We start from the raw sequence: 144179 nt of genomic DNA on the forward strand, positions 1-144179 counted from the left end.
TTCTGTCACATTGGACCTCAGAAAAATACATTTTTTTTCCATTTAGTTATTAATTGAAAATTTAGGATTTTTAATGATCAGACACTTTGGCCTCAAAGCCCCTAGTGCCCAAATGCTTAGCTAGTGTCAATGATGGTTTACACCACCTGACACTCTGACTCCAGATAGCTAGCTCCTTGCTTTGGGAACTTAAAGTGATCATTTAGGCATTTAACCTTAGACACACAACTTTGCAGTTCAGGTCTTAACTGCTCAGTACTCATCTCCATAAAAGAAACACCTCCCTTCAGAAGATTTCACATGTTATCAGGTCTGTTTTTCATTTAATCAACAAGTAGCATAGCAACTGCCTTGTCTCTTATTAGCTGAGAGAGCCTAAGTAGATACTTCAAAGCCCCTCTTGAAATTATAATGAAAAACAATTTCTAGCTGAGAACAGCAGAACCATTTGCTTTATGTTCCCACGGCACCAGAGGAGAGAGAAGAGCAAAATGAAGCTGAAGAGTAATGTGTTGACAGAGAGAGAGGCTGAAGGCTATAAAGACATGTAAACCAATAAACATTGTATGTCATGCCATCAAAATATTTCAGAGGGCAAAACAGTTCAGGAAAATAGTCTCCTTTCGCAGCCTTACAGTTCGTTTTTTTCAAAAGCTGTTTAGTACAGTAAAATTATACTGGATGCCCCTTAACTTCCCGTTGCAGGGAACAGCCAGCAATCAAGTTATATTGTTACCCCAAGGGCTACCAGAATTGGATATTTAAATATTGAAAACTATTGTTGCAAAAGAGCCTTTGCTACTGCAGGTATTTGAGTACTTTCTCTTTGCTTACACATTCATATTTTATGCATTCTGCAAGAATTGCTTTGTTCCTGGATGTGCTCAAAATATTTGTATTTTCTTCTCTGTATCCCTGTCTGTGTCTATCATGGTATTGTAGAAACCCAGAGGGAAAAGACAGCCTAAAGCCAAGCTGGTGAGTCACTGTCGCTAAAGCTGAGTCCTTACTCTAAATGCAGGGAGAAGAGGAGAATAAGGCCCCAAACACACAAAATCCAACCTTGCTCTGCTGCCCTGAATGATATGTGGCTTGTCCTGTTTCATCATTAGTCACAGATAAAGCAGGTGTATGCTCAGGTCTCTAACTAGGACTCACTGGGGACCAAGGCCAGGCCATGGCAGAAGTGGCTGCAGAACCTGAGACAGCAAATGCTGCCAGAACTTCAGGAGAAGCTGGGGTGACAAAAAAGAAGACCTGAAGATGCTAATGCAGCCCCTGAAAGGCTGAGGAAAGCATCATCCAGGATCCATTTACTGAACCCATCAATGCTGTAGGTTGTTACTGAATGAAGCCCTCAAGATGTAGCAGTGCCCAGCCTACATTCATGAGACACCTACTGCAGCACCCTCCACTCACTGAGGAAACTGGTGTCTAGTCCGTCCTGTGCCAACAGAAGTGGCATATTCTAACTTTCCTATATTCCTGACATATTCTGCCTTTCCACATTATTCATTCAAGGATCTACACTCCGCTTTCCTCCTGGGTTCTTCACTTCTCCAAATAGCTGGGAAACTTTCTGCATCATTGTCCTTCTCAAAATTTTATTTTTCAGTGACTCAGGCAATGGAGGAAAAGAGACATTCCACAGATTTTAATGTAACTAATAAAAATGTGCATACTATGTGCAGAAATAAGCAAGACAATATGCCTTTTCTCTCAGACTTTGAGTACACAAGGCATGAAATGATGCTCCACCTCTATTCACTGGCTAATTACTCCTCCATTGAGGAACTAATTTGCTTAGATACACCTTGAAGTGATGTAATTATATTGCTGTAGACTGAGGCAACCCCTCTGCAGGGACTGCATATTCCCCAAGTAGATATGCCACCTTATTCGGATTTAGAATGGTACTCTGCATTTCCCAAATAAACAGATCTAAACAGGCCATCAATTAATCAGCAAGTATATTTAATAATTGCTAACACTCATTTTAGTACCTTTGATGATAGAACTCTGGAAAGTTTGTTTAGTTTTCATCTCTTGGACCACAAATTTATGTGGGCCTCATTATTTATTTACTTAATGGCTGCTACTTTCTAAATTCTTCAGCGCTTTCCAAATCCAGCCAAAAATTTCTTTTTTTCCCCTCACAAGTCCTACCACTTTCAATGCATTATTTCATTATTCCTATTTTCCACTCACAAAATTCTATATAAAACCTCATTAGCACATTTCTTTCTTCCTTCTCTATCTCACACACTCAGTTGCTGGAGCCCTCGTTTCTAGGCTGAGAGCTGGGCAAGCTGCTCCCCGGGCTGGAGCCAATCTGCAGGTCAGCCAGTCGGAGCTGTGACAGAAACAGTGAACTGTGTATCATCCCCCAGAGGCCAGCAGTCCTCCTCTCAAAATGCAGTAATTCTTTCTCATGTTCTGCTAGCCAGTGGCCTTTTACTTGATGCCCACCCCTCCATCTTCTGAGCTGGCTTTTTGGTTTCACAATGGTTCCATCTGAGTACCTAAGCCTACACTGAAAATGCAAGTGTTTTACGACAAGATCTTACTACAGTGCTTAAAAAAATATTAAGTGAATCAACAGCATAATTTTTAGTAAAGTTTAAACATTCAGGACTGTTGAGGTCTGCAGATATATGAAAACTCACAACTGAAGCTTCTCTTTTGAGCATTCACAAAAGGAAACTCATAAGTTCAAAGACTTCTATAAAGCTAAGTATGATGCAGATGGAGGAATAGAGGAAAAGCTGTCAATCTGTTTCAACACCTTTGGCTTTTAATGGTTCAAATGTGTCTTTTAAGATCTTTAAAACTGGCGCAGGCACAGCCTTTTCATTGCATGTTTGCATCACACACAGCATAAGAAGAGTGTCTTTGAAGCACCATGACGTCTGCAACTCTGGCTGGAGCAGTGCAAGATCAAGCCTGGGCCTGAGCCAGCCATGCCTGTACCAGAAGTGTGGGTACAGTGTCTATGTAAGTGAGAGCCCCTGCCCAGAGACCTGGCTTGCTCGGGACAAGAGCCATCAGGGAGTTCGGGCTCCAGTGCAGACTAACTTGACAAGAGAGACTTCAGGTGAGGTTTCACAGCTGCTCTGTGTTAGTTGACCCTGGTGCTGATGGGCTAATCCTGCTCTCTCCCTACCCCGCCTTCTTCCCACCCAATCCCTTGTGCCAGTGCCTCTATGATATAACCTACATTCCTTGTTTCAAAATTTGTTCTCACTTAAAATAAATATAAAATATAAAAAGTAATTTCAATTTCTTAGCCTTTGCAAATGCAAACCCATGGAGCCAAATGCATTATTCCTAACTGACACCACTATGGTTGATAGCAAGTAGGAGCCAAAAGGGCCCATGGTATTGCTGTTTTTAGGTGAAGTCTGGCTTATTTAAATTGATCTAATGTGGTCAAATTCTACATTTCTTTAGCTTCTGCAATTTCAGGGTCTTTGGCTTATATTCATAAGATCTAATTTCAGTAGACTGTGTAAATCATTGTTTTACACAAGTAACCATTCAGACATTTCCCAAAGCAGCTGTATCAGAACTCTTTTAGGTTTTACATGATTTTATCTAGAAAGATGGAGGATATCTCTTCCAATATATCTTGTATCCAAATCTTTAATGGAAGAGCATTAGTTTACATCCCAAAATAATTCATAATTGAAAATGAACACTGCCTGCAGCATGCCACCCTAGTTAGCCCAATTTATGGCAATACTCCCTAAATTGTGCTGAAGATTTATACAGTACAAACATACACCAACTGAAAAATACTGGAAAAGGTGGAATTTTTAAGGTCATTTCACCAAGAAAATATTTCAATATCACTCTTTAATTGCAAACTACTATGGTTTTCCAAATCAATAACCTTTAATTTAAAGATCCTTAAGTATGCTGTTGTCAGATGGGGCAAGTGATTCTACAGGCACTGGGCTCTCCAATGTTTATTGTTTCAGCAGTGGGCAGAAAGAGGGTTATAAGCAGGTTAGGCAGGATTCTGACTATTGAATCCTCCTATAAATCTGAATCTAAAAGAGCATATTCCAGAGCAAGGGAGCCTTGTCTGTGTTGAGAAGGTCAGTCACTTGTAGTTGATCTCATTGTTCTTCTGCTCTTGAAATACAACCTGCTCAGTGCTTCCACTCCAGCTGGGCTGAATCAGGGTCAGGGCACTCTTTAATCCTTCACCCAAACCAGCTTACAAACACACAGATTTAGCTGCAGTGCCTTCTGGTTGTGTAGTTTTCAGTCTTCAAGAAAACAACACCTTTAGGGAATTTTAGGGATTCTCCTGAAAAAGTCACACGTTCCCAGGATGTATGTGAAGCTGCTATTATTTCTCTGAGACGCCTGGGTTAGGGGGGAGCTCAGTTGGATTAGAAGCCATTTACATTGTTGCAGCAAGGGCATTTTTTATACCTGTGAGCTTAACATTACTGGCATTTCATTTTTCTCTTAATCAGCTTTCAGTGGAGTTGATCTTGACTTAAAACAGGGGATGACCTCTCAAGGTCATACCCTTTTTGTCATCTGAAAAGCATTAATCATAGGCCATTCTAGGACTTTTGTTTTTTTTTCTTTTTCCTCAACTGGCAGGCTTCGTGTCTGAGAGCAGAGTTTCAGATTTGCCCTGTTAGTACTTTCTATTATGGAATTTTTTTTGCTTTACAATTACTTCTATACAGATTATATTCTTCTGCCCATGAGTATAAGATTTCAACTTCTTCCAGTTTAAAATCGGTGTTGGCAAGCTGATTGTTCTGAACAGTAAACAAAAATTGCTACCAGGCCACCATTCTTAAAAGCAGTAATGAGAAAGTTATACAGTGATTTTCACCTAGGTCTCACAGAAATTGCCACCCCCTTTTGCAAAATTATATGCTTCCAAAAGCACAGACGTGACTAAAGCTGGCTCGATAATTTCTTCCAGTGATGTGCATATACTAACTATAATACATTTTAACTCAAATGTGCATGTCTCCAACTTCCAGACATTGGTTCTTGTCCCTTCCTTCCTCCTAGATTGAAGGGTTATTTAATACCCATTATGTTCTCCCTGTGAAAGTACTGTGATTGTGATCAAGGGCAAAACTATATCATGCTGGCAGAGGCATCCAAGGCATCTGAGCAGTCTCAGTTTATACTAACCAGCAGAAAGGGAAGTGTAGAGAGGTGCAGTACAGAGACACCAGAGCTGATTGCATGCTGAAGAGCCTGAATCCAGAGAACAGTGTAGTTGCATTTGCAGGCAGGCTACAATTAGAGGTAATTATCAGCACTTTTACCATGCTGAGACCTCACATTAGGTTGCTCCTTCACTTTGATCCCTAGGTCTTTTTCAGACTTCTGTTTATGAAAAGATCCAGATCATCTTGCCTCATTGCTTTATCCTGATTTACTATTTTACCAGGTTGGGGTTTCCCCCCGCCCCTGTTTAATTACAACTGTTATCATAAGTGATTTATTATTTACTCTCAAAAATAATCAGTGAAGTCGTTGAATTGTATCACGTCTGCTACTGATCCCCATGAAACTCCATTATAAGTATGTTCAGCTGTTGATAATTTCCTGGAGACAATCTCTTTTAAGATCTATCACTTAACCAGTTCTTAATTCATAAAACATTTGCTTTATTAATAGTATATGATGCCAATGTTTAAATCAGAACATCCTGTGCTGCTAAATTCAAATATTTTACAAAAATCAGATTACTGAAACAAGCTTGCAATTTCATCAAAGAATAAAGTGAGATTTCTTTGACATGATCTGCTTTTCATAAAACTGTGTTGTCTGGAATTAATTTTATTTCTATCCTTTAATTATTTTTCAGCTGATTCTCTTCCCAGCTTTTCTGTTATATTTTCTGGAACAGATATGAGATTAATTGACCTACACTTACTCCGGTCATCTTGTCAGACTTTTTGGAATATTGGCACACTGTAAGTTCACTGCCACTCTGATGGAATTTTCCTGGTATTCCAGAATTCAACAAAAATGAGGATTAAACATTTCCTAGAGCAATCTGTGTGCAAACCATCTTTGTCCACTGAATTAAAAATGTTTAATTCTACTTAAAGTTGTTTTGTATTTCCCTGAGACGAAGACAAGCCAGAAAGAAATTTGCTGTTCTCACATGGTAGAAGTACATCATCTGTATTTTGTTTCCAGGAACCCAGCTATTTTATGGATTTTAACTATTCTATGTCTTGTAATAAGAATCTGAGGATCTGTTTCTGACATCAGGAGAATTACCTGTCAACATACTTTTCTCCCAATATACATTAAAAACCTACATTTTATCATGCTGATATTTCCCCTCAATATTTTTAGTTTCTCACATCCTCTTTTCTGTATTTCTTTTTTAACTTCCAAGTTCCGTGCATAGGTATTTCTACATGTTGTATATCATTATGGGTTTCATTTCTTGAGTGTTGCTTTATTTCTTAAAGTAACCAGGCTTTATTTTAATAAACAATTTAGAGACTTGGATGTGAATCATTGGAAGGTTTAGGTAGGTAGCAAATATATGTTAAAGCAAAACCTACTGTCAGCATAGCTTTCCTGTCCAATCCCTCCTCTCCATCAGGTTTTCCAAACTGGTTTTGCCTTACTAAACTGAGACTTTCTGAAGACATTTTGAAGTAATTAATAAATAGAAAATAATTAATATTTGAGATACACCTTCGTTTTTATATATATATATAAATATAGACAAATTGCAATCAAAGGTCTTTAAACAGCGCATTTCCAGTCTAACACCACTCTTACCTTTATCCATCACTTAACCCCTCCTGTTACACTTTTGTGGAAGCTTGAAAGCATGGAAAGAATCTCCACTTGTTACTGAAGAAATTTAGCAGCAAAGCTGACTTTTATGATCACAGCAGCCTCTGTCCTGAAGAACAAAATGAAGTTGTCCCCACTTCAGTGGAAGTGTCCCTCCTAGTTTCTCTGCTGTTCTAAAAATTAAATCACTTTGCAAATACATTTGCTGTGACTGACTATACAGCCAATTTGGAAAAGGTTTAACAACTTCATATGTAAAGGACCATTGAACGAGTGTCCCTAGAGAAGGAAAAACCTGATTTCTCATTGGAAAGGCCAGCCTGCATGCAAAGGCAGGCTTTCCACTGAGTATCCTTCAGGTTTCCGCCAAAGCCAGTTAGTAGGGTAATTTGCAAAATATTACAGCGATTCATAAGATGCTTAAATGAACTCATTACCTCTTCTACAAGCATGTCACAAGCTTTGCAACACTCCTGCAAGACAGATTTTTTTTCTGTCTTTTACGGTAGTTTTTAGCTAAAGGAAAACTGGGATTCAAGTGAACAGTTCAAGATGATACACGAAACATGCAGCAGAGCTAGGATTTGAACACTGTTCTCCAAAAGCTTAGAGACATTAACCCATGGGCTGAGCTCCCTTTCTGTAAAACTACAGCTGTTCTTTGACTGAACAAGGAATTTGCTTCCTGTGCAGTCAATTCACTCCCCAGCAGCTCTCAGATTTACTTTCTTCCAGTTCTGTTATACAACTTATTAGCTTCTAAATCTGAACAGCAGATAAAGAAATGGGCAGCTCTGGAATGAGGCTTATGACAAAATGAATTATGATATTGCCAGATAGCCCACTAAACTGTTATCAGTCTAAAATAACAATAAGCTTACAATAAGCTATATTCTCATCTTCATCTGTCATTGTTCTAGTTAGGTTGTTTATTTAAGCCTCATAAGCTAATTACTGAAATTCATTGTTCTCATTAGTGCCATTTGTCACAAAAAAAAAAAAAAAGTTTTCCTGCCAGAGTTGGAAAACTCCCACAGTATGCAGTTGGCTCCAGCACTTCGCTCATTTTTGCAAGCTTAGGCCAGCACAGAACATCTTTGTTTTGCAGTTGTCAAGGCTCTGAGCAGTTGTTGGGGTCTCTGCACACAGCCCATTTGCCATCACTTATGAACAATAGAAAATATATTGACAGCAACATGGGTATAATTCCCAGATGAGATTACTAAAGGTAATTTTTCAGGAAATGGAAGTGCTGCGAATTGATGTTAGCATAAAGGTTTAGAGGAAGAGAACACAAACAAGCAGGCTTTTCTGTGACAAACATCGTTCTTGTCTTGTGATAAACTTGTAACTAGATGCTGCCAAAGGAGTTTGCAGGAATTACAGTTTGCATTCCTGGCCATCTCATTCCAGTTCATTGGCCCGACTCTTTTTCCCACAGTGCATCTATATTCATGACTGCCTTTTTATATGAAATTGTTTATCCCAGAAGCTCCCCCTCTACTTAATTGAAAATATGGGAAAAGTAAGGATCCTTGTTAGCATTTCGTCAGTACCATCCTCAGGCTCTAGTGTTTGACTTTTCAGTAGTAAGCCAACTTTTACTACAGAATGTGGACATGGTCAGATAAAATTTCAGTTGGAAGTGCAATTTTTATTTGCATAGCAGGTGCACTGAAAATATGTGGTGTAAACCCTTGGAAATAAGATTGGAGTGCATGTCATTTTTTTGTGTGTGACATGACTGAAAAAGTGTGTACTTGTTCTTGTACACAATTTGAGAACTGCCTCGTAAAAAAATCTGCCTTTTCAGGATGACATCAAAGTTTTCTAAACTTTCTGAATTTCAAAAGCTTTAAGACATGGGCGTTTAGGCAGCCAAACCACATGTGAGAACCTGTTTCTAAAATACTGAGTTGTTACATCCCCCACATTTGCACACAAAAATGACCTGGCATCTCTATTTGACAAGTCTGTAATCTTTATTTTTCTGAAGCTACATTTTGTCCTCTTCGCTTTGTCCATAAATTATTAAACACACTGCATCTTATACACAAGCAGAAGTAACCACTCAAATTACCTAACATGAAACCATAACATGGTTGATTCAAAGTTTATTTTAATGAGGCTTGAGGAATTGATTTGGGTAGGAAGAACTTTAAAGTAAAACTTTACCTTAAGCCAACAGGAAGGCAAGGAAAGGGAAAGAGGAGGGAAGAGATACAGAAGTCTGTTGCAGTTTCTGTTTCATTTTACACTTCTGCCCCTTATCACAGAACAAGCAGTGCATGGGGATTAAGAGTCAGAAAACCAGGTTTAATCCACAGTCCTGCCAACTTGCTGTTGTCTGCCCATGTCCCTGCCCAGTTACTTCAGCTTCAGCTGTTTCTTCCCCTGAGATTTGTCCAAGTTATGGCCACTACTCTCTTCAGCAGTGTTTGGCACAGAATTAGCCCTGAATCCTACTCAATAGCATCGTGGCATCCAGTAGGTCGTGTACATGCTATTTAATGTTCAGTATGTAAAATTACACCTTGATCCTACCTGAAAAAGGGAAGGTGCCTGTGCCAGTTATTCCACACTGACAGATTGTACCTAAAATGCCATTTTTTATGAGATGACCAGCATCAAAGCATCAGCAATGTAAATACAGACTAAAAGTATGAAGCAAACTACCCTTTTTACCTCTCCTCTTCGTCCCTTCCTTCCGCCTCCACCTAGAGATTAGTAGTAGAAACAGTTTCTTACTTTCTATTCCTCAGACCCTTTCTTTTTCAGATCACAGGTCATAAACACACCTTTCTTTCCTGACTTTTTTTTTTCTTCTGCTATAGTGAATAACCTGACCAGTTCTAACAGTGACATTCCTTCCTGACATCATGATGAATCATGAATTGCTTAGGTACAAATGACACTGAGTCAATTTAGAGGGGAGAATCCAGAGAACCTACTAGTTTCTTTCATTTTGTAAATGAGGCCAGCCCTTTTAGCATTTGAATAAAATATATTAGAAAAATCAATTAGTAACCAGTTTCAATTGAGTATACCTGCAGAATGTGCTTTTATTTCCTTTGTCCAAAAAACCCACCACTGAATATGTTACCACTGAAGTATGTTGCTGAGCTATTGTTATTTCAAAGAGCTGAGAGACATGGAGGTAGATTTCTTCAATATTACGGACTGAAATCCTAAATTCAGAGGATCAAGGGGACAGTGGCATTTATTTCAATGGCACTGAGATTTCACCTTCTGTAGCAAACTCAGCAATTCTCTTTGCTCGCAGAGTACTTAGATCAAGCCTCTAGGACACTGCAGACACCAAAGCATTTTCTTCTTCAGAAGTTTTTCAAAAAGCCCTTTTGATTTGGATGTGTCTGTAGAGTAGATTCCACCAGGGCAGGAAGGTCACCCCTTCTTCCTTCCTGGAGGTCAGGGGAATGTGAAAAAGAGGATCACCTGAGCACATGCAAGTCTCCTTCAGTAATGAACTACGTCTGTTGCTAAGTAAGCGTAACAATTATATTACATCCACGTGCAGCTTTTTATATCTGAATTAACTGAATAGCATGAATGTATTATTTGATTAATTTTACATGTATATATATAAAATTTCAATTTCTTGGGCTAGGCTTCCTGAGTTTCAGTATTTTATGTTGAATAGTTTTTTGTTGTGACATGGAAACACCGTTGGCACCAGTAAATTGAATGTGGGCCACGTTGTTCTCTGTCACTGAGAGAACATTGCACTCATTGTGAATGCCCAAACGGAGGACATTCATCCAAAGTTCCTGCTGGAAAGGGTATTCACCCCATGATAGCTTCTGAACCATTTCTGAGGCGTTTGGAGTAGGGAGGTTGGCCCCAGTTAAAGACATGTCAAGGATCCTCCTAACAATTTAACAGCACAGATGATGATGTTCCAGTCACTGGGGTCGTTAAGTGGAGCTATTCAAAGCACAGTAATATACAACACAGTTGAACAGCTGCAGGATGAGGACTCAGAAGAGCACACCCCCAGTGAGGCCATCCAGCAGTACCCTTGCTGATGTCCTCTGCCATCACCTGCAGGATTTGAAGGTGCTAGCATACGGGGAGGAGGAGAATAGAGTACCTATGATAGGTGCACCACTAAAGCCAGTCAAGTGACTAATTTAAGTGGTTCTGTGACTGAGTAAGAAGTTGACAGCTAATCTCTGACTGTAGGATGGGATGTGGTGTATTTAGCACTCAGAGCTAATTTCATAATCGAACCAAGCAGGTGCAAATCCTCTGCAGTTCTCTCTTCTGAGCTAATTCCTTGACCCTTGATTAATAAGACTTCATGAAAATTAGGCAAGCTTAGAGCATCAGCACAAACTGAAAATGCAATCTAGTCTCAAATCATGTGAATTAGCATCTTATCTACATTTCCTGCTTTTTACAAGTGCCGGTATTTAGCTTACCACACTGACTTCAGAGTGTCAGTGTATTTCACAATGCAATTAGTCATTCCCAAGTGAAGTATTGTAATGGATTCTTTTTTGGTCTCCGTTGGTGATAAAGGTAATGGATGTTTTTGTCAAGCAAATGGACTTCCTCTAAATATCTGCTTCTCCACATCACTGCCTCTGAAGTAAATGGTGAGATGTATTTCTATAAATAGACAAGTAGCTGGCAAGAGAGGGAAAAAAGGAGAAGGGAAAAAAAGAGTGGGGAATCATATATTTCCTGACATTGCAACTTTCATGACGGTTTAATTACCACAAACGTACATTCTTGAACCACCCTTATCTTAGGGAGCATTGCAGGAAGCAGAGAATAATTTGGATGTTAACAGATACTGCTTAAAATACAAAAGGAAAATGAATCAAATGCCCCCATACAGTGTCTGTGGTTTCATTCTGGGGGAACTGATGTTCTCAGAAAAGGCTGAAGTAGCACCTCGGTACTAAGAGCTGTGGCTTACAGCAAGAACTGATATACTAATTTCCAGCAGCTGGTCTGCACTTGAAAAACAGAGCAAGCAAAGCCTGAGAAAAGCAATCAGTCAGCTGCATTTGTCACAACTCTATGAAGTCTTCAGTTATGGATATCATTAACTGAATAACAGTTTCCCTGCATGCAGTGAGGGGCAACAAGCCAAGACCAGGGGTAGAGTTACCTCAAAAAACACCATTGAGTGCCAGGTTTTAGGGCCTTCCTCTTCATAACGCTTCCTTTTGCCACCTAGAAAATACCCGCTGGCCAAAGAAACATCCTGGATCGCATTAAAATCCCATCACATCCGAATGCTCTGGGAAGAATTTTTTCCTCACGGAAACCAAAACTGCTGATTCCTTGGCTTTTCGCCAGCTCTACAATGTAAGAGAACAGAAATGCCTGGCATTTTGCCAAGAGCATGCACATGATTTTGGGAAGTACACGAGTAGCCATCAGAGGTAGAAAAATATTATCATTTATCTGTCAATAGTGGCCTTTCCCTTCTTGACATCCACCCGCAGACCTTAAAAGGAGAAATTTTGGTATTCTGAGATTTTCAGGAAACTGAAAGATAATAGGTATCTCCCTGGATACCTCACGGATTCCTGGTGGGCTGCTGTAGTTCTGTTTTTCTATTTAGCTGATTTTATGAAACAAGAGCATGCATCACACATGATGGAATATGTTCCACTATATTCACCAGTCCTGCCAGATCTATAAATTAAATCTTAAAGCTTCTAGAACTATACCTAGAGGAGAAATATTTCAGAAAAGTCTAATGATGCTTTCCCTATATTGTGTTAAAGCCCTCCATGCTGTTGCCCTTGGGTGACGTATAAAAATGTGACCAAGTCCTTTGCATATCCCAAGGCATACTTTCAATAGCCAAAAGATAACTAACCTGCAGCCAAACTTCAGTCTTCCGAAATTTCTCAGCATTCTCAGTATGTTATAGCTTTACTCCTAGAGCCTGCCTTAAAATCTAGGGTGCTACTGTCATGCACTTGTAGTATACTGCAGAATTTTATATTAAAGATGGATAAAGAGGTCCATATTTTAAATAATAATTAGGAAATGAATCTGAATAAAAAGATAGGTTAATATAAAATAGGATTTTATTATAATCTGAGATGAAAGGATTGATTAGATTCCATAAGGGTATGACATAGCTCTGAAAAAAACATTAACTGTTGTGTTTCCATTTCCTAGTAACTTAGGTAAAGTGCCTGAGCAGTTGGAGGACTTTAAGAACCTACTGGTTAAAGTAGGCCATTTGATTTGAGCCGAAGGATGACAGCTTCAAGGTTTCCCTTCTTCCACAGGTGAAGAGCACTACAAATTAAATGTGAGGGGCCAGCTAACATCTCTGTGAGTCTATGGTCATCATGTGGGACTGTGTCTCATTGCCTGCTTCTTGGCAAAAAGAATGCAGAGTTCACATCCAGGGTGGACACAGCTTGACTTCACTAGCATCTCACACATTTGATCTGGTGTTAGAACAGCCCTTAATCTACAAAACAGATATTTCCTTTTTAGAATTTTTTTCCCCCCTCTAGTATGTTAGACTTCACAAGTGTGTCAGCATTTCTTCCCCTGCTGCTGGAGGAGATGGGCATAGAGAAAGGATGGCAACTTGCTTGGCTCTTCTCAAGAGCACAAATGCCTCCTTGGCATTTTCTATTTAATGAAAATAAAGTAACGTTATTTAAAATTCATAGCCTTAGCTGGTGTTTTGTTAACGTGATCTTATTGATTGTGATGGCTGCTGCTCCCAGTTTATTTCAAATGCGGGCTGGGCTGTCATCAAAAAATCACTTAACTTGCGAATCTCCTTTCTCAATTGGATACTGTGTTCTACTTTATCATGGTAAATTATAGTCCACCTATTTTGAATAAGATTTTGTAACACTTTTTCAACAATGTTCAAGTTTAGGTACCTAATCTATTCTACTTATCCAGATCCACTCTGTATTGGTAAAATATACAGGTGCTGCCAAAGAGTACCTATAAAAAATCCTTAAAAATAGCTGGCATGAATGTCTCTCTTCAGAGATGCCTGCCTTTCTCCATAGAGGGTGATCCTCTAGGCAATTAACAAAGACAGGAGAATCTGGAGTTTATGGAGACAGGAAAACCACTTCACTGATAAAAGGAGGTTGCACCAAGTTTGTTCAGATGACTGGAGTTAGTTTAGGGATGAAACGTGTTTGTTCCAAAACCAACTCACTGGCTTCACTAGCCAACACTGGGAAACTGGAGGTGGTGTTTTTGCAAAAAGATGACAAATAAAGGAGTTGCAGACAATTTTTTCCCCTCATAAATGAAGAGAGCTCTCTATGCAACCTTTACTGATTCACAGCTGCATTGCGATAGCTCAAAGCACTCCGAGATTGGAAGGGGCGTGAATGTGTAGGACTTGCACAGCACAGCACCAGCACTGGAATGGCACAAGCAGAGTTTGCCAAGCAAGAGTCAGGGACCTCATACATCTGTTCCTCAGAGCTTAGCAGGCCAGCTGAAATGGAGAGAGATTAGCTCAAATGAAACGGAAGATGAAAAGTCTGGCGAAATTGCCATAAATAAAGTAAAGAGTGATTCCTGGAGAGACAAGCAACTCCATCTGCAGCCGAACTAATGAAGCTTGGGGGGTTTTATGGATTTGTGTCTTGTGGTCGGATTCTCTGGTGTGAGTACCAATTAAAACTTTTCCTGTGGTTGGGACAGACATAATAGCTGTCTTCTGTGTGAATTCTCTAGTGGGTGGAGAGCCTGCTGCAACCTTGTGATCAGAGAAGGTCTGACTCAATTAGACCACTAATGACATCTCTCTTCCCTGTTCAGCCACCTATTCCTACAAAACTGGATATTTAATTCCTACTAACTTCTGTTATACTGGGTTGAAACTAATTAAGTGATTATGAATTACTGGGAATGTAGATGGACATGATGGCAGACCTATGTGCACAGACTCCTGTGTATGCACAAATGGAGTGTAATCTCATATTGCTCACTCTCCAGGGAGCATCATATGCTGCAAAATGTATGTATATGGACCTATGGTATCATCTCCTTGGTAATGTTGGCTTGTTATTTAAATAATAGAAGCTGAATCATTCTTTCTGTGATGGTTCACGCTACAAGGTGATGATGTTTACTAAGATGACAGTAGGTGCAGAAGTGTTCTTCAAGACACATGCTTTTTGGCTTAACAAGTATCAGTACAGGCTAGTGGGTAGATCTCTGTGTGGGACAAAGGAAACATGAAATCTAAATTTATGCTTTATTTGGAAAAGCAGCTTAGCTACAATTCCTATTTGTAAGAGGAAAATAGTGATCCTTTCCACCCACATTGTTATCCTCTTTTATTCCACATCACATTTTCATGGACTGACACCTCTTAAGCTGAGGAATGCCTACCTTTTTGATGATGATGGTGATGACTGCTGATTGTTGACTGTCCTACTTGTGTGACCAGGGAGCAGCTATTTCAGGTAACAGCACTTTCATTTTTGGAAAGCAGAAGTCACCTTCAAGAGAAAGTCCACAGCTCTAATGTAAAGGTCTGCAAAATCTGAATGAATTTTCCTGACACTCAGTTCTTGGCACTGGAACAAGTGGACCAGTTCTCGGAGCTACTTACTTAGCTTCTATTTTTAGTAAACTTTAGAGTGACAATAAAATAGGAAAGATGGTTTTATATTTGGCATTACCTTGGCTTCATTTCCTGGCTTGTCGCAGACTTTCTGTGTGACTTGAAATCTTGAACCATTTTTCACCCTGTAAAATTCTTTACTAACAGGGTCATTGTAAATTACTACTCCTTTCTCTTTTTAGGTATAGAGGTACTAAAGCACAAAAGTCTATGTACATCTACATGAACACTAAATTAATGTAGTTCCAGAGCTACTTAGTAATTCAGAGACAGGACAAACAGCTGAATTCAGAAAACAGGCTAACTTTTTATAGATTACAGAAAACTACTTGCAGGATTCTTATTTTGATCCATAATTTTAACAAAAACAACCCCCCCACAAACTAGTTCTTTTTATCTTTTTTCTTCCTTTTTTTTTCCTTCAAAAATCTTCCCCTAGCTAGAGGTTTATACACTAAATAGAACACTTTGGTTAGGGCAATTATTCCACATTGTGTCAAGTTACTATATTAATTATAATGCATTCCTTCAGAACCATTGGCCCAGACTTATTGCTGTGGATTTTGTTGTAATAAGACTCAGAACAGGACCATTTCTATGGTCCAGTCAAAATGGTGATCCCACCTGCTTGCTGTCAGAGCTGGAATATAGACTAAAACCAACTCTTCCCAGATGTCAGCTGAGAATTGCCATATACTTCTGGATCTCATTCTTCAGAAAAGTTATGCCAAGGACACCCCCACTTGGTCAAGGAAAGAAATGGAGTCAGAGAAAGATTACCACATCTGAAATGTATTGCACAAAACCTTACTATTCTGTGCTTATTTTTTTGGAAAACTGTTGTCCATGAATGTCAGCATGAGCAAAATTCTACAGGTTATGGAGGGAGAAAATGAAGTTACAAATACCATTTTTCAGCTTTTTTGTGTTGCTCATTGAAAAATTTTCACACAATCCCTATGTTTCAGATTTTAGTGTAAATACTCAAGGTAGCTTGCCTGGCATCAGCAGTCAGGCCTTTACAACATCCCTAATAACAAAGTAGTTTCATTTGTACTAAGGAACACCAGTTTTCTTAAATAATAATCCTAGCACTAGATATGGAATTCCTGTGCTTATAGGAACTATACCATACTGCACACATTTATTATTGAATTCTTTACATATGACTGTTTATGTTGCCATTTTTTAATTCACAATTAAATCTTACTTTCCAGAATCTAATGGAAAGTACAATATCCATAAACCGTTTCAATCCTCATTGAAATTCCCTATGAGATTTTCAGTGTTACTTTGATGCTTGGACTGTAGCTTGGTCAGATCCCATTGGGAAGTTAAAGCCAACAGCCTGGTATAGAAACCAAAGAATTGAAAAAGTAATGGAAATTAAGCATATGACCAGACTTAGAATCTTATGAAGGAGATATATATATACACATTATATATATATATGATATTATATTTTTTTTTCTACCGCTCCTTTTAAAAGAAATGTTTCTACCACTCCTTTCAGAAGAACTTTTAAGTTAAAGCTGGGTAAAGCAATGGTGTTTCTACCCTGTCTAAGTAATAAGCCCAGGCGCATCCGTTGAAAGAATGTTGTGAATTTGAGGAATTTTTTTTCTTTTTTTTAGCAAGATTTGTACAGCATTGAAGACTCCCAGAGAGGGGCCGCCTACATACAGCTGTGCACAAAACACATCAACACAAACGTTTTTCCTGCAGTCACTCTCAACTTTCCAAGAAGAGCAGAAAAGATAATTAAGACCTCTTTTATTTACTGTAGACAATCAACTTATAATCATCCCTAATTCGGCTTCCAACAAGATGTTTGGTTCCAGTCCAGAAGTTCTTAATTAGCCTATATAGCCATCGATTTCAAGGGGAGTTTTATCTGAGTCAGGATTTTGAATGAGGTCATGAGAAGGGAGCCTCGAGGAAGCAAACGGAGCCTCACCCTTGCCAGGTGTGTGAGTGAAGTTGCAAGGAGCTTCTCTAGTCTCTGTAATCTTTTTGGTCCCCTGTAGGGAAAAGGCTGTATTTTTAGTGTGGTACTACAGGAATTTAGAAGCATCCAGATATGGTTAAATGTGCTTTAGGAAAGGAAAAGATCCCAGAAAAAAAAACAAGAAAAAAATGTAGGGAAAAGAAATTCACAGTAAATTTCAGGAACAGCAAAGCTTTAGAAATATGAAATGGGGAGGCTGAACTTGGCAATTGGTTTCTGTGAAAAAAAAAAAAAAAAAAAAAAAAAAAGAAAAGCTTGTGGCAGGAGACTGGGAGGAAAATGTGAGCAGGATGTGAAGATCAGTGCCGGCAAGGAGCTGAGGCTGGACAGAGAATCAAAGGTCAAACCAGCTGCCTGGGAGAGGGCTTTGGGAGGTCTCTGGCCAAACTTCTGGCTCAGGCACAAAAAAGAAACTTGGCCTGAGAACTGGCGGGTCTGTGAAAGTGCAGACAATAAAATGAGAAAAAAGGATGACTTTACAGAGAGAATGGGGTGATATGTGCTGCTCTGGGAAGACAAGGACTGAGATGCTGTAAAAAACATGGTGTAGTCCTTTCAGATGTCCCATCTGTCCACACACACACACCACACACACACACCAAATTTAAAGCCACATAGCATGTGGATAATTGGAGTATTTATCAACAAAACCATATAGTTTTCTTAAAACTGATGTATTAGTTTTCTGAAACAGCTCAAGAATTTTGGACACAACTTTCTATGCCCATGCACAGAATTCCACGCACAAAGCAGATGCTTGGCTTAAAAATAATAGCCCAGAAAATAGGGAAAGTTCTAAACAACTGAAAATGGATTCCTGTATGCAGTAATGCCTATAACCTTAATAAGATACAGGTCCCCCCTAAGCTTTAGATTAAGAATTGAAAGATTTTGCAGACTGTGTGCACGTAACAGTAGGTAGATGATGAAGTCCAGTAAATGTAATTGTAGCAATCGATAGGTATGTATTGGCTTTGTAATTACCTTCCTATTAAAGCTAAATTAGCTAAGGTATATTTCAGGCACTTTTTATAATTCAAAGGACTGCCAATAATTCTTATCTTATTGAAAAAAAGATTACTCCTTATTAGAAAGGACGTAAAGCAAACCTGAAAATCTTTATCCATGGGGTTTGTCTCACATCTCATGGACTGCTCTGCAGAACTGTGAACTATTAAGAGTAGTAATTATTGATAATTTTTTGTCCTGACACACCCCAACATATGTTTTAATGTTGGTATTGCTCATGGATCATGTCTCACTCCTTTAGGACATGTCAGTTCAGCACCCAGCAGACCTATCCAGCATTCCTAGCATACCTTCAGTCAAGCCCGGTGAGCCGATATCCATAAAAAGCCACTTAAGCTGACAGAAAGGGTACAATACCCTGGTTTCAAATGCCTACTTTTAAAAATCTGCTTCATAAAACTCATTTGCGCTTGGGCCACCCAGCTCTGTTGTTCTTTTAGCTGCTTCCCCTGGAGCCGTTACCAGAGGGTCTGAGGGGGCAGAAGGCAGCAGTTAAAACTTCTCACACACGAATGTTAACTCATAAACCACCTGTGGGGGGAAGAGTCTGCCTTTGCACGTGTCCTTCTTACACATTCTGTGCATGCTACAGTTCTCTTCTGTACAGCCCAGTTTTATCAGGATTATGTGGTTTACATTCTGCATAGCTCTATGTGGATCCATACCTCTCTGCAGGAGTGTTGCTTACAGATTTGCTGTACCAGCCAGAGGCCAGGGTAGGATCTGACATTTTTTTCTTACTTAGATGTGATTCACAACGAAGTCCCAAGGACAGAACAACAACCCCTGGCTGCCACAGGCTTAAACTCCTGGGAAAATCATACCTGTCCAAGGTGGAAGTCCTTTCCAAGGCACAATCCCTGCCTGAGACTTTTTAAAGGAGCTAAAGAAAACTGAGGGCTCTGACATGTGACCAAGTTATTGAGGGCTCTGACACACGATCAAGTTATTGAATATTAATGAGTTACCATGCATCAGCTGAACCACAGCAGCTCCTGCGTACTTACTCATAGCCCCTTGCTAATGCCAATGATAACATAAAAGCAATACGTTTTTCACTGAGGTCTGGTGTCACTCATTTTATCTACATTTGCTACAAAATAAAGCACACACACAGAGCTAGCTACTGCCACTCAGCTGACATGCGGTACATCATTAGACTACTGTCACAGGGGATATAGGGAAATCAGTAGTCAGGTTCATCAAAGTTGCTCATGCACTTCTGGAAAGCCATGTCAAATGTCAGTACGGTAGAAAAAGCACTAGCAAATATCTTCTGACTTAAAAAGAGACATCCTTCAACTGTCAGGGGAAGTGATATGCTGAGCGCTACTCTGAATTTGCCTGTACAGTGGCTCTGTTACTAAACTCTCCCTCCACCCTAGGAGCTTGTACCTCACCCCAAAAGACCTTATTTCTCACCAGAACTCCTTTGCATGGCCACCATGCTTCTGATAAGAGGATGAAGAGCTGGTTTGCAGACCACTGCAGCCCCATCTCAGTATGATATCTCAGTCTGGTCCTTTCTTATGACTATGTAGCACAGCTTAGCTTTTAAATAATATTTTTTCAAGTTTATGCACAATAACAAGCCTTATAGGTTGTTGAGAAAAGTGGCCTTTCTGACTTTGGACGTTGGGGTTTTTTTTTGGGGTTTTGGGTTTTTTTTTTGCTAATGCAGAAAATGGTGCATAAGGTCTACCCACAAGGGATGTTTTGTGTTTAGATAATACCAGCAAGTTGGAGGTGGTGGTGTAAGAACACTATTAGGCAATTAATATTTTGCGTGATTACACAGGGCAGAACCCACTGAACACAGAAGTTTCTACGAGCCACCAGGTGTAGCAGTGTAAGACATGCTGGATTGCTGCTATCAAAATTCCTTCCCTGAAGTATATGGTTCAAGTACGGTACTTCAACATGACTTAAAGTTATTTGTATTTGTTTCTTTTTTGATACTGTGCAGTTTATTTAATACAATTCAGCCTCAGTATTCTAAGTGAATTGAGTATTCCTATGGGCCTGCACCCAAGAGAGATAAAATCTCATCTTGAGCTTAATTCAAGCTAGCAGCATGCAAACACAACACCATGTGCTTCTGTGATGCCTGTGCATCTAGACCTCCTGTGCACAAATCCCAAAAATTTCCTTTGGTAGGGCTATTTTATGATGAGATAACTTTCAGTGTAGAAAACTCTTTGCAAGGCTTATTCCCTACTTCCTGTAAAAGCTGATTTAAGAAAAAAAAAAAGCAGATTCCCTTATTATAGATGCATCATTAGCATTCTGGCAACCTTACTGATGGTTTCCCATTAAAATCTGAATTTTCCAATGGCTTGTAAATGGACATTCTAAGGTGGGATTTCAAAAAGCATGTCAATAAGTGAATTTTGCACTAACCAAAGTCACTGGGAAAACTCCAGAAAGAGTAGAGTTACAGCAAAGCTAGCAGATTTTCGGGGGTTGTTGTTGGTGGTGGTGGTAGGAATCAATCCTAAGAATCACTAACCAAGAAGTCCTTTGCCATTGTTACTGCAAAATGACTTCACTAAGTGAGATGAGACAACTCTGTTTTGACTGGTGAAGAAATGATATTGAGAGGTGAATGTCAATGTGTGCTTCTTTTCATACCATTTACATTCCAGTACTATGTACGTACCATACCATACTGATGATAGACAGGAGTAATATCTATTGAAAACATTATTTGATTTTATTTCCAGGACTCAGCCCTCTGAGAACTTTATGTCTTTCCATGTAAGACAGATCAAGACCTCCTATGAAGGCATGATTTTTGCCAATAGCTTTCACTTTTAGTACATCGGTATATCAAAGGACTTTTTGCAGCCTCACTTTCTGTCCCCTGCTCATGTGTGTTTCTTGGAGCTGTGGATCCCAGGAGCACAAAGGAGCCCTGCAACTGTCATGCCTGACAGGCAGTTCTAAGGACCTGTCTCTAGTGGCTGCTTCTAGGCGGAAACACTGACCATGCCCACAGCATGTGGTGGCATTCCCACCGCCCTTACATCTTGTCAAGGATGTCCAGCTCCCTCCATGAACTACATATGGAATAGGAATGCATGGTATTCCTGTGATCAGAGGGCCTAAAATTCTGTGCCCCCTTTTTTTTTTTGTTTTTGTTTTGTTTTGTTTTCTCTTTTGAACTAAAGAGTGTTTATACTTAAAAATTAAACCATGCCAAACCCTGTTCCTTGGCCTCCCAGGTCAACGGGCATGAGCTGACCGCATCCACAGTACTAAGCTCTTAGACTCATGGAATCATAGAATAGTTTGCATTAGAAGGGATCTTAAAAGGTCATCTAGTTCAATCACCCTGCAACGAGCAGGGACATCTTCCACTAGATCAGGTTGCTCAGAGCCCCATCCAACCTGACCTCGAATGTTTCCACAGATGGGGCACCTACCACCTCTCTGGGCAACCTGTTGCAGTGTTTCATCACCCTCATAGTAAGACATTTCTTCCTTATATCTAATCCAAAACCACATTCCTTTATCTTAAAACCACTACCCCTTGTCCTATTGCTACAGGCCCTACTAAAAAGTCTGTCCCCATCTTTTTTACAAGCCCCCTTTAGGTACTGGAAGGCTACTATAAAGTCTACCCAGAGCCTTCTCTTCTCCAGGCTGAACAACCCCAGCTCTCACCCCTTCCTCACAGGACAGCTGTTCCAGCCCTCTGATCACTTTTGTGGCCCTCCTTCAGACCCACTCCAATAAGTCCATGTCCTTCTCACGTTGGGGCCCCAGAGCTGGATGCAGTACTCCAGGTGGCATCTCACGAGAGTGGGGCAGAGGGGGAGAATCACTTCCCTCAGCCTGCTGGTCACGCTTCTTTGCTTCTTTTGATGCAGCCCAGGACACAGTTGGCTTTCACTGCTGCAAACGCACATTGCTGGCTCACGTCCAGTTTTTCATTCACCAGTACCCCCAAGTTTTTCTCTGCAGGGCTGCACTCAGTCTGTTAATCATCAGCCTGTATTGATACCACGCGTTGCCCTGACACATGTGCAGGACCTTGCACTTGACCTTGTTGAACCTCATGAGGTTCACACAGGCCCACCTCTCAAGCTTGTCCAGGTCCCTCTGAATGCCATCCCATCCCTCAGGCATGTCAACCACACCACCCAGCCTGGTGTTGTCTGCAAACCTGCTGAGGGTCCAGTCGATCCCACTGTCTATGTCGTTGATGAATATATTAAACAGTACTGGTCCCAGTAGAGACTCCTGAGGGACGCCCCTCATCACCACTCTTGGTGCTTCCAGAACAGGTTGCTTGTGTTCAAATTGCAACTGGGACAAGGTGTTCTTGCAGAATCAAAGATGCTTCTGACAGACTCAGGTCTAACTGAACTTCAGCACTCAGACAGAGCTCCTGATGGTTTAGTACATGCCTAATTTTCAACTTTTTTCAAGTTTACCATCTGCTTGACAGACAACAAACCCCCAGCACATTGTTATTTATCTGCGTCACTATGGTATGTGTCTCGTCTGCTAACAAGTTAAGAGAGAAGAAAAAGGCCTAAACCGGTTACTAAGGCAGAGGTCAGCATTTATGCAACTACAGCTCCTCCATAACACTGAGCTTTGATTCTCCAAGGCTGAGAGACTCTATTTTTTAATTAAGATTCCCAAGATAAAGATAAAGTTGCCAAGCTTTTAGCGTTAAACATCAGGTAAGTGGGAAAATCGCATGCCCTAGGAAAAAAAGATGCTGTGAGGCAGAGTGGGTTTGTTTTTTTTTTAAAGAAGCAAGATAAAAGCGCTCAGTAAAAGTAATAAATGTAAAGAGGGATGTAACAGGGAGACTACACGTGCCACGTAGCGAGGCAGTGACATCCATTTCTCAGAAAGGGACCATTTGCTGTAGGTTGAGAGGCTTAAAAGTTGCCCCCTCCTAACCTTGCGGGAGGTTCCGTGCAGCTTTTCGCAGCCCGGGATTTCGGCGATTTTACCGAACGGCGGGCGCTGGCCTGGCGCCCCCCCGGCTGCGTGCGGGAAGGGCCCGGGCCGGCCGGCGGGGAGGCGACAGGCGACGCCGGGCTCGCCCTCCGGGGCTGCCGGAGCGCCCGGCAGTGAGGGACAGGCGGGCACCGCCGCGGCCCCCGGGCCTCCCCTGCACCGCCCGTCACCCCGGGCCGCCCCCCGCCGTGCCGTGCCACCGCGCTGGCCTCCTGCTGCGGGTGGGGGGGGGGAAGGGGGCGAGTGGGGGGAGGGGGCGGGCGCAGACCGGCCGAGGGCTGCGGCCGGAGCGGTGGCGCGGCCCGGCGGGGCCCTGCATGGGGGCTGCGCTGCTGCCGGGGGCTGCGCTGCTGCCGGGGGCTGCGCTGCGACGTACCGCACGCTGTGTGTGAGCCGCACCGCCCTGCCTGTGCGTGGCTTTGCTCTGTGTGTGCGTGTGTCATTGCGCTCTGCGTGTGACGTTGTTCTGCGTGTGACGTTGCTCTGTGTGTGTGTGACATAGCTCTGCATGTGGCATTGCGCTGTGTGGCATCACTCTGTGCATGGCATTGCTCTCTGTGTGTGTGACATTGCACGTGTGATGTTCTGCGTGTGTGACGTCACTGTGGAATGTTGCGCTGCATATGCATGATGTCACTGCATGTGCATGGCATCACTGCGTGTGTGTGGTGGTGCTCTGTGTATGTGACATTGCTGTGCATGTGACATCACTGTGTGTAGCATCGCACTGTGTGTGGCATCACTCAGTGTGCATGGTATTGCTCTGTGTGTGTGACGTTCTGTGTGTGTGTGACATCACTCTGCGTGTGTGTGATGTCACTCTGCATGTGCATGGCATCACTCCATGTGTGCGTGGCGTTGCTCTGCGTGTGACATAGCTCTGCATGTGTGACATTGCTCTGTGTGTGCGCGACGTTGCTCTGTGTGTGCATGGCATCACTCTGTGTGGCATCACTGTATGTGTGACATTGCTCTGAGTGTGATATCGCTCTGCACGTGACATCACCGTGCGTGTGCGTGGCATCACTCTGTGTATGTGTGGCACCACTGTGTTTGCGTGACATCGCTCTGCGTGTGACGTCGCTCTGTGTGCGACATTGCTCTGTGTGCGTGATGTGGCTCTGCATGTGTGACTTTGCTCTGTGTGTGCATGACGTCACTCTGCATGTGCGCGGCATCACTCTGTGTGTGCATGGCATTGCTCTGTGGGTGTGTGACATTGCTCTGTGGGTGATGTTGCTGCCTGGGTATCACAGTGCTCTTGTGTGTGTGTGTGGCCAGGGCACCCGAGCCTGGGGACCTTTCAGTGATCCTTGTTCTGAGTCATGGCCACCATCACCCCCATCATGCTTTTAGTCACCTGAGGCACTGAATGCCCTGCTCAGTACTCTGTGCTTTGTGGTCGTAATTACCATCAGATGTGAGCACTGCACAAATGTTATGGAATACATCCCTCAAGGCTCCCAGAGGGAGGTATTTAGAGAGAAACAGCAGCACAAGAGGTGCATTCCTCCTGCTCCATCCTTCCCTGGACGGCTGAATTCAGCCCTTCACAAGTCTCCACTCAGGAGGATTTTAGCCTGTGCACATGGTGCTTGTCCAAAAAGATAAAATGATCGAACCTGCTTGGCAGGTCAAGACTTTTTGGTATAGTTGCTTCTATATGTGGAAACACCCATTATGCAACTTCACAGCAGCTTGTTTAGCTCTCAAGTGGCATACACATTTAACTCAATCTCTTCCCTCAAAATTGTCTGAAGTCTAAGATGCTCTACAGTATCTAAAGTCCTCTGTGCTTCAAACTCTTACCAATAAAAAAAAAATAAAGCTTTAAAACTTCTGGTAGCATAGCAGTAGAGCTGCTTCGTAAGCTAAAAAACTGATCTCTGATTAGAAAGCAGGAAATTCCCTGCAGTTTAACCTGGATTTTTTCACTCACTTTCCATTATATTTCAGATAATGAGACAAGAAGGATCACGAAGGATTACGTGCAAACATTATAAAAGAGATAATAGTGTAATTAATTGGGCTGGGTAGGGGATAAGGCATGAATAAAGAATAAGTGATCTTTAAAAAGAGCTCAATTTAATGGAGGGTTATGTGTACAAAATTTAGAATATTTATATCTGTCATCATTAACACAGCTTTAGAAATATCACATCCATGGCCTTTTCTATGCATCAGCACAAGGGTGTGCTCTCCCTGCAAATGCAATTATTTAGCATAGCTAATTTTGACGCTGTTTTTTCTTTTTTTTTTTCCCCCGTCTTCAGGGATGAATCAGAGAGGACTAAATTTTTGTCTTCGATGTGCACGTACAGTCAAGTTGTCGTCTCTGTAGATGATGATTCAGAGACATAAAAAGAAGCTGGGGGAAGCAATGAGACTGTCTGAGCTTGCTCCTGATAGACCTTGATTGATGTCCCCCGTATTCCCTGCGTTACTAGTCAATACACAAAACCTAATACTTCAGTGAAACACAGCAACACAGATTAATATACAGGCCTTTGAGTCCACAGTGTTACGAAGCTGACAGTTTTATAAATTCAGACTTCAGGTGAGCAATGAAGAATGCATGCCATTAAGCTGAATAATACTACTATGACGCTGAACGAGAAAGCATTAATATAAATGACAGCTAGATGGACTAGAAATGCAACAAGATAGAAATTTGAAGTGAACTGTTGAGACATTTGAAGGTAAAAAGGTAAACCTGACTGTCAGCTTTTGGATTGTTTTGCTTCTTAAGACTGGCAATTTCCTGACCTCACAAAACACAAAGACCTGTTCTTACTAATTTCGTGGTGCACTTCATGTTGCTGATTAACAGATTTTATTTAGGTTTTTGTCAGCACATAAATAGGTAATTTAAAAAGCAGAACAGTAAAGCCATTTTAGGCAGTGATGCTTCTATTTTTAATTAAAAAAATCTAGATTTGATACAATGTTAGAGAGACCTTAAAAAAATTCAAGCTCTGTTTGGCATTGATTATCAATTGTTACCCTTCTAATTGAATACTCCAGCTGCAAGCTGTATGGACTTATCTAAAAAACAAACCAACACAACCCTCCCCCCCGCCCCCCCCCCCCCCCCCCCCCCCCGATTCATTTATTTCTATAACTTGCAATGGATGACTTCAGATTGCTAGTAAGGTTTGTGCCAGCTTTCAAACCATTGCTGGCATTTCCACCACACTGTTAGATGAAATTGGTTGATGCAAACACTCTCTTCTGCTCAATTTAAGGCATGAACTGGTGGTATTTACAAAAATTTTCTGTGATACTTTACATAAAGTGGAATTGAATTAATAAATGCTTTAAACATTTTGTATTTTACTATGATTAATAAATAGAGAGGATTTTGAGACCCAGGCAAAGTTCTCTGTTACCTTACAGGTTCCCCTCCCGCATCCCCCTTGAACTTTTTCATTTTCTGGTGCTGCAATTTCTGCATTCCTGAGACCAGCTTTCATAAGGCTGTAGGGGTGGTGGAGCACACTTGTTTGCAAGCACAGAAGTTTTGCTTTGAAATTACAGGTGATCTTGACATTTCTAGCAGGCAGAACTTCCCCTTGTATAAAGCTGCTGGACTCAGTCCAAAGAATTTGGCTTGGATGAATGAATACAGCTGAACAGAAATCCTGGGAATACTTCTCTTCACTATGCCTCAGAGAGGCACTGCTGGGCATAGTCAAAATCTTGAATTAAAATTAAAAACCTGCTTGCTTTGTCATACATGTGTTTCTGATTATTTTAATGAAACTATTCACATAGGGAAATTGTGCAACATTTATCCCATTTTCCGAGGAACACTACTGTATTATGTAACATAATGCCATTCATGTCTGGCTATCTGCACTGATAAAAGTTAGCTGTGTCACAAGATTCATTTTAAATTGCCCCGATAATATGTTTCCATAAATTATAGTATCTGATCTTTCTATATACACTCCCTGTCCATGTGTTGAAACTTCAACTTGTTCCCTACTGTTCTTTCTAATGAAAAACATCGCTATGAGCAATTTTCTAAACGCATATATTAATTTGGGATTACTGAGATTGCCTAATGAGGTTATAATTCTCAATCAAATATTTCTGACAGAGAACATACAGTACAGAATTTGGAAAACATCTTTATCTCATGATGAAACCAACTTACACCAGGTTTTGTCAGAAATATTCCCAAGAAAGCTTTCACAGTTCTGCAAGAAATTATCCTGCCCAGTGCTAATAAAACAGAACTAGTTCAGGTTGCTGCTGACAGCAAAAAACTTGTCAATTGTTTCACCCTATCAGGCTCCCACGCTCGGAAATTATTACAAGCAACTGCTAGGAACAAGAAAATGAATATGGAAAAAAGTGGAGAATTTTCTTTCCTCTGATTACTTTTGGCACTTTGGGATAATCATCCTAAACCCAGTCATCTGGGTGAAACTGCCTCCAGTGGAGCACCTCTCAACACAGAGGTAAAAAATTAGGTTTGGTTTTCTATGAATTCTAATTTTTTACAGGACTTCTGGATTATGTTTTATTATGCAACACAGAAACAGTAGGGCTTTAAAAGGGGAAAATTATTTTTCTCAAATTATTCTGAAAGATGTTGTATACCAGTGTGCTTTACTAAGTGATGTTCACAGGCAGGAGGAGTTCAGCTCACTGGAGGGAAGGTGGGTGCTCCTAGTTTTTGGTTTCGTGTTCTGGCAGGCTTTTTTTTTTTTTTTTTCCGGTTCCTGTTTGAGATGTCGCAGCTCTGGTCAGGCTGATACAAATGTTTTCTTAAGGTGAATAGCTACATCTTCCTACTTTTGCTGGGAAATCAGGGAAGATGCTGAGCCTTTTATCACCATGTCCTCCTGATTGTGGTAAACATCATTGCAATAAAGATGTGTATACCAAAGCTCTGACTAGCATTAAATGTCAATTAATTTGGCCCTTTCCTAGTCATAATGTCTGTACTAAATAGAGCCAAAGCATGAAGTCAAAAAAAAGTTAACTGATCATCCTCAGGTTATGTCAAATTCAAGAACCTGTGTGGCCCAAGAGGAATGGATCTGTAAGGCAAAACTCTTGGTGCTGACATGATGTCCCCTGTATACCTATTTTGGAGGTTTTACTTAAGGCCAGATCTCCTCTGGTGACACAAAGTGAATGCTCATTAGCAACTAGAGCTGTGAAGGGGACTTGTGGAGCACATCTCCTGGTTTAGTGTCAGGGGAAAGGGGTAGCTTCGTGTGGTCCAAGACAGCTCCACCCATGGGCAAGAGTTGCTTCAAAAACTCCATTTCCCTGATCTAAATTAAAAAGCATAATGCTGACACCCCCAAATATATTGCTTAATTATTACTATGGAGCCTGCTACATATGGATGGAAACTCTGCCATGTCACTCGCCCTCAGCTTAAATCCAGCCATGAGCTACAGTGTTTGCAAAAAAAGTTACAGCCATCCTGTTCCCGCTGCACACACATCTCATTTGCAAGAGAAAGAGATGGTAAATGCAACTCAGATAAATTTCCTCCATTCAATCTGCAGATTGGATATTAAGGAAGTGGGAAATACATGTTAGATGACCTCAAGCTATGTTTATGCTTGAAAATAAAACATGCCAAAGATCATAGCTTGGTTCACACCCACACATGTAAGTTCTCTCCCCTCCAAACCCAAGGTCTCCTCAGGTCAAAGCCTTGCTTTCTTGTAGTAAAATCACGTCTCTCTCATCCACTTCCTTTTTTGTTTGTTTGTTTTGTTTATGCTAATGTTTTTAATTTGAAAATTGGATTAAAAATTCTGTCAGAGCCAGATAAATCCTCCCTTAAAAGAGTGGCACTATCGTGCTACTACAGCTTTTTCATGGGAATGACAAAACTTCCTGAATTTATTGTACACACTGGCAAAGACTGGTGGAATAGGAGATGATGCAGGAATGAGATTGCTGTTTGGGAACTTGGTGCAGTGTCCCTATCCCTCATTTTACCATTCTTACTCTGAGGACCAGACCACAGAGCATGCAAGCACACCTTAAGTCTGCAGCACTTCACACTTGACCTCAGAGACCAATGCATCTAAAACCCTCCACACTTTGCACAAACCTGGTACAACTAAATCCCATCCTGCAGATTCTGTATAATTTGCAAATTGCCTTGCTTTCCTGGCACTGATGAAGCTGCTGCTGATGCCCAGGGGTCCCAGCCATCATCACTTCTAGTGCTGGCAGTTCTGTAGGTGCTGTGGTATCTCTCTTAGGTAAAAATTGCCTTTTATCCTCAGCTCACAAAAATCTTCCTGGTCTTCTACTAATTTTGCTTTTTTTTGTTTGTTTTTGTTTGTTTGTTTGTTTTATAACTGAACACCAAAAATAGGAGCCTGTGTTTCTACACAGACCATGTAGCTAAACAAGGTTCAAGCATAAACTGCTAGTATTTTGCCTCAGAATGCAGTGCTTCGTAAGACCAAGACACAGCATCCTTGAAGACTGATGAAGGAATATATTCCTCGTATTTGGTACAGACAATTTCTTGATTTAAAATATCTGCACCTATAAAACTCGTGTCCATGGATACTCTAAAATTGCACATCTAATACTTGTCCACATCAGGAGCATTAATTCCAGACAGCAGTGAAGGCTTAAGAACTACCCCTTTAGTCTAACATCTGGATGTACAGGGGGATGTATTTCTTTCAAATCCATTGTCTAGTGGAGACCTTACAGACTATCAGCTTAGCATGAACATGGCTGTATACAAAAACTTGTCTATAAAAATGAAAAAAACTGCCACACCCCAACCTAAAAATCCACATTAATCCAAAATAATTAATTTAAATGATTCTCACAAAGGTAAAAACATTATTTAATCATCAGCAGTTCACTGACAGAAGGAAGGTATGCATCAAAAGATTTGCAAAGGCCTTTCTTAATGCCCAGTGTTCTTCAATATATAAGTCACTGACAATGGGCTAGAGAATACTTTCAATACATTTGTAGATAATACCAATGTGGGAAGGACTGAGAATGCAACAAAAAGACTCAGGTACAGCTTGCTACTGAAAAATGGTCCCATTTCCCTCAGCCACAATCATTCATGTAGCAGTTGGAACTAATGTAACCAAAAAAACCCCTAAATGATCAGTTTTCAACTGCATATTGCAGACTGTGAAGTGAGATGACACCTGGTTCCGAACAAGGAATAGGGAATAGGGTGGGAATGTGTGAGCAGAGCTGGGGGTTGAGGGGGAGCTGCCCTTTTCAGCCACAGGCATTGTGAAGAGACCCTGCAATTGCACCCTGGTAATACACTGAAGGCCAGAAATAGAGTTCAAAGTAATCTTGACAAATGGGAAATTCAATGAAAATAGGATTAAATAGGATAGGAGCAAAGAACTGTACTTAAGTAATATAAATGGCCATTGTAGGTGGATTACAAGATTGCAGTTTCCCCTTTGAATTTTCTTTCCCTGCTGACTTCTGAGTGCACCATCTTGTTCCTGTGCCTCTGTGCTAGCTATGAGAATTTTGGGATGCCTTTCCAGTTTGGTTATGATTAAGTATTAGGGCAAACCAGAGAGAAGGCTGTTCTACAAGTCAGTGAGCTGATATTCAACCTGCTGCCAATGCTTACTGAAGATAACACCTGTATTAATCCCTCTGTCGTACAACTGTTTCAGCTACAGCCTCCAGCTTCTGTCTTTTCAAACAAGGCAGGAGACAAAACAAACAAAAAATCTGCTCCCATAAGCAAAAATCACAACTTAAATAATACAGTTAGAAGGCTTCATGTCTCTCATGGTGTATATCCGCAGCTAAACCCAACACTGAGGTCTTTACTCAGTCTTCAAGTAGTCCTCACTCAGGTGGAAACCTTGTTGGAAGGGTTCAGCACACCAGAGCTCTCAGCTGCCTTCTCTTATATTTAGGCTACATATTAATTTGCTTTTATAGACATGCACCCCAAAGATGTACCTGTGCCCTTCTACTTCAATGGGGTACAAGGCCTATATAGTTTCCTATATTGTCCTCGTTATCTTTCCACTATGAATAGAGCAATACTACATATATCTAACAGGTGAGATGTCTTTTCTAAAGCTTTTACGAGAAGATAATTTATTTTCCTAGCATTTAGATTAAAGGAAAGCCTTTTTTCCCCCTCGCCTCGAAGAATTACCTTCTGGTGTCATTTAAGCTAATGGAATTACACTAGAATATAAACAATATGCAAAAGAAAAGTCTCAGGCTCCTAAGCCATGTTTACATAGGCGTCTGAGTGAAGAAACCCTTTTTCTGAGCTGCACACACATCATTCTCCGTGGAGCGTGGTTTATATAAAGCTGTATGGTTCCCTTTTCCAACTCACTCAGAGACCTTTTTGTGTTTTTGCTGCTCCCCCCGCCATGTCGCCCCCTCTCCCAGCCCATTTTTCTTTTTATTCTTACTGCTGCTGTGTCCTGCTTCCTTCTTTGGCCTCTTTGCAGGATGCAGCAGAGCTCAGACTCCTGCCTCTCAGCACATGAACACTCTCTCTCTCTCTTAAACCAGCCTTAAACCAGGAGCTACTCTAAACAGATCTGAGACCCTCAGCTTCCGGCAGCAAAGCGAACTGCAGGGTGGGGAAGTCCATGGCTCAGCATTTAGCCTGTGTCAGCCATAAATCACACACCCTGGTTTTACTCCACAGGCATATATTAAAAAAAAAACCAAAACAAACAACAACAAAACAAACAAACCACAAATGCGTAATACAGGATTCAAGTTTGCTTGTAAAACATTGTTCTCAACAGCTGATGCTGAAAAGAGAGAAGGGTCTTTTCTTCCCCAGGTAAAATCAAGGAGCAATAGAACTGAGATAATGGTTCACAAAATTCAGCTGTTGTTTGGCACCCATGATCATTAAATGCATCACTATAACTATTATATTTTCTTTTGTTCTTTTCTTACTTATTTTGACTATCTGCTGGTAATAATTACATAGCAGCAATAAGAGAGGGAGAGCAACTTTCTACCCACTTTCAATTATGCTACACTTCACCTTTCTCAGATTGTATTAATTATAATTCATGGCTTTAGCAAACCACTCTTACAGTTAAAGGGCACTTAAACAAGGAAGAAAAACAAATGTAATCTCCGACTCCAGTGTACTCATGCAAGCCCTCTTACCTCAGTGGTTAAATGATCTAGCCTTCCAAAACTATCCCTGTTCCATGACCTGGTAAACACAGGCAAAAAGGTGGCTCTCCTAGTGAGAGCCAGCACAAAAATATCTCATCCTTTTACTCCCATTGAAGCTTTAAAAATATTATTGTTAGAATGTTAGTGTTTTGCCTTAATGTTCACAAACTTCTATCAGGATAAATTCTTACATTTGAAATCAATTATGGTGTTTCAGCAGGGGAGGAGAAGTGACATGTAAGTCCCTCATATTTTAGATGGAATGGCAGTTTGTATTTCATCAGCTGGCTACAGTTTTACACACCACTGAACATTTTCCTTAATACCAATGAACACATTTTGGTGTCTGTTTAAAGGAATATATATATATTCCTTTATATGTATACACAATAGGTATGGTGTAATACAAAACAAATGGCTGCTGAACCATTTTTCTTCCCCACCCAACATCTCTGTCTTCTTGAACCAGTTACCCAGAGGAAGATTTGAAGTGCCTACATAAAAAGGCCACATCACTACTAAAAATTGAACAGGTCTAGCCTCTGGCTGGTGGGCTGACTGGCACCATCTGGCTACAACCATACGCTTATTCTTTCTCTGCCTCCAAACCAGCACTGTCACAACTGACAGAGCAAAGGCTCGAGATGCAGGTGGACCTTCTCTGGTACTGGGGCATGGGGCGGGACTGAGGCATGCCAGGCACCCAGATACCTGGCGGCCACCCCCCTGCCCTGGCTCCATACAGTTGTACAGCTGGAGTCTCTGTGTTCAACAAGGGGCTTTTATTCACCCTCTAACAGATTTATCTAGACTACATTTCTTTGGCTACTTATAGGCGATCAGCGTGGGGAAGTATCAAAAGCCTCACAGAGACAAATAACTTGGTATTGCTGCTTCTCCTCTGCTACTTCTTCCTGTTAAGGAAACTATACTGCTTGACATGGGCTGTCATGGCCCGGTACCTAACCGGGCTCTTATGTTCACATCCCTTCCAGCTTTCTAAGAGCAGGCACTTGCCTGACCTCCTCCCCTTTAGAACTAACCACATACAACTACAGTCTGTGCTGAGCCAGTTCATCAGCTACCTTATGATGAAGTTCATCAGACCCACCCTATGCCAAAATACTGAATTTAGCTGAGGTTGGGGCACTGAAGCACAAACCCGATATTTAAGGATACACTTGCAACATACCTACTACTTGCTATGGGATAACGGTGAAAAAACACTGGCTAACAAACCCAGCAGCAAGTTGCACTGCAAGCCCCTAGCCATTTGTATTTGCCTCTCATGTTCTGATTTCACTGCTTAAAGGGCAAGGAAAGTTTGCTGAATGGAAAGACCTTGGAGTCTACAATATCAAACAGCAGAGTGACCTCAAAGGAAAACATATTTCATTAAAAAGAAAAAAAAGTTTCCTTGCAAATCCAGCTTGTTTTACCCACCCAGATCTGTCTTCTTGCTGCCTCTGTGGTAACATATGTTTTATATGAATCTATATTAAGATGAATTTTAACCTACAAATAACTAGATACAGCTATGCAGTAGGAGGGAATTCCTACAAGATGATGTAAAGTTTTTTAAGCAGTAAAATTAAAAATAGCATATAAAACCTGACCAGTAGGTTTGGATCTGAACCAAGGCAACACATTTGGGAAACATTATCAAGTTTATCAGGGCTAACATATCACAGAAAATCTGCTTCTGTTTATATACCATTTATTATTCATTTTTGACATTTCCCTTTTTTCTTCAACCTTTTTTACCCCTGAGCAAATATATGTTAGACTTGGCTGAAATGTGAGATAACAGACTGGTCTTTTAATTTTCTTTCCCTGTAAGACAAAAGCAGATCTGACTAGAAAGAAAAAAAAAAAAAAAAAAGTTCTGTGAAATATAAGTACAGGGAAAAACGTTGCCAGAGTAGCACTAGTAATAAAGGAGAAATCTGCCTCACAATGAAAACCAAGAAAAGTTAAAATGCCTAATAAGATTAACTTAAGGACCAAATTCTGTCCTTCCTTATGCTGTTTTGCATTTCATGATGTATAAATAGTACATTACAGACTTATGCCTCACGCAACACACTGTATCTGGGATAAAAAGCTATTTTCTATGTCTAGGACACCTATATTAATAGGGTTATGCCAGAAGAGAATTTTTTGCCCATGGTTATCAGAATGTCTGCAGGTCAAAACACTTTATGGTAACCAAGTCTGACTCAGGGGAAAATACAAACAATGAAAGCAAATTCAGTCTTGGTAAATGATCCAGTCCCTCTGTTTTACTCAGATAAATCCTCACTCATATCATCACAATAGACATGAAATGAGAAAGAGCTGTAACTTTACTTGCTTTTGATCTGTCTTCCAAATAAAGGTAATCATTAAAAGTCGGTTTAAACCTAGTCCAAAGACTAAATCCAAAAACCCCAAGATTCATGCAGTCTTGCATACTTACATACTGAATGCAGTTCAAGTAGAAGGTCAACTTTGAATTATTTTGTTAGTTGTTTGCCCGTCAGTAGTTTGTTACTTTCTTCAATGGATTCAAATGCAAACTATCAACATCTTTGAAAGCTGTTATTGAACAGTGGCTTATTCTGATGCTGAGATTTCCAGCTGAGGTGAATGTTTATTATTCTTTGATTGGGTGAGCAAAACTTTTGGAGTGGTTTCAGGAGCAGATCCTTCCTCTGCGTGTTCTAGAGTTTCTAGAATCCACACTTAGACCCCATCCTATCAGCAAACACTCCTTGTATCTCAAATACACAATAACGGGCATAAAATGGTGAGGACATTTACTCTGAAAAGCAAGCAACCCCCCAGAATGTAATAATATAAATATATATTCTTTACTGTTGATTTATTCTTCAATTTTAGTAAATGCTGCAGTTTTGTAGAGTAGAGACTTTTTTTAGAATCTATGTGATGAAACAGCTCAGTGATATTATCAGTTGTTGCATACTGTTGCTGATGTAAATGCTTTCAAGTAACTATTGAATATTTCCAATTGAACAATTATTTATGGTAATAAAAGGTAACTGTGAAGATTCTTGTAATGTACAGTAAGTTTGCAGATTCACACCCAGATGTTACTAAGGAAACTTTGGGTAACTCTCCACGACTGTGGCAGAGCATGAAACTCATGTTTTGGCAAGTAAATGTAAGCTAACATGTCTTAAAACATGGTATTTAGAGCATGTTTATTCAAAGTGGATACAGAGGAAGACCAGAAAGAGTAAGTCAAAAGGAGACCCTAGTAACCCAGTAAGGTTGAACTGCTGAACCCTGTTGTGGCAATTAGCATCACTGGTGATGCTGTCAGGTAGCTGAGTGTTACTAGACAGAAAAGATGATTTTTTAGCATACGTGAAGAAAAATTTACAACTTTTCATAATGAAGAGGTTTTGTTTGGTTGGGTTTTTTTGTTTATTTGTTTGTTTTCAGCTTGGCAATTTGAAGGTAATGACTTGAACAGGCTTTGAATCAGATCCTCAAAGATAAACTAAATGAGACTGAAACCCAAGTAATTTATTCTGTACTGCTGCTTGCATTGCCCGTCTTTTGATGTTGCAAAAATCTCAGTCCAGGATAGTACTAGACACTGCTCAAAGCAAAAACCTGCAGATACTGGGAACACTTAGATGCTTAGTTGCCTCTCCAAGATGAGTGTAAGAGATGGCATTTTACCCAAGGTAACAACCCAGGATCTCCACAGTCCACAGTGGAGAGACAGAGGCATTTCTGGGGGTGATTCATTCCACCCTAATATGTAAGTTGAAGAAAGAATGATAGTTTTTAGTGATCTGTCTCTCTGTACTCTTTGGAGGACTGCACATAGGAGGACATAATTTGCTACCTGAGGCAAAGCCCATGGCTGTTGCAAATTGTGTCCCTTGAAATGTCAAATGAAAATTAAGATTGTAAGACCTGCCACCTGTATTTTTAAGATGTCTGTGGCAGGTAGGACTCAAAAGTCTATGCTTCAAACAACATAACAGGTCAAGATGAACAAAGCTGTGGAAGAATTAATCTACTTCAAAGGGAGGCAAAAATATATTTTTTAATTTTGGAAAGAGATGATAAAAAAATTAATTAATGCTATTAAAAAGAAGGTGAGAGGATGTCATTTTAGCAGCTCTGATACCAGTACCTTGATCATTAATTACTTTCATTCTCCTTTCAAGAACAGGGAGGTAAATGACCCGTCACTGCAAAGTCTAGAATGCTATCCTTCATCTTCATGCCTCTTGACCCATGAAGTCAATAAAAGATGTCTCAGAGAATTCTTCCAGCAGAAGTTTCTAATACAACTGTGACACAATTGAATGAACACCCCAGGAGAAATGAAATTCACAAATACACACAAAATCCCAGACTGATTTCCCACATGAGGCCAAACGTGCTATTTCATGGGCCTTCTGCTTCACACCACTACTACCTGGCATAAAAATAATCTGAATTAAACTGAAGCCTGTACGTCTCAGAGCTAAAAACTACTAATGTTTGCTTGTTAGTCTTTATTGGCTGATTTTTATTAAGTATGGCATTTCAAATTGCTCTTGGGGTCAGACAGGACTTTTTTTTTAAAAAAAAAACCCAAACTTATTCAACATGAACAGTGATCAGTGGCTTGGCCACCTGTGTCAAACTCTACCAAAACTGTTCTGTCTTTTCTGAGTTCAGTTACACTGTGCCTCTTGATTCAAACCAGCATACTCATGTAATATCTGTAACAGTAACCCTCCCAGTTTCTATTTGGAAAATACCTATAATAAGGAGGACTACTGATCCTTGTTTGAAAAATAATCTTGTCTCAGAAATAGTATTTTTCAACAAAATAACTTATTTTCAGATAGCATGCATTTGAGTACTTTGCTGAATTCATTTAACCTAATTTAATTAATTTAAAAATCTGGCCAATTCTACCATGAATGACAAAAATAAAGAAAAAAAATTGGTCTTATTTGCATATCCCAATTAAAGTAATTATAGGTGTACAACATACAAACAGAGTAGCAGGTCTCCATGTGAATGTGAAACCACTGAACAAAAGGAATCTTCATTAGGTTTTTAAGCTTTCAAATTTAATAAAGCAAATGTCACTTTGACAAGCTGTGTAAAACAAATGTGGCACTCACCCTGCTGTTTTAAAACACAGCTAAGTCAGTGGTTACAAATAATCTTTTATTGTATAAATTTCATAGATATTATTATGAATGTATACCAGGGTATGCATAATCCAAAATTAATCAGAACATGCATATTTCATTTGATACACGTAACAAAAATCTCTACAAAATCCTTCAATTATGTTGGCTAGACAACACAACTTTTTTTTCTCTAAACTAAAAAAAATAATCAGATGTAATACTTGATTCTGTCTTACACTGACATATTCAGTATCTCAGTAACTAGGACCATGTAGACCTGTTTGGCGAAGTTCATCTAAGAAACCTAGTTCAAGTCCACTGTACGGAATCTTGTTTGGGAAGGTTTCTATTAAAGAGCCTTTGAGCTCTGATGCTGCATGCTATTTAAGACCGAGTTGAATAGTTAAAATGCCTATAATTAATCACAGCCTTGAGTACAATACAAAAAAAAAAAAAAAAAGGGAAAAGAAAAAGACAGGAAATGAATTTCAGTATATTTTTTCCCAGCCACCCTAAACTAAATCAAACACAAAAGATCATGGAATTACCCTATTTCATTGTCACACATTTCTTTACTGTAAGTTTATAAAGACGCAAACAGGAACTGTATAGAAAATGCTAGTGAAAAAAATTAAAATCATATAAAACCATAGCATTTGATTTAGAAATATATCTGAAATTGTCAAATATTAATAAAGTTGAAAACCCAGTACGCGACCACTTTTTTCAACAACCTTCTCAGAAATGTTAACAAAATGAGGTTCAGTTCCCATCCCGCTGAATTCACTGGGAAGACTCCATTTACAAGAGCAGAAGGTAGGTGTAGGCTGCACACAGGTGAGCTAAGGTGAGCCAGCCTGCACTCCCTGACACTCTATGTTAACGGATAAAGCCGAGCATCAAAGAGCAGAAGTTACAGCCTGAGGTGCACCGTCAGGCAGCAAGCAGGGTGGAAACTGAAGCTCCACACAGTGTTGTGCTGCTGCCACAGACAGGGAGGCAAGGTTAGTAAGAGCCCTTCAGCCTCCTCCTACCATGACATCCTAAAAACGTGTCTGTAAAGAGACAAGTTTCTTCATTTTGGGTAGAATCCTTTCCTGGTCAAAGCCCTTCAGAAGTTCTCTGTCCATCTAACATGATCTGATCTTCAAACGTTGTCACGTCATATAACCACAGGACAAGGGAGTTACTGACCTGCACAACGAGGGCATCCATGTCAAGCCTTGTGTTTTGCCCTCTTTACATTATGGAAGATCTAAACCAGTTGAAGTTGATCATCTTCCACTGTCCTCTTCTAACTTCTTTGTGTATCTAGACAAAATAGGCAAACTCTTCCACCAATTTTCAAGGCAGTAAGAGAACAGCTGTTTGACGCATCACTAAAATCCATGGAAAAATTCTTCAAAGCCTAGGATGTCACTGACATGGATGCAGAATCAGAATGAGAAAAATCATGAGCTGAGCTGTAACAGCAATTTTGATCCAAGGCAGATACAAATATTCTAACCTTTAAGTTCTCTCAGCCATTTCAAAATGTCAAGAGACATGCCAAGTTCTTAATACCCAGGTCTACATATTTAACTGTCCACAGCCCAAATATCCAAGACAAGAGAATTATATTAATTCCAGCTGGACACCAAATTAAGATCTGCTGAAAAATTATGATATCTTTTCCTCTTAAACTAGGGATTAGCACTTGGTTGGTCTACTTTTTAACCACATACTTCCAGATTTTCTACAATGCCTACTGCACTGTTCATTTTAGTTTTAATTTCAAAGCAGTCAAGCGCCAGAGATCTCTGCAAGATTATCATGTTACATCATTGATCTGCACTAGCAGAAGACTCAATTTGCTCAGTAATAAGCAACTGAGGTCAAAGGCCGTGACTGAGAAAAGACGTAGAGTATTGTTTACACCTGTGTCAATCAGAAACAGCTCCATTGAAATCAATTGAGTTACATTTGTCTCAAATCAAATTCTGTGTTTGCAGAATTTGGATTATGTGGTAGTCAGGAATTCACCTTCATTAGTCTGTATCAGGAAGCACTGCAGACTACGAAGTTAAAATACTCAATCTGCTATAGCAGCTTTTTAACTAAAAAGGGTTTTATTCTCTTATTGGCAAATACGTCACCGTTTCAGCTCACTGGCTTCCATTGTGTTATCTAACCTGTTTCACGATACAAATTCATAGATTCTGTAATTTTGCATTACAGAATTCATCCGATGTAAGAGAACAGTAATTAGTGTCATTTTTTTTCAAAAACAAAATAACTCTTCCAATTATTTGCAACTTTTAGCAAACTTTTGGATATGCAAGATTTTATATTTCTTCACTTTTGATGTTCATAGAATCACACACTTCTGAAAGTCTTAGAACATGCCATTTTAAAAGCACATTCCTGACTATACAGCCACAAAATCAGGCAAGATTTAATTTGGCAATCTTAATTTGGCTTGTTCAGGGATCTGGTTGGAAGAACTGCATGGGATACAGACCTGGACAGAAGAGGAGCCCAGGAGAGCTGCCTTACTTTCAAGGATGACCTCCTCCAAGCTCACGAATGGTCCTTCCTGATAAGCACGAAAGCAAGCAAAGATGGCAGGAGGCCTGTGTGGATGAACACAGAACTCCTGACTACACTCAGGCACAAAGAGGCAGTGTGCAGTAAGAAAGACCAGGGACAGGAGACCCAAGAGGAATATAAAGGCACCGTCTGCGCATGCATTGTTGGGTTTAGGAAAGCCAAAGCCCTTCTGAAGTTAAATCTGGTGAAGGATGTGAAGGCCAACAAAAAGGGCTTCTACAGATATATTGGCAGCAACAGAAAACGCGTGCCTACTGCTAAATGGGGTGTGAGACCTGGTACAAAGAATGCAGAAAGAGCCAAGGAACTCGGTGCCGCCTTTGCCTCCAACTTTAATGGTAAGGTTATTCAGGAATCCCAGGCTCCTGAAAGCAGAAAGTCTGGAGCAAGGAAGACTTACTCTTGCCAGAGAAGGATCAGGTTAGGGAATATTTAAACAAACTGGACACATACAAGTCTATGGGTCCTGAAGGGATGCACCACAAATGCTGAGAGCATTTGTGAGACCTTGACAGCCTGAGAACTGGACAGACAAGAATCTCAACTGGTTTTGGCCAAAACAAGATGTAGCATGAAAAAATGATGCAGTATTCCCAAATGTGCATCCACCTAACTGGCACTGTATTTTTTAGGAATATATTGATTCTCAAGAAGTAAATGGGTGAGGGGGTAAAGGAATAATTTCATATGAAGAATTTATATCCTACTTTGTTTCATTTAGAGTAAATGTAAGGATGCAAGTCATGTTATATACTACTCATGTCTTCCAGTTTAAATTTATCTGAAATACAACACAGAAAGCAACACAGAGAAGATGTTTTGTTGCTTTGTAAATTTTAGCAGACATGGAAAACAATACATAATTTATTTGAGTGATGTGGTCTATTACATACCAGTAAATATAATCTTAGTAATTATCCTTTGTGACAGCCACTTAGTAGCAGCAGAATGTTTAGGAGTCATATATTATGTTTCAAAACCATTCACTTGTTTGCAGCAGAAAATTCTAGTCTTTCAAATTTATACCACCTTAAAATAGTATTTTCTTCCACCACAAAACAAGCAAATTTTTTAGGGCTGTTCTGACCCAAAGTAGTCACGCTCACATTCTGAAATGTTGTCTTTATGAGGCTTAAATATTTATCATATTACAAACATGTATTCTTACATTATGGTGAGCCAAAATAAGAAGAAACACTGATGAAATGGAAATCAATAACTTTGACCATCAGTCTACACAGCTCTTCTGAGAGCAATTAATTTGTACTTATCTAAAGATTAACTGAATCATCCTTTGGTGGCCTTACTGATTATAAATGCAATTTGAGATGGCCACCACAGCCTAGGATGATTAATGTGAAGATACAAAAGTCATAGAAGGGAATTCATGCCCTCTACTCTGTATAGCAGTATCAACAATTTCCCATGGTCAAGATGGCAGACAAGTGCCAAGAATTGCCAGAAAAAACCAAATTGTTTAAGTGACATAAGGTTATATTGCTGTGGCATACAAGTAAAACATTTTAAATGCTTTTAAAAACTATAAACTAGAAACATAAAGGTGAGCCTACTATATCTCAGATCCAAAACTTTAAATGAGATATTTCTCAACCTGTTTATGTTGTCTCTAAATATAGACAGTTCCAATGCTTGCTGTACCAAACTTTTTATTATTTCAAACAAACTTCTGTACAAAAACATCAAAGCAGGCAAAGAAATTCAGTGACTTTGGCAAACAGCACATGACAACTCACAGAATGCTTTAAGGTTTACATTTTTATTATACAAGTGACAAATAGCTTTCCTCTGGGCTACTTAAAGATAAGACTTCATTGTTTGACAAATAATTGCAGGTAAGCATGTATTAACTTCAGTTACCAAAGCTCAACAGAAAGACCTGCCATCCACCTAGATTCACCTAACTGGAAGTGACTATGAACAAAGCAGGATTTTCCCTAATAAACACTTTTAAATGTCCCCCCATTAAAAATGGAGCCTGTAAACAGTGGATTTACTACTGTGAAAAAGCAGTGTGATCAATGCTTCCAGAAAAAGAAAAAAAAACCCTAGCATGATTTCTAATTCTGTTCCTGACAACATACAGATCTGCTGCTACAACTGCAGATGTGTGACATGAACACTGGAGCTGCGAAGCTGTCCAGTATCACGACACATGTAACATTGGTGCCTATGTGTTCAGATCAGGCTGGAGAAACCTCATTCTGCTCAGAAATAAACTCTAAAGCAAGCCCAACTCCAAAGAACTGATGATATTAATACCGTTTAAGAACCGAGTTCAATGACTCAATTTGTCACAGTGCAGCCGAGCTTCAGCAGACCAAATGCATCTTCAAAGACTTCAGGTAATGTTTTTAGAAGTGATATGCATGAAAATTCCAGTGAAAGCACACAAACCCTGATTTAAGTACACAGGAATAAGCAAATACAGATCTGAATCTGTGCACAAGCACTAGAGTTTTCACACATACATGCAAGCAAAGTACACTAAATCAAACACATTTTCAGAACATGACCTCTGCAAGAATATGTACAGCAACTGCAGACCACTCCGAAGACACACTTAACAAAGCATGAGCACTTTGCTGCTTTTGGCAATGTATTTCTATTCCATTTACTGGAAAAATGGCTAGAAAGTAAGAACAAACAACTCAGCAAGGAACTCAACTCCTTGAAGAATCAATCCCATCTCAAAAAACAATGAAGAGCAGTCAGCTGATAAATATTTCTGTGTTGACTCTGAATCACCTAATGAATAATACCAGAACAGCTCAGCTCTTAAAACTTATTTATATCATCCCTAGTCTGATGAGGTCAATTTGACACTAGGGAAGTCTGCTGCTGCAGAAGTGTTGTGCTTTATACTAGTATCAGCAAAACAATTACTTACCAGGAAGAGATATCCAAGAGATAATGTTCATCATGATATATTTATGCTGACAAACCCTTTTGAGTTAAGTCAAGGCATTAGCATTTTGTCTTTACTTTCTAAATCTAACAAAATTTTACAGAACTTTCAAAATCTACTAGTGGTCTTAAAACATATTTTCTGTTTACTTACACTGAATCTCAAAAAGGATATTAATTTCCTCAATTGTTGAAAGGTACAGGTTAAACTTAACAGAAAAGGTAAAATTACCTCTTTGCAATAAATTTTTGAATGTCAGCCAGCACATAATCCTTAAAATTTTGTGGATCTCCACTTTACAGGAAAGACAACATATTTTATGAAAGTGATGAACATTCAGGTATTCTCCTATTCATACAAGTTTGATGAGATTCTAAAACTGGCTAAAAAACTGACTGTGCACATGTCCTTAAAGCTTATCCAATGACTTTTCTCTTACATTAACTTTCTCCTTCTTTGAAGTTCCTTTTCTGTGGCACGTTTGACATTTCAGTTTATTTGATTTCCATTTTGTCTTCACTACTACTTACTTCTTTGATAGAAGATTTTTAAGGATTAAAATGCACAGATAAATTGTCATAGCTGAAGTATCTAAGTAAAAAAAGTATTTTAAAAGTCAGAAGATAAAGGCTAGCATAAAAACTTACGCTGCGCTATACAAAGTCAGTCAGGTTATGAACAGATTCATGTACTTTAGCAATGTGAAGAAAATGGTTATGTAAATAACACACAAGTATTAACATCAAACTGTATTAAATTATGTAAACATACACATCTTCTGTGATCAATACAAACATCTACTTGTCCCAGGATACTACTGCAGCATAGCTCGGATTTGTTTTGAAGTAGATTCATCATTCAGGTGTTTTGTAGTGAACCTAGAAATTACAAGTTAAAACAGTATTTTATAAAATGAACAAGAAAAGTCTGAAAACTTCAGTACCTGTTTTGAAATCACTGCAGTACAATTCCACAGAGGAGGAACTTATATGTTCCTCTGTCACTGATCACTGGAATTAACTGCTAATAGTCTGGTGCTCTTTATCTTCTAAATGCGCCTTGCAATAAATTACTCCCTCTTAATAGGCGGAGAATTGTGGTTAAATCCTGGCTAAATCCTGTTTGCTATCCGTCTACGACATCGTCATAATTTTGGGCTGAAATTATTTTTTTTCCCAATTAAAAGCCTTGAAAGAAGTAAAATCAAGGAAATACATAAGAAATATGGTAAATGTTAAAAGAACTTAGGAATCTAGACTTAATTTTGGCATAATCTATAAGCCTAATTTTAAGCAGCTTCCTTAAATATCCTGGGAGTACAGAAGAGCTTTAGTGTGTTTTTTTCCATGTAAGCCCAAACACTCTCCACTGCTTATATTCAAAGGGAGCTTGATTATCATGGAAGCTGAACATATACCTAATACCTGCAGGATTTAACTCCACACCAGTTTTAATTCAAAAGACATGATAAGCAAATATGGAGGTGCAGTTCTCACTCTCCCCAAGCATTCACTAGCTAGAGAATTCAATACAATACAGCTCTGAAAAACTTGGTAGTGACTCCCTTCTCAGCTTCAGAGAAGCGTCAGACCATTGCATCTTGTTTCCCAAGACAGCACCTTAAACACTTAGCTAAAGGACTGGGATTTAGGCTGTTGTTTTCTTGAAGTTGTATAATTTAGCAAAAAAGAAAGTGTAATTAGAAGGGAAAGAGAGAAGGGAAGTATTAAGGGTCTGAGAAGTAAATTCTACTTTTTGCTTTTGAAATGTTGTAGTTTCTAGGGTATTTTATGCAACAAAGCTTAGATACATTTTTTACTTTTGATGTATTATTTACCTTTTAAATTGCTAAGTTTTAGGTGATAAACAAGTGTCTCTGAAGAAGGACATTGTAATTTCCAATATTAATAGTCATTGTTTATCAAAGTGAAATGGAATTGAAAGAAATTAATATAACTTAAGAAAACTCCAGGTGATGAAGGCAAACCTAAAAGGACAATCTTCTTAATAAATCAAAGCTTCTATGGTGAAAAGTCTATAAAGAGATTGGAAGAAAAACAAAGAGGAATTTGTTAAAGCTGATTCAAACAATTATTCCACACATACCTGAGAGCATTCAGAAGTCCTTCCACAGTGTCAGGTGGCTGTTCCTTTAAAACTTTTATGCATCCCTTCATCTGGGAACAGAAGCATGCCACTATTGAACAACAATATATGAACTGCACTAGCTGAAAACAAGGAAAAATTTCACCATAGACAGGCAGGTTTTTTTCCTACTGAGTGTTAATGCTGCTTTATATGACACAATAAAAGCATTACAACTTATTAAATATTACCTTAAGGTAAAAACCTAACTTTCGAGAAAGTAACATCTACTTTAATGCTTGTAGATAGTAAACTCAATATTAAGTGTATATATTTTAACTTGCACATGATTTCTCCAATTACAACTTAAAAAATACCAAGAACAGCTAATATAAACTAAAAAAAAAAAAAAGATATTCTGGAAGAGAGTTCCATGTCACTGCTGTTCGCAACTATCAGAAGTTTCAACTCTGACTTATTTTAATGCTTGCACACAAGGAAGTAATTTTCAGTGTTCATTTTTTAGTTGTAAAACTAACTGGTGTTAACTTATGATTTGTTTCATAATTAGTGTTTACAAATTTAATCTATGATAAGAATAACACCATGTAGATTTTAAATACTATACTGAATTAACATCTTTGTGGAGGCTATAAAAAACAGGCTGAAACAAAAGGGGAAATGAAGCAAAGAAAGCAGAGGTAGAACTCATTTGACCCATTATACAGACTCCCTATCCAGTCAACAGAGAGAAATAAGAAATTCCTCTAACCTGTTCAGAGTATACTTTCATATGTAATGAAACATCCTCCAGAAGTACCTATTTCTTCCCACTGCTATGAAGACATCTAAAAGCTATCCAAAGATTAGTTTAGATTAATCCCATCTTATTTGAAGTGACAGATAAAGACATGGCAGAGTCAAGATTTGAACCTTCTAATTTTCCAAGTGACATTACAGTGCTAAATCTACATTCCAGTATTTTCTTTGCAGCTGAAGAGCAACTGCCCTATTATGGAAATGGATGATGAAATATTTAACTGAAGTCATGGTCCATGTATTTGCCAATAAAAATTATTTGGAAAATGTAGTTCAGCCTCCTGCCCAAGGACTAGTCCAACAGTCACCGGTCACTGCTCAGCTAGCTAATTTCTACCTTGACCATAAAACTAGCTTTGCAAATTGCAGAATTCTCAGGGTAGCAGCACATGTTTTGAAGTGACACAGTTACTTTTCCTGAACTAGAGAAACTCAAGACTATATTCACATAATTCAGTACAGTACATCATATCAAATCAGATAAACTCAAAGGGGATAAAAATTCAAACCATTCTTTTCAATTTTTGTTTGAATCCAAATCCCTAAAACAGTCAAAAAAGAGAGGCTGTTAGGATGTCTAAGCTAGGAACAGCTTGAAATAGTGTCTCCAGTCTTGAAAAAGTAAGGAAAGGCTAATTTGTTCCACTGTCCCTCCCTGAAATTCTCTTAAAATGGCTCCGAAGAAATGAGTAGTTTGGAGAAAATAATTTTTTATCAAGTAAAACAAAATCACCACCTGAAATATTAGATTTTTACATTAGAATAAAGATTTGGGACCATATACTCATTTTTAAAAACTGAGTCACACATCTCCTGCCTCCCATTTACATCTAAGCTAACTTTCCTGTAAGATTACAGGGCTTTAGAGTAAGTGTGAGAAACAAAGCACTCGGATTGTATATTTGGTTCTATCAAAATTTTACTTGTGTACTTGTGTTGTCTCTGTAGGCAAGAGACTGAATTAGCAGTCAGGAAGTCTGCATTCAATTCCCAGGCTCTTTCTGCTGCATGACCTTGAGCAAATCAATCTACCTCTTTGTGATGTACCTTTCCCTCTATAAAACAGAGTCAAAGAGGAGATGTGGTAAAATACTGTATCTGCAGATGAAAAATGCTAACAAAGATGCAGTATCATGGAGCACAATTTTTTATATAAACATGTATATTTTCTTTTCTTTTGAAGTAGCCTTCCTTGTAACGGGAAAGATCTAGCATCTTTTTTCATGAATAACAGCTTATTTCTGCTGAAAGATGTGGCGCATGAGATTTAGGTTTGTAAAAACACGTAGCAAAACTAAGTACTTTTTTGTGTGTGCTTGCAGTACCTCAGATGAAAAAATAAGGTTGATTTCCCTGTGACTGGTCACGTCAAAGCTAAACAGAAGGCTCATTATCGACATCACAACAACATTTCAGTTCTGCTAATTCAGAGCTCAGACAAAGCAGAGAAATGTCAAATACCTGCTTATTTACAACACAACTACTGCCAAAGATGAGCATTTTAGCATAAATAAATTACATGATTAATGAAAAATTATGACCACAGCACTTATTCCAGGGTAGGTGTAATACAAAATTATTTTAGTGTAACCATACAGGTGGAAGGAAAGCAGAGCTAACAAAGAAAAATTAGTAACTGTCTGGAAGAAAATACGAGGAAAAAAGGACTTATCCTTATTTTAATTTCAAACAAGATGACATTACTGAAGTACACAGGTGAAGATACACTCTAAATTTTGCCGTTTAAAAGTGATTAAAATTATTTATATAAAGTCATAAGCTTGTGCTGAAAAAAAGCTGCAAACTAGTATTCCCAAACCTACAGAGTATTAAAGAAAAGTCACTCTTACATCAATCTTTGATGTCTTTGAGAAAGCTCCCACAGGATGAACGTGATCATACAGAATAATAACTCCCACCATTACTCGCATGCAGAACATGAGAGTCTCTTCACTGGTGAATCTACTCCTGTACTCTCTGGAAAACAGAACAAAATAAACAAACAGTCTTTACTTTTTACTGGAAAATTTTGCAAACTGGACTACAAGCGCATGAAATCTGAACTAAAGTTGTAGTTTAAGGTTTTAAAGATCTCTGAATTGCATAAATCCTTGTCAATTTAGAAGAATGGTTCGAAAGCAAAGAGAGATATCTAAACGCCTTCTAATACCCCCTTTCACAGTTCAGATATTCACTTCAGTAAAATGCCTATCATGATGGCTTCGTAGAAGACTTCCACAGGTTCATGAAATATGATGGAGACTGATCATACTTCTGTTTAATACTAGAAACACAACATATTGGGACCTTTAAAGGAAAGCTACTCTTCTTGCTTAAAATCCTACTTTGAAAAAGTGACGTAGGATCTAATTTTGGCAGCTAGTAAGTTCAGGGCTTCACCTAGGTGGATCATAGTCACTGCACCCTCTCTCTCTTCTAAACCCATAGGCAACCTGAAGGACCCAGGTTCACTGAACATCTAAAATGCAGAGGCCTATTAGATAGGACTGGACTGAACTAACTCCAAAGAATTTTTCTTTGACTTTTCAATTGCAAAATAAGAATACTGATGGCACAGTTAAGACAGACACTATCTCCTCTAATCCCTGAAACCATGGTCAGGCAATGAAAAATTAATTACAGAAGAGAAGAAACCCCATTTACAGTACAGAAAAACAAAAAATTACAGTACAGTAAACCCGAAAAACAGACATTATCACAATTTTCCTAACAAATACTGAGTAAATAATATATTGTATTGTTGTATACTGTCATTCACTGATTTTCAATATAAAAAATTATTTTTCACTTAAACATACCTTTAAAATACTAAAATCTGTATTATACTGCCTCTCAGTTTATAACAACTTTAACTTTTACTCTTACACAGCATCATAACATGAACAGATTTAAAGGCCACAGACATTTTGATGGGAAAATGCTTGACTATCCCTTAATTAGAAATATCAGATAATCTTCTGGTAGATGACTCACAACATTCTGTTTCTCTACTGCCAAAAAATGAGCTGACACATAAGGTTACTCTTCAATTATTACTTTGTATGTCTCAAGATTGTGAGATGAGTCCCAACACCTACCTACACTTCTCCAGAATTTTCATAAACAAACACAATAACCTCAGGAATTCAACACTTTACAGGGAATGATTCAAAGACAGGAAGACTACCTTGACTCTAATCTTGTAAGTGTTTTCCACTCAAAGAGGCATCTAACCTAAAATATACTCAACTAAATGCATAGCTAAACAATAGCAACCCACTGTCTTGCACATTTTTCATACAGCTGAACTTTCTCATATCCAAAGTAAGATGGCTGCATCCAAAAAAGACCTACTGAAATGACTGTCAAAATAGTCCCTGTGCATCATTTCCAAAAGTGCTACTTGGAAGAGCTAATATTTTGCACCTGTGTGGGCTGATAATTGAGCAGCACGGGCAAACAAGAGGCAGTTGTTGGCCTATGGCCTTGGTTAGACGAGACACAGGCACTGAAGCCTGTAAGTGCATAAGATTACATTTATATTTTAACCTTTTGTTGAAATGCAGGCTGACCATGTAAGCTCTTCCTAACAAAACTCAATGCTGATTCATTAAAAATATCGTAAGGTGGTTAAAATAGGAGGCAAGGCTTTCCAATACCAGGTCATGCTTTGTATACAAAAGTGGTAACTTAAGGCAAACATACAGGAATTCATTTGGAAAAGCTGTGTTTATCCTAGGTAACCACTTAAAATACAACACACATTCTCTCATACAAGAAAAACAAGATTTAAGGGAAAACTTACGGTGTTTCCAACATGACTTTACATACACTAGCCATAGTACTTAGACAGTCCGTTGTATTTTCAATTGGTAACGTTTTGTTCTAGAAGGGTAAAAAACAGTCAACGTTCAGTAAACTTATCTTGTAAAATTAAGATCAAGAATGTCTGTGTTAGACCTTTTCTCCCCCGCTACCTACTTCTGATACAAAATGTGTAGTTGCATTACTGAGCGTTTTCAGCATTGGTGTGGCTTCTGCATAGAACAGGGACATCCTATTGGCCATTTCATTGTTTACTTCATTCTCAATGTCTAGCTGATGAAAACACGAGAAAAAAATAAGTCAGTAAAATTCTTTTAAAATCTTGTTGGCAGCCAAAAAAAGATACAGTACATGATCATGTCAGCAAGCAGATTGTTGCATGAACAGTTCCACTCTAATCACTTAATCTGGACTGCTGATTAACTCTCAGTGTGAAGGAGAGAACACAACGGCTAGCGAATCAAAGGAAAAAACATTACCATAAATGGTATAAATGCATACTGATAAATACCTCAGTGTGAACAGTAAATCAGATTTTATTTACTTACATGCATGTTATTTATTCTGTTGCGACTTATTGTCCGCCTGTAATAGCTGAAGTCATTCTGAATTGCTGGGTTCCTCATCTTCAAGGAAGACAAACAGGAAATAATCAGTTTCAGTTCAAAATATACGTGAAAAAAAAAATCAACATGGATTAGAAGACTCTATTAACCTTAAGTTCATCAAAACGAAGAGTAAAATGTAAGATTTCAGCAAACTCTTTCGCTAGAGCCTGTTCCCGTTCCAGGTGCTGAGTTGGAGTATAAGGTGGGCATGTCAAGGACTCCAATAAGCTCTGCAGGGCTTTCTCTGAATAAAAATCAGAAGTACAAACTCTATTCAGTCCACATTATGATAACAATTTTAAGTAAGTATCTAAATATACTTTGTTCAAAGGGAAGGAACCCTTCAAACATGCAGACCCCTAACAGAAATGCTTTTTCTTACTATTCTAAGGTGAGAAACATTAGTGAAAGACATCTGCCTCTTTAGGCGCTCTGCCATTTTCTCTCTATTTTGTATCATTGAGCTTTTTTCCCTTTTTATCACCCTTTACCTGGGGTCTTTATCAAAAATTCTAGAGAAAGTGTTTTTCTTGCATTCAACTCTTTCATCTTCCCCAATTAGCTATCAGCTCAGTATAGAGATTATTCTGGCATCTCTGTTACTGAAAGTGTACTCTTAGACATTGATAAGAATGTAATTCAGGTCCCGTAGCTATAATTACTAGCCTCACTCAAAAAGTGGAAGACATACTTGGCAGGAAGTTGTAGAAGAATCCCCTCGCATTGGGAGCTTTCCCACGTCATATATACATTTTTGCACACCGGTTCTCTTTCAGAGTTCTAATTCAAGGAACAATTACATCATTTTGGGGGTTTGTAAGGATGACAAATCAGTGTAAAATATGCCCAACTTCGGATTTTCACCCTGTGAGAAAGTACACTGATATACTTCTCCCCCTTTTATCCTTCATTTTAAAAAGTCTCAAAAAATTATTGGTCTGCATTCCTTTTAAATCTCTGAAGGATCCAAATTACAAAAAAGAAATTTCATTAGTACAATATGGACCACTGAAAAGCAGAAGAGTGGCAGGCACCAGAGTAAACCTTTATACAGTTTTATCATGTTCTTTGCTTGTACTACTCCATTTAGCTAATACAGATTTATTTAAAGTGGCAAACTAAAAAACTATGATAATTTGGAAATTAAATTAAGACTAAAAACATGCTTTGATAAACGTAATTGCTGCTAAATGTCTGTTGATATTAAACAGAAAGAATAATAAACCTTTAAGAGTCTGTGGGAAAAGAAACTTCCTATTTCTTTAAATATAAAAAGTAGCCTAATAAACAGACATACCAAATCAGGGCTCACCTAATCTGAGTGAAAACTCGTAGAAGCGCTTCAGCCTTACGACCAGAGGACATACTGAATTCCATGCTTTTTCTTGTAACTGGATATCATTGGGATTTTGTATTGCCTGAAATGAAAACATTACTGTAAAGAACTGTGATATGCAAATATCAAGCAAAAGGTAGTCTGGAATTTTTCTACTATACTATTTTAGAAAGTATGTACTGTAAAACACAGAATAAACATGCAAAATTACATTGCACAGGAGTAGGGAACTAGTTAGTCAACCCCCCCCCTCCCACGTAGTAGGAAATTAGTAAGTAAAAAAAATACCATGTTTTCCACCGTCCCTCTCCCCCATAACATACTGATTTAAAATTATTCGTTCCAGTGCACCACTGACATACAGAAATGTTTTCACATATTCTCTGGGGAACAAAACTATTGTAGAAGCATCAGGTAAGACCTTTTGCATGACTGCTGGTTGCAGAAATAGTCTTTTTTTTTTTTTTTTTTTTTACAGTTTTGATGCTTTTGAAATCTTCCAACATATTCAGGTTCTTAAATAACCAACAGCTCATGTGAACAGTAACTGCGACACTGCTGCAGGAAAAGGTTTAGTCAGCTGAGAAAAAAATTAAGTTACAGTTCAGAATTGTACTTTGGGACCAGTTTCATAGAATAAGATGCATCTGAAGTAGATTTAAGGTTATACTTTACTATGGTTCATTATTTCACTTTCACAGAAGAAAAACTATTTTCAACTTTTTTTATAGTTTATTTCTGACATGTGAGTATTATTTCTTCTGTGTCCTCAACTTTGACTTACACCACGATATATATGTAATGGTGTTACTTGAAGTGAAAAGTAATTACTAATAGTAAACGTAAAAGAAGTTCCAACAGCCATCTTTTAATGGTTTCACATTAGAGCTTTATATTCAATGTTACACATAATCTGTAATGTATTTTCTAAATACAATTTTAATGAAAATTTTTGTATCATTTCATAGAAAGTGCTTGGATACAGAAGAGAAGCAAGGAACACATTTGAGTTTTGCTTGATTTTGCTTCCCAGGAACTGTCATTAACAAACATACATCTCTAATTTCTTGTCCAGCTCCTTTGTAAGCCTGAAGGTCTGCAAGCATACTTTCCGAGTCCTGTAAAACTGCACTGATCTGATTCCATACCTCCCTTTCTCCATCTGTGGGCTGTGCATCTAAGAAACAGAAACGCAAAATATACAAAGTCAAAAGGTAGCTGAAGTACAAAGGGCAAGATTTCAACGTTCTCAACATTATATCCAGCTTGATTATGTGTAGCTCCATTCTGATGTGTTTGGTTTTTTTTTTTTTAAATACACAATTATACTGCACTGCCATTCTGCTAGCATCCAAGTTTCTGCTTTTTACAGCAAGGAAGAAAAAACAGTACAGTTTTTGTATGCTTTAGCTCATAATGCCTCTTCTCAAAACACAGCATTTTAAAGTGAAGCAGTATCGTAAAGTAATATTATTAGAAAATAGGATAATGCATCAGTCCCTCAGTAAAAATGTCCCCCTCCTTCATGAGCTCCACAGCTCAATTACGAAGAATTGTTCACTTTTCTTGCAGCTTGGGGATAAAATCAGGCCTTTCAGTGGATGGAGCAGAGGGATATTAAGCCACTTTTACTTTCCTCCAGGCTTCCTTAACCAGGGTAATTTATTTCTCCTTTTGTAAATAGAAGAAATGTAACAGATACAGTACACTGTTAAACATTTTTCTTATGTATGTTAGAGATCAGTCCTGCTACCAACATGAATTCAGCTCTGTCAATGATCAGTTTTCAGAGTGGGAGTTGACCTGTAGACCTTTATTGTTCAGAGAAATGGCATTTGGAAGTAGATCAATTTTCCCATTCAAATCCCATCCGATGGGATCTTCACAGAAGTGTGACACCAGGGAATGGTGTTATCCTTATAACATCAACACATTAGACAAGGTAGAGATCTTCTGCCTTCTTTTGCTTTAGAACACAAAGACAACTGGAACTGACTAAAGACGGGTTAACCTATATATAGAATTGTAGTTGGTATTTGCAGAAATAATTACATTGTCCCAGCAGATTCCTACAGGGACACAAAATTTTTTGTTTTTCTTAAATTTATATTAGCTTGTGAAGATAGAATTTATTTTTTTTTTTAATGGAAGAAAAAAACAACTTGGAAGGTGAATCTTAGGACTTAAGGACTACTTGTTTCAATTTAAAGCAGTGAGATGCCTTTGGTTCAAAACTCACCAATTAGGAAGAGCTACTGTATAAATCTCTACATTAATAGGCAAAAAAAAAAAATTAAAATAATTTTTCTATTTAATCTTCTCACTCTCCTTAAGAAATGAGACAGAGTTTTCTACCCATGTATCAGTACAGGGTTCGTTTACCCACCCCCCACTAGAAACAAATGAACTGGTTCACCTTGAGGAGTATGGAAAGAGCAGGCATTCTCCCCATGATGTTTCAGGTTAGAATAATTTGTTTGCATGTGTCAAGTTGTCTACGGACCTTGCACGGATGAGACACAAATGGCTGAGCTTTACATGTCTGTAGGTCTGAAACAACAAATTTTTCCATATTCTTATGTCACCGTGAGCCCCATGAGACTGGGCACATGAAAAAACACCTATTTGACTTTCCTTTTATTCTGGAAGTTTTCCCCAATCTTTTTAAAACACATAACAAGTGAAAATAAAAATAAGATGGGCTTACTCAGCTGGGTTTTGTATCCAAAATACTTGACATACTATCCTTCAAAAAGCAAGGAAAAGTAGCACCAAAGGGAAAAGCTATCCTAAATAGGACAATCCCAGATGGGACACAGCTGTTGAACTAACCTATCAGTCACATTAAGTTTTACAGTGTTACCGACTGGTTCTTTCCCCAAGCTGCAAGAAATCTCAGGTATACACTGTAAGGGGTCTGTCACCTTGTGATAAAGAAACAAAACAGTAAATGCTTCGGAGTTTAACTAAGAAAGTGGTAATCTTGCTAAACAGTTACATATCATAGACCAACAGAGTAGGGGGAAGGTAGGAGTCACCTATAAATCAATATCTGTATTTTAATAGTTAAATAGAAATTAATTAAAATAACATTTTCAGTTAATATTAAGACACAAAAGCAAGTAAGTAATTTATTAGTGCAGTTCATGAGTGTAAAATTTGTATGTTCAGGTCACCTGGAAGCATGGGTTGGTCAACAAGGTACTCCTATGTTACTTTTTACAATGTATTTGCTTTAAAAATTAGCCTCTAATAGAAATGTAAAAACTATAGACTGCTCAGCACTTTGGGACTTTAAAATGGCCTTTAGTATTGTTAGCCTTTTCCAGATTTTCCTAATTCATCTTTTGGAAGCTGGGGGAAGGTTGAATATTTGAAACCTATTGAGCTTTCTGTAGTGTCCCAGCACCTGGGGATGTAGGAGTTGGAGGAAAGTAGGTGGGTAGAAGAGGGAAAGAAAGGTAAAGGAGAGGAAGAGGGCTGCAAAGGCTACAGAGCAACAGGCTTAGCTTGCATTTGCAGAAGCAGTTTATATTTATGCTGAAAGTGTTTAGCTTAAAAATAAAGGTAGGGAGGATGATTCAGGCTTTTTTTAAAAAACAACATGCATCTTACTTATGAAATATATGTTATGCAAACAGATGTTCTGATAAGACCATGGCCATGTTTCAAAAGGGATTTTACGTCAAGATCTTGCCAAAGATGGTCAGCTAAAGTAACTGCAATCACTCACTTTGAAAAAGATTTCATATTGCTGTCAACAACAACAACAATAATAATAGCAACAACAACTAAAAGGAATACAGACTTCTTCATGACAGATTGTGGCTTTTAAAATTGGTTTTCTACTCCAACAATACCACAGTTTGTTTCTCTGTTCTGCGTAAAAAAAAAGCCAACTCTGAATCACAACGTAGGATCACTGCTGGGCAGTGCTTACCTCTTGCCCCCATACCCCCAGAGAACCAGCATGCGCTTAAGCTATTTGAGCCCACTTATAAATAAAACCATAGCCACTGACTAATCCACACTGAATGCAAGCCCCCTCAATAATAAGTCACCATAATCACCCGATTTACAGCATTTCAAGCCTGAGTTTTCGGAGTACGCGTGATTAGCATTCAGAGTACGCTGTCTTTAGTAAGATGAAATAGGAAACGCTTTCACTTTCCTTTGCCCAAATGTTTCTAATGTGAACCCTAAACCTGACAACTAAATGAATCCTCTATCAAATCAATTCAAGAGTCAGACCAGGCTTGACTCTTCCATATATTCTACCAGCAAATCTTCATTTAGAAAGCAAAAAATTTAGCTCTGGAGAGAAATGTCATTTCATTGGCTCCATCAGAAATAACCAGGATATGGCAATTCATCTATTCCATCAACAAATGCTGCTTCTCATGTTTACACATGATCTATTCCACGTTATGGCTGGGGCTTCAGACTTCATTAAAAAAAAGGGGAAAGCTGGACTGATTACAGTCCATTTGTGGATGCATTACATATTTCAGATGCATGGTGGGGTGTGCAGATGGAATCATTATTATTTTCTTAGAAAAATATCTGTCATTCATTTAAAAAAAACCCTCACAGCGCAAAGTATCTCTCATTCTTCACCAAGTGTGCACTAGAAAAAACATAGGAACTGCTATGTAGGTAAGACATCAGTACTCATACGACAAGACTAAATATGAAAAGGCTATGAAAACTTTACCAATACAAAATCAAGTGTAACAATATCCCAGTAATTAATCTTTATGAAGTGGTAAGACAATACTAAAAAGCGCTTCTATCCCACACACCTTTGCTTAATCTGAAATGCAGACCAAAGCACAGAACTTTATTCTACCTTCAAAGTGATCGCAGGTTAAGAGGATTCCCGCTGAAGCTGTTTAGTGCTTGCACTTCAGTGAATATGGAATCATATTTGTCAAAAAAATCATCATACCCTCCTGGCCTTACAGTCTAGCAAAAGAATAGCGAATAAAACAAGATGTCTTGCAGGCTCTGTCTTCAGCTTTTCTTGTCCTGTCCGCTGCTGATGGCGGCCAGTAATTCCACCAGCCACCGACGGCAAGTTACAGAGCAGTACATATATTTTACCGTACAATGCTAAAGTCCTGTCTCAGGTTTGTCATCATGACAATGATTTTTCCCATTCCAATCTGGGACAAAGTTAGACGAAAAGCTAGTTTTATGTCCTTAGAAAAGATAAAAGGCATTATAACCACAGTGAATAATGCATTTTAGAGGGTATCAGAACCTGCTATACTCCATAGATTAAAAACAATTGTATTCGGTAGAAACAGCACCCTATCCAGTGTACACTGGATTTTTGAATTTCATCCTTTCTAAACTAGCTAGAACAAAGTGAAGCTCCCTAAAGTGTAAATACTTGCTATGGGCATGGTGCTGTGCCAGGGATATCAGTGCCAGGTATGGCAGACACAGGGTGGACAGCCTCTCTCTGACTGAGCCGTAGCTTCTCGCCCAGGGCACTCTGCAGTGGGAGACAAGAGTTTAACCTCCCACAGGCTGGATACACATTACATCTCCAGCCTTGCCGCCTGTGGAGAGAGGTTATTAATTAATATCCTATTAAGCAAAAAGTGGGCAGTTGCTCAGCTGCCAGACATGTTCTAATAATTGACACTTTTAATCATACATGAACAACAATAACTGCAAATTTCATGAATCTTTGCAGTACTGGTGGTGGTAGTGAATCCTAGAAAGTAAGTCCCTCATTCTTAGGGGGGATGAGGGGGATTAAGTCAGGATCAGGTAATGAGCCCACCTACCTAACATTTAGGAAAAAAGGGAACCTGCTCAGGTTAAGGTTAGAGAATTTGGTCTTACAAAAGGTATTTGTTTCTGAGGAGAGGATGGGACTGAAGGTGTCACTTAAGGACGCTTCCTCCCAATAATCTATAAGCTTTAGTCCTTTAGATCCAAAACAAACTGTTGTTACCCCAACCTTCGAATTATTTCCAAGAATTTATGTGGAATTATTTGTTTACTTTGCCTGGCAGCAGTAATTTGACAATAGGTTTTCCACAACAAAGAACACTTGTAAGCTGCTATGGAGAGAGCCTCAAATACCCAGAATTCATTTACCTGTGACTAATTTAAACAAGGTCAACATCTAAAGAACAACAAGGTCAACATCTAAAGAACAAAACTGTTCTTGAACTGACAAAATCCATTTCAAGAGAATTTGCCCTATGGGCTCGTGAAATCCTGAAATCCAGAGACTCTTAAGACTTGCCATGTACTCATTCTTCCTAACTTTATTTTCAAGTTGAGAGCCAAGAAGGAATTAAGGTAAAGTAAGTGGTATATAATCAAATCCAATATGAAGCAGTTTGATTAAGAATACCCCCACCAAGATACACCAAAATACAGTACACTTTCTGGGAATGAAGAGAATCTCATTTATGTAAACCTTTCAGTAGACGCTAAAAGAAAGTAATTTGGATGAATGCCTATAGGTTGTATTTCACCTCAAAGAAAAGACTTTTTCACCTGCATAGGAAAACACTATTCTCTGTATCACTTGCTGAAGTTACCATAGTTACCATTTGTCCCTGTTTGCTTTCAAGGCTGGACTGAATGCATCTTCAAATCGCTTCTCCTTGCACAGATCCAGAGTAACTGCCTCACTCTAAAATGATTACCAGGGAGCATACAGAACTGCTTTTGTTACACAACATTAACTGAAAGCAACGCTGGATTCACCTTTTTTCAAGTATGACCATATTGTTACGAAACTAGGTTGCCAGTTTGGAATGAAGAATAGTGCCAGTAAATGGTGTCAAAAGAATTGCAACTGATGATACAGATAGCTGCAGGAACTGGGGGGGGAAAAGAGATTATTTGAACAATTTTTATTGTAGCCTAAACTTTTCTATAAACTAGCTAATAAAAAAATGCCACCCCCACGCCCCGCTCCCCCCCCCCCCCCCCGAAAAAAAAGGCACAATTTGACCAAAAAAATCGTAACTTTAAATTAGGTGAGAAAACTTCATTATTCTAACTGTCCCTGCTTCTACTTGCCCATTTTTCAAGACCTCAACAATTGCAGAGAAGAGATGTATTGGAGGGACTAAGGCTAAATATGAAAAAATCAGGTTGGTGAAAAATATGTAAGAGAAAGGTGAGCATGCAACTGATGGAAAGTAACTTGCAATTAAGTATAGTTTAAAACAAACTAATAAAAAATCATGGATGTTTTCAAACGATGCAGTACAAGACTGTCCTCCTCAAATTTTTCATCAAAACAGAATACTGCCCTGGATAATAAGAACTGACAAGAAAATAAATTTGTTTTTGTTGCATGGAACAACCCTATCAAATGTGTATTAATCAAGGATAATAAGGGAAAACAATAAAATCAAAACCTACTGTGCTGATCTTACTCTGTAGCTTCATGACTGACCTAAGATACCTAAATCTGTACAACTGCTTGCCATCCTCTCCCATTTCTGTTCCTATTCATGTGCTGCTGCTGGGGCTCTTCCAACCTTGTTATCACCCACATCACCCTCACCTGACTGGAAAAGTACTTAGGTGGTGGAGAAAGGTAAGGTGGTAGTTTGGTGGTGTTGTTTTGTTTTTTTTAACAGCTAGTTTGTAGCAAGTTCAGTTTCCCACATAGCTATCATTCACAATGGGTGCAATCGTGTGTTTGTACATTTCAATTCTAGCATAAGGAATTGAGACTATGTGGCAAAGCATCACCCATAGATGACCCCTTTTGGAGCAGCACAAATTACATCAACTGTCAAATGAAGTTAACACCTTAATGTTCTTTTCGCATTTCCTTTATATAAACACTTGTATTCCTTTTTGGCCAACATCAGCCCATAAAGCCTCTGATATGTGAGGCATGGAGACAGACTATATCTGTTCTACTCCTGTGTACGAGGAAAAAGGCTGTTTCCGGTTTTTTAAGCAATATTTGTGTGGCACATTATACACATAGCAGGAAGAAGTATGTCACACACTCTCCTTTCCTTTCAGGTACAATAAATACCAAATGAGTAGCAGGAGGGGGGAAAAAAAAAAAAAAAGCCAGGGCAGGAGTAGCCGAAAACTCCATAAACATTTTGGAAGTAGCGCTGACAGACCTGAGATTTCGCTTACAGCTAATGAAAACCTGCACAAAAACTAGAAAGCAATATGCTGCTGCAAATCATGAAATACATCAACTCAACACACCCCTCATCCTCTGAATGGCTGACTGTAATGACTATTTTAGTCCATGAACTCAAACTGAGAACTTAGGCCACAAAGTCACACGTCCAGTGAGCATGCAAGCAGGCTCTTACCTACGCCCACTAAGACTGCCCTTTGACACTACACAATGGTTAATTAAAGGAGACCACAGCATGCAACTACAGGTGTCTTCAGTGACATCCTTTCACCACAATACAGATTTCATGCCACAGAACTCTCCAGGACTTTATTTCACAAGCAAAATATTTTAAACAGTCACTCCAGAGTATCAAACTCATGGAAATTTGGAGATGATAGTTTTGTTTCTCTCTGGGTAGATGTGCCTGCCTAGCATGCCCATGTGCTTGCACTAACCACTGGTCACCTCCTGTGGGAGAAGGTGCTCCGGCCCATTCAGTTCTTGGCAATGTACCTTTGGAAAAAAATCCAACCTTTGCTGCCAAGGCAATAAAACAACTATTTTCTCCTCTTGCCACAACCTCCACTCCACCAAGGCTTCCCACTGCCAGACCACCTGTTTCCCACCAAGTCTGCAGCCTGGGTCAGAATTACTTTCTTACCATCCAGGTCATGATTGGGCTGATTAAACCTGGAAGCTCAGAGCAGCTGAAAACATTCGTAATAGCTTGGCAAAGCCACAGAGCGCTACTGAAGCCTAAGAGAAAGTCTGACAGAAAAAAAATTACTTGGTGGTTTGGATGAAGGTTTGACATCCCGGCTATACAATAAATTCTCAAATTATATAGTTAGAAGAGAAAAAGGAATAACGGCTTGCCGTACCTTCTCCTAAACCAAAACTAACCAATAAACTTTTTTTCATCATTTAAAACTGATCCTTCATAATGAGGTAAATAAGATCTAGATGAGAAGACTGAGATATTTGCAAAGTTGCAGTCATAGACTCTAGCTTTCATCCAAGAAAGCATGTCCGAACAATTTCATGAGATTTAAGTATATGTTTGAATGACTTTTTGAATCGGTGCTTCAGACTGTGTACATGCACACAGTCTCATATATCAGTAACTTTATTTCCAGAAAAATAATTTAGGAATAAATGATTCAAGAAAACTATTTCAAGGGGATAAAATGTGTGTCTAATCACCTGCAATTCTCTCTTAAGCTATGTTTCAAAACAAAGTTATTTTAAAAACACTGGCTTCTCTCAAAACTTGTTTGTTGGATTTTTTTTTTTTTTTAGATTAAAGGTATTAAGAGACAAAACATCACACGCTTTTAGGATTTTAAATAAAAAGCATTTCACGTAATTAGTGAAGTAAGATTAAACCCATTATTTAAGGATTTGATGACCAGTTCTCAAGACAATGTCTAGAGGTACATGCAGGGAAACTAACCAGCAAAAGGGAAATAGCTTTGAATCAGATATAGATGTGACAAGGGAATTAGAATGTGAAACGCTGTTTTGCAAACCAATAACCATGCAATTAAGAGAAATGCAATCAAGCACATACACTTTGACCACTTCACAACTTTTTAGAAACTGCAATAATCTGTTAAATCATCACTGAACCAGGCAAAAATAGTGCCACCTCCACTGCTTATATTTTTTCAGCTTTTTATTTCTAACATGTATTTCCATTCAAAGAAGCATAGAGAAATATTTTAGTAATCCTGATTCATTAAATAAAGGTAAGGTCAAGTTCATTCACATGTAAACTTAACAACAGGGTAAGGTTTTACTTGCTTATCTATCTTTCTGCCCCCTTCTCTGCTCAGAATGAATTTAACTAATTTTATATGGCTTTATAAATATCAAAATGCAATATTCAACTGAAGTGTAATTTGATTTGTTTGCAAATCCCTTTTGAATTGCTTTATGATGCATAAGCGCATGCAGTTCATTAGGAAATAATAAGCAAAGAACGCAAGCCAGGCAAGAAGCTTTGCTCACTTTCAAAGTCAAGGAAAAAATTTGGCCCCTGATCAAGCTCTGTGCAAGTGAGTACTTTTAAAAGATTTCCCATTTGGTTCCTGAAAAATAGAAAAGGAAGAGAAAAGGGGTCCTGAGTGAACAAAGGATTTTAGAGACAAGGACTTGGACAGACTGGTTGTACTGGAAAACACACACCGCAAGCAATCAGATTTTAAAAGTTTTTCCTCAGTTTGCTGTTAAGTTAGGGAAAAGATTCTCTCATTGTCTTGTAATTGTTTGAACTTACTTTCAAAATCCAGGAAAAAATGTGGATAGTTTTCAATTTCCCTGGTAAGGACCTTAAGAAGATTACCCATCCCAGCAAACCTAGTAAATGCAACAAAATCGTAAACAGTTATATTCGTAAACTTAGAATACTACAACTAAAGGCTTGACAGAGTCTGTATCATATATTAAACATTTTGGCAATTTCTGGACCATGAGAAACATTTTGATGGTCAATGTTGTCATACTTATGCATGGGGACAGAGAGAGTAAGACCTTGGATAAACACAGAAGTAATTCCATTTGAACAAATTAGAATTTAAACACCAGTATAACATCACAGAGTACAAACAGAAATTTATGAGTTTATTTGCTTAGCCAAAGAAACAAACTCAGAACTGTATCTGCATTTTTATTTCCTGTAGATTACCGGACTTGAGATTACTGAATACCATTGCAGAGAAAAAAATGAGGTCTTAATCCTTGGTTTGGAAACTTTAGCATAAATTAATTTTATTTCATGAATCTAACACAATTTAAGGAAAAAAGAAAAACTAATTGTTTCTAATCAGTAAGCTGTTTTAAAATATTACCATGAAAATCTGTCAGAAAAAAAGCTAAAAAAATTGCTCTTTTTAGCTTTCAAAAATTTATGCATCTGGGGGTAGGGCTTGGGGGGGGAAGAGGTTCAAACTATCTTATCTGTTATTCCTATCTTTATCGTCTTTAAAAACCTTTAGATTTCAAGTTATTAAAAACTCCCAAAAGGAAAAGTGACCAACTCTCAAAAAAGCAAGTCTCTACGGAAGACAAGAAGGAAGGAGATTTGAAGAAAAGTTTAGCAGTACAGTCCTTAGGAAGATACATTATTCTAAAACTATGTAAAAGTATAGCTTTCTTGGGCAAACTTACAACTTTTTCTCAGAAGAGAGAAAAATTAAATCATGAAAAGCACATATAAGGTTAAAGAGGTCTGCCTGGAGGGATGTAGAAAACTGTAATTTTAAACTCAGATTGAAAACTGATTTTTGCCACAAAGATAAATATTCTCAGTACTCTAAACCATGGCTCTTGGGGCTTACATCTGATGCTCATCTGTTTTTCAGTTTAACTCTTTTCCCACTTAAGAAATCAGACCACAAAAAAATTATTCTAAGTATGTACATGGCTGATACTCCATATGAGGAGACAAGTTTTTTTTCAAATTCTACCCCAAGCATTCCAGAAGAAAAAGTATCATCAACCCTAACTTCTACATGCATGTAAGGGATATATTTCTGTAGCGGGAAAAACTAGGAAGGTAATGTAAGGCCTGGAGATTTCAAAGCAGTCATAGTCATTCCATAAAAAGATATAAATTTAACCAGTAATCTGTTTAGAACATACAGCTTCATGTAAACCAGGTTTTTGTTAGACAAATGGCTTTGTTTCGCATTAAATATTTCAAAATCTTCTCTCCAGAACAATTCCAGTGAGCAGACTGTCAAGCCCTTTACAATTAGCAACATATCGCATATACAATATCAAAACATGAAGAAATACTATTATTCATAAAGCTACATCGGTTTCTATGCAGGAAAAAAAATCACTTTACAGTTCTACTTTCAGAAGAAGAGCTACACTGTATGAACAGAGTCTGACTTTTGAGTAGCCTACAAAGGGGAAAAACATGCAAACAGAGCAAAACAGGTTTTATACAGCATTAAAACTTGTATCTTCAATAATTTAACATTTTCATCACACTGGTATAATACATTTATCAACATCAGATAAAAGGGACAAGCTAATGTGCACACACTTATTTTCCTTTTCATAAACTTGAAAGAAACCATTTATATCATTATGAAATACTATCACAATCTAAATTACTGACTCAGTCTGCATTCTTCACCTTCAAGCCGTATCTTACCTCATTGCCTTCAATCTTCAGAGAATATCCGACCATTTCTTCTACTGCCAAGTTAGCAGTGCATCCAGAGACTAGTTTAGTTGATAGCATGCTTTGAACAGTGAGGAAGCCTTTTTGCCAAAAACCTGAGGATATGCTCCCTCATCTGCATTGAGTAGCTTGAGGTCATGTGCCCAGGCTCTGGTTTCTGATCCTTCTTACAGAAGTACAGCACATTAAGTCTCTGGAGATTTCTGAGTATTTTTCCTAAACTTTTAATTATATTTCTAAGCTTGTTTTTAATTTTAATCTCCTCTGTTTCAACCCTGTGTTGAAACTGATTCAGCTATTTAGGTCACAAGTATGAAGTAAGAACCCTGCTACGAAATTTATACACATTTTCATGGTCAACCTGCATTTTCCAGGGATCTTGAAGGCACTGGTTTGACACCATCTATTTCCGATGTACATCAACCCATAAAATAGTGATCGTCAACAGAAAGTAAACATCAACATCTAGAAGATATGGGTCAGGCAACTGCTAAACATGCTTCACTTCTCTATGATTTGAAATAATTTCTTTATGGTTTCCTGAAAAACAAAACTAAAAGCAAGGTCTAGTTCCAAGAAACTTTCACTTTAAACTATAACTCATCATTCAACACAAAGTTTTTAACTCCATATTAAAAGGCCAACCTTCACCTTAATGGAAGTGCTAATAAACACAATTCCTTGGCCGAAACTGAATTATTTTATTCTGTATAGTTTGCTGCTTCCCAGTACCTGCATCTTCCAAAATGTCCTTCCCTGAAAACTCTAATAAAGTATTCCAAACTTCAGGAACAGCAAGTCACTTCCAGGATAATTTTAAATGAGATTTCAAAGTAAATAATGACATAAATTCTGAGTAGGTCAGTATACATACTGTGGTTGCAACAGGAATGCAAATGAACAGCTGATGCACAGAAGCAAATCAGAAAGGTTTAACTTAAGAGCATAAAATTCCATTTCATTAAGCTGGAAAGCATTTCATTTTACTTACTGTAAAATCAGTTTAAATGTTGAAATAAGACTAAATGCATATATAAAAATATTGCTGTTGCAGCACTCCTAAATGATAGCAGCTCCTCTTTAGTGTCTAAATCCCTTAAAATTCCAACTTTTAGCAGTATGCTTCAAAAATGGTGACATGTTGACATGACAATGATGTTTGTATTTTCATGTTTTCTACTGTCTTCCAAACCATTAAAGCTTATCCTAAGACATTACATAAGCACATAGAAAATACCTTCTGAGCTACTGTTGACAGTTTAAAGCGCATTACTGATTTTTGATGCCCAACATTTAATTAGTGGCACACAGACATAATAAACTGTAAAAACAGTACTGAACAAGAAAGTATATTTAGCATTTTGCATTTTATATACCATTACCTAACAGCTTATTTAAAAATGTTGAACACTGAACAAAATAACAGAGGCTGGTTTTCTAACACATCACTTGGTTCATCAAATTTCATTAATTTAATTTTGACATTCTGGAGGCATTATCTAGAACGGGAAAATAAATTCTTTCTCCCTCACTAAACCAATCAGTTTATTCTTGAATTGTGATAAATAAAAAAACTACCCCCCACAAAACAAATCAAAATGCAACTTTCAAATCTGCCATGGATTTTATACACGTATCCTAAAAATACACTAAAATATACATTTATTATATACTGAAATCCAGTTCTGAAGATTTAGTAAATGTCCACAAATTGGGTATTATCAACTAAATATTGCATGTCCAAAGCTAAGCATCATGTTATTTAAATCTTGTTTAAAATCTTTGTTTACACAATGTTATAAGCGATTCCATAATTTTGAAGTGTGGAGTTTCATATTATTTTTAAATGACAGCTACAGTACTATATAAATTGCTAGAGAAATACTAATTTATTTCTTCTTCCTTTGCAGAACTCATTTAATCGGTACCAGCTCAAAACCATCAGCAGCACTGTAACTAAACTGAAGGTATTACATACAGACAAAGCCTTTAAACCTTGTGTTAGTGAAAAAGGACACATTCACCAGCTCAACACTCTGCTGCTCATCGGTGCTCCCTTGCCCGATACTATATGCTAAATTTGCCTGCTTACATAAACACGACTCTAAAAGGCTTTTGTCGAAACCAGCTGGATCAGCAAATACCTACTGCTTAAACTCATTAAGATCATCCTAACGAAGTGGGGCTGGGAGTGTTCTCATGAGCAGCTCCACTGGGAGTTTCAGGAGAAACAGAAGCTGCCATGTTCAGGAGTGGCAATGAAATATTAGGACCAGTAACTTCTAAAGGCACACCTACATGGGTGGAGACGGCATCCAGTTCGCAGTCTGAGGGAACTGGACTCCATTAAGCATATTGGCATCATTAAAGCAGTGGAACTGACCTTACTGCATGAATAATTAACTGTGGTTTCAAAAAACCCAGCAGCATCTGAATTCAAGACCTCTCAGATCAGAAGCATGATTCCCAATCATTGTGATTTGGAGGAAAAGGATATCAGGAGTCGTCAACATGGATGGTGAAACCATGCCTGACCAACCTGATAGCCTTCCACGATGGAATGACTGACTGGCTGGTTAATGAGCAGAGAATGGTGGATGTTATGTACCTTGCCTTCAGCAAGGCTTCTGACGTTGTCTGCCACAGCATCCTCATAGGTAAGCTCAAAAAACCTGAGTTAGATGAATGGACAGCAAGGTGGATTGAGAAGTGGCTGAACGGCAGAGCTCAAAGGGTAGCTCAGGATCTAGCTGGAGGTCTGTAGTTAGTAGTGTTCCCCAGGAGTCTGTACTGGGTCCAGTCCTGTTCAACTGGCTCATCAAGACTCTTGGATGCAGGCACAGAGTGCACCCTCAGCGAGTTTGCCGATGATACAGAACTGGGAGGAGCGGCTGAGACCCCAGAAGGCTGCGCTGTTGGTCAGCGAGACCTGGACAGGCTGGAGAGCTGGGTGAAGCAGAACCTGATGAAGTTCAACAAAGGCAAGTCTAGGGTCCTGCACCTGGGGGGGAACAACCCCACGCACCAGCACAGGCTGGGGCTGACCTGCCGAAAGGCAGCTCTGTGGGGAAGGACCTGGGAGTGCTGGTGGACAGCAAGTTGCCAATGAGTAACACAGTAAGTGTTGCTATGTAAGGAAAAAAAAAGCAAAAATAGCCATACATTTGTGTTTAAGATGCTAACTCCAAAAAAACCTCAGAGATATTCACAGTGAAGTACCTACAGTATTATCTAGCAAGGCACAGATAAAGGAAAAACACACCCAGGTTCTTTTCAGAGCACAAGCTATATTCAGAAAAAAATCAATTATCCCTGATATGCCCTCGAAACACTGTATTTATAAGATTTTCATAACATAAGTAACCTACATAACAAAAGTCACCAAGAAGCAACCTCCACAGAAAGAAAATCTAGTGCCATGCATTCCTTACTCAGGTGAAGCATAAACAAAGAAAACCCCAACAAAACTCAAACCCAAAAATCAGATGTGAAGTAGTGAAAATTGGAATAGAAGAAAGTTGCTGAAGGTGAAAGTAACCCAAGATAAAAGAATCATTCCTGCTTTGAAAAATTATTTTATTACAATTCCTAGATAAGCAACACTTCAAGCCAAAAGATTTTGCTGTTATCTGATATACAGATTGCAGGACACAATCAAAACTTGAAAAAAAAAAAAAAAAAGTGAGGCAAGTCAAAGGGAGTTAATAAATGGTTTGTAAAGATAAATATATTTTTCACTAATCATAAAATGTTGAAAGAGCTGGCCAACAATATTAGTACCCATAGCCCCAAGGATTAAGAGCTTGTCTTATGGTTTCACTAAAATCAAAAGATTAAAAAAAAAAAAAAAAAAAAAAAAAAAAGGATTACCTTAAATGAACTTGTAACTTACTGAAGGGGGGGATTTTCCTATAGGCCACCCCTCACACCTGAACATACTTTGACCAGAATTCCTATATATTTTCAAAGACAATGGCATAATGACAGAAGAGACATCATGAAAGGATGAAAACCAGGCAACCAAAATATCTGGATTCTGAGTCATAGGTCATAAAAAAAAAAAGACAACACAACAAAAAAACCCAACAGAACAACAACCCCTTAAAAATTGTAGAATGGAAGCCAATTATGTAATTAGAATAAAATTATATTTCAAATTAAGAAAACGTTGTTGCACTTTGATCCTTCCACCTGAGTATATAGTAATTACAGCAACCTAGTTTGTATATGGCATAGGATGCACAGATGCTTATACACAAAACAGGGACACAATTTGCCTATACACAATAAATGGAGCCTCTATCAATTGACGCCAAGTAAGCAAAATGGGGGACTAATGTTTACGAAACTGATATACAGGAGAGAGATACCCTTAACATAAACAGAACAGGTTTGGCTAGTTTTAAGTGTTTATTCATTCATAACAAAACCACTTCATTTTTTACCAGGTGGATTTTGACTTAGTTCTTCCAAACTCCTATAGAGAAAAGCAGCCACATCATCATCATTCTCTTAAAAGTTTCCTTATCCTTGCCTTCTCTCACCAAAATCACAGTGAAAAATAAATGACCTTAGAACACATTCAATTTTGGAAATCTATGGATTTGGGCATTTGAAAAGGTATCTGGTTTCAACATTTGTGAATATAATAAATGAAAAATCTATTCTAGATCATACACATCCTTAGATAAAGAATCAAGAGACAGAAAAAAATGTTGCTGGTCCTTCCTGTCTGTTAATAACTGCCAATTACTCAGCCTTCTGACTATGCCACACACAGTATTTTTTATTATACTCCCAGAAAATCCAATGCAAGTGTCGGAAAAAGCAAGATGAAAACCATGATATTCTAGTTCTTTGTGCAACTATGGTAAAGACTTTCCTAAGCATGATTTTATTTTCAAGTTATTTCTAGTGCCAGTTGCTAACAGGAATAAGTCTTTGCATGTTAACTTTATTCTTCATCTATTTTACTTCTCTTATCCGATACAGAAATGCCAAAACAGTACATCTAATCTCAGTCAAGCCAGACATAAATCTTGCAGCGACTGGATTTCTTACTGCATATTTGCTAGTGATCTGCTCTGAATGTGTCAGTATGTAGGACATAATGTGTTTTGCTGGCTAAATTTGTATTTATGGTTTTGGAGGGTAATAATCTATTTGATATGTACCTGAAGAAGTCTCTACAAGTCCTCTTTTCTGGAAAAAGGCAGGGAAAAACAGTATCTTAAAATACTAAGCAGCAAATTAATTCTGATCAAAAAACCATACTGACATTAGTGGAACTAAGCTGTGGCTGACTACTTGTATCAGTAGTTCAAGATTTGAGGAATTAAAGATGAAATGTGGAACTCTGTAGGGATTAGCTGCTCTTAGTTTACACACTTCTATTTAACATAACAGTGGTCTTATTAAATATCTTACTACATAAAATAAGAAAACTTGCTGACCAATTTGCATTATGATGCTGTTGATGGAAATACCAAGAGTTCTACTAGGAAAAAAACCCCATAAAACCACTGTAAACAGACTGGACAATAATATACACTTTTTTTTTTTTTTAATTTAAAATTTCAGAAAAAGGTAAAAGAAAAACTTTCTGTGTGTCTCTGGATGAGGGTGAAGGAGGAAAGAACAGGTACCACCCCAAGACAGCAATGTGACAGACCATCTAATACCTAGAAAGGAGTAAAGAAGGTTTTGCTCAACTATGGAGGCATCCGAGTAAGAGAACTGGGCAAGAAGCTTCAGGAGCGTTAATTAACCATGTATCTATCTGTACAAGCTCCTGGAGTGATAACTGATCTTTCTAGAATACAGAGGAGTGTGCCAGAGGAATGGCTATTTCAGACTTGTTTGATACTTATAGGGAGAATTAACTGAATATATGGATGGAAACATAGAAGTTAATTAAAACCAGCAAAGGTTACTAAACAAGGAGAAAACAGCAAACTAAATATGATGATTTCAAAAAAAGCAGTTTCAGTAATCTCAGGTATCTTGAAAAATAGGTCTCTTGGTAAGCTGATTTATGGGATAAGGAACTGCAGGGAACTCAACAGTTAAGAAAACACACAACAGGTTATTCCAATAGACAAAACAAACAAAATGGAGACTTTGAAGTGAATATGCCTACGCCTATACAGGCATACAGAAACATTGAAGAACTACATAAAGGAGGGAACTTTGACAAATAACTGCAGATGAGAAAAGAGAAAATGCTATTTAATACCATAAATTTGCTGCAACACTGAAAATCAGAAAAAGTAGTTGCCAGTGGTTTACTGCCAAAAAAAGGAGGATGGTATGTTTAAACAGTATCTAGTAGCTGTTGTATAGATCCAGTTTTGTTCAATAGTTTTAATTAGTGACAGACAGAGAATAACAAAATACCCTTTTTAAAATACGCACTAAGCTAGAAGGGAACTAAAATATTCTGGAAAACAGGATCATAATTCAAAATCACTTTGATAAACTGGAGATACTATCCTTAAGAAATTCAGTAAATACAAATGTAAAATACTTTGCTCGAAGGAAAAAAATAAATTCAAATCAAGCCCACAAATGCAGATGGACTGGTAAGCAGAAAGGCTGATGAAAAAAGTACTTAATCATTATACTGGACTATAAATTAAACATAAAGCAGGTTATAAAGTTGCTAAACTCCAGATTTTTTCAAAGATTGCTCTCACAGTCCAGTTATGGCATGAGGGGACTGAACATTGAATAAGAACAGCTTTTCTCCAAAACACTAATTTGTAATTATGCAGCAGTAACAGAAAAGTATAGATTCCAGTAAAACATCTCCCTTTTCCTTAATTAGCTTTGTGTCATTTTTTAATCCCTTCTGATATTAGCTTATTAAATTCCTATTCTTTCACATTAAACACTCAGTTCATTAAAACATACAGGGGTGGGCGGGGTTCACGGCATTTTTCTGCAAAATAGCCTGTCTTGAAAATTGCGTTTAGTTAACAGACAAGCACATTAGTCCTCTTAATGATGTAAACATAAAGAGAGTCTTAATTTTGCATTGCGGCCAATACTTTAAGAAGTACATTCCCTAGTAAATCTATTTTCAAATCGTATGGTTTTACTTACACAAAATGCCAAACAAGCTTTTGTGCCCCACAACATGAGCTGCTAAAAACTTATTGCAACTTTTTTCGTTATGTTAACAAGTCTGCTGTTGCTGAAGATGACAAATAAGGAAGGAGTACTGTGGATGGTGCTGAATCAAAACCATCCTTTTAATTAAAAAATTAAGACTTCTTGTAAGCTACATGGAAATTAAAATAGCACACTGACCCTGATGGATTCTGCAGTAATTAACTTAAAGCGCTACTGGAAGCTATTCCTAATTTAGCGACGAATCCAGCACAGTAACTTTTTATTAAGACAATAAAAATGATGCACAGTAGTGACTTCGTACCCTACCCCTACTTCGCCATAAAAAGAAATATAAAAAATTTTATTTTCAGCCGACTGGCAGATCGGCGTGGCGATTCCTCGAAGCCCGCCGGCGGCCCCGCTTGCTGCCCGCCCCGCCACAGCGCGCGCGAGCCCGGCGCGGCCCGTCACACGGGGGGCGGGGCGGGGCGGGGCGGGTTTCCCGCCAAGGCCCGCGCGCGGGGCAGGGGCGCCCCCTGCTGCCGCGGCCACCACGGCGGCCACCACGGCGGCCACCGGCTGCTGCCCGAGGGCAAGCCGGGCGGGCTGGGGGCGGGGGGACACACACAGAGCAACAGGAAAGCGCTCGCTCCAAGCAGAAACCGGTGAGCACGTTGGAAACGGTTTGTTACCGTTAGGCCTCGGCGCCCGGCCGCCGCTGTGTCGCACTGTCCCCTGGTAGCCGTGTGAGGGGCATCGCAAAAGTTCTGCCAGGTCGGGCCGTTCACGCAGGTCGCTCAGCCACCAGGCGCCTGCACCGCCGGGGCTTCGGCAGCGACTGCAGCTCACGGATCGGCAGGGGCCCTTCTCTGCTCCTCCATTTCAAACCAAAGCCAAACTAACCTAGGTTGTATGTTCCTAACCCCCTTTCAGAACAAGTGCAATTATTTTAAAAAAACTATACTGCCTTCCCTTTCCTCCCACTGGAACTCAGAATTTAGTTTAAAAGTAACTGTGACTGCCTCTAAAATGATGACAACTAACATTTCTGCTTGAATGCGAAACAGCATTCAAAGAGGTGACCAGGCTCAGCAGACAGTGACGTCCCGAGGCTGGCGCGTGTTCTCAGCAGGGCATCCCAGCCTGGCACCAACACGTGCCACACCAGCCCCTGGCAGCAGCCCTGCCTTCTCCGTGTGAACAGAAACACCGTTTTCATTTACCCTTATTTAAAAAGTTTCAATTAGCATTATTTATTTTGAAGTTAAAAACCACACTAACAGCTGAGAAAGAAGAAATCTGCTTTTCCTTTCATTGTCTTTGACTAAAAAACAGATGCATGGGATGAGGTACACCAACTTTAAAATGCCAGTTATCTGCAATCAAAAAAGAGACAAGGTAGTTACATCCAAGATTTTCTTACTGCCTTTGCTGAAAACTGTCCAAAAGGCAAACCATGCCGTTTAAAACTAGACACCATAGAAAAGCCACTATTACTTAGGTTTAGAGCAAAATTTAATAGGTTTTATTTTTGCATTAGATCTAAGAACCTTGTTTCATTTTCAACTAACCCACCATTCACACTTAAGAGGTGACGTAAGTCACATGCAGAAGAAATACACCCTTGTAAAGGCAATATTCGTTAGTTTCTGAGAAAATTTCAAATTATATACAACTATTTAAATAATTAATTTGAAAATATTTTCAGAACCTTGTTGGAAAACTTAAATTGTATAAAAGCTACACATGCAACACACACAAATGCACATAATGTACACATATATACATGTGCACACAGAGTTGCAAATGCGCGTATTTAACCAAGAACTGAGAATTAGTTGCTTGTTACAGGAAAAAAGTAGATACATCAAGATTAAAACTGTAAAAAAATCAAGATTATAATAATTTACTTAACCAACACTTTCTGCCTGCTGACTCAAAGCCATCTACCTACTCTAGGTACCTGGAAACGCAAGCATTGTACAACAGCACAGCATACAGAGGTATGGGGAGGAAGAACGCCTGTGTGATTTCAGCACTCAAAGAGTCGTGAAATTGAAGTTCCTCTTAGCTCAGGATTTAGATCATGGGTGTTCTCTGAAAGACGGGATGCAGCAGAAACCCCCCCTCAATTACTCCCAATTTCATGATAAACAAATGAAAGATACTAACATTATTTTTCAGAAAATCTCTAAGCCAACAAAAGCCTTTGTATTATCTTTCAGTCTTCATCTTTAATACAACCAGCCTATAATACAGCACTGAAACATGCCTGGAAATGGGATTTGTGTTTTCTTCCTTCTCCTTTGAGCCAACCACTATTTTAGTTACAATTTATTCAACTGACTTACTAAACTGAAAACTTCAGAAAAGCCTGAGAAATTAAGTAAAAAAAATGCTCAGTGATTGAAGATTATTAGGGTTGATGGGAAGTAATGGAAATTTACTTAGGGGAAAAAAGTTCAAAGAACGCTGTTTAAAGACTGAAAAGGTATGGAAAGACCTAAATCAATTTATGTTACAAGACTGCAAAAAACCTTTTCCATGAAAAACCCATTAAATTGCAAAAAATAGTATTGTTTTATTATAGAACAGATTTTTTTAATACACTGATATTAGAAGAATATATACATATACACAGAATATGTATGCATTGGTCTCAGATAAAGTTTGAATTTTTATATATTTAAAGTTTACACCAAGTTATTAACACTTAGCACATTAAGATATTAACACAAACTACTTGGCAAAGAAGAGTGTTTATGAAAAGAATACATTAAAGAAGCAATAGCTGTAAATGACACTGCTGGAACAGACATTTGGTGTCTCTCTCACTTTTCTGATCTTCCAAAGCAGAATTATTTGAAGTCTACAAAAGCAGACCAACTAAAGAGGGATACAGTCCAGTACTATACTCCCCTTTGTGTATGCCCTCCACACCATCATCCAAGAAAAGGCACTAACAACTTTCAATCAGGTCCTCTTCAATTCAATTCTTGAAGAATCTGCTCGTTCTAGTTCAGTTTGCCCAGCCACCAACCTTCCAACCGTAAGAGGCAAAACAAAGCATTGCCTAAAACACCAGAATTATCACCATACTACCAATTACATTTCATCAACCTAAAGAACCAGTGCAAAAGTCCAAGTCTGTTTAATCTTTCCAAACACATTAAGTATGCAAATAAGATGATCCTGGTTTTCCTGTAAGTTTAAAATTCTGTCATAAATGATTCCTACATTTTAATACACTTCATCCAGAAACTGAATTGGCTATAATTAACTTCCCAAAATGGGGATGATAATAAAAGGTCCTTTGAAAACACACTCTGATCAGCATATTCTAGTCAGGAGGAAAACTCGGATATAAATCAAGATAGCCTGATTTGGTTTTGAAAAAAGGGCTGCAGTTAAAGCTGTTATCCACTAAGTGGCATTATCAACTCAAACACCTACATTTGACAAAAAATAATCATAGTACAGTGTATTTCACATCCTACAAATTGATGAGATAAAATTAATCATCCAAATAAAATGTATTTGTTTGTCATAAATTTAAACATCATTCCAAACATTCAAAACCAACATTACCAATTTACTTTTCATATCAAGACATGCATAAATACTTAGCACGATGGTCAGGTTGGCAATATAACTGTCTTAATAGACCTATTAAACGAAGCAGCCAAAATATTGGAGTAATAGGAGCTCAAATTTAACATATAAAGCTATAACAAGGTATTTTAGAAGTAGCTGGGGTTTCAGAAGTGTTGTACATCAACAATTCTAGTATTTCCTGTTGAAAAGTGTAAAAGTACAAAAGTCACACCAGACATTTACTTTACTTTAGCTACAATGCTTTAAAAAAAGTAAATCTAATAATTAGATAAACTGATGATATCTGATGCTAGAGAGTATTAAAAAAAATATAGTAATTGGAAAGTAAAAGAAGTATTAGGTTTCACTAATTATTTAAAGATTAATTTTCAAAAATATACTTAATGATTAATGACTGTAAACAGTTTTAAAAGAAACCTTTACTGGAAAAAAGCATTCAGGAACAGTATAAACATCACCAAAAAATACTAGAACAGAACTCTCATTTTAAAAGTTTTTCTCCCCCTATTCCTATTGTTTGTCTCTCGTCTTTCATCACTGTCAATTTGTTCATACATAAACAGCTACTGACAAGAAAAGGGGGGAAAAATATCAGTATTACTACATACAAAAGAATATAGGAAAATGAAATGAGCAACTATTTCTGTCTCTGCCTCCTCAAAGCATGTATTTTAAGCTTGTGAAACATTCTATACATGCATTCAAAATTCTGAACATACTTTAATGCTACAAGGATCAAGACATGCCTTTTTTCTTTTTTAAAGTGATCTTTTTTCCCTCACTGGCCACGGAGGAATTGCATTAGGACATAGTCCTTTTTCCCTACATCCGCCTACGACAAACATTTGCTGCAAGTCAGCGACTCCAAAACCAAATTGTTTACAATTAATTCAAAAAGCCATTAAAAAAATTGTTTCTTTGTTCCAGTTGGAAAGAGAGACAGCCAGATGTGTGGCTTGTTGATCTTGCTCTTTTCTGACCTCTGAGTGTAGGAATAACTGCAGCTGAGGAAGGAAGTCAGCAAGTTGTGTTAATGAAGGTGAACACTAAAAAAAAAAAGTTTGCAATTTTTCTTCATGGAAGAAAAATCTCTTTGGAAGAGTTTTTTTTTATTAAAAAAAGAAGGTAATACATAGCCTTACTTTTTGCTATTGGTGAAAAATTAGAGCCTTTGTTTCAGAAGTGAGTAGTCTGCCTCTTTTGCTACTTTTGAAAAATTCTACCCTTAATTTCAAGAACTTCATGAAGTTTCATGGCAAACACCTCTTCATTAACACCTGCTGGGAACACATCCTCCTCTGAGGATGCAAAATTCAGGAAAAGCATTTTAATTTTAGGCTCTGACTGAGTCACAGTCTACCATTACAGACCAAAATCAGGCCTAAAGCTGAATTCCAGATTAGGAGTGTGCCCACTTCTTTGTAAAACACATCTGGCCAACAACGCAAGGCAGCGAACAACAGCTGCCACAGTACTTCACATTTCTCCTTGAAACACATTTATGCACTGTATCTGTAAAACACCTGGCAATGAATTAACTAGTAATCTGTGTTGAAAACCTGATTACATACTGGTACTCGCAACAATACAATACAGAACACACCCATACAAGATATTCCACGAGCATAAAAAAGAATCTCTCAAAGACTGCACAGTAACAGACGTGAAATATTATCATCTGAACTTCGAATTATTTTCTAAAAAATGTTTCAAATGCATTCTGAAGTTCCATGACCACACTGCTCTTCATTTTATCAAAGAGGCTGAGAAGTTAATAAAAGTTATCATGGCCTTAGGTGGTCCCTAAGGACACATTTGTGTGTGAAGTACAAATTCACTCTAGAGATTCAGCTTTAGATGTTAATTCTGGCACCTAACCATCAATCCAGACTCCTTACAGTTAGTGAAGCTTCCCAAATGTACTTCAGGCATCCAGCCTAGCTGTCTGAATTAGGTTACATATTTGCTGATGCTCTCCCTGCATTGCTAACTTCATCTTAGTAGCTCACACTAGTTTTGGTAGAAAATGATGCCTAATTCTTGTCAGCCAGTCACTATTTTGAAAATATTATCCGAAGACCTGAGTATCAACATCATCATAGCTCATCTTTCAGCTTACGCTTGCCATCATATTATATAAGAAACCTTCCTATGTATTGTTAGAAAACAGGAAACTGACAATGAAAACTCTTCCCACCCCACGATCTCCTGCCCCCTAATGTTTTTTAAATTACCTTAACGCATGCATATGTACACAGAAATCCATTTCTCCAAACAGTAATAGAAATACTTAATCTGGTAAGAAAATTCAAATTCTGGAGAATTGAAACAGTATTTCATGTCAATGCTTTTTGAAACAGTTGTAAGGGATACTGGACATTTTAAAAACAGCCTATGAGATTCAATCCTCTTTGCACCAAGAAATGAAAAACCTTATCACGTAAGACTTCCAGCACAGCTCATGCAGCTCACAGCTATGAGCACAAAAAAACTTCTGCTGCATTAGTATTTAGAAATTATTATTGGCTTGTTACTGTCATATTAAGATTTGATTTTCAGAACCTTTTCTTTTGGAAAAAAATTGTTTAAGATGCTTCTACAGTTCTTATTTTGTTATAGTCTTCTGAAAGAGTCAATCTTTAAGGTCATTGAAGGCATATTTAACGGCATCATTTTCAAACAATAGTATGTCAGTATCTGCAAAAGGTCTCTAACAGCAAACAGAACTTCAAAAAATCTATCAGGTAAAATAAATTACTGAAAAATCTTTCCTACCAGTTGTAGTTCCTACCAGTTTATTATTTCTTACCAATGGAATTACTAAAAGCAGTGAACTACACTGTAGAGATATTAACTTTCTATGGGCTACATTTAAAGTAATCTATCATATAGCAAATCTCTTATTTCCTCACTTCACCCTCCCTGTTTCTCATCATTTCCTGTTTCTTCTGTTAGTGTTCATCTCCATTCCTACCATTTTTCCTTTTATTCTTCCTTTTTACTCTACTTCTCCTGTCTCTTAAGATCTCCCTTCAGCTCCCCTCACTCCCTGCCCTCGCCTCCCCCCCCCCCCACCCCCTCCCCGGGTGGATAAGCCCATGCAGAGCATTATTTTTCAGATCCCCTCCTCTCCAGCTCAGAAAGATTGCCCTTCATTTAAAAATTAGAATGCACCTTAAATTTTAGTTGAAATGCTATCTTTATAGAATTTAATAGGTATGTCATATACATAATTCCTATTTTAAATTCTATATGACTGTAACAAAACAGAAGTCTGGAAGGCCTTTTACAAGAAAAAATAAATTGTAATAACAAAATAGACAAAGTGGCTTTACTGGTTAAGTATACAGTCCTTGTAGAAAAGAGTAATGTCCTACACTGCAGAGATTGTCAAAGCTATGATTATAGTCTTTACCCTTGCTAAGTCTCTCCTTCCTCACCTCACATCCACCTCCTCCCTTGGACCTCAGTTTGTTCACTCACCCGGTGAAATGGAACAGGAACATCACTGTCTTTCAACTATGCCAGTTCCACATCCACAAGAATCCTTTGTGGCCTTAACCTGATCTCTGCACCTTCGAAACTCCTCTGCAGGCAGCTGTATTTTTTTTGGAACAAACATCCACATGATTAACACATTTACTTTGATAGACTGCCACTGAGATCCCTGGGTTCACCTGGCTACTGCAAACCTGCTTTGATAGAAAGCCAGTCAGGCTGCTGCCATGTTGGGCATGTTTTTACCTGCAACAAACTCAAGTTTTTGTGGTTGTTGGATGCCTCTGACGGCAGCTGAATTAATGACAGCATTCACTGTTACTAAAGCAGCGTTAGCTTAAAGAGTCCTCTCCATACTCGATGGTTTCCATCTCTCCAAGAAACCAGTGGGTGAAAGCCACCATCTCACATGGCCTTACTTCCCACAATAAATTAAAATATTATTCCTTTTTGGATTTTAAGTGTTACATGCTGCAACCGCCCAGCTCCAACATCATGGCCACTTCACATTTCCCAAGTCCAGGAAGGGCTGGCAAATAACAGCATGTTTGGGTCAGAACTGCTAGAACAAGTGTCAGTGACTTGTAGCCCTGGAGCCCCAGCACTGTGCTGGCCACAGCTTGGCCACATGTGAAGTATGACACCAAGATCTCCCTTCTGTCCCCTGTAACAGGGCTATGAAGATGATGAGGTGACTGGAGCTTCTCCCTTATGAGGAAAGGCTGAGAGAGCTGGGCCTGTTTAGCCTGGAGAAGACTAAGAGCGGATTTTCTCCATGTCTACAAATACCTTAAGGGCAAGTTCCAAGGGGACAGGCCCAGGCTGTTTTCAGTGGTGCCCAGTGACAGGACAAGGGGCAATGGGCACAAACTGCAACACAAGAAGTTCCATCTGAATATGAGGAAGAACTTCTTTACCTTGAGGGTGACAGAGCGCCAGCACAGGCTGCCCAGAGAGGCTGTGGAGTCTCCTGCTCTGGAGACACTGAAAACCCGCCTGGATGTGACTGTGCAACCTGCTGTAGCTGAGCCTGCTTTAGCAGGGGGTTGGACTAGATGATCTCCCGAGGTCCCTTCCAACCTTGACCATTCTGTGATAATTTATGCAATAAACATGAGTAATGAAACTGGCACAGCCTCTAGTATTTCACTAAGAAGGTAACCTTCAGTGACAAATTCTTCTGTAATTACACCTACAGATCAAAACCTTCTAGCTCTTCTTTATCACCTTCTGCTTCCTCCTCAGATATGGAAGTCCACAGCTGTTTACTTAGTTTCTTAGTCTTAGTCTTCCTCATGTACCAAATCTTTTCTTAGAACGCAGAGAAGTGAGATGTTTAAAGCCAAAATCCAATTTGTTGCTGCAAGTACTGGCACCAATTTCCTTGCATCGACACTAGTACCTGTTTGAGTCCACAGTGAGCTGACACAGAGGTCTGAACTGACAGAAAACTAATCCTCCAGAAAGACTTTGCAATCCTGTAGAATTCCAGCTGCAAACACCCTAAACCAGCACATTCAGGATGAGTACAAGTATTAATGCAAGAGAAGGGGCAGACGCAACTGAACTACCACTTTTGACTGGCAACAAATTAATCAAACAACTACGCATCCAATCATAAAAATAAATCCCATACGTAGATGGACCATGCAGAGCTGCAGGTGTGGTTTCCCTCCAGGAATATAAAAATTCAGCAGAACTGAACTGTTATTATTTAAAACCTCAAAATAACATTGGATTCACTCAATGTAAGACATATACACTCTGTACAAAGTAAAGTCCAGCATATTGCACTTCTTAGCTTTCCCACAATTAATGTATAAAAGAAAGGGGGTACTTAACACAAACACTTGGTTAGGTCTTACCTAGAAATACAGTGGTTCCAATTCACATTCAAAAATCCAAAGAGGTGTTGCTAAACATTCAACGTCCGTCTGTCACGAAAAACATTCAAGATTACATTTGGGATCACTATGCTTTTCCTTCTCTGAAGTTTCAGGTGAAATTTTCTAGCTTAAAAAGGAAATGTCCATGGAAAATGGAAATCATTCTTTTCAAAGTGAAATTTGTAATGTCCAAAAATTTCTGAAGTAATACCATTCACAAATGCTGCTGGGTTGAAATGATCAGGTACTTTAACTAAATTTTATCCCATATAATTCTGCAGAACACATTCAATTTAATATGGATTTTAAAATAAGCTGTTGCCAAGACTGGTACAGACAAAGGAAAATTATGTTCACTGGTACCGGTATGCATTATTTTAAGAATTAAAAGAAATAATAATGAAATAATGAAAAGGAAAATATATTTCTGAAATATTTAGTTATTTATTATAAAGGCTATATTTATTTAAAACAGTATTTACATTGAAAGAAGTCTGATTGAAGTGCTTCTAAGTTTAGAAATGGATTTTCCAGTCTTTTGAAATTACTGAAATAAAGAATGTAATTTAAATGCCTAACAGCAATAATTTCATTCTGCAAGTGGGGGGTGGGGTACTGAAAGAAAAACAAGGGAACCAGGTCCTTCACAAGTATCTAAAGGGACAGCTATTCTTATGCTACTTTTCAACTCTCTATAAATAAAATAATTTAGAAAGATACAAGTTTGCTCCCAGAACAAAGGTGAAGTCCACTAAAAAAAAGAACTCTGCTACAGAAAAGCTTGGAAGTTAACTTCCATTTCAAGCATAACCTCAACAATACTAATATAACTCCACAAACACTCTTCCCAAATATTCTGGTTCACTGTCCTCACGACTATGAGAAATAAAGGTCAAGTCACCAGGTCCATAAATCAGCTGAATTAAGTTTTGGCTTTGAAAAACACATGGTTGTGTTTCTGCAGTTTTATTTATAAAGATATGACTAAAAACTGGTTCTAAGCTAATGATGGATTTTCAATAATTTAATTCAAAAATAGTAAGACTGCTTGATCGCTGCCTAAAGAAGAATTATCTTTTGAAACTCAGGAGCGGTGCACTGCAGATTTTTTTTCTTCCCTTCTAAAAATATATTCCTTACTGCAAATTATAACAATTCATTATAAAAGCAGATTAAATTAAATCAGAATGTAACACTAATTTCCCAAGTAGAGCACCCACATAGGGAACTAATTAGGAATAGCTCCTCTGTGTAAACAAACCTTTGTACCAATTAGTAGCTGGTCAAGACAGGGAACTCCCTTTCTCTAGGGAGGGAAAAAAAAATATCTATTTTCAGCATTTCTTTATTTTGCTGCTGGCTGCAAATTCTCTCCAGTTCTGTAGCAATGCAGGGTGTTTAAACATTAAATTTCATAGCATTTGATGGGAACCTGATCAAGATTTAGTGGTGGGGGCGCAAGGAAAGCAGTAGAAGGCCTAAAACCCCCACAGACCTAGGACTTCAAAAGGGATGAGAACAAATCCCATTTTCTGCCTAAGCCAATTCTGTCCCCAGGGTCTACACAGACCAGAACAGTAACAGTGAAATGATTCAAAACAAACAGTGGAGTAAATTAAAAAAGTACATGGGAAGAAGAATTTTCAGTTGTTGTTCTATAATAAGAAAAGCAAACAAATAAAAACCTCAAGGCACAAATATTATGCTCAGATAGCATTTTGAAAGTGTCGGTTAGGTGCAACAGTAAAACTACGTAACAGGATGCCATTCAAGGGAGGCTGAGTCTTCATTTATCATTTATGGTAATTGCAACTGCTAGACAGCTGGTCTGTGCAAGACAGAAAGTACTGGAGTTGACTCTTACCTTGTTTAAGATGATCCAGAGCCTTCCCAGTACTTAGACAGAGGATGCAGTCTGTGGAAATTTAAAATTTGTTTAAAAGCACTGTTAGTAATGAAAGTCTTTTAATTACTAAGTAAAAATCAGAAAAGTTACTTAAACGCCTTCAAAGCATCGCAATACCCCTTTTTTAAAAAAAAAAGCAATGAGTACTGCTGAAAGGTATCTGCTGCTGTGCATTACACCCAGAGTAAAAGGCCAATTATTCGCACAGCACAGCACATCAGGATAGTGAACCACCGTTACCGTTTAGGATGGTTAACTCTGGAGACCAATGCAGAAAGAAATGCATAAGAAAGAAGCCAAGAAGGAGGCATCCAAGAACAGGCAAAGCAGGAACACCTCAGGACAGGAGAAGGACTGGAAGCACCTCACAGAACCCAGAAAACCACTTTTTCCTATGGAGCGGTGATACAGTTAAGACAGTTTCTGAACCTCCAGCCCTATTGGGTTGCAAAAACCAGCTCTAGATACCACTGTTTTCTACAGCATTTACTGGTTGAAGATAAATGAAAATATGACCTCTTCCCTCTTGACCCAACGACAACAAAAATGGCAAGTCTGAAAGACGCAGGAACACCAACACTAATTAAATGAGCATCTGTGAGAAAGTTTCAAAGAGGGTATCCCACTTATCAACCACATTAACTCCCAAGCCACTAAGCGTTTAGGTATTTTCCAAGCTTCATGTAATTAAGGTTGACTGGAAAGAGTGGTTAAGTAACAACACAGCAAGATTCATGTTAAACAGAAACCAAAGCAGATTTACTACCAGAAATGGCAGAAAGTGAAGTCAGTAGAACAGAATGGATGAAAATTATGAGGAAGCATTACAGATGGGAAGAAGAGACTGGAAAGAACAGAAATGGAAACACTGCAGGTAAAGAAAGAGAACTGTGAAATTTAGAGGATTGTGATAAATAAAAAAGATGGAATTTAGATTTGAAAGGACAAGTCTAGCACAGACTATGCTGAAATAACATCAGCTGGCCTTGGAGGAATGTCACAACATGAAAAAAGACCTTATGTCAGTTTGAGAAAGGGCAGGAAAGTATTTGTTAGCTGAATACCTTAAGTACATTAGTCAATCAATTAAATAACTCATACCAAGGCAGATACCTGCAGAACTGTGTTTATTTGAGCCATGACCCAATTAATTTCTTTCATCCACTTCAGAAGGAGTTCATCAATGTTAAAAGATCAAGTTTTAGTCACTGAAGCCACAGGCAACACAGTTTAATTGAACTCACAATCCATTATCACAAGAAAGAAAACAGAAGTAAAAGAGCTTAGTAACGGAAAAAAGGTACTAAATTTCCACTTCTTTCTGGAAGTATTAAAAGGAAACGTAACTACAAAAATCATAATCTGAGAGTGCACAACTACTTCATTTCCTTCCAATGCAATGGGATATATCTCAGCAAATTCTACGGAAGTATTTAAACAGAAATGTTTTTCAGGAAAAATTAATCAATTCTAGAACAAAACTTAAAGGTTAAATTATGGCAAAAAACTTCCAGAAACCTTTAAATTAATTGCAAGTGGGAAAGAAAAAAATTCAGGCTACAACTCTATGGAATAAAAAGAAGAGACTGCTATAGAAAATGAAACAGGACAGAAGTTGTGAAATAGATGCAAGAACAGAAGATAAAACATATTTGATAGAAAATTTAGAATGTGTGTGTTGCAAAACAAAAGAATTGGACTGTTTAAAAAACCTGTATGTTCATCAGAGCACATAACTCTAGTGAGTCAATTAAAAATCTTGAGATCTAACACAGACCAAAAGAAAGGTAAATGAGAAGTTTCTTGAAGGATATTCATAGTTTCACTATTTTTAAGTTAGACCAGTTTGTTCTGTTACATAACTTGGCTTATTTGGAGAAAATTAAGAGTGCTGGCAACAATAAGCTCTCATGTAACAGGTGCAAAATATATTTAAAAAAAAGCTTACAGACTGTGGCTTGGAAACAGACTATAGCACAGTTACTTTGGAAGCTGAAACACACTCTATATAGAAAAACTAAATTTTGGAAACAAAATCCCAGCAACTATCAAGGAGTATCTCCTGTTCAGCTGAATCATGAAATCACAAAAAACTCTGCAACTTACACAGAATAACTATCCTAAGCACAACTGAAGTAGTATAGCTAGAACTGAAGCAGATTTTTAATAAAATACATATTACATTCTGGAATTCTGCTTTTAACCTTTTTAAAATTTTATCCCAAATATCCAAATTTCTTCCAATCTAAACCAAAATCCAACTAAAACAATCTCAAATGGAATGTAAAACCAATGTCAGTCCAATTAATAGAGTTAATACGATGAACAGGTATGAAATGGACATTAAAAAAAAAACAAACAAAAAAAAACCTACTATGAAAAAATGCCAGGAAGTACTTCTTGTTCCACAAACAATAACTGTGTGGAACAGGCTTCAAGGCAAGTTCACTGAAGTAAGGCATTTGGACTGAGAGAGATGCCATCAAGTGAGAAAGCAAACGCCATGGGAGAGAGAGGATAAACTTATCTGATGAAAAGAGCTTCAGATTTCCAGTTTTGGGTCTTTAAAAAGGAATATCCCTTTAGAAGTGGAGATAAACAGTCCAAGACTGGTATCAGAGTCTTCCACAGAAAAGCCAGGGGGAAGGAAGAGGGACAACACTTCAACATGTTTATAAATAACTAGATATCGAGATACTCCTTACAGCACTCTGACATAAACACTGCGAAGAAATATGTTTATAAGCAACTGCTCTTCTCCTCAGGAGAATTCATTGGGGTAGAAAGGAAAGTGGTCATTTCTTAAACACCAGCGTGGTAAAAATGGACAGAAATAAGCAGACACTGGAAACTTTAGCAAAAATCTCAATGCTGCTTTAAGGGAAGGATGGCAACAAGGAGGCAAACCATCATATTAATGCAGAAGAGAAAATTCTCTTTTACTGTTTCAGTAATGTCCAGTAAGTCAATTTATCCCTGGTTAAAATGTATTTATACAATGAAACACAGAAGTCAGTTTGGTACCCTCAGTGTAGTAGCCTGGGGGACCTGCTGGGAGTAAAGCTTATTATCCACCCAGGGATTTGAAAAGTCATAGTCCACAACCCATTTGACTTAAAGCAAAACACAGCTGCTACTTTGAAAGTATCCTGCTGTGTAAGAAATAATTAAGGCTGTATGATCCGTATTCAACAAAGCATAAATAGCAAAGATTGTAAATTAATTTACTTGCAAATAAAGAGTTAAGTAAAGTTGCATTACAGAATGGACTACATAATGTAGTTCAAAGGCAAAGCAGAAGAGTTAAGTAACATGAAGTGTGCATGAGAGGCCAGGCTCTGAATCCTAACTACAACAACGTTATTTCCTGTTTTAGAAGTCCTTTACTCAAAAGTAAAAAGTACATGTTCCAAACTTAAGTGATAAATCTATGTTTTGCTTTAAGATACTAATACTAATTAAAAAAAAAAAAGGGGAGCAGCAGCAGAACACACTTAGCAATGTATGTACTGAAAAAGTACAGGCTCATTATTTAATATTTATATTAAATATAAATATTCTATTTAAATATTATGCAGAAAGATGTGAGACATGTTGATAGTAATACAGGTAATAAATAAAAATAACCAGGCAGCTCATCCTTAGAACCTCCTGACCTGAACTTTGATTCTCTCCCCATGCAACCCTCAAACCACAAATCACATCAGGAATTCCCAGCCCAGGAATGGTATTTGGCCCGTCACTGTCCATGTGGGGATCGGGAGCTCAGTTTCTGATTGCTGGACTATTTCCAGGTGGAGGGATATGTGGCCAGCTCACCAGGAAGCCTATGCTATTCCTCAACTACTATATAGAAGAGATGGTGAAACAGACTGAAGCACTCAACAGACTAGAGTCAACTCATACAGTTGTCTGTTGGACCAGACCCTGTTAAGTCATTAGGATGCTAATACTTTAACACTGCTTGAAAAAAAACCCCACAACAAAACAATAAAAATAAACAAAAAAACCCCAACAAAACCCCCCGCTCACACACAAAACCCCACGAACCCACACCCTACAGTTTTTGATAAATTTAAAGTCAGATTTGCACTTCCTTGACAGGAGGCAATCAGACAATTAGAACAGGGCCAAAACATCTGCTTGAGACAGGAATTTCCCAGGGAAAACGTAAAGATCATGCCAAGTCAGGTCTGTGCTAGCAGGTTGCTATTGCTCCTTCAGTTGACAGAAGGCAAAGCTCAGGACAGGGGTAAGTTTTACACTACTGCCAGAATATACATGCTCTGGTTGAGGACACTGTAGATGGTATCTGCTTACATTTAATTCATTAACTTTGATTTAAAATGTCAGGCCATAATTCTTCATACTTGTTTTGGTGGGGGTTTGTTTGTTTGTTTGTTTTTTCTTTAAACCTGCACTTTCAAATTGGCAAATTACACCTATGTATTCCCTAGGGCTTTTCTTATAAAAACAACATGAAACTCGGATTTTTTATGATTTTAAGTTGCTCTGGATTATTTCTCCAGCTTTCCAGACCCAGCTTCTCACTTTCAGGTTTGATTGATAGATTTTTTTCTCTTAACCTCTAAGCACACAAAGACAATCCTGCCATTGCCTTCCCGAAGAAGCTGCTGAATCCCAGCTTCCTGGAAAGCAGATCTGTGGCCACATGTGTGTCAGAAAATAAAACAGACCAGAGCACATAGCCATGCTCTGGGCTTGGAACCAGTAAGCACGGTACAGCTCATGGCTGTACAAATAAAATCCTGTCACTCCAAAACAGCCTGGCCAAATCCAAATAGCCTTTTGGAAATGGTCCATCATCTCTCCTAACCCCAGAACTGCGTTTGGGCATTATCTGGCAGTGTTAGTTGGCACAGGACAAAACTGTGTCACAAGAGTACCGAAAATGTAACAGTACAGTCGCATACCATATCCATTCCTTATTTAGTTCCTACTATGAACATGCATCACAATTATAGTACCCAGCTGCTTCTGGAGAACATCATTTTTAGAAGTTAATTCTGTAACTGGCCAGCACATTTCAGAACCAAATAAATGTGTAACAGTTGAGCACTTGTGTTTCCACATGTATTATATGCAGCACACATGAAAATCTGCACTCTCTAGGTTTTGGAGTTTTTTAATGTGTTCAGACAGACTGAAAATTAGCATCTGACTTCTTAATTTCAGCAAGCCTGCACTGCTACAACAGAACATTGGTCCTGACTCTCAGCTCCTCTAAAGCGGGCATAGGTCTACTGACAGCATCCTAACGCGCAGCAGCTGAGACGCTGCTTCTTCAAACTTCACCCACATCAGGGTGGTGGGCAAGGAAGAAATTCAGTTAACAAGATCAGCAATTCAGGAACACATCTGTGTTCTTTAAAAAATTCTTAAACTTACATATGTTGTCACAATTTTGTTTCTTTCTTCCAAGTCAGAAATCCCAACTTACTTTAAAAAAATTCATGCAAACCTTCACCTAAAACATCTACCCTTGTTCTGCACGAAAAAAACCCCATAAGCAAGAAGTCTTTGTAAACATAACAGAGGCATGTAAAATTTTTCCAAAGGAAAATACACCTACCATGGTGCAAATCTGGATGCAAATATTATCCTTAGCAAGAGTCAGTGCTTAAAACTTTATGTATAGATAGAAGTGATTATCCAATGTCACAGTGTACTAAAAAAAATTAGTTTTGTCAGTACAAAAACATACACACCTTTACAGAACTGCTTACCTACAGATCACACATGCATCTCCATTCTCAACGCTGCTTCCCTTGAAGTAGTCTTAAAAATGTAACGACGCTGTGTATTGGGTTTGCACAGCAAGGTTGGGTAGCCGGGGGCTACAGGGGTGGCTTCTGTGAGATGACGCCAGAAACTTCCCCCATGATGATGGAGCCAGCGCCAGCCGGCTGCAGGATGGACCCACCGCTGGCCGAGGCCCAGCCCGTCAGTGACGGTGGCAGCGCCCCTGGGACAGCAGATTTCAGAAAGGAAAAAATATCTGCGCAACTTTTAGAGTATGTGAGAAACGCCTCTGCAGCCCCCAGGGCAGGGCAGGAGGAGGCCGGGGGGCTCCCGGCGCCGCGGCAGAGGCTCCCCCCAGCCCGCGGCGCAGCCCCCGGCGGGGCAGGCTGTGCCCCCAGCCCACGGAGCCCCCGGGGGGCAGCTCCCCCCCCGCAGCCCGGCAGGGCCCCACGCCGGGGCAGGGGGTGCCCGAGGGAGGCTGTGACCCGCGGGCAGCCCGCGCTGGAGCAGCTCCGGGCAGGGCCCGTGGCCCCGCGGGGAGAGGAGCCCGGGCCGGGGCCGGGCTGCGGGCAGGGCCGGTGCCCCCGCGGGGACCCGCGCCGGGGCCGGCCGGGCCCGAGGGGCTGCGCCCCGCGGGGGGACCCACGGCGGGGCCGGGCGTGGGGAACTGCAGCCCGGCAGGGCCCCAGGCTGGGGCAGCCCGTGGAGGGCCCCCTGCCCTGGCAGGGCCCCGCGCTGGGGCAGGGCAGGGTGTGAGGAGCCTCCCCCGGAGGGGCAGGAGCGGCAGGGACAGCGCGGGAGGGACTGACCCAGCCCCGGGCCCGCCCTGCGCCGCGGCCGGGAGGAGGGAGAGAAAACCAGGGGTGAGGTTGGGCCGGGAAGAAAGGAGGGGTAGGGGGAAGGTGGTTTTAATATTTCTTCCTACTTCTCATTATCTTACTCCGATTTGATTGGCAATAAACTAATTTCCCCAAGTTGAGCCTGTTTGCCCTTGCTGAGCCATCTCTCCCTGTCCTCACACCAACCCATGAGCCTCTCTCGTGTTTTCTCTCCCCTGTCCGGCAGAGAAGGGGAGTGACAGGGTGGCTTGATAGGAACCTGGCATCCAGCCAAGGTCAACCCACCACAGCACAGACAAAACTGCCCATCATTTTATAAAACCTTGACAAACCATTTGTAACTGTTGGAATATTGGCTGCCAATCTGGTCCAGGGAGTCTACCATCTGCTTCAGCCTAATAGTCCCAGATGATGAACAGCCACACCCTAATTTACCTGGCAATACTTTAATCATAGCGCCTTCAATGACAGGTACAATTTCTGTCTTTCAAAAAGATGAAAAGATGACACATCTACCCCAACACTGACATCCACACTCAACTGAAGACAGTCACTCCAATTAAACAGAAAACTCACTATCAAGATCCTCAAAGAAAAACAACCAAAAAGCCTCCCACATATGTGAAGTAACAAATTTATTAAATCCCAGCTATGATAATACTGCTGGCATGAGACAGACATCTGTTTCTTACAGATCTTGGCGTACATCCTAGTTCTGATATAGAAAAATAAAATTAAAAAAAATAGCCTGAAAGTAAAAGAAAAAAGTGACTTTAGATCCAGAATTAGTATGGTCCTTTTCCTCTGTTCCCAGGATACCTATACTGACAGTAGAAAAGGATGCTGATAGAAAATGACTGCTCATTACTGAAATCTTCATTTTCTCCAGCTCCCTTAGAACTCCTTGACAAAATTCTTCATTTCATAAGAAGGTAAAAGTTTGGGTCAAAGATCTCCACTCTTCACAGCTGTCAAAGAAAAAAAGTCTGGTTTCTACAGGTAGATCCATTCGGCTGTGGTTTCTAAAACATCTGGTGTTGGACTGAGCAAGGAAAGAGACAGCTGATTTACGTGCCCCCATACCAAATCATTTCACAGCATCAGTAACTAAAGGGAACATACAAGGCTGACTAAACCCAAGCTGATCAATACTGTGCATCATTGACTCAGAGATGGCTTTGAATGCACGCACATACAGGACATCAGCTGGCAGCATGGTTGAAGCTGACAGTTTGAGACTGCCCTGATGCTAGCTGCACACTCTGATGATGAACCAGGAGCCCGTTAAACACCACCTAGTAACCCATGGCAGAAGCTGGGTGGAACTTAGAGCTGTTACTGTCTTAGCTCTATGTAGAAAATGTGACCCAGATCAGTGGGAGGGCTATGCTTTTTGTCAGAATATGTCAAAGGAAGTTGGGCAACTCTTGCTAAATTTACCATACACTGCAAGTCAATGTAAGACTGCACAGCGAGTGGGCTTAAGGACTTCTTGAGCCACAGAAAGGCATCAAGATATCCAGATTTGATTTCTGGGCAAGTTTTCTGAGAATCACCGGAATGGTCTGTTTTCTGAAAAACTGGAAATGAAACTGTTAACAGTGCAAAATTAAGTATTCAACTTTGGCATGCCCACCTACTGTCACTGCCCAAGATGGGACAATACCACAGACAGTCATTCTTCAACCACCGGCAGGAAAGTGTCTGCAGGTTTGGGGGATGGCTTAATCCCCGAGAACTGTGTTTTTTATCTTCTTTCCAAACCCATCTATATCCAACTTCCCTTCAAAATGTCTCATCCCTAGAGGGAGGGAGGGGGGGGGGGGGGGAGTTATTGGAAGAATGAAGCTGAAGGAAATGCTACCACATACTCTGCTAGTAATACCACATTAAACACAGAAAGCAGAATGTCTTGTACCATGTACAAGAAACAGAGCTACCTGAATAACCTCACCCTGTAATCCTGTTCTTCTGATTCTCTCTAAAGTGAGTCATATATAATTGTCACCAAGTGTTTCATGCTGAACTTGTCACTAGAAAATGTATTAAAAACTGAAGGATAGAAGGCATGTAATATATTTGCATTTGCTTATCTACCATCTCCTATCTTTGTGTGAATGTCCTATCAATAGTATGTGAGACTCTTTGGGAAACAACTGTAGTGACAGTATGATGCAGAGCAGCCATTAAAATTATAGTACTTTCTGCTGCACAAGTTTCCACACGTGTACCACAGCACCCCAGTGCCCACCAGCTCACTCCACCTTCCTTTCCTTCAGCAGCTCTACAAGACAGTCAGGGAAAGTAACTAATGATCTGACTTACTAGATTTGGTGCTTTTTTGAGAGAACTGTGTAAATTTCATTAGCTCAGTGCTAGGGAAAGGTAAATAACATACAGAATTCCTTATGTATCAGGCAAAAAAGAAATAAAAGCCTTGTTCTTTTATCAATAGAAAGAAAAAAATCATTGTTTCTGCCTCAATAATGATATTAAGAGTTAAAAGCCTAAATCATAAGGACTCCTACCCATGAATCGCTAAGGAATTAAGGAATTATCCATCTCCTCTCCATGCACATTGATGGGATCAAGAACCTGTAAGAACTCCCACCTCCTGCCCAAGCACAGGCAAGAGGGTGCATCAGCCAGACCATCACTGTGTACACAGAGCCACACACAGCACACCTGCACACGTCTTCTGTGGAGTCAGGGAACGTACCTGGTGGCCTTACAGGTACCTATCATTGATTCAGAACCACCTTGCTTTCCCTCGGCTGTTTCTGTGCAGTCATTCTGAGTTTGTTTGAATACTGCAACTTAATATTTGACTGCTTTGTTTCAGAGTGATCCTGAAAACAACTGAATTCCATTACAGAGTTATGCTTGCTGGGTCATAGCCCACGCATTAGGAGTTAAAATACAGATAAGCATTTTCAGGGTCAGAGTCTCTGTCCTTAAAACATTTTTTTTTTTTTTTAAGGAAGGAAACAGTCTGCCCTGATTATCAGATCATTATCAGGCCAGATCAAATGGCCAAAACAGCAGAATTCAGTAAGGAGTTCAGAACAATCCCATCCATTTTTGAAGTCTAACATTGCTCTTACACAGAAAATGGAATCTGTTAAATAGATATATTTCTTATTGTTAAAGATACCATTTGTTCCTTGGAAGCTTTGAAGTATTACCAAAGCGTATTTAATTCTCTTTTGACAAATGTTATTTCCGTATAAACATGTAGAAACAGAAATATAAACATGTATTTCTTTAAAAAGTAGTATTTTAATCTGTAGGTGTCCCTTTGCCTTATGAATAAATTAGAAGACAGTGAATAACAGCGACCGCGAAAGTACAAACACTTTATTACGACTGTGGTGACTCAGACTGCCAGGATTTGGCAGCCCACAGTGTTCCTCAGCAGCAGAACAAAAGGGGATTTTTTTTGGTGGATTTACTTTTAGTTCAGTAAAGGACAACATGATACTGTCTGTGCCATAATGAATCAAAATCTCAGTAAAACAAAAGCGCAATTAGTCAGATCCCAATCATTTTTTGTCTCACAGTATAAAAATGGACAAGCAGATTATCTATACCTTTAAGGCCTCTAATATGTGTGCTCTGTCCCTGTCCTTCAGGGAAAAAAAAGTAAAAGTAGTAACATCATCTTGTTGCAGAAATACCAGTAAGTTCTATAGGCAACATATTCCCAGAACACTTCAAGATCAAGAAATATTTTCTATTTTCCTCCTGAATACAAGAGATGTTGATACAAAATTCTAAGTGGATTTTTTAACACCCTCTCTAATTAAAAACATAAGTCCTGTAGACCTAAGTATCACGCTCTAACAAAATCTCTCAAGTATTCACAGCATGAAACACATTTTGAGACTCGTTTTCCAGCATCCCCATCATGATCTCATTTGGAACAGCAAACCGTCCCCGCAGTAATTGGTATTGCAGAGCTCTGCTGCAGCACAGCCTTGTGAGAGGGTGAGGGAAGTGTTCCAGTCCTATGGGGCATTTATGCTTTAATAATAAAAACATAGGAAAAACGATTACATAATATCAGCTCCCATTTCCTCTGCCACCATCAATTATTAGGGAGATGATTACAGACTAATTTCCAGAAGCTTCTAAAGATGCCGAAGACCATCATGATATCTTTATCTGAAGCAGTCAGTCACCAACAGTCTTACAGATGATCCTTGAAGCAAAACACAATTAAAGAGCAATACAGCACGAGGAGTCAGACCACGTATATGTGGGTGGGAGAAAGTATAACCAAGACAAAATTAGACTGTTCCTGGAAATAAAACATAACAAATTTAACAATCTAGCCTTCCAAAATCTAAACAGGTTTGAACAACTCTGAGGAATACTATAATTTTTTCCCCTCATCACTGCCTTCCTCAATCAATTTCCACAGCATTAAAGGAACCCTCTCTGAAAAATTAGGACCAGCAAATAATCTGTAACAAATAAGTACGACTGTACATCTCTCACAAAGGCTATTTAAACACAATTCTGGAATCATTTTACTGGAGACAGGATCACATGGATCAGTTACCAGAGAGAATTTTCCTTCTTCAAAACCAATTCAGCTCCGTAAGTGCCACCATCACTCAGCATTTCCATACCAGCTAACAACCAACAGTAATGAATTTTTGCCCCACAGCTCCACACTGCTATTAATATGTATGAGAGAAACCAGAAAACGAACTTTCTCCCCCTCTTCCCAGAAAGCTATTAACTCAAGCTAACCTTTCAGACTTAATCTGAGGCAGCTGCAAAATGAAAATTGTAATGATCAAGCTAGGTATCAAATACACTCACAATAAAGAAAATAAAACAGAAAGCACGTTTTCTTTAAAATGTCTTTGGGAAACAAAGAAAACAACCTCTTCCTCCCACTTCTCAGTCTAACCACATTCAGCCTAAACAGCAATAGTCTTAGGGCACTACTAGTTCAGTTGCAGAGGCAAATAGTGTTGAGCTGTCTTAAAATATCCCACCTTCCCAGCAGGTGCTAGTCCAAGCATGACATGGGTCTTCTGACCATCTTGCATCTGCTAGCCAAGCATTGATGCAGTAGATGTTGTGAAGCATCTCAACAAGGACAAGATGCTTGTGTTGGACCTGGTTTGATTCAGTTGTCCAAGTTGTGCACTAACCCCAAAATGAAGACTTTCTCCTGAAGGGAACCTCAGTCTTGCCAAACTCCAGCCTTTCTCCCCCCAAAAATCTACACTTGTCTTAGATTTACTAGTCCATGTGAGACTAGAAGCACAAAGTGGATTCTCAGAATTTTGAGCACAGCTACAATAAACTCGTGTATATAATGGAAATTAAGATAACTGGGATAGCAAGCAGGAAGCCATCTAACTTAACAGGAAACAAAATTGTGAAGGCTGTACCCTAAAAGTCACCTACTATAAGCTCAAGAGGCACCCATGTCATTAAAAAGGGTTGGAAAACCCTCAGGCCTCCCCAGGAGCAAGATACAAAGTAATCCCTTTCACAAGCTGATGAGGAAAGGAATCACGCCATTCTGAAGTTTTGGATGAGAAGGCAGAAGCATGCCCCCAAGCACCTTCGAGCAATTTAAAAGCATCCGGAAAGCAAACACAGAGGAAGTAAAAGTGGGTGGCAGGCTCTTTCCAGGTTGAAAGGCATGCCAGGCTAGTGCCCTAACCCACTGACTACAGTCTGCCCTAGATTATTCCTGCTGAAACTATGGAATGGGAAAATACGTACTGGGTGAAAGAATGAAACACCCACAGAAATCCTGATTTCCCTGCCCTGAATGCCTTAATCACAGGGCAGGAGTCACTCTCCCCCTTAGCCTAATTAATTTATTTTTTTTTTTCAAAGTAACACAGCTGCAGGTGAAATAAAGGACAGTTTATGACAAGCTGCTTGTTGCACTCTCCCGGGAAGAGAGACATGTGAGCTCAAGTTGCTTCAGGCTGAAAAGACGACAGAGGAACAAGCTTCACACTTCATGCAGTAAGAGATTCAGTAAGATGCTGTAAGAGATGTAACTAATACACCACCAAATATATGGTGAAGAGGGAGAGAGAAAAATCATTGCAAATGCTTCTTCCTCAAGTTTGAGAAAATAGCTTACGCTTACTTATTTCCCAGCAAAGCAAGCTTTTCAAATCCTGAGGGAACATTCCCATCTCAGGGTGCCATAGGCAGTTAGGCAGGAGAGAGATGCCATTCCCCACAACAGTCACGGTGGTAACAGCTCCGGATGGATGTAGAAATGAAGCTCTGTGCAACTAATTTTCTTCACAGCAAAAAATACAACAGTGTGCTTTCAGACAGGAGTTTTAAGAACATCAACCTTAGCTTTGAGGCATCTAATTGTAAAATAGGCCACTCAAATAATTTATGAATTCAGGCTGCAATACAACAGGGAGAAGGTTTCCCCCCCCCCAGTCCCATAAATTATATATAAAAGAAGCTTCTAACAACTACTTAAATATTAAGTTAAAACTATGTTTATCAGAGAGATATAGGAGAGTACAGAATGGCTTTTATCTAAAATGTCAGTGTAAGTCTCCATACCCCCTTAAAAACACTGAACCACCTCCATAGCGTTATTAAATTGCACGAACTCCAATGCCTAGATAGGACTCAGTCATCCAGAACTCACCACAAACACGGGACCAAACTCAAGATCCCAGTATGCTCCATGCCATAATCTAGACATGACATTTCCAATGCCACAGCAATGCTCTTTGACAGGTCTGAGAGACATATGTTCATGAATCACATTTATTAACTTAAGATTTTAACCAAACTAGACCAGCATCTGTGACAGGCACACTAACGCCACAGTTTGCGCTGCTACTGGAACCTTCAAAATAAACTTTGCACATTTTACGAACTTCACAAATTCGTTACACAGATTTACTCATAAATAAGCTTCAGACTTATGCATTAGCTTCACCTTTTGCACTGCTGGTCATCCAACCATGATGTTAAAAGTCAACCTGTCCATTGCCACTCCAAACAGCCCTACAGAAGCATTATCACGGACACAAAAAAAAAAGGATAAAATGCACGAAGAAGTCCATAGAGTAGTGGTTTTCTAGTCTGTTGACATGTTCATAAACTAGACAAGAATATTTCAGCCATTAACATGCAAAAGTAACCACTCCTCAATTAAGGTAAGCCTGAGTGATATTTAACCTAATGTCAACAAGAAGATACCAACCAGGAGATGCCTTCTAAGCATTTAAAATCCACAATATTTTCAAGCACCTGTGTGTCAGTGGTGCAGTGGGTCACATCTGTCCTAAAAGGTATTTGTCCTGTATCTGTTACCGTTATTTTTCATGTAGAAGCGACTACTGCTACCAGTTTAAATCAAGAACTTGTACCAAGAAGTATATAAATACAGAAAATAAGACACACTTTCATTTCAATTGCAAGTGTGAATTGGAATTCTGTGAAAATAGCAGAATGGTAAATTCAGAGCTTCACAATAATAGAACCTGTGCATTTCACATCATTCACATCACTCTCATCATCATTCACACATGAGTGCATAGCAGCTTCTATTACAATTTTAATTTAAACAACAAAATTCAAATTTATGACTGTTTTCTGCAACTCCCAAGCTGCACCATACATTAAATATTTTAATTCATGCCTCTCAAACTGTTTTCTCTGATTTAATGTTACTGTTTTGCATTTCTAGATAACATTAGTAGAAAGAATCCTAGAAGAATGATTGATAATATTGAAACAGTTCCAAATACATATTAAATTCAGTACAGATGAAACACTAAGAGGTTTCCTTCAAATCAACATATATTATTAGAATGCATATTCCACTGGCCACTGATGTTATAGGTCACATTGACATAACTCAGTTTGTATTCAGGGATTTAATAGGAAACCTAATGATGTCTGGATTGCACACAGGTTTTGGATGTAGAATACTATTTTTCTGTTTTGTATAAAATGTGAACTGAATGATAAGTTCATGTGCTACTGCATGCATTATGCATCTAGTGCTAAAGAATGCCAGTGATTCTACAGAAGTCTTTTATAGTTTCTCTAAAAACTCTAATTAAAAAGGACATTTGGAAATACATATAAATATGATCAATTAAAGTGGTCTTATTCATAGTATCTGTACACCTATAAAATATGATTTCTGTTAAAAGTATGTGAACTGTTAATTGTCTAAATATAATCTTGAATTTTTGACACACATTTTAAGCTCTCGTTTTGTATAACACATAACATTTGGAAATCTGCAACATACTGCACATGCAAATACTCAATGTCTTTGTGAGACGACCATATTGCTGAGGACAAGATATTTCAGCCTGACAAAACACTGTCAAAAAATGATGTCATGAAGACAAGCGAAGCACACTAACAATGAATTATCTTCCCTGCACTGTAAAATTCACTAATAGACTCGCTATTATGGCAAAATGACATCTGCTGACAGTAACTATGCAGTAGTATCCAAGATGATCACCATTTTTCCTTTGTAAATTAACCAAGTATTTTTTATTCTAATTACTAGCATACATTGTCTTTTTAATCATTTGTGGTTTGTTTATTTTCTGTTTTTAATAAAGAACAAGTTCACAGAAAAAACAAAAGTGTTGCTGCAAAAACAGCAGAGAAGGGTAGTGAAAAAGTACAGAGCACGATACAATAAAATATTGGGCAGTCATTAAGAAACTGTATAAATCCCCCAGAGAACCTCACTTACACTTGCCATAGTTTACATTTAAGTGAAACCTTAAAGAACAGACAGACTATAGTGGTTCGAACTGAAGCCAAAGAATTTTATTCTTCGTCACTACTTTATGCTTTTTATGAATTTAAGTCAAACCCTTCATGCTGTTCCCATAATCTGTAATTTCATTTCCGTAAAACATTTTTTTTTTTAAAGGCTACCCTCGGAAAGCTGAATTCATGAATAGTAAGGCTTTATCATTAGTTTTTAATTTGGGGTGGGGGGTGGGGGGGTAGGGGTATTACAGGCGAGTAGACAGGAGACAGACACAAGAAATTACAAAGTTTACTCCTTAAAAAAAAATACAGTACATTGCTGATGTATAAGTCTTCCTTATACGTTGTAAAAATACAAAAGTTAACAGAGAAAAGGGAAGTATGAGCTTGGTTCTTCCTGGTGTAATCTGAGTTGGGGTATTTTTGTAGAGCAGTGCTGAGCATGTTAAATTCTTTGCCCACAAGGCAACCTCATGTCACGACAGCGTTTCATTCCAGATTTCCCCACCTAAGAGTTCAGAGCCAAAGCCGTTCCCATTTTTTTCTGGCCTTGCAGATGGTGACAACAGGAGAAGCAAAGCAAAACCATCCCTGTCCCCCCTTGAACTTACCCTTTCCCTTACACACATACACTGCCTTTAGGAGCCAGTAAACAAAAATGAGGGTGCAAAGATGGGCTGTATGGCAACCAAAGAATACCAGGAATAGCCTGGAAACATACCCGCACCACCACCCTCGCACGTTAGCAGCAATACCACCGAAAGCATGGGAAGTTAAAAGTCTTGCTGCGTTGCCAGTGGATTATGGAGCATTCGATTTTACACAGTGGCATCATGCATTGCCGAGACCTTAGCATAACAAAACCCAGATAAATAAAATTAAAGCTAAACGGTCTGGAAATTAAATTACGGGAAAAAAATAATAGGAAAAATAGATGCAAAGCATGGTGTCTGTTCACTGTAACACACCCCAACACAGACAGCGATTTGAACGAGATGAAAGCAGTATTACAGATCGGGTTTTTCATCTCGTGTCCAGGTACATCCCTCTGGAAGCACCACGTTTATAGCGCCCTGTGTCCAACAACGACCACCAGCTGGAACGGAAAGTTTTCGGTATTACCAAAGTTGTGAGCTTAATCCCCCCCTCTCCCCCCACTACAGCACCGGAGCACCTACTCCAGCAAGGCACCCAGGACGTGTTCGACCGACCTCCTCGGCCAGTGCTAGAGTTCAGCCAGGCTTCCCTGGCGCGGCTGCAGGCGGAGACAGGTCCCCTCGGCTCCGGCAACCACGACCCGGTGGTTCCCAGCGGGCAGGGCCTGTGCCCGGGGGCAGCGTCCCCCCGGGCTGGGGCAAGGCCAGCCGGGGGAGATCCACCGGGGCCCGCACCGCAACCGCTGCCCTTCCAAAGGCAGCCGGCAGCCGAGGCGAAGCGAGCCCTGCCGGCGTTCACCGCCGCGGCGCTGCCGGAGCCGACACCGCTCTGGGGCCGACGCCTCCCCGGGCAACAGTTGGCTGTGCCCCCCGGCCTCCCTCCGCCACCGCCTGCCCGCGCCGGCCCCGCCGCCGGCCCCGCCGCCAGCCCCGCCGCCAGCCCCGCCGCCAGCCCCGCCGCCAGCCCGCCCCCGCGGGGCACCGGGCCGCCCGGGGAGGGGTGAGCCCGCATCACGGAGCGGGCACAAAGGCGGCTGCGAGGGCTCAGCGCGGCGGGGCGGACCGCGGGGGAGAGGGGAGCCCTCCCGCGGCAGAACGCCCAGGGGCTGCGGAGCCCCGTCCCCGCCCCGCTGCCGGCGCGGTCGGTGCGTGGGGCGCTGTGGGCACGACCGGCAGATGCGGCTCAGCCCGCCCGGCCCCGCACAGCCCCCGGGAGGGCACCCGGCCTCGCCCCGCGTCCCCCCACCCCGCCCCGCCCCGCCCCGCGCTTACCTGAGCCGCCCGTCGCCGCTCGCCGCTGCACTGACCCACGTCCATCCCCCGCGCCTCAGACACCGCAGGCTGCGCTGCGCGGCCCGGCCCGGCCCAGCGCCACGCTCGGGCCCGCCCCGCGGTGGCTGCGTGCGGCTCCTACCGGCGGCCGGCCCCGGGCGGAGGGCGCGGCTCCCTCGGACCCGCCCCCCGGCGCCGCGGGCTGGGGCCGGGGGGGCGAGGTGCCCTCCGACGGCCGCGGGGGCAGGAGCGGACGGGGCGGGGATCGCGGGGCGGTGGCGAGGGGGGGGCAGGAGCAGTGCGGCTCCGAACAAGGGAAGCGGGGAGAGGAGGCGGCGGGGTAGCGGGGTCCGGCGCCTCCGCGCAGCCCGCAGGCGGGGACCCTCGGGCTCCCCAAAGCGCGCAGCTCCTGCCCGCGCTGCTCCCCGCGCCCGGGGGCTCGTCACTGACCCAGGTCCGCCCCGTTCCGCCGCGATCCCGGCCCCGATCCCGGCCGCTGGGCTGGTGTTCTTCGGGGGAGGGGGGGCCGGGACTGCGTGTGTTCAAACGCTGGCGTTCAGCGGGGCTGCGGATGCGTTTTTTGTTTCTGGCTTTGCAGCAGGCAGCACTTCCTCCAGACGTCAAAAGCAGATCTGAGCCCCTTCACGGCTCGTGAAAATACTTGGTACTTCCTCTTGCTGCTGCGAGGGTTAAGTAAGGTTAAAGTTGCAAAAAGCGCTACGAAGCGCTTGGTTTCCCCCTTCCCCAAAAGCCGGGCTGTGAGTCATTTACAGGAAGACAGAAAGAAGGGGGAGGGTGGGGGGAAGGGAAAAAAACCCAACAACCTACAAGGAACAATATTGGAAGTACCGCATGGAAATAACTGGTTATTCATACCGGAGTTTTGCTTGCCGAGCTCTTTAAATGTGAGAAGCCGTGATGCTGACCACAAAGCCATTACAGCACCGTGCCAGTGAACCTGAGAGTTTGCAGCAGTGGTTTGCTGGGGGCAGATGCGTGGCAGAAAGGGCCTGTGCACACCCAGAGGTGTGATTCTCATGAATACGGCAGGTTTTGAAGCGCTGTGAAGCCGAGTGGTTTGATAGAGCTGCAAGTGCATAGGGTACGCTGCTGACTTGACCCTCTGGCCCGACGCGGCCGCTGAGCACGTGTCCCACAGCAGCATCGCTTGCACGCTTTAACTTCTTGCCTTTACCCAGGCTGTATCCAGATGTCCTTGAATTGTTCTTCTTTGGTCTGAAAATTCCAAATTTTCTAGTTAGAAAATAATTCAAGCGACATACTTAGTCTATTAAAAGGCTTGGTGTCTGTTGCTGTAGCACATGTTTTATATAGCTACCCTTGCAGCACCCAGCTTACTAGAACCAAGCTGCTGGCTTGCAATTTTTGTTCGAGTCTCCAAGTACCTTTTAAAAGAAGTAAATAGGGTTGCTTCACTTTCAAGCAGGAGGAACAGTCACATGGAAAACTTGAACCAGGAAAGAGAACTGAACCTCAGGTTCCCAGCTAGCGGCTTAATGTCCCCTTTTATTTATTTTTCTGGGACATGCCTTCTGACTGCTGTATAACGGACATGTCTTCAAGTGGATGCTTTTACAAAAAAAGAGGCAGCTGTCACCCATCATTTGGAAGTATTCTGTCTCTATTAGTGCATGTTATGTATGCTCTCAGACTGTCTGTAATGAACGCATCGGGGACTTAGCCAGAAGAATATTTTGATTCTGGATATGCATAGTATTTAAGAGTTAGAAAAGTCCAACTTTTTTTGCTGCCAAAACAAAGGGACTGTTATGTATTGATGAAATGAACTACGGAGCATCTGCATAGCTTTAGCATCACATACTGCTGTAAGAGCGAAGTTGAACAGCCTGTAGGGGGAATGGCAGGCGAGTGATAGATTTCAGATTCTCAGCTTTGGACAATGACGTTAGAGACCAGGAAATAATTGTTTAACCGGCTACTTGCATATTAGCCAAGCCACAGTAACTGTCTGTGTGAAGCTGTTGTCCCAGTGCTGGGCAGATACAAATTCAGTTTGAGGCACATCGGTAGGGTTCAGATTACTCAATAAAGTCATCTCTCATCACTTGGATTCTGTGAGGAATCTCACATAGCACCCAGTTTTTGCTTTGAAGAGGTGCAAAATTCCCATAAAGTTCTGTCACATTTCTACCAGCCCCATCCCAGTACTTCAAACACCCTAAACTTTCCCAGATTAAAGGATGTGCTTGCATTTACACAGGTGAACTGTGCCTCTAAACTTAGGTGTACAGACACCTGCATGTTTTTAGACATAAATTAGGTGTCTAATCTCCCCATAAAGCCAGGAGTAGGGTCCAGGCCTGGTACTTTCATCAGGTTGTCTCACACATCGCAAGCAGCAGGTAGATGCCTATAATCAGTTCTCTGGTGAGCAACACAATGGATCAGCCACTGAGAGGCTGTGTTATCACAGCTCAAAGTATACCCAGGCTCTGTTCATCCAGGCTCTGATACACAGACAGGGTGATCAGAAACTTTCAGGGCTTTTTCAGAAGTGAGTATCTTGCTTTTTTTTCTACTGTTCTTCCAGAAGCATCAGATCTCCGGTAGGTCCTGTGACCCACAGAGGTAGCTCAGGTAGCTCAGAATGCCCATTGCTGCACAAGTGAATCTGTCTTCACTACAGTGGAAACGTAGACACCTAGCTGAAGACACCTGCATACAGACATTTGAAATTTAGGAGTCTGAATCTCACACTGAATCCCATCCAAATCCATTTGCAATCTCACATCTCAGGGGAATCTAACACATTTTATTTCATAGTTATGGCAATGTATGCACAACCAGTTGCCATGGCTCAGCTGGGACATAGCAGCATAACAGCAATCTCCTGATTTTTTAGATGCTGGCCTTATAACATCTGTTTTAATTGGAATGGTGACATAGAGCTGCTTTTTTTTTTTTTTTTTTTTTTTCTTCTACAGAAATGGTTCATAAGTCATCTACAATGTTGGCAAATGCTCGAATTTTTATCTACCTGGAACAGATTTGTCTAGTCTTTTGTAAAGTATGGTGCCTTGCAAGTCTTGAAACTAATGGTTTTATGCAGAATTGCACTAACAATCATCTGGATGCAACCAGCAGTCTCAGAACAGATGGGAACATGAGTTTTCAGCTTTTGATGTTTAACTTGCTAAGCAGAACTAATGTATTTATCTTTCAGTTTTCTCAAGTATTACATGTAGGAGTTGATTTGTGGAATAAAAGGACATCTTTCTTAATGCTCATTTTAGCTCTGTGCAGAAAAAATGAAGAAGGTTAATACAAAGAGCATTCCCAGGAAAATAAAGGTTTAGAGCCCAGTTCAGAGATTACCAAATTCAAAAGAAAGTGTCTTCAATTTCAGTGGTCATTGAATCAGCTCCTTAATCATCTCCTCAGTATGGAAGTACTTTATTTTTGTGTTTAACACTGAAAAAAAGGATAATGCTAATATATTCTATGAAAGAAATTGTATGAATATTCAACATGATCTTGTCATCACTTGCATAATTCATGGTACTGATATTGTTTGGAATTGTAGCTCTTCATCACTTGTGAAGATGAACCTCAGTGCTACTTTGGCATTTAGGGACATAATTTTCTTCTCAGTTATACCACTAAGAATTAAGAGTAAAGCTAGTAACTTTTGAGACGTGACAAACAAAGAGAGGAGAGGGAAGAGTTAGTCTATCGTTTCACAGCTCTGAATTGTGTCTGAAATTGTTTCCTATGAAAGAATTGTGCTGTTGTGACTTTGTCAGTATTTTTATTTCCTCTCAAAGAACCAACCGTTAGTAAGGGGGCCGAGAAATCTTCTGCATCTCAATTTCTGTAGATGACTTCAGCTTGAAGGGCTTGCTTTCTCAGCATACACTGAGTCTTTACTGCAGTAAACCCCCAGTTTATTTCTTGTATCCACTGATGCATGACGCTGGGAGAAGCACTGGCAGCCAGCCCTTGGCTGTCAAAGGACCAACCATGGCAGATTAGAGCAGCTACACCACTCACCAAAAATACAGGAGTCTCAACTGAATACAGCTGGAATTCTGACCTGTGTTTATCTACCTGTTTGGAAATCATTATATAAGAAATATAGTCCCCTTTAAAATACATGTACGTACCATGAATGGCACACAATAAAAATGTATTTATTTCATACATTAATTATCTTCATTAGGCACTCAATGCAGACTCATTTTCGTTGTCAATCTTACACAAATTAAACAACTTTACTCACGAAAGTGATATAATTAAGCTTCTGGTATAGGCTTTGAAAGATATCAATATGCATGCACACATCTTAAAAATAGTCAAGATTTATAAAATATATTGCTTAGAATAAAAATAAAAATAAATTATATATTTTATATTTTTAGCAAGTCAGAATAATATACATGAGCTAAGGGGACTTTGGCTATGTAATTGTATAGGAATGTGGTTAGACCCTACGACTTTTTTTGAGTATGGTTCTCAACTTTAACTACCTTATCCACATATACATAGGCAAAGCATAGTAATGGTGTTCCTATACACTGATAGATGCTTGTTGGTAATGCTGTAGCACTGAAAATCATAAAACCAAGTAACAGGAAACTTACTTTTTGAACTCACAAGTTTATCAAGAAGCAAGCATAGAATAGTTATTCATTCTGTATGCTGCTTCTGCAATGAAACTTCAGGGTATTTTAGTGGAATTACATTGCACTAAAACTAGTTCAGATTTGCTTGAAATAATATTCCTATTGCAAACCAAATAGTAATAATTTCAGTTGCTCACTGGTTATGTATTGTTTCATTTATCACTATTAATGTTAATAAGAAATTGTCTAAGTACCAAACTATTTTAAACTGGTCGGCATAAACCCATTTTCATTTGCATCTAGCAAGATGTATCCTGGCAACCGTATATTTTTGGATTCGTAACAATTTATTCTATTCATTTAATGCAAATGAGGTAACCAATACTGCAAGGATCATGAGAATTCAAGATGGATAACTTCCATCATTCAGAGCTGTAGATAGATGACTAGGAAGCTATGTGAGTCATAATTCTTTTTTAAGTAATCTATTAAACATTTCCTTCAATATGTCTATCCAGCTAAAATGTTCATCTGACATGATTCATATACTTTTACTCCAAAATGGAAAGCAATAGCAACCTGAGCTGTGTCCTGTGAAGTAATGGTTATCGCACACCACAGCCCTATTTCTGCTTTGTTATTTTTTGAGTCGAAAATCTTGCATTTTTCCCCAAACTCACACAGAACTTGTGGAGGGAAGAGCAGAGGCTCCAAAAATTGACCGAATCTATGTGTGCTGACTTGATAAGCTGATAAGCTAACACAGTCTCTACAGCAAACACTAGGTTTAAGTGATATATATGGGGATTCTATTACATAGTGGGAGGATATAATTGAAAGGACATTTTTCACAAATCTGTCTTCTGATTTTGATGGGTATGTGTGAATGATTTGTTTGCATTTGCTATAGAAGGTTTACAGAAACCTGCATATCTTCAGTATACTCTTATTATTACCAAAACCTTTTCTGTTTGTTTTGAGAAGATCTAAGGAGTTCCGCTGTGACAAAGCTCTGTTTATAGAAATGTACAGCGTATAATACCCTCATAAGTGCAGAAGGTTTATAAAAATAATGCATTCCTTTTTTTTTTTTTTTTTTTTTCCCCACTTGTGCTTTTCAAGAGCTTGCAGCCTGGATCAAAATCACTGAACCTGAATACTATTAACAGCCAGGCCTATATAGTTCCTTCTAAATCAACAGTAAATGAAACTTTCTGTAGCAGCATAGCTGGTAGACTGAACCAGAACCCTACCAGCTAGTCCTCAGTGAACATGATAGCTATTGTTCTTCCACTCTAAGGCAATAATCTTCCACTGCGGACCAGCATGACTCAATTATACCCATAATAAATTAAAATAGGGCAACTGAAATGGTCCTTAGTCACTTTTGCTGTCCTTATATCAGAGTTAAAGCATGCATGCAGCAGGAGTGGTTGAACAGTTTCTGAAGCAACTCCCAAGCCACTGAAGTTTTCAGGTGGCCTAGGGCCTCTTTTTTCATTTACCTTCATACATGGTACTGACCAACACAATATTCAGAAAGTGCTTCATGAGATAACCAGTAGAGCCTTCTCTGAGTTACAACAGGCTCTGTCAGAGAAGAGGAGGACATAGCTGATGAAAATGGAAGTTTCAGCCATCTAATTTTGACCTGGAAGTCAGTGAACTTAAGTTTGACTGAAATCTTTGTAGAGAGTTAAAAGGTCAGGACTAAAATTTGAAGATAGATGAGGTGATGAACAGTTGTTACAGGAAATTACACAAGTGTGTTAAAGCAATAGTTGGATTGCTAAATTAGATTCTTAGCTCTGGTAACAGGAAAAGGCAGAGTTTGAATTGCCCATACAATCTCAGTGTGGATCCCAATACATCTACGTTATGATATTTTTGCAAACTCCATATACACGAATGCCTGATGTTTATAAATCAACACACATAGCCTCTGACTCAGCCAGAAAGCAGGGTAGGTGCCCAACTGGACTACAGGAAAGGTATCTTAAAATCTTGATTCTGCTATTTCCTAATTCTTGAAATTTTAACTTTGCAGCTTTAAATACTGTATTTAACATATACTTTATGTATGCAGCACAATTGTTTAAGAAATATATCAAACCAAGTAAGATCTAATAACCTGTCTTGCATAGGCTGTTTGGAAAGGATTTGCAGCATCCAGGCTCTCCTTTGTAGGAGCATTAAATTGTGAATGGATGTTATCTTCTCAGTTCTGTTGTATTGGTAAAGGACACTACCACTCCCAGCTGTTTGTCAACTTCTTATTGTCTCCAAAGATTTGCTGGGATGATTTGCTAATATAGTAAAAATCAGACAGGTTAGATTAAACAGTTTTAGCAGCAGGTCTTTCCTGGTTCACTTTGTTTTGACTGAGCCATATTATGATATGCTCACCCTGTCAACTCTGCAAGAAGACATGAGTAAATGCAACAAGTTCCGGCACAAGGTGGAGAGAGATGGTCAGGTTGTTCCTGGAGTGCTCATCTGCTTAGCACCCAGCTAACTTAAGGAATTCAAAACGGGGTTCTCCTACAATTATTTGGCTCTTCTGATATAGCAAAAAAATGAAAGCACACACTATAAGTTTTATTAAAGTCACTCAGATTTCTCTGTTGTGTGATGTGTCAATCAAAACAAATCTCAGGATATATAAAAATCACTAGGTGTAAACCTAATGATTTTTTCCAGCAGGGTTCTTTTTCCTCTTTACCCATGTTTCACAACTTGTGGAGGACCTATACTACATGACCAGCTCCTCTGTTTTCTTTTCAGTTTTTGTTTGAGAACAAGGAGGATAAATACGTTTAAAATAGTCTTACATATTTTAGTCATCTGACAAAAGCACCACATTCAATTAATTTTTTTCCCCACCTAAAATCTGAAAAATAAGAATGGTACCTCTTTAAAAAGAAGTGCTTCTTTCTTTTTGTCAAAAGGTCAAAGAAAATGTAAGAGCACTGTTAAAGACTGCATTTGTGATGGTGCCAACATGAAAACAACTCCTTTACAATCTAGGCATTCCAAGCTTCGACTATCATTTGTCTAGTTTGTAATACAAACAGCACAGCAATAGAAGTGTTAGGAACATTGAGGTAATGCTTTCCTCAGTTCCCGAAAGTGCATTATTCTTTTTCTGTCTTATTAAAGTTAGAGCGATTGTAGCCCAAATACTACCCTCCTGCTAGATGATGTTAAAACTACTGAAAAAAAAAGGTAAATGTCCTCATTATTGGAAAACTCTCTGGGCCTTTTCTGGCATCTGAACTAGGAAAGCTAAACACATTCTCTTGAGTTCTCTACATAACCTTACAACTCTTCTTGCAAGTATGGAGTCTGTATGTAAATGAAATAAAATATTGCTAATCTGAAAGATAAATGCAGAGGTAATTAAGAAAAGGCAATAGTCAGCAGTCAGGCAGATGTTTATAATGAACAGTAATTAATGCCAAGGCAACTATAAGGACAAATGGAAAGTTCATTTATATGGCTGGAAAAAGATCTATTTCCACAATAAACTGAACAATCATAGGATCACAAGATCATAAAAAAAATTATGTTGGAAGGGACCTCAGGCAGTTTCTAGTCCAACCTCCTGCTCAAAGCAGGGTCAGCTGTGAGATCAGACCATGTTATCTGGGGTTTATCCAGCTGGGTTTTGAAACCCCCTAAGAATGGAAAATGCACAACCTCTCTGGGCAAGCTGTTCTACGGCTTACTGTCCTCATGTTGAAAAGTCTTTTCCTTACATCCAGTTTGAACTCCAATGTACATGCATTATATCTCCTCCTTCTGCCATACATCACTCCAAAAAGCCTGGGCATTAGAAAGCTGCTGTTAGTTCCCCCCTAACAGCAATATACAATAGACAGTAAATCTTTGCCTCGTTTTTCCCATCAATTGTTATAAACAGTAAATAAATACCTTATTCCATCTACCCAATAATTTCATCTTTCCTAATCCCTTGTCCCCCTCCCTGTTATGTCTTTTGGGATTCATTCACCCCAAAGCCCCCAAAGCCATCTTCCATCATGATGTTGCCTTGAGGTTTTATTCTAGGGAGAGGAGCTCCTCACTTAGCAGTGGTGGCAAGAAGTTTCTAGGAGTCAGAGAGCATCTTGTTGCATTGGCATTGCTTCTTGCAACAGCCCTAGTTAGACATCCTGCAGATCTACCTCGTACAGTTATTTCAGCTTTGTCACTGTGATGCAAGACAAAGTATTTCTCTGACAACGTATGCAGTCTTTTCTAGTTCATTAATAGGTGGCAAAGGAATGTTGTTTCTCCTATGGCAAAAATTATGTTTATTCAGTTGTTAGAAGGAACAACAGAGCATTGAATTGTAGAACAATTAATTTTGCATAAAATTAATAGCACTCATAAAAACCTTATCATCAGCTTCTTATAGATCTAATAGGAGTGAAGCATATTCTCTGCTTTAAGCCTTTCAGTGCATTTTCTACATTTCTTTGCTTATGAGATGGCTTACTGCTGCTGGCGTCGCTTTTAAAAGGAGCTGTAAGACTGGGCTGAGAGCTGTGTCTCAGTGCAGCCTTAACAAGAAAATGTCTAACTGTGCCACAGCTTCCATCAGGATGAAGTCAGAAGAAAACCATAGATGAAGACTGAAAAAGCATTAAAATTTTTCCTGGATAAGGCAGCCTCTATGTCTCAAAGACGTCAGAGGAGAAAACAAAAATACCTTTTCTTGCCATCATTGCAAAGTCAAATCATAAGCAGATCTGTCTTCATCAGAGAGTCTGAAACTCAGTTAAAATCTGAAAAAAAAGTGTGACTTAGGTGGATGCTGTTCTTCCTAGTACTGCATGCAGAGCAGAAAGGAGCTGCTCAGTCTTTTGCTGACGTTCAAGAGGAGGGAATACATTTCCTTTCTTTGTGTTTTATTTGTGTGACTAATGATTACAGATGATACTTTCTTTACCTGAAAGTTCAGCAGTAATATGGAAAGCCACGCAATGAACATCACGTAATGTGCCATTAGAGTTTTTCTTTCCTAAGCATTAGTTTGTACCACATTTTGTACTGAACTGTACTAACTTCTTGCCACCAAGTAAAGCACAGTATAAAGAGGAGGCTTAGTGCAAAACAGTCAGTGAGGTAATTAGTGTTTTATTAAAACGAGCAGGTTCAATTCATGCAGTACCAAGTAAACGTTTCCAGCTCTGCTTCCCTGATAATCTTTACTATTAATTGAGCACATCTAGCTTGCAGTTTGCTGAATAGCACAAAGATGACGACATGGGCCATGCTGCCACACACAGCTTACAGTCCATTGATTACCCTACAGCAAATGGAGAAAAAAAGAGAGAAGGTTAAAAGTTGTATTTTAACCTCTTAATGGCCGTGGAACCTACTGACTTTAGGGTCTGGTTCAGGGTTTCAGTGTCTGAAAGTCAGCAGCTTTCAGATCTCTTAAAGGGTTCCTCTCTCTGCAAGGGTAACTGCCGTGTGAAGCTCAACAAGAAGCAGCACAGATATGCATATTCAGTTCTGGGTACAATAGCTCCATTCTCACTGTCAGGTCAACAGTCAAGTTCAGTGTAACTCCTCCTTCTGTTTCTGAATCAGGACTTTATGAAGATGCTGAGGATTTTTAATAAAGCAACTTTGCTGTGAAACAAATCTGCCCTTCGTGACAGGTCTTTGCTAAAGCAGCACCAGTGTGGAGCTTGTTAAGTCAAAATTTTAAAGTTCAAAGGCAGCATCAGGTTTCAGTAGGCGTCTCTCCTCATCTGCTTTTCACAGCAATATAATTTGTTACCACCCATATTTTTATTACCCAAGCAACGCCTACATGCTCTTGCTGTTGTAACACTCAGTCTATTTTAGTAACTAGTGAACCATACACACATTTTTTCTCAAAAGCTAAAACTTCAGATCTTTAAACTGATTGTCAGCCTGTTTGTACCTAAATTCAGTTGCACTCTGATTTCTAATCAGTGGCAAGCTCTTCCGTAAGCCTGGAAATGGTCATTTTCAGTGATCCATGTCACTGTGCAAAATTAAATTCATGCACCACAGAGCAGAGAAGAATATTATTCCATGATTCTCAATTCAGTCATTCATATGAGCTGACTTACGGACAAATTTTGCTTCATAGAATATAATTTTTCATGTAGGTAAATTCCATCCTTTTAAATTCTAGTGTTATAGCCTTTGCAAAAGAACTGTTGCTGGTGATTATAATCTTGAGTGAAATCAGCATCCAAAATATTTCATTTTTAGAACAAAAAATGCAAAGTATGCCATTTCTGGTAAACTCTAATAAACAGCTTTCCCCCCATTATTGTTATAAAAACCCTAAAACCCCTTAAAATATCTTTGCACCAATTCATGGGAATTTGTCTGGTTTTATAGTAATTTCCATGCTTTGAGTTGCAACCATGTGGAGCTCAGTTTTTAAGGGCAGGGGGTTGTAGTAGTAGTAAGTGCATGGAAAATGATTTCCTTTAAATGACTTGTTCTTGTGGTGCCCACCTGTAGGCAGTGTCAGTCAGCCCTGCAGTTCCCCCGTGATTCAAATCCAGCCACTGGCTTGAGTGTGGTATTTCTAACTCTGTGACTGGGTCTGTGGGTCCATCTTTTGAGGATTTATGAATGCAAACTTACTTCTTTCCTTCTTTATCCCACAGTAATCCTATAGATTGCTGTTGAGGATCGTTGCCTGATCTCCCTGGATATTTTTCTACTGACTGGGAATCCTTCTTCAGTCAATGCCAGAATGAAGCGTCACCTGTAATTAAAAGGTTTTAGAAAACAGTTTTGAAGACAGCCACGCCTCTCAGAGTGTAGTGTGCAGTGGGTGAAAAAATAAAATATATATAAAAAAGTGTTTTTTCCTAACAATTTCTTATTAAACCAAATAATTCAATACCATATTCTGGGATCAATTTCATATTTGACCAGTGGACTCAATGGGAGCTGGATGGGTGTATCTGAGGTAAGAATCTAACTGATATTTTTTCCAGGGTAAACTCAGTCATAATTTTTTTTTTTTGTTATTGTTGTTTTTTTGTCAAAGTTTCCATTTTCTGTGCAGGAAGTTTTCACCAAAAGAATTATTGTGCTTGAAATGGTATGCGGCATATCGTGCAAGGTGACAGTACAGTAAATAGGATGCCTGTTAACGAAAGTGAATTTCCTTCTACACAATCATTACTTTTGTCATGTTAACTTTCCACATCCTGTAAATATGAACCTCAGCTCAAGCAGGAAACACATGTGCGCACATTCTTGTCATTGAAAAAAATGATAGAAGGCAAAATTAGTTGGCACTGAACTTCTAGACTGCAGTTCGTGAAAAGTCACAATCATACCAAGAGGAGTTTTATATAAAAACCATGAAGCATGAAGTTGTAAAGTAAGAGCTGAAAGTGAACAGTTATATTTATTAGATTTTCTTAAATAAACCTGAGCATTCTGATTTCCTTTCCTTCAGGCTGAAGCCTTTTCTTGTGTATTTAATAGAACCTAAAAAGACCCTAATAATGAGAATTCATCTTTAAAGTCTTACAAGGTTTATAATACTCTCTCTACATAGTCCTATAGCTGTCAAGGGCCAGTTTAGGTCAGCAGAAGCTGATGTAGCTCAAACTGCTTGTGAAATACTTGCATGTGTCAAGTAACCTGTGTTCATGTATATATGGAAATATTAGGACTATTTTAAAGAGCAACAAACCCCCATCACTTCACAAAAAATTGTTCTCAAGGGAGACTTTATATACCTCGCACAGAAAACCATTGCACAGATTGAGTTTTAATGAAGTTTGGGAGTGGAACTTCAGGGAGCCAAGGGAGAATCTGCTGAGGAGTATCTCCAATAGCTGTAATTACAGGGAGACTATCTGCATGCAGTAAGGAAAAGTGTGACTCTTCATCCTTGTTTTCCCATTCACAGCTGGATGCACTAGGACTGTGCTGTGCTATGTGCATAGTAAGGTATAATGGCTGTGATGGCCTGGATAAGTTGCTAAGAACAGCAGTAATGGGCTGGGAATATTGATGTAGATATAGCAGCAATACATGTCATGAAGGAAAGAGAAAAAAGGAATCTTACAAAGTATTAGACAAAAATGAAACATGGTTATAGAAATTTACCTTTCTATAGCGTCTGTCATCTCAAAACTCTTAGCTGATGCTTGTAGTGATGAATGCAGGTTGTGGTAATTGAGGCTGAGGCTGAAATTTGATGGCTCAATCTGAAAGCAGTTCTCAAAATCCCTACTGTGTTTCACAGATAGCTCAATATTTCATCAGTAGTGTTTCCTATGGCCTTGATTTGAGCCTTTGCTTAAAATTGCTGCCATTTTAGAGCAAGCATCTACACCCTTATTTCATAAATTAAGACCATTCTAGGAAACAGAAATAGGTCCTCTGCTTCAGCTGTGTGAGGGGCACAACTGTCAACACATTCCTGATGCACACCGAGGACAAGGCACAAGAGCAGAGCTCTACCTGCCAGCCTGGCTGCTCCTTGTGGTCAAAGCTGCCCTTGGAGGTCCCCTGCAAACGATGTGGAGCACTGGGCTTCTCCCATTCATTTTCTGCAGAAGATGCCTTGGGAAGGGCTGAGAATTTCTGCGTTTCAAATGATGTGTCAGGAAGCAGCTGGGTGCCAGGCAGGGGCAGCAGTGTGGAGAGCTGAGGGTGTCCTCATCCCCCAGCACAGGTCCCCAGTGCCAGAGCCCAGGGTGGGGACTGGGCTCAGTCACAGCCCCTGCCATGGTGCAGCAGTCCCAAGGACTGCAAAATTCAGTCCTGTTATAATTATTTTATAACTCTATGCCTGTAAGAAATATGAATATTATTGGAAACTGGGATATCCTAGGCTTGAGCAAGAAATTTTCTAAGAAAAGGAAAGCTTCTAAATTCTGTCTTTGCATTGGTTATGTCAGAAAATAGTAATAAGTTTTCTTGATAGTTATTTAGAACTCTAATGTCCCTTTTTAGTACAGGTCTGTTCTGAATCTTCATCAGCGGCTGGTGTTTCTGGCAGCCCTGCAATTTCTGTTGGAGCATTTAATCATCTTTTGCCTTCAGATATCCCTATGAGGCACCACAGGCACTCAAATGTAACATGGGATCTATCACAAGTCCAGTGTTTGTAGAAACTTGTAAACGTACAGATTGATTCTTGATCAAGCCTTGTATGGCTTTTCTTCTTTATAGGCACACACTTTGAGTTAGCTTTTGTTTATAAGCATGCTAAAAGAAAAGTAACAAAGTGTAGGGGGCTGGTGTCCCATGAGAGAGATCGCTTGAGAGAAGGCTTCACTGTTCAAAGAAATGGCAAATATGGGTCTTGACAGCTTCTACATAACCAGTTCTAAAAAGCCCTTACAAAAGATCTAGTGAAATAGGATCTTCTTTATAAAAATAAATAAATTATTACACATACTAAAGTGCTGATTGTAGGAAGTGACACAAGGAACCTTAAATCTTTGTGCCATAGTCAATGAGTATAGCCCTTAAGAGTCATTGCACGTCTTTAAAATGTAGCTTTTTTTCCCCTTTTTTTCTTTTTCCTTTTTTTTTTACTGGGATGCCTTGTAACAAAGTCAGACCACTTATGGTAGCAAGCTTAGGCTGCAGGAGGTATTCATTCCAATTGCGACAATATTTGTAATAGAACATTCCTGGGAGGTCTACTGGCTTATTTCAAGATGATTTTTTTTTATAAAGGCTGTCTTTAATTTGAATACTTGTTTAATGTTGTGTTTGCCCCCCCCCCCCCCCCCCCTTTGTTTTTTTGTGGAAAATCTAGGTGCAAAATTCAAGACAGTAAAAGCATTTACAATATTAGTAACTTTTCCAGAGATACAATAATGATAGATGATACAGAATGCATGGAGGTACAACAGAAAAAACATGTTACAGTAATCACTAATGTGCCTTAAAAGTCGAGCCAAAAAAAAAGCCCTTAAGCCACATAAAATCACTTCTAATAAAGATTCACACCTCCCTGACAACTGCAAAATGCAGGTTATTTTCTCTCTCTCTTTCTTTCTATGAAACTTCATTTTCTGGTGCTCTCCTTTTTTAATTCATGTGAAATAGCAAGGTGTTAAACATAAATTTTATCCATTACTATGATGTCCAACTGTTGCAAGTTCCATGTTTAGGGGATGGGGAACAGAACCAGGTCACCCAATTGGGAGCTGCCAAAGAGACCAGTCTTCTCATTATAAGGGCATATAAGCAAAGATAAACAGTACTGCCACAAAGGCTTATAAAACACAGTTTTAAAGTAAATATAGGAACACATGTATTTATGTAATATTTAGATTCTAAAGTTTTCTGTCATCCTTCATCTGACTAACTTATAGATGCTTCACAGTCCTCTGGCTAAGGATATGTGTGTACCTCCTTCAATATTAAATCTTCAAGCTGCACAAAAGCTGGTACTTAGCTGAACTTCTGACCTGCCTTTGAAGGATATTCAGGTTCAGTCCTCCATGTCTTTTCCTTCTTTATGGCTTTCTTGGTCCTCAGTTCCATCAGGAAGGTGTTTTGACTTTCCTGTCATCACATGGTTGTTCAGCCCCTTGAGTTTTAGAAACATGATGTGCTTTTGTTATGGTCATATGTAATTATTAGCTGCCTAGTAGTAAACATGTGGCATTTTCTTGACACTGAAGCCAGTTTGACAGTGAAGCCTACTCATCTTCCTCATTCCTGATTTCTACTCCTTTTTCTCCTTCTGTTTGCTGGACTTTCAGATTATGCCAGTTATTTTTAATTCCCATAATTTCACTAATCTGCTACAATGCAGTTTCTCAAGGAATTGTATTTGCATAACTGAAGATTTGATGAATTGGTGCAAGGGGATTCTTTTATGCTCAACCAAGCATTTAGTGAAACATTCACTCGTGTGAGACCTTATTCAACTCTCAGTCGTTGTTTAGAGGATATAGTAAATTTAAGTTTAGGACTCCTAACAGCAGATCAAAGTATAATGAACACATGATAATAGTAATTTTTTCTAGTATAAAGCAACTGCATAAGTTCAAGTCTCTTTTAATGATCAATTTATGTGAGGCATGGACCTTGCAGTGGTAGGTTTTATGCATAGCAATTTATTGTCTATTTGATCCACTTCATGCTGTATCAAATGCTTGCTGTTCTGCCATGTTCAGCATAAAGATGGCACAAAGACATAAAACCAACAGAAATTTTGTGTCATATGTTCAAGGCTAACTCTGTGAAAGCATGATTATCTACTTGTTTTTAATCCCAACCAGTTTAAAATTCTTGGGTGATCAAAAAATTCTTGGTTAGGTATTGATAACGATATACGTATTTTCTCAGTGGGGAACTCTTCATATGTTGAGACTTACAAATAATAAGAACATGTGAATCAACGATCATACTTTGTACAAATACGTAAGTAGAATTAATCTTTTTGACTTCTGACAACCCCAGACACTATGGTAACTAGTCACTTCAGAAGAAATATAACTCCTCCCTTCAACTCTGTCCTTAAGGGATACCATATTACATGATTAATCTGACCTAACTTTAGATGTCTACACCTGAGCTAGCCATAGAGACAATAAAGAGAAATGGTCATGTGATTCATCTGACCTATTTTAGCCACATACTTTAGGATGAGTTTAATTGCAGTCTAGAAATGTGTCATAGTCTCCTTGACTATAAAATTAGCCTATGAGACCTGATCAGATGAAGGCATCTGAAACAGGACAGAAGAATACTATTTAAACTATCTGAAATCAGAGACCAAACTATGTAAGAGATTCCACAAAGGAAGGGGGGAAAAAAACCCCAAACAGATTGGATCCTAAAGCTACTCAGTGCCAGGAAGAATGACAGGTGTTGGGTGTTTGCAGAGCCATTTTTGTGTTGTAAAGGGATCCATGAACACAAAATATCCTCTGTTCACTTGTGCACACAAAAGCATCCACTGCTTTTTGAAATGCCTTGGGTATTTGAAAGAATTGGAGAGGCTTATAAAATATGACATAGGTGATCCAGGCCATTTTGGAGTGGCAGGTAGGGACCAGGTCAAACAGACATATCAAACAATCCTAGGTGCCATTGTGTGGGCAATCACATCAGCTCTCTGCTGTCCTTGTGAAAAGATATCTAGGGTGGGATTCAGCTCCAGATGGAGACATCTACGCTTAGGTTTCTACCTGTAGGAGTCTGTGCGTGTGCTTGGTGTCTAAAGGTCTTGTATTCAACAAAACTTACAGCTTGATATTCCCCTGCATATAGGTAGGTCATGGTGTATAAGATGCCCCAAAGCATCATACCTTGCCCCCAACAACTACTACAAAAGACAAGTCTTCCAGGTCCTATGACATTTCTTAAATAGCAGCAGATATCAGTTTTTGCAATGATTGAGTTGAGCTGAGGATGTCCAAATCTGGATTTGAATTCCATTCCTATATTGTGCCACTCAGTAACTGTAAACAAGAAATAATATTTTTTACAAACTAAGCAATCATCTAAAGTAAAATGTATTTTTAGAATTATTCAACAAGACTATCCAGGTCAGAGAAGATTATCAATGAAAGACTTTATCAAGTAAGGTAAATGCACGGAATCTTCTCCAGGTTCCTGTCCAACATAACTAGTTCGTATCATTCTGTTTATAAGTTTACGTATTAATTTGTATCAATTACACATTGACCTCAAATGTTACCAGGTCAGAATGTTGTTGCTATACATCTACTTTGGCATGTTTAATGAATAAATGAATCTCCCATGTCTTCATTAGCATCAACTTTATTATCATGACCAAATTCACACCTTTTTAATGTGGCATTTGGACTGTTACTGTCTTCTCTATAGTTTGTGTTAATAGAATGATGTTTCTGTTCTGTAAAATTCGATCATTTCTAGCAGAATTATTCAATCATTTTGAAACGCTTCTAGTGACGTTAAAAACAGAATATAAAAATGCAAAAAAATTCAATTTTCGTGTCCCATAAAAATACTCGTTTGTTTCTAATCTCCAAAATATTATTTTCCCATTTTAAAATATTATCTCATGTTGCCAGTACATTTTTTGATGAATGTCATGAGTTACCAGAAAGATTTCAATCTAATTTGTTACACGTTTTATAACACCTGGAATACAGGTAACATACTTCATGTTTGCATGTGGCAGTTTAGAAGTCTGCTTCTAATGGAAAGATTAAAGATTTTTTTTACATACTTCAACCCAAGTTATTTCTAGGTTTGGTTTATGCTCAAGAGGCATGCATTTATTACTATTTTATTTATAACTTTTAGTGTCATACAGATCACAAGAATTGGAAAAAAATGCATATTTTACATAGCAGTACAACACAACTGAATACCCCATAATCCAGAGATTTCTACATTCTGTCATCACTGACATCTGAAAAATATTGATAGGTGACTATTACATGTGAAGACCTTGTCCACACAGTAATTTTGAGCTTTAGTCAGAACTCTGAATATAAATAATTCCTAGATAATATTCTCATGTGAATAGCAAAAAATAATCAGCTTTATGAAGGTCTTAAGCCCATGACAATATTTATTCCCCTACTTACTGTGATAATAAAACAATCACTGAATAAAGGTTCAGATCTGGCTTGAAATTTATGCACATTCGAGGCAATTTACTCTGTGTTAGTGCAAGTGCATATTATAGATCTTGTTGCTTAGAGACATGACAAGACCGGACTATCTGCAGAATAGGAGCTCACTACAAACATATTTCAGGTTCCTGAGCCAATTTTCCAAACACTATGTCTGTTTTATCCCCCTTCTTGTTTCTTCACCCTTCCCAGCAAATACATAAAGATCCAAGCTGAGAAACCCTTTGCCAAGATTCACCTGTATTATTAATTTCCTGACCTGAATAGGTTAAAATACCCCAAATCGCTCCTCCTACTCCCCCTTTTTTTTCTTCTTTCCTTTTCCATGAATGCTGCTAAAATAATGGCTGCAAAGCTTTTTTTTTTCCTGTAGTAGACATGAATGGACCTTTGATCAATGGAGTCAAAGCTTTAAGACTGACTATCCCAGTGCACTTCACCATGGCGGACTGTGGTGTGGACGTCAATCTCTTTTCCCAAGTAACGACAATAGGACAAGAGGAAACAGCCTCAAGTTGTGAAGCTTAGATTGGATACCAGGAAAAAATTTCTTTACCAAAAAGGTTGTCAAGCATTGGAACAGACTGCCCAGGGAAGTGGTTGAGTCACCATCGCTGGAGGTATGTTACAGATGGGTAGATGTGGCGCTCAAGGACATGGTTTAGTGGTTGACTTGGCAGTGCTAGATTAATGGTCGGACTCCATGGTCTTAAAAGTCTTTTCCATCCTAAATGATTCTATGGTTCTATTAAGAAGAGGATGGAAAATGTTTTAAATGAAAAAAAAAAAATTTTTTTGAAAGGCTTCTTGCAATGCTTATAAAATTTGATGTTTCTTTGTTGAGGTAATATTGCTGTACACACACATATATTTTGTATCTAAACATTTTCTTTTCTTGCACGTTGCAAATACAGAAACACAAAAAATAATGGGATATTTAAATAATCCAAATAGGGATATTTTTCATAGATTCCTTGAAATTCATCAGGGAGTTTCCTATTATCTTTGACTTTATGTGAAGAAACAGATCTACTTGTGATGAGGGGCAACTCAAAACTCAGAGATGGTTCTAGGCCTGTCCTGGGCCTGTCTTTCAAAGATATGCCTCAAAAATATTGTAGTTAGATGTTGTCCCACAAGTAAGAAAGTTTCCCCTCATCTGTATCGATATAAAGACAGGCTGTATATTAATTGCATGACATGCTCCCCAGCAGGAATTTGAGACTGCCAATGAGACAAAAGTGTAAGGGCCTACACTTTCCCAGTGAATTCAGTGGGAATGAATGCCTTCCTTTATGTGCCTTTGGGAAGAACATGTTCCCTAAGGAATGCAAAGAAGGGTAGGACATGCCCTGCCAGGTAAAAATGATCTTGACATTCATGCAGGAATGTGGAGAAGAAAGCTACCTGAGCTTTATGGAGCAACCCACTAATAGAAGAGCTGTAAACTTTTAGGTCTGAATGAGCATCAACTTAAGTTTCAACCAGCAAAACTAAGTGCATTGGGTGTGCCTGAGAAGTTCGTTTGATCCTCCTTTCTCCCAACATGAAACAAATTCCTGTTGCCCAGGATCAAAACATGGTACTTTGTGTCATGTTGTTGTTCTGGGAAGCTTGGATAAAATTATTCTCAGGGCTGCAAATAATGTTAATACACACATTCTGCACAAATGTGTAAGTGTCCACGTTATAGAACTACTTTCTTTTGCAAAATACTTTCTCTGACTGTAGAAATCAAGCGTAGATGAATTTTATCTTCCAAAGAAAAGAAATGGTTGAGAAATGCTGTGAGGATAAGTATTATTTCCTGAATCTGAAGACTTGCAATGAAAGTTTAAGTACTAGGTAATCATATTGATGAGCTCTTGCTTAATCAGAACTAGACTAGCTGTCTTAACTTCCAGCCCCTGTCTGCCTGCTGAGAACATTAGGGCAGACGTGTCATTCCTTAATGAGTTCTACCCTATTGCTATCGAATCTCCTATTTAGCCTACTTATTTTATATTTCATGTTCATTTATTACTATTCACTTTATTTTTTGTAAGCCTGTATATGCACCCACTACTTTTTATCATCTCTGTTAACCTATTTCTTGTTTTGGGACACAGAATAAATTCAGTGGCATAAAACAGTGCCATCTTGTGGCGTTGTACAGCTATTTCCTGATTTTTCAGTTGGATCATAAAGTCAACATTTTCAGGAGTGTTAATTCTTGTGATATAATAAACAACCCTAATTTTAAGGTCTTCAGGAACATTTTTGAGATCTTTTATTTAACTTTTGACAAAATTTTTCCTGTTGTTAAATAAAAAGAATAAACCCCTACCTTTTCTAAAAGACATTTCAGGATTTGACGCAAGCAACTGTCTAATCATGCTATGAATATACTGTGTTAAAAGGGTAGCTTGACAAGTTGTCCTGATAAAATTGGGCTTCATGGAAAATAGTCTTTGAAATGGATAATGAGTATCCTGGACACCAACATACTGTAGACAAAGCACTGACTATCTGAATTACTGAAATCGTTTCAAGAACCTATCTACTGCTATGCCCATCTACCCTAGCTGGCTATTCCTGCCCCCCCACCCCCCGAACTGTGGAATTAACAGATTTTCCCTTTTTTTACTCTGTGTTGCTCATAATGGGAACGTTAGCACTTGGGGAGGAGGAATCTGATTCACTGTTCATGAGTATGATACGCACTCAAAATAAATTAAAGGATTAGAAGGAGGGCCTCCTCTTGACTTCTGCTCTCTGCTTGACCTTGAGTTAGAAAAAGTAGCATGAGATTGTCAAAAGCACTTGGCCTTGACCTAGTTCTCCTCTAATTAAATCATTCCCAAAACTCCTACTCATTAAGAGGTCATTTAGGCCATCACTGCAGACTTTAAATTAGTTCTGTTGCTTATTTATGCTTCAATTCCTCCCCTCTGCATAATGGATGTAATAATTACCTGCTCCATAGGAGTTCTACAAAGCTTCATTAGTGCTGGATAAAACTACAGAAGTGCCAAGTGGCGTGTGCTGCTACTGCAGTTACACTTGCTGTGCATCTGCCCACATGACATTTTGCTATACAGCCCATAGGAGGAATTTTCCAGCTTACAGAATTTCATTAAATATTATCTTAAGAATAAATAACATGGCTTACTGCCACAACACTCTCCAAACTATCAAGCTGCAACAAGGTCTTTTACCACCTCATACCAGCATACCCTTCATACAGTCCCTCTGCTGCCTTCGCTTCACCTCATCCAGGGCACATGTTCTCTCTTCTCTTGCTTCTTCTCTCAGCTTCTTCCTTGGCTGCTCTCTCTTCATTGGCTCTCAACCACTAAACTTAACCAGCCACAGCTGCACCTCATCTACATCGGCCAACCCACTGCCCCTGAAGCCAGCCCACAGTTGTATATTATCAATGCTAATTAACCCAGCTTCATTCCTCTACACCTTACATGATATGATTACTAATTAAATAATAACTGCAGTTAACTACAGTTTTTCTCTGAAAATTCAGTTACTATCCAACACAACAACATTGCAATTATATCACAACCAACAGTACCCACTGGCGTTTGGTTTATATGCAACCAATTTGTATGTAATGCAGTGAAACCTAAAAATGTACTGGACTTTATTAGTAAGACCACAGCCAGCAGGAAGACAGATATTCAGTGTCTATTCAGTGTAGCACTTGTAAGACTGCTTCTAAATTACTATGTCAAATTTTGTCCTCCTTAGTACAAATAAGACAATGATAAATTGAAATGAGTACAGCAGAGGGCCATCAAGACAATCAGGGGGTGGTACACATGACATGAAGACAGTTGCAGAGAGGTGGGTTTGCTCAGCCTGGAGAAGAGTAAGCAAATTCCTTTTTTCAACTATTTAGTGAGTGTTTATAGAGAAAATGGAACCAGATTCTACTTGGAAGTGCACAGCCCCCAATGCTAGGGGCAATGGGCACAAGGTGCAGACAGTTAAAATTCCAATTAACTAGTAGGGCAAAGCCAATTACTGTAAGGGGGGTAATGAAACACTGGAATGTGTTGCCCAGAGATGCTGTAGGATCTCCAGCCTTAGATACAAGATTTGGTTTGACAAAGCCCTGTGTAACCTCATGGTTTCAAAGTTGGATTCAACTTTGTGGTTGGCTCTACTCTGAGTGGGGAGCTGGACCACACGACTTCCAAAGATCCGTTTCAACTTAAATTATGCCGCAACTCTGGTTCTGCCTCAGTAAATGTGTTTTAACATTAACAGAAATTACAAGAATGTTCTTCTCAGACACTAAGAACATTGGCTCGTTCCATTTTTCCATAAATCTTAATATAATGTAAATATAATAATATAAAACTTCTATCACAGTGGCAATAGTACTGTGCCATCTGGAACATGCTAATAATGCTACTGCTGCTGATTGCATTTTTTGAGTATCAGTGGCATAAAATGATTTCCCACTTCTTTATTCTGTCCCCCAGCAATGTATTTCTTCGCTTATAAACCCTTAATATTATAATTTGGAATGCTAAAATAGTCCCACTAGGACTAAGGGGAAAAAACCCTCTCAATTTTTTCATTGCAGAAAGCAAAGCCTCTAAGGAAATTAAAAGGATGTTTTAGGACAAAAATATTTCAGCATTCATGATGACTCTTGCTCTACCCTTGGTAGATACATTTTATTATCTAGAGTCCTCTGTTCTTCATATATTTCAGTAAAAGTAGAAGGAATTTATTTACTGTAAGCATTGTAGACTGCATATTCCATTTGGTCTACATATCCCACGCTACCAAAGGAAAAATAAAAAATAAAAACTTTCCTGAAGTTAGTTTTGTTTCACACGTCTTTCATGGAGTAAATGGCTTGAATTTTGGGGCAAGTGTACAGAACCCCTATCAAATGTTCCAGACAGGCCCTGTTTTGCTCCCTCCTTCTGCACAGCTTTGTCCTGCCTTTGCCCTCAGCAGCAGCTCCGTTCCGCCTCGATTTGCAGAGAGAAATCAGGGTGTTTGTAACAAAGAAAAGGCAATTGCGGAAGGGAGCCTTCTTTCCTAATCTTATTTCCTCTTCAAGAAATATCTTGATCAAGGCTACTTTTGTGCTTAAATACATTTGGTACAGTTCTCTTTGTAACTGTGTTCAGCTCCACACAGGTAATAATTGTATGTTAGTGACTGAGCAAGATAATAAAAATATATTGCCATATTTTCCAAATGATTTGCATGAAATGCCTGTCATAAAACTAATTTTTACAAAATTAATGTAAAAAATCCTTAAGGAGCAGCTAATAAAGACCAGTGTTGACACTTCACTGTTGCAGTTTACATGCACAGAGTTGGTAAGACATCTAAAGTAGGTGTCTTGGGGATTACAAAACGAGAGGAGATTGTGTTTTCCTCATACAAGTCTAATAATCTCTAACAGGGAAGTATCAAAGTCTGTGAAACCAGAGCTTTTGGAGGGGTTTGGAGACCTTTGGTTGGGATTTCCTAAGGAGCAAGTATGCCAGTGTATGGCTGCTTCATTACAAGGCAGGATAATAGGCCTAAAACAATTGTGGAAGGTTAAAAAACTATTTCTACATCTGTCTTCTAACACCAAGTAAACACGAGGCTGATAATTAGAATTAGAGCTTGTCCTTCTACAGGCATGTTCTGGACAGTGTTTGCCTGGTGGAAAGAGCAGATTAGCGCCTGCCACACAAGCATGCAGCTGTAGCACTGACCACTAATTTATTTTAGCACTTCAGTGACAGTGTGCAATCTGTTGACATACTGAGCTTCTTATATGCATTTAGAAATAAATGATACAACATATGTCAGTAGCATACGTTTTATCGGAATTGGGAAGATATCTATATGGAAAAATGTGTTGTCCTTTTATGTGGGGCAAGACCTGCCTCACTCAGCTTGTGTGTGTGAATAACCTGTTCTTCACCCTGGGGGTGGGTGTCGGTGCAAGCGGGCACCATCCAGCAGGTGGTGCTCAGTACTAACAGAAAAAAATCACAAAAAAAAAAAAAAAAAAAAAGGGAAGCAGCAGGGAATGCTTTTTTTTGGGGTGTGTGTGTGTGTGTGTTGTGTTTTGTTTACATTTTCCTGTGACTAACAGCTATTTTGGTGTCATTTTTTTGTGATTTATCACCCTGTAGCTAATATTTTAATGCCGTTCACAAGTGATCATAATGAGCTTTAGGTGGTGGATAGGTGAGGTGGTGTTGATTAGCTGCTGACAGATATTCTGCAAGCTTCTTAATGGCATCGTGTGGGATTCAAACTGCTTTGAGACTCCTCTAAACCAGACACCATCATAAAGTGAGTAGAAATGACAGTTAATTGCTGTGGATGAGCACCAGTTTTTTAAAGAGAAATTCTGCACATCCTTTAGAGATCTAGTCCTAGTACAGACCATTCACTATACTACGTTACATAATATTTAGCATAACAGTAAAAGCTTTTAAATGCTTGAAGTCAGGGTATTGATTATAAAAATACTGAAAGTAAGTCAAGTATTGTCCATATTTACAAGTGACTTGGTTCCCAGTCAAATTAGCTATTATAAAGGAAAGCCAGATTAGTCTCAGATACTTGTTTTGCCTTTGTACAAGAAAAAAGAGCCTTGAGGGCTGTTGTCAATGGGATCTGACAATGACTTGGAAACTGCCTAGCAGATTTTTCAGAGGCTGGACCTGTGACATCTCCACCCTAAGGGACAGTGCAGAGCCACTGTCAGCCAGCAGTGCTGCAGAGTCCATGTAGAGGACACAGACTGGCTTTTCATCATCTCTAAAGACCGTGTTGGAAGTTGTGTCCTTGCTGGCAAACACAGTGAAAGCTACTTGCTGCTGCCCTGGTGCAGAAATACCAGGATGCTTCCTCAGGGATGGTCATTCCTTAGTGCACTGCTCTCCTCTCCCGTGGAGGATATAACTTCATGCTTCATTTTGACCTTTTAAAGACATCACTGTGTTGACATTTGGTCCTCTTTCTTTTCCTCCTCCATCAATGCAGAAAATAACTGTTATAATCCCAGGCCCAGAGAGAGATGAGAGGCAGATGCCTGAAGTTACTGATAATAAAACAACAGCTACTGAATCCTCTCCCTTCAGAAATCAGGTTAATCTCAGATCTCGCTACATTTAAAATTCAAGAAATCTTTATTCTGGTCTGTATCCAGACTCAAAGATGGATGTGTAAATAGCAGAAACAGAATAAAAAAGTGATTTCTTTTTCTTTCTTTTACTAAATAAAAATCTTCTGAAGTTAGAGACAGCTATACTGCTCCTCCTGCCTTACATAAGGTTAGGAGCGAGTGCAGAATCCTTATGACAGCTGTGTGCTTTAAAAATGTTGCGAGTCCCTAGGACAAAAGCACCAGGTATAGCAGATCTATTGCTGTGTTCCAAAGCAATCATATAGTGTCATAAGGTAAATTAACCTATGTAAGCCCCCCAAATCCATCTACTCTCAGCAAATGCACTGGTGGCATATAAAACCTGGTAGAAAAATGTACCATTGTAAAAGCCTGTAGAAGATTAGGATTTTTGACAAATTTGTCATTGACAATATGCTTTTATTTGCTAAGCAGTAGTTTTTCTCCTTTGTAATATACATATACATATGCATATGTACTTTTCAAACAAAAAGAAATAATAAGAGTTTCAAGAATGACATCAATAATTTATATTGTGCTGAGGTAATTTGCTGTCTCTTAAAGGCCAGTTCTAAGAAATATTTCACTGGTAGGAGTGGATAATAACAGTTTATTTATTTATTTATTTATTTATTTTAGGGGGGTGATGGCGGAGGACTAAGAGCAAAGACTAAATTAAACTCATTTATTTAACAAAAACCCCATGATCCTGACCTAGCTCCCTCTATGACAGACTGCACACGACCGTAAAGCATAGCGCTACAGTACACATTTGATTGCCCTGTGGGCCAAAGACAAAATTTTGTGGAGTTTTTCTAGTGGTTCATAGTGCCTGCAGTACAGCTGGGAACAGCAGATGTGAGGCAGCCTGCCCACCGCCCCAGCATGAGCGAGAGTCAGGGGTGCTTGCTTGCAGATGGGGAAATGGGTGGGCCAGAGGGTACCAAATTTGGGCTAGATTTAATGATATTGCCTCTTAGAGGGTAAACTGCCCCAAGTTTATCCTAGGACTTCTCTTGGAGAGATGTTGTTGGAGATTTCCAGAAAGAGGCAGGGAAATGTACAGTGCTGCAGTGTGGGAAAATGGTCCAAGTGCTCAGCACCCTTCCCAGGATATGCTTCATTCTACAGTACAGACATATAAAGACACTGTGGAGGAGGAGGAGGCAGCTGTGGATTCAGTATCCCAATAATGAGGACAATCCACTAGAGTTGAGAAGGCATATGGGTGCAGCAGCCTGCGTGATAAAAAAAGGGCAGAGCTTGCAAGACAATTTCTCCTGACTCAAACCCTCCAGACTCCATCCATAGTCAATGGAATAATGTGGTGACCCTTATGCTAGTGTGTCAAGGTGACCAGAGGTGCAATGAGTAGATGAAACAAAATTAATTAAACAGATCATATTAATCTTAAAATTAAAAGTATTCACTATAGAAGTCCTTTGGACAGTTCTGTATTGCAACATTCATTTCATATATGCAAAAAGTGGGAAATCTATCAGATGGGAACTTTTCTGCTCCCAGGATCATTCATAGCTTCTTGGAATTATGTAAAATATGACTACAGCAGAATTAAAAAATAACGCTATGGTAGAACTATGTTAGCACTTATATATGACACTACATTAAATTATATTATTAATTTAATTATAATGTCAGCATCAGGCATAGTCTTATTTAACTAGAATGAGTCTTAATAGCAATAGACTTTATTCTAAGAGTAGAGCTAAAACGTTACTTTGGGTTGAGGTAGACAGTGAGTCTAATCTGCAGCAGTTATTCCTGCATACTAATGTATTTAGCAATATCTTTTATTTTATCACTTATTCAGATTAGTCCAGAAACCAAATCAACCTAAATACAAATAAGATACTTCTATTTCAAAACAGGAATATTCAGAAAGAGTTGCTGAACGAATTTCATGTGCAGACAAACTCCCAAGAAGCCAGTGAAAAAGCAGAGTATCAAATAGTGTGCTGAAAGGAGGGGAAGAAAACATTAAATAGAAATAGAAATACAAATGTAATCTGACAGGAGGTTGAGTCTGAGTATTTATAGGTGACAGGGTACTAATGTATTATGCAAAAGGAAACAGAAAGCTGGTTTCTTTGTCTAGATCTTGCACAAAAAACTGTTTAGTAGAAGCATTGTCCTGGTTTCAGCTGAGACAGAGTTAATTCTCTTCTTAGTAGCTGGTACAGTGCCGTGTTTTGGATTTGGTGTGCGAACAATGTTGATAGCACACTGATGGTTTTTGATTCTTACTGGGTAGTGTTTGTACTAAGTCAAGGACTTTTCAGTTTCTCAGGCCCTGCAGTGAGAAGGCTGGAGGGGCACAAGAAATGGGGAGGGGACACAGCCAGGGCAGCTGACCTGAACTAGCCAAGGGGATATTCTATACCATGGGACGTCATGCTGAGTATATAAGCTGAAGGAAGAAGAAGAAAGCAGGGGACGTTTGGAGTTATGGTGTTTGTCTTCCCAAGTAACTGTTATGTGTGATGGAGCCCTGCTGTCCTGGGGATGGCTGAGCACCTGCCTGCTGGTGGGAAGTGGGGAATGAATTCTCTGTTTTGCCTTGCTTGTGTGTGTGGCTTTTGCTTTACCTATTAAATGACCTTTACCTCAACCTGAGTTTTTTCACTCTTGCCCTTCTGATTCCCTCCACCATCCCTGTGGGGAGAGTGAGTGAGCAGCTGTTCGGGGCTTAGTCACAAGCTGGGGTTAAACCACCACAAACATATTCTCTGGACAATGCTATGTTTCTTCTCCAGCTAAAATGGAGTAGCCTTAAGAGATGAAGTCCAGATCATCTTTATTATCCTGCATAATTCCTCAGGGGGCTGGAGGAAGGCCGGTGAGTGTAATTCCAGAGAAGATGTGTGCATCAGCATGGTCATTATAATGCTTTGTTCCCTTCTAGTGCTGACTTTTTCTGGCCTATCTTCAAAAATCAGTAGATCTTTTTATTAGCAAAGATGAATCTTTCAGATAATGCCTGAAGGGTTAATGCCTTATGACCTATAAGTGCAGGTAGAACTTCACAGCTGCTTGGGAGTAGAAAAGCAGGATGTTAATGCCTGAAATTGTGTGGCCAGTTACTAATGGACCAAATAAACCACACCTAAAGTAGATCTTTGTGTTTTTGCAACATAAAACTTGGTGTGTTGTAATAAACCACTTAGAAACTTAAAGTTCTCAGTGTGAGTCCACTTGTTCTTTATGTCATATGAAACATGATGTAGTTTCAGGCTCAGCTGTTGCTCTGATTCCCACAGGGTTTTAGATGGGGTAGAGAAAGTCGTCCCATCTTTTCTTCAGTCCTCCTTCTCCCTGGTGGCAATTTATGGCAACTACTAGCACAGCTCTTGGATCTGAGTTGCTCAAGAAAGGATAGCCACTGGTTTTGATGTGAATTCACAATCCAGATAATCTGAAATCAATTTGACCCTGAACTATACTTTGGAAAAACTATCAGATTTATCCTGCTAATACCATACAGCTATTTTTTCAAGCTATTCTGTACAGTTTTCACTTTCTTTAACTCTAAAGTGAGCATCCTTTTAATGGGAAATATGAATGTTACAGCTTTTCAGCATGTTTACATCCCATATGATTAACTATGTGAAAGCATACCGTAGCATTTATAGATAACAAGTCTCATTTGTCCAGAAATGATTTATGTAGCTTGCAGATTAGAGACTGGCACTTGCTCTGCTTGGAATATTATGAGTCCAAGCACAGTAGCATGTAAATGCATTTATATTGCTTCCAAGGCTAGCAGCATAACCACTTAACAAAGCCCAGGACAACCGCCTGTGGGTAACAAACCTGTTATATCAGTAAGCTGTGTTCCTGGAAGCTGGAGTTCTCGAGGTTACAGGGAAAAGACACATGGCTCTATCCCTTGTCAGCTCCTGTTCAGAAAGATTTATTAATTTTGCCTGAACCCAGGCTCTGCAGGAGATGTGTTAACTCCTGCACATCCTCTTGTGGGTGTTATTTCTAAGAAAAAACCCCAATATTTAGGATTAATTCTACAATGTTATAGGACACATGAAGTTAGAAATACAAAAGCAAAGAAACAGTTTCTATTTTCTACACTGAAAAAAATCATGTTTTCTCAAAAAGTACTTAGCCTTAAAACCAAAATCCTTTCAATGAACAAGGTTTGATGTCTCATATAGTTACTTCTTTATGCTGCAATTATGTTTGATATAATAATCCTCAGAAACACTTTGTCATCCAGACAAGAGTAATATTTGCTATTTTTTCCTCATATATCTTACTAACTTCTATTTTTGTTACTGTTCCAGCATTAGTGTGTGGATAAACTGCAGTTTTCTAAAAACACCATGGCATGACAGATTCTTAGAATCTGACCATAATCAAACTATGCTGACCAATACATATCAAATATATATATAGTTGCTTCCCTCCAAGTGCTGCAGCTTTGAGAAATCATGTGATTACAGGAAATATCCAGCTTTCATAAAAGATGTAAGCTCTGAGCTCTCTTGTTATTGGAGAAAAGGCCTAAAAATGTGCTGAGGTGCACCTGAAGGGTGCAAACCCTAGACTAAATAAACTGACAAATACACTGCATTTTATGAGGACTACTACCACCAGATATGAATTCTGATATTTTAAGCTTCTTATGTTGGGGTCATTAGGTTTGTACTTGAGGTTGTATGTTTGGGAACATGTTATGCACAAGTATAATTTTAGGGCCAAGACAAAATGACTTAAGTCCTTGAAAAACTTATTTGTGGTAAAAAGCTTGCAGTCAACCTCACATGGCAAAGTGTGAAGCCTGGAGCTCTAGAAAGTTAACAGCCTCTACGCTCTTTGAGTCACTGAGGTTTATTGGAGTGAATTTCATAGAATTAGTCCTCTAAAATTGTTCTCTTCCTTAGCTGGTCTCTTTCCCCAGCTTACTCTTCTGTTCTTGTGCTTTGATAATTCTGTTCATAGAAGCAGTCTCATGAAGCATGCAAGAAACCTGCATATAATAAAGCTGTCTTGAGCAGTTGCTTGGTAACTCTGTGTATTAAAAACATCTAATATTCAAGGGATACATGGATTACAATAATAAAAATACAGGAATACAGCAGGGAATCACTAACAGCTGTTAGAGATTTAACACACACATCCAGATGCTTGAAAAAAACATGTTGTACTAATAAGCAATGGATTATTAGCTGTTTGAGTAATTGTTTTGGATGCAGCATAATGATGAATTTTCAAAAATCTTTTGTATTTTTTAATGAATAGTCATTATAAATATGTAATAACATTATAAAATTCACGGTAATGGATTTTAAAATTATTCTCCAATAGCAAGGTTTGAGAATCTAGATATACGAAAGAAATAACAGGTTTTCCTAAAGAATTCACACGTCCTATTCAGTACCTATTGCTTTGTGTTTGATTTTCTGTACAAAGATCATAGCAAATGTCTGTGCAAGGAAGGTTAAGGGGGACAATGTCTTGGAAAGTTGCAGTACTTCTGTAAGTGTGTGTGCTTGTTTTAAAAATGTGTTTTGTACTGAAACAAACTTTATTTAGTAGTGTAAACTAGGATTTATAGGATTTAATATTCATAGATAAAATCTTCCTTCCAAAACCACTAGAAAGAGTATTTGTGTTCCTCTCATACTACCTAAAAGACAATTGATTGTAGCATTTACCTGCAATGCCTGTACTGAAGCCTTACCTTATTCTGGAGCTGCTGTGGAAGCCAGCCACAGTCTGAGATGGGGTGTCAGACTGACTCTGGAAGCTGGAGGTTAGGACAGTCCCCTGAGAAGTCAAGCACTGGCTTTCTAATCCATGCTCCAAAGACTATGGAAGCACATTTATACAAACCTGAACAGATCAGTCAGGAAAGATGTTGTATCCTGGTGGCCAAGGCATTATTGCAAATTTTAAAATAAGTCCTAAACTGGAACTAGAAATTAAACTAGTTAGTTTTTTAACTTTTTAGTTGCTACAGTAAGAAAAAGGAAGGGTAAATATTGGGTGAACGTTGTGAGTGAAATTCAGTTACCTATACAGTTATCTAGTACCATGGCTAAGGCCATCCTGTAAGGTCTGCCGCTGCAACTCTAGAAGGAAAGCCACGTGTCTTTTACAGGTCCTGTGTCATATCTGTCAGCCCCTTGTAGATGCCTTGTGGTCTTCCTAAGATACCCCAAATCCCCTAGACATCTGTGCATGCATTGTTGAATTGAGCTGGAGTTGCCTGACTTTATGTTACACCTGATGGAGATCTAGGCAAATGAGCTCAGTGGAGCCAGTGTACTACTTCAGCTTTTCTAAAGCAGAAGATCTTAGGTACCCCAGGGCATCTTAAATGACATAACATGCCTGTGCTACTCGTAAGCTCCTCCTGGCTGTGCAGACAATAGCTCCATTCTGGCTGTTACTATGCTGTCCTCCAATTTCCACTGTCTGTACTGACTACATCTCTGTAACAACAACTCAGCACAAGTAGACATGTAAATTTAGGTGTTTTAAACTCAGACTGAATCATGACTGATCTGTGCATGTCCACTGGGTCAAGTACCTCATGTATCATAAGGGTGAAATATAGTTCTTGAAATTCTAATAATGGCCTCATCGTGAATCAGCTTTCAGGACTTTGGCAATTTCATGTTGTGTTCCACAAAAAAGGAACACGTCAAAGGAGTTTAGGTGGATTCAGAAAGGATGAAAGTTTTCAGTAATATTTATTTGCTAGGACCTCAGTGCTACAGTCTTTCATGCAAAATAACTTTTTGTATATTTTATTAACATATTTGCAAAATTATCCAGTAGACGTTTCTTCCCTAAAGTGCATTATCTTCTGTGTTAGCATGTTTTTTAATGGTAATAACAGTACAAAAAAATATTCCTTTCCTCTTTGTAAAGACTATGCCATAGGTGATGAGACCTCATGGTTTCTAATTTTTCCCCAATTACTCTTTCCTAATTGAAGATCCAGGTTTTACAATGGGAACATAGCTTTAACCTTTACTAACACTTTTGGGGAGGGTGGGCGTTGGGGAGGCTTCTGGTTTGGGTTCAGTTTTCAAAGTCTATATTATGAAATCTTACTGTCTGAAATTTTTTTTCATTTTTGTCTGTTATGATGCACACAAATTTGTTGTCAAGCACAGCCACAGAAGTGAACTGAATGAAGTCCCTAGACTCCCTCTACTAATATCTGAGAAAGGGTGCCTTCTCTCAATGTGTTTCATTATTGTGAGTTATATGGTTCAAACAAATGGGATGATTTATATTCTGAAAATGTGTATATGTGTGGTCTCAATTCAGATGCCTAAACACAGGATGTCTAACACCATTTGGGATGTCCGACTCTGTCCAAACATCTGCATTGGGTTGACAAATACAACACATGGCTTGGCGGAGACTTGCACCCTTCTGTAGCAGCAGCTTGGGGTTTCTCTAGGCTATCTCAAGTAAACATGAATGCTTATGTTCAGACAACAGAATTAAGTCTGTTGTCTCTTTGTTTCGGATAGAGAGCAAGACATTCAAGTCAGGGAAAATAAATCCAATCAAAAGCACACAGAATCAAGTGAAATTGATGTGATGGACAGCAATGTTGTGCAGATGTGATAAAGGTTTTGTAACATGGATGACAATTCTCCATTCTGTCCTGTATCCTTTTTCCAGAATTAATTATCTGATTTTTTGGGGGGTGATAACTTGTCCTTTATTACAAAAGAAATTGTGTTACCACTGCAAACAGTGAATATTGTGAAGTACAGTATTTTGAGTTTCCTTCACAGAAATATGTCAGTAATATTGGAAATGTGGGGTGTTTTCTAAACCTCTAAAGAGGTTTTCACCTCTTCTTTTTTCTGACATTTGTTAATAATCCTTTCTTTCACTATAATTCTCTGTTGATAAATAGTACAATAACAATGTCATCAGCATTAGACCTTCCATAATGCTGAATAAGATGTAATGTACTATAAAGTAAGAAATAGAGACCAAGATGGTGTGGCTGAAGGGTGAAGAAAAGACAAGAGAGAAATATAAACAATACTTAAGTACCACATGTAGTTACCCTTTTAGAGGAGAGGTGCTATGCTAATACAGAATACTAAGGCAAAAAGAAGTCACCTTAGCTGTCTGAACTGTCAGAAAGATTAAAACTCAATTACTCAAGTGAATAAGAAAATGAAGATTTTGTGTGCATTTACAGAGGCACAAAAATCTAAATATTTATAATATTCTTCTGCATGTTAACTGTTAAAATAATCTACTGCTCCATTTTGTTGCTTCTTATAGTGGAGTCTAATGCTATTATGTTTACTAGAAGTTATGCACCAGGTGCTGAGACTATATAGAAGAAAAGACAGGATTTGTTGTAACAGTACTGAATATCTATCTGGAGCTGCTAGAGCTCAAAGCACAAAGATCACAGCACATGGTGGAAGTAATTTTCCTTTATGGATCAAGTGATGAGAAATCCATCCTTGTGCAAATCATGTTGTGAAATAGATTGCTTAGATTACAATATATAGAATTGGATGTCACAGATAGGGCTTTTATTTGCTGGTCAAAACTAATTCTCATATTTTATACATCATAGCATAATACAATAATAGAAATTAGCTATTTTATATGTTTTAAATTATTACCAAATTTAAAAAAAATACCTTTACTAACTTTAGAAACTTATTAGAATCAAGGAATTCATATTATTCTAGCAATTACCATAGGTTATTCTACCTTAATAAAGAACTTTGAATATCTTTATAAAAGTATTTTCATTGAATGATTACAGAAAATGCATGATTTTATGGTCAATTTTATTTAGGAGTAGCTGAGAATGGAATTTATTCTGCTTGTGATTTTCTTTTATTGTCATATTTACAAAGTGTTTAGTTGTTCGACTGTAGTTTTTCATCAGTATGCCGTGCACAGCCATCAGTAAGTTATGGCTTGGCTATCTGCTATCAATACAGACAAAGATATTTACATTCATATATTTAATCTGACACAGAGAAGGGACATATAATTAACAGTTCATAAATCATATCATATTGCCAATCTGGTATAGCTATACCAGAACACTTTGATCTAATATGAATTTCTATGTGCACTACGTGAAATTCTGTGCCTAGCTTCCTCCTTTTCCACTAATCAATAATTGCTTTGGCAGTATGACAGATTTAGAACGATAGAATCATAGAATTGTTTAAGTTGGAAAAGACCTTTAAAATCATCAAGTCCAACTGTTAACCTAGGACTGCCAAGTCCACCACTAAACCATGTCCCTAAGCACCTAAGCACCCTACATGTCCTTTAAATACTTCCAGGGATGGTGACTCAGTCACTTCCCTGGGCAGCCTGTTCCAATGCTTGACAACCTTTTTGTTGAAAGAATAATTCCTAATATCCAATCTCAACCTCCCCTGGTGCAACGTGGTGCTTCCTCTTGTCCTATCGCTTGTTACCTGGGAGAAGACACCTACCCCCACCTGGCTGCAACCTCCTTTCAGGCAGCTGTAGAGAGCGATAAGGTCTCCCCTGAGCCTCCTTTTCTCCAGGGTAAACAACCCCAGTTCCCTCAGCCGCTCCTCATAACAGTTGTACTCCAGACCCTTCAGCAGCTTTGTAGCCCTCCTTTGGAAATGCTCCAGCACCTCAAAGTCTTTCTTGGTGTGAGGTGCCCAAAACTGAACACAGGATTTAAGGTGCAGCCTCGCCAGTGCTGAGCACAAGGGGACAATCACTTCCCTTGTCCTGCTGGCCACGCTATTCCTGATACAAGCTTTCTTGGCCACCTGGGGCACACTGCTGGACCATATTCAGCCAGCTGTCAACTGCCAGGCATCTTTCCAGCCGCTCTGCCCCAAGCCTGTAGTGCTGCACAGGACTGTTGTGACCCAAGTGCAGGACCCAGCACTGAGCCTTGTTGAACCTCATATCATTGGCCTCAGCCCATTGACCCAGCCTGCCCAGATCCCTCTGCAGAGCCTTCCTGCCCTCAAGCGGATCAGCACTCCTGCCCAACTTGATGCCATCTTCAGACTTACTGAGGGTGCACTAGATTCTATTGTCCAGATCATCGCTAAAGGTATTTGTCCTGGTTTCAGCTGGGATAGAGTCAGTTTTCTTCTTTGTACTTAGCACAGTGCTGTGTTTTGGCTCTGATGTGAGAACAATGTCGATAGCACACTGATGGTTTTAGTTGTTGCTGGGTGATGTTTATACTAAATCAAGGACTTTTAGTTCCTTGGGCCCTGCCAGCCAGAGGGCTGGGGGCACACAGAAAATTGGGAGGGGACACAGCCAGGACAGGTGACCCAAACTAGCCAAAGGGATTTTTCATACCATGTGGCGTCATGCTGAGCATATGAACCGGGGGAAGAAGAAGGAAGTGGGGGGACATTTGGCATTATGGCATTTGTCCTCCCAAGTGACCATTATGCGTGACAGAGCCCTGCTTTCCTGGAGATGGCTGAACCCCTGCCTGCCCATGGGAAGTGGTGAATTAATTCCTTGCTTTGCTTTGCTTGCGTGTGCAGCTTTTGCTTTACCCCTTTTCCTCACATTTCCATTTTGTAATTATTATTATTATTGTTATTATTGTCGTTCTTATCTCTTTATTCTGTTTAAATTATTAAATTGTTCTTATCTCAGCCCTTGACTTACATTCCTTTCCTATTCTCCTCCCCATCCCTCTGAGTGAGGGGGAGTGTACAAGCGGCTGTGTGGTGCTTTGCCAGCTGGGGTTAAACCGTGACAGTATTAAACAGAACTGGCCCCGACACTGAGCCCTGGAGAACACCCTGTGTGACCGGCCACCAGCTGGATGTAGCTCCATTCCCCACCACTCTTTGGGCTCAGCCATCCAGCCAGCTTTAAACCCAGCATAGAGTGCACACATCCAAGCCATGAGCAGCCAGTTTCCCCAGGATAATGCTGTGGGAGACGGTGTCAAAGACTTTACTAAGGCCCAGGTAGACAACATCCACAGCCTTTCCCTCATCCCCTAAGTGGGTCACCTTGTCATAGAATGACATCAGGTTCATCAAACAGGACCCCTGCCTTTCTAAAATCTGTGCTGGCTGGGCCTGATCATCAGGTTGTCCTGCACATGCCATGTGATGGCACTCGGGATGATCTACTCCATAACCTTCCCTGGCACTGAGGTCAGGCTGACAGACTTGTAGTTCTCCAGATCCTCCTTGTGGCCCTTCTTGCAGATGGTCATCACATTGGCTAACCTTCAGTCTTCTGGGACCTCCCTGGTTAGCCAGGGCTGATGATAAATGGTGAGCACTTCTGTCAGCTCCCTCAGTACCCTCGAGCGGATCCCATCCAGCTCCATAGACTCATGCATTTCTAAGTGGTTGTCACTGACCATTTCCTCTTGGAATATGGGAGTCTCATTCTGCTCCTCATCCATGTCTTCCATCTCAGGGAGGTATGGGTACCCTGAGAACAACTCATCTTACTATTAAAGACCAAGGCAAAGAAGGCCTGAAGTACCTCAGCTTTTTTGTCAGCCTTTGTCACTGTGTTCCTCAACGCATCCAGTAGAGGATGGAGATCACCTTAGCCCTCCTTTTGTTGCTAATGTATTTATAGAAACATTTTTTCTTGTCTTTTATAGCAGTAGCAAGATTAGGTTCTAGTTGGGCTTTGGCTCTTCTTTCTCCCTGCATAACCTCATGATATCCTTGTAGTCCTCCTGAGCTGCCTGCCCCTTCCTCCAAAGGTCATAAACTGTCCTTTTTTCTCTGAGTTCCAGCCAAACTCTCTGTTCAGCCAGGATGATCTTTTTCCCTGCCAGCTCGTCCTTTGGCACATGTGGATGTCCTGCTCCTGATCCCAAGATTTGCTTCTTGAAGAATGTCCGGCCGTCCTGGAATGCTTTGCCCTTTTCAGGACAGCCTTCCAAGAGACTCTGTCAACCAGTCTCCTAAACAGGCCAAAGTCTGCCCTCTGGAAGTCCAAAATAGCAGCTCTGCTGACCCCCGTCCTTACTTCTCCAAGAATTCCTATAATTTCATGATCACTCTGCCCAAGTCAGCCTCCAGACATCACATCACCCACAAGTTCTTCTCTGTTCACAAACAACAGGTTTTCATATACTTGTAAAGGGCACTGAATAACTTGATTTCTGTTTGCATCTTCACAATTTGACACCTCGATTTTATTATCAAATTATTGAAACATTTCACAGAAAGGCTTCATTGCAAGTAGCAGTTGGATGACTCTTGTCTGTAACCCAAACTGCATATGCAGTGTTGACAGCAACAAGGATAACCCTTCGAGTTTTGCAGAATAGTTTATTTGGTACTCTTCAGATGGATGTGGACAAAGAAAGAAAAAAACCCCACAAAACATAACCCCCCAAAAATGGAAAATTCAGTGTTATGTACATGCAGGATGTTATTTCTTCTGTAGTGGAAGCTGAAGAGCTAATTTGGTATTAATTCATTGTTTCTAATCACCTTCTTTCCTTCACTAAAAAGCCATGTTCATATTTTCTTCAATACTCAGCCTAGCTGGGGTCTAACTGACCTTAAAGAATCTTGAACGTTGCTTTAAACAGCAGACAATTCTGTAGCCAACCTATAGGTTTAACCTTGATCTTCTTAGTCCTGATCATGTGCATTAATCAGAACACCATCACTATTCTTATCAGCACTATCTTAGAATTAGCTATGTCTGAAACCTGTTAAAACAGCTAATAGTTAAAACCAGAGAAAATCTTAGCATTCTGGAATCTTTGACGCCTTGTTATAACCCTTTGCTGAGCGAACTGCTGGGTAATGTACTGTAGCTTGCAAGAAACTTTTCATCTGTAGAGGAAACAGAAATCATAATTTTTTTTCATATATGCGCAGGAGAATAATTGCCTTTTATTTTAATTTCTTCTACAATGGTCTGTATATCTGTGCTATCTGAGATTGAAGATATAAGTCATTTATCAAAGACAAAGAAAAATTATAGGAAAGGAAGTAGGGCAACATTCTAGTTTGAGTGCTAATGGATAGATGCTTTCTGTAGTTTGTGACAAATTTACTGAATAATAAAAGAAATACCACTTCATGTTTCCTTGGTTACAAATATCTCTATTTAAGGCATTAGAATTTGAAAGTCAAGCACACAGTAAAAACAGGTTAATATAGTCCAGGCTGAATTTCTGAATGTCCCTTAACAACAGGGTAAAACATATTTACCTCACTGACCTAAGTCAGTGAGTCAGTCTTCACAAATCAGAGGTCTGTGCGTTTCCATTAAGAATAAGGTGTGAGAATATAGAAATGGAGCTGCCAAGGCTTTCTGCCTTTGTGGATGTGTGTATGTTCAGATCTAGGAGTCACTACTGTTCCCAGTGGGTCCAACTTGTAATACAGTTGTTCCACTGTGCACTTTAATCAACGTCTTGCTGTAACAGAAGTAGACAAAAATATGATCAACCCCCTGTCTCAGAAAACAGGATAGTTTTGGTGTGATCAAGGAAATAGATAGCCAAATTACGAAAACAACTTGTAGATCAAGAAGTCCCACCCAAAGTGTCCAGAACAAGCATATTGTGAGCGCCAACAATACTGAAGCAAATCAGAAATCAATTGCAAATCAAAAGCCAAATGGCCTGATTATCAGTGAGGTGTTCTTGAGTCAGTCCTGCAGCTAAGGACACTGAAGAGTACTGCAATAACCAAAAGTGGCTGAAAAACAGATTCAGGGAGGAAAGTTTCACAACCATGCACCAGGATCTGGGACCATTTCTCCATCTGCTGGGGAACCCATGGAGCAGAGTAGAGCCCTGGAAAGCCTCACAACCCTTCACCAAGACTATGCATAACACAGCAGGAACCACTGCGCTCACTGCCAAGACTCCCTGCAGGGAGGGTGTCACATGGAACAAGGAGGTTGTGTAGGAGCCTCTGTGTTAATCCAGCTGGCTCCTCTCCCTCACTGCACCATCTCCACCACAGCACAGAGAAGTCAGGTGATTAATAAAACTGCACAGATCTGTGACCGAAGTACTTTAGTATGCAAATCTATTTACCCTGCACGCTGTCATTTGATTTATATATGATACATGTAAGCCGGACTTACTGGGGCAAAGGGGAGTCAGGGGAAGCAGACCTACAAGAGCAACCTAGGGTAACTTGGTGAAATGGATGGTGATGCATTACTTCAATCCTTTTTGGAGCTGAATACTATTGAACAACACTAAGATTTGAATGAGGAATCTGCAAGTAAAATGTGCTGACATTGTGACTTCTTGCACTTCGAGAGGAAGATAATGTGAAGAGATCTTTTCACTGTTGCTACTTTCATTAACATGATCTGTTTGTTGGAAACTAAAATGTTTCCACTCTTTTGTATAGAAAATATTTTAATTATTTTGGTTTTAGATTAAAAAAAACTTCATGGAAAAGTTTCTCAGATTCCACTTGATTTAGATAAAGTACACAATTCAGCAGGGTCAAAATGCCAAATGAATGGAAATTATTACTGTGATGGAAAACAATCTGCCTTTCACTTATCTGGCTGACCCTTTCATGTTGGCTGCAGAGTACTGAGCATTATCTCTGAGCCCCCAGTATCTTTTTGGCATTTGTAGCTTTGTGCAGAGAGTGGTAATTTGCAGTAAATCTCCTCACAGAGGGTTATATTCAGAATGACTTCTTATCTGAATGGTGCAGTGAATACTGATGATAATGTACTGAGCTTTCATGCTTGCCAATAAAAGAACAAGTATTTCATAACTTCCGTCCAAAAGATAAAGGTGAAATCAACAGGTAGGGGAAACTAAAAATAAGAAATATAGGTAAAGGATTAGTACCCAGGAAGAACTAAAAGGAAAAAAAAAATTAGATAATTACTTAAACACAATATCCTTTTTCTCCTTACTCCCCTATTTTTCTTACATGTTTGATGTGACAAATCAATCCACCAGCACACATATGCCTCACACCACTCTAGCTTTTGGCTTCACATACATCCAGAGGAGCAAATGTCTCCTTCTGATCCCACTAACAAGTAGACTGAATATTCCTCAGTTCTTTCAGGTCCCAGCAAGGAATGTGGTATGAGAGCAGAAGCTGCTGTAGTCCTATTCAGTTTCATCTTATAAAAAATTAGACTGCTGTTAATGAAATATTTGCGAGTCTTGTAAGAGAAGTAAAGTTTCTGTCTAGTGAACATTATTAGTCTACAAAGACATTTCCAAGAGTAGGTCTTCCCTCTCTTCATATATCTGCGCTAATAAAATATATCAGGCACATTCTTGATCATGGTGCAGTCTGTGTCCTTATAGCTGGTTTTCCTTATTCCCATAAAACAGAGGGTTCAAATCCAGCCTTTCTGTTGCTCACACTTCTTGCAGGTGCTAACCCTGAAGCATGCCCAGGCATTGTCTGAGAGACCATTAGTAAGCTGGAGCCAAAAGCATGCCATAGACCATAGCAATTTAAGAGTATGGATGATTACATGGCACAGCTCAGGCCCGTTCCCTGTTCAGTTTACTAGTGTAGACATAGACACAGAGAACAGCTGGGAGTGCCAGGGAACACAAAACAACATACTTTTTTGCAAAGACCATTTCACATAGGTTTTGGTACTGTTGACTATCAGGTTAAAGAACATGCGTTTAATAGAATCCTCTTTCTATAGCAAGCACCGGAACTCTGAAATTTTTGTGCTTACAGGGAAGAAAAATTTAAAGAATATAACTTGGTTAAGACAAGAAAAATGGAAAGAAGGTGATTCACATTTATTAAACATTTCACTAGAAAGAAATCTGACATGTCAGAATGGAAAATTCAAGAAGCAGCAACAAGGTCAAATATGTTTCATGTCAGAACAAAACTAGAATGATTTGTATTGCATGTTCTCTGTAGAAGATATAACTAAAATAGAAAAATTCATGCAAAAGATGACATTTTTCATTGGAAAATTATTTGGCTAAATTTTTATTAACCCTTTATTAACCCTTTTAAGAACTCTTTATCAATGTTTTCCTCCATGGTTCCACTGTATGTGTTACAGAGGGAAGGATGGGTTACCCAACAAATGGGACTGACGTTTAAACTAACTATTGAACACTTCCAACTGAAATTCTCATCATCGCTTCATTTCAGATTATTTTTGGTTTTGGGAGAAGGAAAGACAATTCTAGGCTACTGCTGTGTATGAATCCTGGTTTTGTATAGGAAATGCATCACATTTCAAATACACAGAGTGCCTCATTCAAAAGAGCTGACATCAAATTGTGCAGTATGTTGGCATAATCTTACACACATTTTACAGAACAGCTTTGCCCGTGGTGCACTGGACTGAGGAATGTCTTAAGCTTCTTTTAGATTTTGACTTTAGATGAGCCAGGAGTTCTGACATAGCCTTCAGCTTCCACAGAAGACCATCCTGCATCTCTACATGCTGACATACATACACCCAGTTGTAGTTTTTTTCACATCAGACTAAATCCTGCTCCTAACTACTAGTTCACATTAGCATAATATATATCCAGTTCCTAGAAACATCATTCATTAAACATAAAACTTGATATGAACAATTCAAACACTGTTAAACACAGACCAAGTTTGGTAATGGCTATAAAAAGAATGTAAAGATGTTTAAGATAATGCAATAATGCTATAAAAGACTTCATGTGTGTATATATACACATATATAAAATGCAAAACTTAAGAGAGATACTCAAAATAATACTTTTTTTTCCTTCTAGGATGATACATCATTTAATCTTACTTTTCTTTAACTTTCTTATTAGCTTTTACACTAAACAGCCTAAATTTAATACATCATTTCAATCAGGAAGTCTGGCACTATTGATCCCACAGCATTCTCCTGGAGAACGTGGCTGCTCATGTCTTAGATGGGTGTACTCTATGCTGGGTTAAAAGCTGGCTGGATGGCTGGGCTCAGTGAGTGATGGGAATGGAGTTCCATCCAGCTGGTGACCGGTCACAAGTGTTGTTCTCCAGAGCTCAGTATTGGGGCCAATTCTGTTTAATATCTTTATCAATGATCTGGACAAGGGGATTGAGTGCACTCTGTGGGAGATGGTGTCAAAGACTTCGCTAAGGTCCAGGTAGACAACATCCACAGCTTCTCCCTCATCCCCTAGGTGGGTCATCTTGTTGTAGAAGAAGATCAGGTTTGTCAAGCAGGATCTGCACTTCTTAAACCCATGCTGACTGAGCCTGATCCACTGGTGGTCCTGTATGTGCCACGTGATGGGACTTAGGATGACCTGCTCCATAACCTTCCCTGGCACCGAGGTCAGGCTGACAGGTCTGTAGTTCCCTGGATCCTCCTTATGGCCCTTCTTGTAGATGTGAGATGGAGCTGCCTACCTTAAATAAAAGTATGTAATGAAATCTCAGCATAATTACGGGTGATAATTTATTACATGTGTATTATATGCAGAATAGCTTTGCATTAAAGGTTGTATCAGAAGCTGCAGAGGCTCTTGTAAATGACTGGCTGAAATGAATTTATGAAACTCTCCAGTAGGAAAAAGCCTAATTGTATTGGAAATGCTTGGGAATTTAGGTGTTAGTTTTGAGGGGCTTATATTTATAGCTGCTACTATTTAGAATGGTACCATCTCCCCCTCCAGGTTATCACAGCTGTTATGGCTGAGGTGCACTTGCAAGGCAATTTGGAAATGATACTGTAGTGAAACCAAGCATTTCTAGGTAATGTTGTTGATGGTGAGTTGTCTCCTCTATCATCTGTGATTTCCATGATCATTTTTTATTCAAGTTTTCAGAATTCAAACCCTGATTATTTTTTTTTTTTTAATCTATTCTGCTTGAAGTGATACTTAAAGAATGGTTTTGGAGAATTATTTTATATTTCTTAGAGTTCATAATATAGGGGTCCTTCTGGTTGAAAAGACCTTCAGCACCCATTCTACCCCATAACTTTTTTTTCCCTCTCTAACCCAATGTTACTGAAATGTTGTAAGATAAATTATAGCTGAGAAACATTTAAACTATTTTTTTTTTCTTGCACATGGGAGGATAGTCAAGCTAACATCTGGCAGAGAGAATTACTTGCAAGAATGCCATATGCTTTAAACACAGACTGGATAAAATGAAGATGATGCTGGCTGACAATATTGAGCATTTTGAGGAACCTGAATAAGGGAAGATGCCCATCTCATACTGAAGTGATATTTTTCAAGAACACCCACTGTAAATCCAGGCAAAGGAGAATACAAGTGATTTCTCTCACCTTTTGTTTGCCAGAAGTTTCTAGATTTTTTCCCCGCTACAGATGCAAGCTTCCCTGTGGCTCGTTTTGCCTACGCTATTCTAAATTTCAACAACTAACAAATTGTTCCAAACTGAGTGATGAGTGCTGCCATTTCATTCCAGTAACTTTAGGACTCAGTTGACGTTTTCTGAGTGGGAAAACACAGTGAAACCATACTGAAAGTCATATTCTAGTCCCTAAAATAGCTGCACCTCTATTTCCAGATGAAGTCCAAAGTGCAGGTTATTAAGAAAATATTGCATGACTTAAGTTATTATTAGGCAGAAATACATTGGCTGCTTCTCCCTTTCAGAGATGAAACATGTGTGAGTCAGAAGCAAGGGAGTTTCAGCACCAGCCTTTTACACATATACAACATATTATAACTGCATGGCAATAAACATCTAAACAATGTTTCATTCCTTGTAAGCTCCCAGGTGCTGTGTAAGGCTAGGCAAACCTGTAAATTTAATGTTTCTTCTTTTTATAAAAACTTTGTCCTTTATTGATACAAATAAAATGCAGTGAATACATTCCTAATTTCAGGACTCGATCAATTATTTAATTAATTTCCCCATGTAAAATTAATTGCCTTTTCCTAACAGCATGCTTCATGTACTTAAAATGCATTGCCCTTCAGGAAAAATATAATAAATCACAAAGGTTTAGAAACTAAACAACTCCAAGGTAACTTCCTGGTAAATATCAGAATAGCAAAACGTTATCCCAATATTATTGATGGCAATTCTTGTCCTTGAAATCTCAGCATTTTAGGCTTATTCACTGTAGGAGCCAGAAGAAATTGGCAAGTAGTTATTGTTCTTTGTCCAGTTTCCATAGCAGCAATAATAAACTGAGGGGTGTGTGTGTGTGTATTTTATTTTTTTATTTTTTCATCTTTACAAGCCTCCCTTTTCCCTTTACGATACTAGAAGTTTCTGGTGAT

The 144179-nt window shown here is 39.2% G+C and overlaps 1 protein-coding gene across 9 annotated transcripts; it reads right to left on the reverse strand.

The window, feature by feature from the left end:
- Positions 1 to 41985: 41985 nt before the first annotated feature.
- CYRIA (CYFIP related Rac1 interactor A) lies at positions 41986 to 100100 on the reverse strand. 9 transcript variants are annotated; one of them, XM_055713683.1, is made up of 14 exons: positions 99582 to 99713; positions 82244 to 82294; positions 80359 to 80427; positions 62351 to 62430; positions 54355 to 54488; positions 52994 to 53115; positions 51915 to 52020; positions 50710 to 50846; positions 50543 to 50620; positions 50151 to 50267; positions 49975 to 50054; positions 48020 to 48146; positions 45372 to 45493; positions 41986 to 44143 (listed from the first exon to the last, which is right to left on the reverse strand). In XM_055713683.1, the coding sequence occupies exons 5-14, from the start codon at positions 54419 to 54421 to the stop codon at positions 44080 to 44082; spliced, it is 1020 nt and encodes a 339-aa protein (XP_055569658.1). In that variant the 5' UTR covers positions 54422 to 54488; positions 62351 to 62430; positions 80359 to 80427; positions 82244 to 82294; positions 99582 to 99713; the 3' UTR covers positions 41986 to 44079. The 9 variants fall into 9 exon arrangements, with proteins under 9 accessions (XP_055569658.1, XP_055569659.1, XP_055569656.1 ...); XM_055713684.1 differs by lacking the exon at positions 62351 to 62430; XM_055713681.1 differs by lacking the exons at positions 54355 to 54488; positions 62351 to 62430 and adding an exon at positions 62083 to 62162.
- Positions 100101 to 144179: the final 44079 nt, after the last annotated feature.

The sequence above is a fragment of the Falco cherrug genome, chromosome 6 (genome assembly GCF_023634085.1).
Source record: "Falco cherrug isolate bFalChe1 chromosome 6, bFalChe1.pri, whole genome shotgun sequence".
NCBI lineage: Eukaryota > Metazoa > Chordata > Aves > Falconiformes > Falconidae > Falco > Falco cherrug.

What these genes read in the sequence shown, in the direction of transcription:
- CYRIA (XM_055713681.1), bottom strand. Translation starts at nt 62,155, where the DNA reads ATGGGAAATCTTTTAAAAGTACTCACTTGCACAGAGCTTGATCAGGGG. An exon ending in TTCGTTTTGATGAACTTAAG is followed by an intron (nt 50,621 to 50,709) that starts GTTAATAGAGTC and finishes TCTTCCTTGAAG; the next exon opens with ATGAGGAACCCAGCAATTCA. An exon ending in ACAGAATAAATAACATGCAT is followed by an intron (nt 50,268 to 50,542) that starts GTAAGTAAATAA and finishes TGTTTTCATCAG; the next exon opens with CTAGACATTGAGAATGAAGT.